A 124343-nucleotide genomic window follows, 5' to 3' on the forward strand; every position below is an offset into this window, starting at 1 on the left:
TCAGTCTGTCTTATTTATTTCATTTATTGCCAACTAACAATTCTCACTTGTTATATAAAGCTGAATGCAGATTGTTTGAACCAAGATCTGCATTTTGACTTGTTTTTATGAGGTACCTGGTACATAAAGTAATTAACAATTAAACTGACAACTCAAATAGAGAAGTCCTCCTGGCATAAAGACATAATGCAAATGTTAATAGCTCTTATTTCAAAAGCAGTGTTGTCTTAAGCCATGATAGGGAGTAGGTGTCATTTAGGATACCTGAGTAGGTTACTCAGACTTGGGAAGAATTCTGAAAGTGAGACATGAATTCAACTAAAAAGGCTCAATGCTATGCGTGATAAAGGACCTGGATATGTCAAAGCTAAGCGTTGCACACTTGGCCCTTCAGGGTGGAAACTTCTGTCTCTGATCCTTGTACTTGGGTCACTGTGTAGATCAGCAAGTCTTTTCCTAGACATATCATTGCAGCATGCAAATAGGTGCCTATGGGATGGGAATTTACAGAATGCTGCAAATGAATGATTTTTGTCTGAGCTGCTAATGCAGCTGTTTCAGTATGGTGAATGGTTGGATTGTAAGCCTTTTGAGGCAGAGAATGTTTTCTTGCATAAGAGGCTCCAGCGTACTTCAAGGCCCCATAGTCCTGTTGAAGAGTAAACTGCAACATACAGTTTGGCTGCTTTTGTGGCAATGCCACACGTGGAATTAAGATTTGGTGGTGGAGGGGAAGAAGTAGGGGAAGCACTAATGGCTGGCTTCTTTTGACATGTGACCTAGTTTAGCTACTGATGGTGTTGATAAACAGGGGAAAATGCATGCAGAAATATTTCTTCCTCTTTGTCTATAAATATCTATAACACACGTTATATTTCTGCATGCTTTTTTAAAATTCTCTGCAGTACTCTCTCCTCTGTGAGCATATAGGATTATGCATTAAGACAGAATTAATCCCTCATTGTGACACACACAGGCTCAGCATTTACCACGGCTTTGCTCTAAGAAAGGGATTTGGACATTGTGGTCTCCATCAAAGAATGGCAGATTCTTGGCAGAACCTTCTTCCATTTTTTTCTGCAAGTGAAACAGTTAATAAATCAGTCATGCATCATTGCTGGATTAGCAATCACACCCCCAAATGCTAATAACTGTTCTCACTCTTTCTCCAGAAGATTACCCTTAAATCCTATCAAAGGACAAGATGCCTTTTGCCTTGCCTGGCATTAGCACCCTAGTGACCTACAGCCAAAGTCAATAGTCAGTAAACTAACTCTCTGACATGGTGAAAGAACAGTGTGCCTTAACCAGATCCACTGTTTCTTAAGATGGTTTTAATTTCTCCTGTCAATGCCTTCACTTTTTATTTTTCCCTTTGTTTTGTTTTTTTTTCCACCTCAGCCAGTCTGGCCACATAAATTGAAGCTGAACAGAAGGAAGTTTGCCACAATGAATCACTCAAGAGTCTGTTGCAGGGTCACACAGGCTGGGGGAGTTTTGCAAGGCTGAAGACTGTGGCGGAGCTGGAACCAAGAAAATGAGGAGAAGGTAGGTACTTAACAAGTTTGTTCGTTCTTGTTAACGGAGCAGATGAGCTTATTTACCTCTTGTCTGCAGCTGAATGGGGTCTGTAAAACTGCCTGCTCCTCTTGGTCTGAAAGCAGAGAAACAGCACCAGAGACGGGTCATAAATCGATGAGAGAATTCATGGTCTGTGAGCTCTCCTTGTCTGCAGTTTCAAAGGACAGTTGCTTAAAGTTGGATGTTGGGCTTATAAAATATTATAACACTTTCCTTGGTTTTGCAGTGTTCACCAGTGAAATGGCTTGGCTCAGCAAGGGCTCCTTAGATAACTACTTTGTGTTTGTTTTCATGGCATTGGTTCGTTATCACTGGGATTCATTTACAAAAACACAGGAGTATTTTATATGCAGAAAACATACAAAAAGTAAGATTACACTTAAGTTATGTGTTTCATTTTTAAGGAGCAGATGTTTTAAAAATAATTGGGTTAGAAACCTACAAGAGAGAGAGAGATATATATATATATACTAAAATATTTTGAATAGTAATTTATATTCTTATTGTTTCATTATGTTTTACTGCATGGAGGATTCATGTTACTGTATCTATTAAATAATTTTCTTACAGCCTTATAATTTTTTTGCTAATCTGTTATTAGATTTAAAGGATGGTCTGGAGATTTTAAATCTTCTTAGTATGCAGACAAAGATGAAAGGATATAAACTGAAAGGTATAAACAGTGTTTAAACTTTATCTTGAACACATAACCAATGATGCATGATTGTGCAAGTAACTTTTTCAAGTGCTTCCCAGTAAATATGCAACCACAGTATGTTTGCAGAGATGTACTTTCTGGTATGATCAGCATGGTTATCTTTTGGAGTGAACTGTTAGATAAATAAATGGGCTAGCATTCAGATCAGGGCTCACTGTGTCTGACTCTAAGGCATCAGACTGTTTCATTCAGAACTATTATTTCCTTGAATCATAGAATGAAGTCTTCACCAAAATTTTAGTTTATAATGTTTCTTTTCTAGAGACTGCAAACAGAAGTGATGGAGGGGGGAGTGTGGGTGGGGCCAAAGTAAGAGAGCAAAGACCAGTGCAACTGGACAAAGAAGAGAGGTTAGATATATATATAAATAAATATATATAAATATTTGAGTGTAGAATTGAAAAGGAAGAGGAAAAAATTGAGTTGAATGGAAAAACTATGTGTAGGGAGAGCAAAAATGTAAAAACCAAAATCTGGGAGGCAGCCAGACTGAAACCAAACTTTGGTTTGTACCAAGTACTCCCTTAAATGAAGACCTGAATGGGCCAACTCACCACCTTTTAGTCCTCCACCCTCACCTAATACTTATTCCTCTGTGGACAGTATCAGCTTGCAGACCACTTCTGTCTAAATGTAAAAGAACAGATACTTTTAATTTAATCGAAAATTCAGGTTATGGGTCATCATTGTGAATGGAGTACTTCAGTGGCTTTCAAACCACCTCTTCCCTTTTTGGTTTTCAAACTACATTTTTCTGGCTGCTTAAAACTTTGCTTCTTGCTGTGTTCACTGATATACTTGCTGCCTAGCTGTGACTATTCGTCTCTCAGCAGACCATGCACATTGTCCCCACTGCTGTCATGCCAAGCAAAAAGCATGGCACAGGAACCGGAGGGCCCACATGATGTTTCTGTAATGCTGGGTTGCTTTCTTGCAGCCTCGGGTGGCTTGCAGCGTGAAGTTTCACCTTCTTTGGGTTTTACCTTCTCCTCAAATATGGTTAATAAAATTTTGCTCGCTATATAAAAAATGTGGAAGAAAAGCAGTGCAAGTGCAAATACAATTATATAGCAGCTACTTGAGAAATGTTGTAACTATTTTAGATGAAACACAATTAAGAAAATAGAAAGGCCTGAAGACCTTGTAAACATTGTGTAAATGTAATGTAAACATTGATAGTTTTCAGTTCTTCTCTAAAGCTATGGAACCCTGTAGTGTTCAGGGCCTTTGAATTTTTTTTTTTTTTTTCCCCAAAACCTTAAAACTTCTTCGCTTATTTTAAAACAAAAGGGAAATCACAAAATTTTTTTGGTAGTGTACCACTACCTTACACTTGTCTTTTTAAAAAGGAAGAAATCAGATGTGCTGTGTAAATATTTGCATCTTAGGTTTTAATATGGCTTGCAAACCTAGTGTGATGTAAGGAAAGGTTGTTCAGAGAATAGTAGACTCTAAGCCCCGCGGCCACCAGGAAAACCTGAATTCAGTTCTTGCTTTGCCGCAGATTTTTTTTTTTTTTTTTTTTTTTTTGTATCATCACCTTGGGCAAGGTGCTTTGTCAATAAGGTCCCTCAAGACCTAGGCTACCTCTCTACACAGGGGCATCGCAGTGATGAGTACGTAGGGGACAGTGAGCTGCTTCAGTATTGCTCTGATAGGGAACCATGTGAGTACCTACAATAGTCATCCCCTCTCCCTGCAGCAGGCCCTGCCCTGAGGAAGGTGGCATCGTATCCGATTAGATGATGAGTAATATTTCAGCATTGTGGCTAGTATTCAGTGGGCAACAGGAGATCATGTGTCCACAAAGAACCAAATGTGAAATGCTAAGCCATATTGCCAAGCTGGAGAAAGATGCAGTGCTTCCATCTTGTGATGTATAGTGTGTACTCCATTATGTTTCTTTATCCTCCTCAGCACAGCCTCAGGACACTAGAATCCTGAGCCATGACTAGGTTTTAGAGGTGCTGCAGTAATACAAACACTACTGCTACCACTAACCAGCTTGATTTTGTTTTAATAGCAGTCTTCTCTGCAAAACCACAAACCCAAGTTAATTACACAAGGCAGGGGAATGTGGAATTATTACAATAATTAGACCAGGACAGCAGCCTTGGTCCAGAAAAACAGCTTTAAGCACAACTGTGCTGGAGAAAGTTCAGTCCAGCTCATTAGGACCAAATGCTAAGATCACAACCAGCTCCTGAACTGTCTTTTTAAAACTGCCTCTCCTAGCGGCTACTGTTGTCTGAAGAGCTGTGCTGCCTCTGCTTGATAGTATCTCCTTTTCCTCTCCTACCCAGACAAGCTGAGACCAGGAGCTCCCACCTAATGGTGACTCTGCCCTTTGCACCTGCCCTGGCCTGGGAAGTCAGAGATTGTAAACCTCCTTCCATGCTCTTGAGAGAATTTCCCATCTAATGTGTGCTTGTGTGCTGATTTGTTTGGATAAACATGGGTAGAGGAAAACATATGTATGCCTGTCATTGGGGTTAGTAGTTACAGTTTATTTATGGCACCTTCTAGTTCTTGAAATTCTCTGGGACTAATGGATATCTTATATTCCAATAATATTTAAGTTAGCTCTATCTGCAGAAGCTGGTTTTCCAGTTTTTCTCCTTCATCTGTTACGAGTCGTGACCTGACAGCTTTGCTCTGCCAAGTGAGAGACCTACTGGATTTTACACCTGCTGCTCCCTCTCCTGTTTAGAAGCTAGTCTGGATATGACTGCTGTCATGCTGTGTTGTGGTTTAACCCCAGTCAGCAACTAAGCACCATGCAGCCACTCACTCACTTCCCCCCCTGCCCCAGTGGGATGGGGGAGAAAATTGGGAAAACAAATAAAACTCGTGGGTTGAGATAACAACAGTTTAATAGAACAGAAAAGAAGAAACTGATAATGATAACACTAATAAAATGACAATAGTAATAATAAAAGGATTAGAATATACAAGTGATGCACAATGCAATTGCTCACCACCTGCTGATCGATGCCCAGTTAGTCCCCGAGTGGCGATTCCCCTGCCCCCACTCCCCCCAGTTTATATACTAGACATGATGTCACATGGTATGGAATACCCTGTTGGCCACTTTGGGTCAGCTGCCCTGGCTGTGTCCCCTCCCAGCTGCTTGTGTCCCTCCAGCTTTCTTGCTGGCTGGGCATCAGAAGCTGAAAAATCCTTGACTTTAGACTAAACGTTACTTAGCAACAACTGAAAACATCAGTGTTATCAACATTCTTCTCATACCTAACTCAAAAAACATAGCACTGTACCAGCTACTAAGAAGACAATTAACTCTCTCCCAGCTGAAACCAGGACATGCTGCCATAGCCAATGACTCCTCACAGGGCTGAGGTTAGGCTTTTGAAGCAAATAAAATTTGTAGTCACCCAAGTTACATCCATCAGAATGGAAATTTTTAACTGCAGTTGTTCTAAAGATAAGTACAGGATTAGTATTGATGAAATGTTGTAATTCCCAATTTCTTAAATCTCCTAAGAGCAGGTTGCATCCACAGTGGCATCTCCTTGGTCTCAAACAGCTGTGAGACAGCAATTCTTGGGCTTTAATATGAGTCAGTTCTCACCAGGGAAGGACAGTGATATCCCTTTTCCTGAATGGATGCTAACTTCAAAGAAATGGGTACTGCCCAGCTGTCCACAGCCTGTAGACTCCAGAAACAATTTATTGGTTTGATAGTGATAGGAGCAGAGGAAGGTGATATAAGGCTGAAGGGGAAAAAGACCGAAAGAAAAAAAGAGAGGGAACAACTTGACAACTGCATGGAGATGAGGAAGGATGCCTGAGGGAGAGAAGTAAGCAATATGGACGTATTCCTTACAAAATGGGGTAGATGGGATTAAAGAAACCCTAGGAAATTAATAGTGAGGAAATGTAAAACATGGTTATATGTAGTAAATATGAGCATAGAAAAGTGAGGGCCTGAGAGGAAAAAGAGAGAGGAAAAAAGAGAATATATAAAGAAAAAGGTCTTGCTGAGCTGACAGAAGAATGCCCCTGGAGGAGAAAAATGCAAAACTGTAAAGCATTGAGTATTATGACAAGCCTAAGGCGAAACACAAGCCCTGGCAACGAGGGAAATGAAGCTCTTTGGAAGAAGGAAAAAGGTTTTCAAATAGAATACAAACTACACACATTTAGAGTTAATTTTAAGTCTTATTCTATTGAAAGTTGGTTGATCAGGTATTATGCTAAAATACTTACATTTTCTTTTCCTGGGTAGAAAAATCACTGAGAAGTTTAAAGTACTGTAATTTTTTAATAGCCTTTTCTGCAGAAGGTCTCACATTTTCATTACCACCACTGGATGATATGGTGAATGACCCAGAAAGCCTGCCATCTAAGGACTTAAATTTTTAGCAGGTCTAGCTTCCTCAGTATGGGTATGCCTGCAGCGTGACACAGAGGTGAGATGCCCCAGATGGCTTAAGGCAGGCTGAATGTAGTTATTGTCACACTGTGGTTGAAGAAGCACAAGCCTCAGTGTGGCCTGCACGTGTCTGAGTAATGTTTGAGAGCTGAAACCTATGCTGCTGCCATTACTCTTCTTTCCTGTGTACATCAATGGCAGTCAGATGCAGGACTGTAGTGCAGATGTGTCAGGATTGAACTTCATAGATGTGAGAACGGTGTCAACATTTATAAAAATGCACTAATCAACACATCTAATGTTCTATGTACTTGCTTCTGCTTTTCCACCCGCTGACAGAGCTTTGTGTCTCACTAGTCCTGGCTACTGCTAGGAAATGTATGTGCCAAAAGAGAACACCCCATTTTAGCAGGGCTGACTACTGAGGGAAGCCTGAGCTCCTGAAAGCCTTCTTTCACTTTAAGTAGAAAACATAATCTAGGCAGTCTAATTTTTGCTGGCAGGAGCAAGAATACAGTCAGATGATCATCTTATCCTCCAGCACAGTGAAGGTCATAGAAAGGACGTTTTTGGAAATGGTTTCCTCTGTCTTTAGCTGAAGAATGACATTTCTTGTAGAAGAGGAGTTGCTTTATTCAGCTAAGTTTTCTTTGAGACCAAAAGATTAATCTTCAGGTAGCTCAAACCTCTTAGCATAATTGATTCTAAAAATATCTGTTCAGAACAAGACTTGGAATATAACTTAATATTGTTTCAAGTAAAAGGGGTAAAGTTCCAGTCTAGTCCTTCATAAATATAGTAAGTGGTGTGTATGTGTTTTACCTTTTTAAAGTAACTTTTCTTAGAGTATCTTATCCCAAACTCTGTAATGCATCTGATATATGCAAAGCAGCTTACATATGTGCCAGTGGAGAACTTCAGCTGTTATTCTGAGTTCTTTATCTTCTCAGTATGTGTTAATTCTTGTATCCCCAGTCAAAACATTTATCCCTGTTCTTGAAAGTAGAAAACCATCACCCTGTGCCCTCTTACCTTGTTTATAAATTTTTGGTTTTGAAACCTAGATGAAGAAAAGAAAACAAAAGTATCAGAGAACAAAACAGATGTTATTAGGTGATTGAAAGAATATATATACAGGGTGACAAAGAATGCAGGCAAAATAAAACCCATCAGTTGAAATTGGTAAATTTTCTGGGCCTAAAATATTCCTGAAAAGTTAAAAAGAGAGGAGTACAACAAAAGCAACTTTTATTTGTTTCAGGTCTTTGGAAAATTTTATTACTAGCTTTAAGGGTCATTGCTGCAAGTTCAACCAAGTTAGAGAAAGTGTTATTTGTTCCTATTTCTAACAAACCACATTTGATGAGACTCTGGAGTACTGTCCTCATAATAATCCCCCTGTGTATTTTTCTTGTTGTATTTCTACACAATAGCTCTTTAATGTATTGTCATGCCAACATATGCCTTTCTATTGAGAACTTTTCCACATACAAATTATTATTGCTACTTTTGTTGAACAAACAAGCCATGTGGTATAGCTTGTTTCAGTTACTCATATTTACACTTGCTCTGAAGGAGAAACATCTTTGAGAGTTACAGAGTTTGACTCTACCACTGATGTTCTGTGTGACTTTGGTCTTAGAGACATAGGACTAGGTATTCAAAAGTGTTCTTCAGATCTGGGTATTTAGCTTGAAGTGTTAATCTTCAGGCTTTGGTAACATTTTCAGAAATGCTAAATGCCTGCTGTGATGGCAGGATTGTTCAGGGGAATACCACTAACTCTAATACTCAGTCTTTTCAATAGGTTAACCCTGGAACAAAAATATTAGGGCACTCAAAGAAGAAGCCATTTTTGGGGGGGGGGGGGAAATCTATTTCTGTAGTGCCTCAGTTGCCCTCAGTAGTGAAGCACAGCCAATTCTTATCAGATATCCTTGTAAACCCTTTTAAAATGGATGAATGAAAGTCTCTGAATAGGTGCTTTGTCTTGAGCCTGATAGTAGCAAATGTTCATGCTGTCAGACTCCTACTACTAAAAGCACCTTTGACGCACACTCATGGAGGCCCATGATCAGTAACCTTACCCAAAGCTTTGCGGTAGCCAGGCACTCATCCTGCTGTGAATGGCATAGACCAAGACATTGTAAGTAAGGGGACTACTCACACGCCTTTTTATACATATCTGACTGGACTGGGAGCATGCAGCTGCAGCTCTTGAGCTGGAGTAACAGTAGCAAGCTCCATTTTATGTTGACATAAATGAGAATTTGTACCCCTGACCATCCTGTGCTGTCATTTCTCTCTAGTTCTGATAAATCAGGTTCACCCTCAATGCTTTGGAGGTCTAGAGACCCTTGACAGATTGAGCTAGATCAGCTGTGCCAGATACCTGATGCACTTTGCATTCAAGTCCTGTCTGTGCCCTCCTTTTTGAGACCATCCTCTGCTATTTATTCTGGTGTGTATTTAGAGTTTCCATTGTCCTTCTGTGAGATTATTGTGTATTCTGCACTCAGCGCTACAGAAAAGCTTTCAATATGAGGAGAGGTGTGTCATAAACATCTTCCTTTGTATATTTAAATGCATGCCAGTCCTTCCTGATATTATGTTTCGTAGCTCAAGTATGTCAGCTAAAAATGCTCAGCCCTGAGCTCCTGACAGTTCTTCCTGAGAAGCTTCGGATAGTTTCAGTATCTGCAAGGCCTATTGTTATGGCAGTGGAATGCTGCAAAAAAATTTAAATGGTTTCCATATAGCCAGGTCCTAATAATTAAAGGTTCCTTTTAGATTAGGAACAAGAGCTTAAAATGTGTGTAGTTTCACTAGGTGGGAAGCCAGCAGGAGCTCCACAGTACTGAAGTTAATGTGCTAATGTGCTCTCATAGCTTGCTCGGAAGGCAAGCAACAGGAATCTGGACATTTGCAGTAGGCCAAACTGCAGATACCTAAAGATGTGGATTATGATCCCCCCATCTGAAGGGAGTATGGGTGCAGCCTCCAGATTGCATATTAGCTGAAGGTGGAAGAAAAGCCTGTTTATCAGTAATTTTCCTGCAGGCCATTAGCATGGATCTGCTGCTGTCTTTTTAGCCACTGTTGCTATGGAAAATAGTGGTTAAAGTTGGCAAGATAGAGGAAAAGGGAACTCTTGTAAATATAACAACAATTAAATAATTTTAATTCAACATTCTTGAAGACTGTGGTGACTCTGCTATTTGCCAGTCTTTAATATTTATACAATGGTGGAACAATCATGGAGATGTTTGCAAATCCCAAAAGATTAGTCATGGAAATACATTCTCTGTTGTTTGCTATCAATTATTTTCTATGAAAGTTTCAGCCACCCGCTCAGCAAAAAAGGCAATGGATGAAAAGCACACACATAACTCAAATAGTCAATAGCTGGTATGTTCATGAGCAACCAGCATCTGCAAAATGGGCCATCAAACCATTTGGCAAAACCGTACAGGGACAAAATGTGTTCCTCAACAGTGAGAAATATTTGTGAATGATTGTGAATTAGAGAAGATCAAAATCAGTGTCAGCTGGCAAATACTGTTCAGCCAGCTCCAACACTGGCATTTAAAATCTCAAAGAAGATAAATTCCTGGAACTGTAGAAAATAGTCTGCCTGTAGGGGATGTATCTGATATAAAGATAATGCCTGTTTTTACTCAACCTTATATAGACATGCTGAGAAGATTCAGTCCAACCAACATCAAAAAAACACAAAGTCTCATTTTCTGCTGCTGTGCAACTTGTCCATTTGCATACAAATGTCCAGCACTATAAAGACTGAAGCATTAAAAGTAAAGCTCATTATTACCTAAAGAAATCTACGGGTAAAAACATGAAAGCTACTTCAGTATGGTTAAAACCAGGTGCTTCATGTCAGTTTGATGTTGAATCAGTGTAATGTTGTTTCAGCAATGGGATATGACAAAGTGATAAAAGCAAGACTTTTTTTTCTAACAAAGCAGTTGCTGGCAAATTAAAGGCCAAGTATACTATTGGAAAAAGACATGTCATGTGCAGGAGGAGGTATAAGATGAAATCTGTAATAGACTACTTTGGAGCTCTTCAGACATCTGAAATCATAGGGCTAGGGTGATGTGTAAGAAATTACACAGACCATCTGTAATGAGGTGATTCTTACCATAATTATAAACAGCTTGATCCATAGGGACATGTAGGCATCCCTCTGTGGATTGAAGCCCTAGTGCCTGTATTGATTACTGAATAGAAAACAACTTTCTGTGATGTTATGGCTTTTGTAAGTCATTCAGGTATTTTACAGAGACTGTGGAGGTGATACATAAATAGGATATAATAAATACACAGATTTTGGGAGCTATGGTGCTTTTACCATACTGGATGTTCAGCACTATGTAAGCACAATAGAAAAATCTACATATCACAGACAGGGCTGTTCTGTTTCTTCTCTGAATGTTTCATTGCTTGGCTAAGTTAATTGTACACAAGCACAGCATGATGTTCCTTAGCTGCTTCCTTTCAAGCTGAGGGAAAACACTTGATAAAGGGCAAAAAGACTGATTTGCAGCAGATCAGTCAAAGCAAATCCCATTTTAATTGGAAAATGTGAAGGCATTTCTTCTTACTTAGTCATCTTGCCTGCCAAATTTGTGCCTTCTATCTCCAGCCATTTCAGCACAAGGTTTTTTTACATTCTTTGTGTGTGTGTGTTTAGAAATGGAAAAGTTTATTTTTCATACTGCAAAGTTACTGAACTGCTTTTGCTTAGATTTCGTTTGTCTTTTTAAAGACTATTTGGAAATTACTAGCTTGAAATGTGAGTTTCAAAGCTCTTCATAACTGATACTGTAGTATTATCAGGAGATAAGGAGAGATGAAAGGAACTTTCAATAGAATGTTTATTCATTTTGCTTCTTAGTTAATGAAATTGTTACCTTTGAGTGTTAGTTACCTACAAAGAGGACTCTCTTCATAAGGACTCTTTGCTGGCTTTTGGACACCCAGGCTGTTGTCCCAGGATAGTATTCTGTCAGTAGCTTCCAGTGGCTCATTTGCCTTCATTTACTGGAAGCTACCTTACCCTCACTTGTGCTAATGTGACTGACTTCAAACCTAGATCTGTGAAATGGTTCATTTAAAAATGAAATAAAATCTGTTCACATTTCAGTAGGGCCAACCTATTTTGCAAGGAGCTGTTCTGTTAAAGGAACAATGACAAGGAACAACAGCCTGAAAATACAGATTCTCTTTAGAACTAAAAGGGCAGTATACTTGCCATTTCTGCAGACTCCTCTATGAGTATTTTCTGCTAGTACAGTGAAGGAGCTAGCCCCTGTCTTAGGTACTTCCAAGTTCCAGTTTTGCTAGAAGTGTGTTTTACATGCTCTACATGTCATGAAGGAGTTGAACAGGTTGTACCTAAACTTGGAGGAAAGGATACATAAATAGATGGGGTTTAGTGTTTTAACATCTGATCCAAAGACCTTTTAAATGTAGTAGAAAGTCACAACTGACTTCAGTGAACATTGAATCAAGCCCTAAACCAATAACTCCTGTTCAGCAATACAGCCATTGAAAGACTCTAATCAAGTGGATAGAAACGCTTTTGCAAAAGATTCCAATCATCATATGGCTCAGCCTGGTTCCTTTTCCTAGGTCCCTCAGCAGCATGACTGCTTTCATCTCTTTGCCTAGCTTTGCAATAGCCTGAAGCATAAAATCCCTCAACCCTATGCCCTTTGTTGTATATAAGCGTAGTCTTTGACAAACTGCCTGGAACAGACATACTTCAGCTAGCATTGAAGTCTATCTAAATAGGAATGTTTTGTGGTTCTTTTGTTGCTGTTGTTTTGTGTGGGAGGATGATATGTTTTGTTGATTTAAGATGTTTCTGCAATTTTAGAGACTTTTTAGTGGTGCATTTGGTGTTTGAAAGCAGCTGGATTCTTTTATCTCTAAACTTGCCAAATGGAATTTATTCCACAAACCCTTGGCATTTTCCAGAATATGCTGCCAACCCCACTTTTTTAAATAACTCCGTAGCTTTTTTTTCCTGTGCTGTCTGTCATCTTGTTTTCCAGGTATTTTTGGTATAGAATAAAAGCTTGAAAACATATGCATAAAGTGGGCACATTTCAAAAAGAAGCCTGAGTTTTTGAAGAAAAATGGGGTGAGAGACAAAGGTGTATCAGAACATAGACCTGCCAGGCATTTAGGATCACATGTAGATCATCAGTTTCATGCTGTGGCATGCAGAGAAATCTCAGAATTCACTTGTAGCTGGTAATTGAGCACATGGAAATTGTTTCTGTGAAAATGAAAAATCATGAAATATTGCATTGCCCATGCAGTTAATGCTGCCATTTTGTGGATCAGTTTTCTATGCAAATGGTTTTTATTTTGTTTGGATTGGTCTTTTCAGTAGGGGTCTAATTCGGAGTTCCTAATGAAATAGGAAGGAATCCATATTCTGAACATTTGGAATGTCACCACAATTATTTCTGTTGAGTACTGTAAATGGAAAGTCCAAAATTGTTAGAAAAGACTTCTTTAATCAAACATGATACAGAGTACATACATAACTATAGCCCATGAACCCCATAATACATAACCTTTCAAACCTTTTTTTTCCCATTTGTCTGGATGTTCGTGTTGTATTGATAATCTTGGGAAAGAACAGTGATGATAAGCAAGCTAATAATGCCCCCTAAAGAGGGGAAGCATGGGAAATTGCTGCCTACATTGCAGTCTTGTCATACATTGAACTTGTGGTTGATGACTACTTTTTCAGAGGGAGAAGTCTCTCTTGTCATTGCTGGATAAGGAACAGGAACATTCAATACCACGGGATGTTCAAAACATTTCTGATGCAGTTTGGGAATATATATGTACGTATCAGGTTCTTGCCCAGTGCTGCCTGGCCCAAATGGGGTACTATGACATGAATCATTGAAGAGGTCTGGGTGATAACCAAGGTCCTGGCATTCTCCCCATAGGTCTCTTGAATGCTGGGTTATCTCCAAACGATGTTAATCAGTGGGGATGACATTTCCTTTACAGTGACACTCTGCACTGCCAGCTTCCCAGCTAGGCAGAACAGCTTAGAGAAAGGAGGTCCTCCTCACTTTTTTTTATTTTGTATAATTTTGTACCCCCACTTGTGGTGGGGTACTGGCACCTTGAAAATGGGTCCAATACCCATGTCTTAATGATTGTCCACACCCAGCATAGCAGAATGTCTTATTTATTGCCAGCTAACCTAAAATCCCCCATAAGTTAAGAGTGGGAAGATAATTTATTTGCATAAGCCAAATATAGACAGCAAAATTAGAAGGTGCAGAGGCAGGCCAAAAAAAATAGAAGCAAATCTTTACTTCTACCTGTATTTTAGCTCATCTTCAGCTAACAAGCAGTCAGAATACTTTGGTGCTTTATGGCTGGGATCCAGTTCTTGGACAAAACCCACTGCTTTGAATTTAAATGTCACTGAAAAAACCCTCTTTTTAGGGGTTACTTGTACATGATAACTGGCAAACTTTTCTTGGAATTTTGTTCAGATTCAAGCATTCCCTCTCTTTCTCTTCATCTTTTCCTGTAATTCGTCACTTTCTTAGAGGTCAGTTTGAATATTCTCATACAGGACAAGTGATGGTTCACCATACTGTGGAAATGCTCATGTATTTCAGGTGTTAGCTAGACAGAGTCATCTCCTTTCCAGATGGCATACAGGCTTGTTGCTTCACTGTACTACAAAAAAATCATTAGCTCGTTGCGAGATAAACGTTCTTTCAGCTGATTGATGATGCTCAAACCTCAGTACATAGCTCTTGACAAAGCCATATCCTTATAAACCAACACTAATACAGGGTATAGGCATGTAAAAGAGATCAGAAGTTAGGTACATTACCAATTCTTGAGGCTCATCATGCCAATAACCAGTGTCTTTGGTGAGACAGTGGATTTGAGATCAAGGGTTCCCAGGCCTTGAGAGGTACAATGACAAGTTATTTTCTGAACCAGCAGACAAAAAGGGATGGAAGGGATTTATTGTTGCAATCAACTTTTTAGGTGCTCTGTACAACTACAGAAACATTGTTACCAGTGACAGAAAAATTGTTTTTCTTGCTCTATTTAAACATACCCAGGATAAAAGTAGATTCTACATAATTTAAGGGAGTTGGGGGGCAGGAGAGGATTGCTTTCGTTGCTGCTGAAGAGTATGGAATATACAAGTTCAATTTTTTTTTGATAAAATGTGATTTTGTTGAACTATTCAGCAGCAAAGTGTTCTGTCTATCCAGCAGGTATAAAAGTTAAGTCTGTGCACTGATTTTCCATTGTGAAGGAGTTAGCTGCTGTAGTACTGTGGTATGTGATGGTCTATTACAGAGAGGATGTAGATCAGAGGTCAAAATGAAATGTGACTGTGAAGACCCTTGACCACTACTTTGTAATAGCTCCACTTAATAACGTTACATGTGAGAACAAAAAGATTTCTTTGAATTAATAGCTCTACTCTGTAATACATTACTATATGTAATTTCAGCTACACCAGAGGGACTGAACATTAGTGGAACTATGCTAATGAGAGAAGATGATGAAAAATAACACCTGTCTTAACTTTAGCCTGTGTATATACGTGTACTATTTTCCAATTTCTTTGCATATATACATAGATAAATTAATTGAGAGCTGCTTAAAAACTGTGTACAGCACAGCATAACTGATAGGGAAAAGAGTCTTATGAAAAGCTCGGATTTTACCCATTAATGCTTATTGTAACTTTCTTTGTTTGCAATGGAAAAAAACCTTTTTTACTTTCTCCTTTGTGCCTCTTCAGACTGTAGACCCACTTCTTAAATATTGTGGATGAAAGCCCAACTCCAGTGAGGCCTGTAGCAAATATCCCATTGACTTCACTGAAACCAAGATTTTGCCCTGAATTTATAAAGTGGTAAAGCACTACTAAACCACACATGCCATAATGCACACCCAAAATGCCAGTGGTTTCTTTTCAGGGATTGGCAAAAATGCTGTTGCAAGATCACAGGGCATTAAACAAGTGTTTCTGTTGTTAGATATCCAGCAGAACCTTTGTTGGTATGCAGAGGAATGTTATTAAACACTCTATTCCCAAAACTTTCTTAATGTCAAATGGACAGTGTACATTTTTACATGTCACTTTGGTTTTTAAATATATTTGCCTATTTGCAGTGCTTTAGAATTTGCCTTTTATGAATACATGAGATTCATCTACAATTGCCTAAAAATGTCAGTATTGTGTTTTAGCATGGTTTTAAAATATCACAATTTTGTGTATGAGCACAGTGTAGGATAACCAGCCTCTGAAGATCTCTGTTATGAGCTTCTCCAATGTGTTTCTGACTTGTTTCAGAAGAACTTTGTCTAGGCATAGAAGTGGAGGAATCCTTGGTGCTAAGACTTCCAATAAGGACAGTTAACTATAATTCTGTATGACACCTTCTCCCTAGGAACTGAAATAATTTTGTATAGATCACTGTACATTTCAGAAAGTGGTACTGTCCATCACTTCTGAATTGATCTAGATATAAACTACTTATTGAAAATCAAAGAGTCTGTAATTAATACAAACTCCAATCTGTACTGATCTGCCCAGGAACTAAGCACCATTGTAGTCATGCAGACTGGAAGTGCCAGAGGAAACATGGAGCTGTAATGGTGGAGCTGCTTCCAAACAGTTTACTATGACATGTGAAATAGCTGTAGATGCACTGTGGCTGACACATTTAAGACTGTTGATGTTTTTTTCTTGGATATACTGTGATTGTCCAAAATTATGGGCCTTCTTATGGGTATGTTCAAATCAAATTGCTTTTTGTAAAGTATTCAGCTCATAGACTACACTGTTCATCTTGTGTCTCCATATTTAAATGGATTTTTATGTTTCATTCACTGAATTGAAGATTACTTCCTTCAGTGACTTAATACAGAAGGGAGATTCTCTAAAGGTGTAGTTCTCCTTACAGTCAAAAGATGGTAGTACAATTTCTATTCCAAGCGGCCCAGCAACACAGAGCAATAGCTGCACATCCATTGTTTGCATTTATAGGAAGGGGTACGGCAACAAAAGAAGGGTGAGAATCTGTAGATGAGATCACAACAACCCGTTGTTTGTCAGGCAGTGGTTAGGACTGTGATCTTCTCTGGTAGTCAGTAATTCTGAATGTGGCCATGATGCCCAGGTTTAATTGGCTCTAGCGCAGCTATCAAGTGAGCTGGTGCCAGGATGGACATCTGCAGTGAAGGGCTTAATGAAGCTTGGGGGGTTGGGAGAGCATGAAATGAAAATGTTCTTCTCGCCATCTCTGATGTCTTCAATAAAGTCTCTAAAAGCAACAACTGATGTAATTAAAGCAGCAAGTTTAATTAGGTCTAACTATTGATTAGTCTAATGTTAATCTCAAAGTATTTTATAGTGAGGTGCAAATAGTTCATAGCTAGAAAATGGTTATTCTGTGGAGAAGAGTACTAGAGTTTCCTTAATTTAAAAAGGGGAGAAGTCAGCATGCACTAACTGCCCAAACAGAGATTTAATACAGACTGTTCCATGAGAAATGTGGGCTCTCCACACCACATTTTATTTTCTAGGAATACAAAGCAAATAAGATGCTAAAGAAAAGGAACTATTTATCTGCTTTTTCACTAGTCAACAATGGGATTTCAATCCCATTTTGTCTGTAATGAATCCTGTTAGAGTGGTTGTTTGCTTGGGCATACTGCTGATTGTAGCAGAACCTGGAAAACTTATTTTACACAAGGGATACGTGATGTTCTTCAGCGAAGTAGAATCATGTAGGATCTAATATTACTAGCACAGAAATATTTAGATGCATATGATACTGCGTCTGAGCTGAGAAAGCAGGAACATGGCTGCATGCAGTGTGGGCAAAGATTGTGATGAAACATATGTATCCTTGAATAATATAGCAAGTACCTCTGTACACACTGAGATACTACTGTGAATGTGCTTAGAAATAAGACTAATAAGTTGAGATCCTGTAATACAAGTGCTCTGCTTTTAGATTTCCAATATCTACTTCAAGAATGCCAGTTCTGCACTGCAGTGCCTGTAAAATTTGTGCTTAGTCCTAACAGGTTAAGCCTAGGCACCAGAATTAGGCACCCTATGGAGTCAGTGAAGAGCCTTCAGGCTCAGCATAGAAGTAGCCAAAAGAAAACACTGAGCACAGGACTTTATGCAAATTTTCTTCCTTTCAGGAACCAAGGTGCGGTTGAAAGCCACACATTTATCACGTTTTTCTACCAAGGTTTCCCTTATGGATGTTCTCTACTGCAGCAGGACTGTATTTGGAGAAGGCAAAACAAGTAGTGGTATTTTTCAATTCTCTGGCTTCAGATTGAAGGGCACGATGAGATATATTGCCAAAAAAGCTGTGCAGGTCAATGCAGAAGCCTGTTTCTGGAGTGGATATGAGAGCATTATGCTGCAAAACCAAGGGTTTACTTTCTATTCCCTGATTTCAGGCTCAGCCTGGGAGCAGGAGGAAGTTTGCAACTCCTAGAGTCAAAAGATTAGTTCCAGGCACTGGGATTATCTGAGATATGTCTAAATAAATCTCTGTATTATCTAGGGAAAATGATGGTACGAGCAAACTCACACCTTTGATTCCTTCCTACCAAGCCAGAGCCCTCTAACTTCTAAAAATCAAGGAACTCTCTGTGTATGGAAAAGGACTTCCGCAAATTCTGAAGGAGAGAAAAGATACTGCTAACATACATCATTGCAGTTCTTTCCATCCTCTTCCAACAATCTTCATCTTAATTCACAGTGATTTCTGCAGCATTCTGGTTGTCTCTGGGAATTCATTTTTTCATGCATGGCATAGTGTGTGGTTCCTAAATTATAAGTAATCCACTCAAATAGCTGATTTGGACTGGAGTGCTGGAAAAGATTGCTAATGAGTGTTTTGAATAAGTGCTTTCATCATTTCCATTCCACTTGGAACCCCCACATGCCCAGAAAGTTACTCAATTCATTCTAAATTGGAGGTAAAGCCATAAAGAGGTCTAACTAGCTGAATGTGTTAGTCACATTGGAATATAATTCTCCTGGTGGATAATTTTGGTTTGTGTGTTTTAACTTGTTTCCTTGTATTTAACAAACATAAAGACATTCCAAGTAAGTAGTGCTGTTTGCAGAAAGTTCCCTCTGGATATCAGTGGAGTCTGGAGATGTTCATTTCAGTTCAGAACTTCTAGGGCACAAATGGTGTCACAGCAGGCGACAAGGTGTCTCCACACTGACTTGATGAAGCAGGAGAGCTAAAGGTAATTATTTCTTATTCTTTTTTGAGCTCCCTGGCCTAAGTGGGCTAAATGGAGAAGTCATGAATGCTGGTTATGGTGATGGTGTCGAGGTACTAAAATGCAGGAAGAATAGGGAAAGTGGACAAAGCAAGGACCAAATTGTGCCACCAGCTGCTCATTTGTTTTCCAAATAAAACTATGTTTGAATTCCCTTACAAATATATCTTCCCATGTGTATACCTCAGTTCCACCTGCCATATCTTACCTCCTGTCCTGTAGTAACTGTAAGCAAACCAAACAGTTTTCTTTAATAATAAAGGCAGGGTAGACCCCTGCAAACAGGACACTGCATGTACTGTGTTCAAGAGGCTTTTGCTAGATATAACCTCATTAAAACATGTCCAGATGTGGTTGAAGTCACTAATGGCTGTTAAAGGCAGAACCTGCAGCATTGAAGAAAGATCTTCCATGTGACTCTAAATCCACGAGAGAGCTAAGAAGCTGTGCTATGCCTCTTGGATGCAGTGCTCTCTGGGCATGAGACAAATTCAACAGCACTTTTTTTCTCTTCCAAACTGATGTCAATAGATACAATCCAGACCTTAGAGAAATATGGAAACTCGGATAATTTTGTGCCTGAATTAGAAACCTTCTGTTCTATGGAAGCTTGCAGAATTGTTTCCCACTTTTCAATTATAATGTTAATGGTTATGTGTCTGAATTTCCTGCCTTTCTGGATAAAGTAGTGAGGCACAGATGAGGCTTTCACCTTTCACTTCTATGCTGCTAGAACTCTATAATTTCGGATGGTCAATGACAAATTTTAATCTTCTATTTGTCATTATCTTAATGCAGCCTCCTGTGCTGTAGCTGTATAGACCCAGTACAGCTTCTTTCTACTCTGTCCATTCTGCATCTACAAATGACATCAAAATTGCTAGCTAACATTCTTCCTTTGATGTTATGGGGCTTTTTTTTATTTATTTAAGTTTAAAAGCATTTGATTTGTTATGTATTTTATTTGGATAGAATGGGTACAGAAAGAATCAAGTAACACTATATTAAGTGGCAACATTCCAGGTAAGATCAATTTATTTGGTCTGGTGATGCAAAAGAAAATCTGGAAGCATTTGGAGTATTTTGGTTTGAAAAGGGAAATGTTATCATGCAGTCTTTGTGATTCAAAACTTACAGATCCACCACCCTGTAGAGCAAGGAGAATCATCAGGTTACAAGTAGATAGTAGAACTAGGAGGCTATTTTAGGTCCAAGACAATCTTGCCACAAGCACAGACAACTTGCAGAGTTCTTGACATTCTGATATAACACTACTTGACTGAGTAAACAGGGGACCATTCTCAAATATTTCTTGAAAAAACAATCTTAAATGATGAGAACTATGGACTTTGCATAGGAAAAAAGGCAAGATATCCTGACTAGGATGGACTGTTGAGTTCCTACTTTGGCCTTTTGCAGGTATCTTGATTCTTTTTCTACATCACTCAGCCCTATTAGGAATAGACAGACTTGTATTTAGCTATTCACAGGGTTTATTTGAGGTGAAGCACCTTGTTTAGAGATGGTGCTTTGCATCTTACATTGTCATAACATGTAATTTCACAGAGCAGTCTATGTTCCACTCTCCAGGCAGTTGAACATCATCTCTGCTTCTCACCCTAGGGAGTAACTAGTTCATTGGCCATGTCATGCAATCATATCACAAAAACCTTTGGGACTGTCACTGTTTAATCTGCCCTTAATGAAGCCTGCCAGATCAGCTTACACTATTTGTCACTGTTTTCTGGCCTGGCTGCCAGAGCCTTGGCAATGGTTTCTGCTTCTAAAACAAGGAAAGAAATAGGCAGGCCTGCAGTTGGAAGCATTGACTGAAATAGAAATCCATGAGAAACCCAGGCAGAAATCCACCTTTGATCTGTTTCCTGTGTGTTCTAGGCTAGATGAAATCAGATTAGTTTTAATCCCCATAATGACTATTTCCTTGGCTGAACTCAGGCAAGATCCGTGCAGGGACTGAGGCCAGATGTAGGGCCTGCCTACTCTCTGGGGTAGACTAGAGTTCAGGAACCCTCAATCTGGAAAAGTCACAGTGGAGTTCAGCCTTGTGCACAGCACTATGGCTTATTAGTGACAATGCACACAGCCAGATTGTGTGTTTCTGCGCTGAACTCTCCAGCATTTCTGGTTTGTGAGTCAGTATGCAGATCCCTGCCAGCTCAGGTGGCCCTGCTCCCACATTGCAGACATGGTCTTAAGTACCTAATGGCCACCTTAAACACTTCAGGCAGAAGTGTAGGTCTTCAAAACCTGCCACGTAACCCAGGTGTCTGGAGATGCTAAACAGCAGCAAGGGCTGAGCAACTGGGCATCTCCCTCATACCTAGACACATCAGGACCATCACGGAAGATACTCTGTGCCTGTCCTTTCTGAAGCGGTTAATCTGGCACAGAGCTCAGAAAACACCCGTTGAACCCCAACAAAATAGCTGCTGCCATCAGGGGGACAGAAACCTGATTCTACTCCTAATGAACAGCCAATTACTGAAGCAGCAATTGGACTTTCAAGGTTAGTGCCTTAAACAACAGCCTGACTGCTAGGCTACACAGTGGTCTTTGTTCTCTGCCTTACTCCCTTCATTATTTAGTAATATCAGGATAGCAGCTTCAGGAGGATTCCTACCTTAGAATAACCTAAAAAGATATGATTAAATAAGGGAATGGTGGTTAAACTTTCACCTGGCTGCTAGTAGATTTGAGCCCCAATCTGTCATCTCTTTAGTACCGTAATTGCCTCTCTTCTCTTCCCCAGTCAGCTTCTGTGAGAAAGGGAAGTTAACTCAAGAGAATGGGTATGTTTGAATCCCAGCTGGAGTTGGGCATTTTCCTGCAGCCCAGATGAGGATACCAAGTTCATGGAGAGAGTTTAAGTTCTTAGCATTTCGCAGTAGCTAAGTTAGGCAGCTCTATGGTAATGTGCTGGCTTTTGTGGGTGTCATTCCTGTGGATTGCTTAAGCACAGAACTCTTGGCAGGGGGATCTGCAGACTGCAAGGCACCTTGTGGTTAGGAACTGACACCCCTGCCTGTGCCTCTTTGTTAATCTGTCTCTCCCTTTATTTACTGCTAAGATTTTTTTCCTCATCCAAAGCATGTCAATCCAAGTAGATAGAAAGGAGAACCTTTTCTCTAAAATAGGGCCATGGGAGGAAAGAGATTGCAGTATCAAAAGCAGTATAAATCTGATGAGCAGTCAATACCCTAGAAATATAAGTAGCTTGTCTTATATAAAAGCCTAGCATGGAGTTAAGTGAGGTGGTGTGTCGACTAGAGATTTCTTTTGGAATAAGTAATGTAATATTGTACAAAGCATTTCTATTGACACTTCTCTCTATCTCTGAGAAAAGCCATATGTAATACTGTGTTGCTAATATATTTTTTCATAGGCTTGATGTAATGACCTGGGAAAAGATGTGGGAAACGTATAATAAATACTGCTGGAATGGGTGGATGCCATTTTAAATAACCACTGACAGTCTGCCTTTCTCAGCTGTATGGTAGGCTGTAGGGTTGCTATCATGTTCAGTGACGTGCACCAAACAATGTCCAGGTCATAACAGCTCAATTACATTTTTTTCTGAGTCTATTCACCGAGACACCATTATGGGCAGATCCTGGGCTGTCAAGAGAAGCTTGGACTCCTGGAGTGAGCTAACTCCCTGCTGGAAGGAAACAGCAAGTTCACAGGTTACAGCTGCATCTCTGTGTGCCTGAGTCCTGCTGTGAATGCAAATCTTTCTTTGTTAGTCTAACTGCCTTCTCAGCAGTATCTCAGCCAGGTCCCTTACAGATCAGAAATCTGGGTAACTTGGGATCCCCAGGTAGCTAAAGGCAGAGTTTAAGGTAACAAATGTAAGCACTGTAGGTTAACTTGGAAGTACACTGGTACTAGTGAGATGCCCACTCCTGAGACTGGTGCCCAAACACCCTATCCTATGCTCAAAGAAGCCACAAGTGTCCAGGAATTAGATACACACAGAATATTTACATAGATAAAGGGAGAGGGATCCAAGTTCATGCTGCTTCCATGCTGTGCTGGCTAGATGTTACTTAGCTCAGTCCAGAAGCCAAGTAACCATGTCTGCTTTCACTGTGCTATGCTTTTCTGTGTTGGGAGAGTTGGCACAGCTATGAAAAGTAGTTGAGCCTCTTCATTCTATGTCAGATGTTTGCTGCTTCTTTTAAAATAAGCTATTAACTTCATTGCTTTACCTTGTTATAATATTAATTTTTCAATTTATTCCTGTTGCTGTCTTTTTGCAATGTACTCTTTGAAGTTCAAGGTTTTACATAGCAAAAATGTCAGAACTACATGAGTTTAAGTGACAGTTTAGCTCGTTCTAATCTGCTTAGGGAATCTTTTCATTTTAGTGCTTTTCTTTTGAATATATTGTCTTTCCTAGGGCCACTAAATATGTGTTTCACTAGACATTGTCTAATTATTGTGTAATTTTGTATATAAGATTAATTCAGAAGTGAATGTAGATGTTTTGTTGAAAATATTTTCTAATTTCCATTTTTTTAGTTTTAGAAGGCAAAAGATTGTTTGTAACACATTGTAGTTGGTATGTCCTGTGGATAGAACATGAGAGCGCTGGGATTCAAAAGTCAAACGTGAGGGAGGCCTGACTCCTGTGTAATGTTTGACAAGGAATGTGATATTTGATACATCATAAAAGTTTCAGTCATGTAAGGTGCAGAGCGTGTCCTGGTGGTGCTGAACTTACTCAAATCCAATTGAAGTTAACACCATGCACCAAATCTCCTTTTGTTTTGCCGTGTAGAAGAGAGATAATGTTTAATGCTTTCACATCTTCATATAACACTTGAGTTTCACAAACAAAAAGGTGTGTGTGCACAGCCTCTGACAAAATACTGCTCTGTGTGATTGTCAGAGTAGATCTCCTGTATAGGTCAGTTTGGGTATTCAATGCAATTTCTGGAGTAGTTTTCTTCTTTAATTTAAAAGTCAAACTTTTTCCAGTACAGGGAAACCTCTTTGAGGGATTTTGTATTACAGAATGTCCCATCACTTGTGGCACCAGCAGGTTCTTTGTGAAACCCTGGTCTTAGTTCTTGAACACCTGCTTGGAGAAGCAACGTCCCAACCAACACCTTACCTTCAGGCAGCATGAGTCTCCTTTGTAAAAGTGTCTCCACTACACAAGAAAGGAACATAAATGCTGTGGGGTTTGAAGCAATGCTTTCTCCCTGCTTTGTCCCACCTGGAGAGCCCCTTTGCACAGTGGAGTGTAGGAGGACCTTGTGTAAGTTTGGGGGAAATGTTCTGTAGGTAGGGTGCTCTCTCTTGTTCATCTTCTGAACAGGAATAGAGAAGAAAAATCAGTCCCCATGTATATTAATGTAGTTCATGCTAATAAAAGTTGCTAGATTGACAGGTGAGGAGAGATCTTGATCCACTGAGTCACAACACAGATACCTCAGAGGTAGGGTTTTACTAAAGTTTCCCCAACAATACTTTTCAAACTGGAATCCCTGATTTTGTGTAGAGTTAAACAGGTAGCTTTGCCTTCTTAACCATTTGACTTTTGATTTGTATTGCCAATAAAAGGGTTATCTGCAAGGGTGGCTGCAGATAGGGGAGGGAGGGGAGACATCTACCTACTCATTTCACAGGGGTCACAAAACATCTGTGACATGACTACCACTTCATGTCATTTCCAACCCAGGCAGGTCTTCAGCTGCTGACTTACAAGGCAAAGCCCCCTCACCCTGCCCAGCCCCATTACCGAGGCCCTAACCTCCCCATCTCCCCAATACAATCTGACAGATCTGCCCTCCCCACCATGGCTGTGGGCAGGTTTGTCTCCTCTGAGCTGAGACGAAAGTCATATAAACAGCAGTGTACCTTTTCTGCTTCTGCTCCACTGCACGCTATGCCTCACTGACTCATACAGCTCCTTTCAGGCACTTCCTGAGTTTTAACATAGCATGATATCATAATGTAGAGTAAGTGACTCTGAGCCTGATATTTCAGTTTTGAATGGAGTAGATGTAAGCAGTGTTTGGGCTTACGCCATGAAGTGAGGTCCTCGTTGCTGGAAGAATAAACACACAGAAAAAAACTCCGCTCTCTAAGATGCAGTATCGATTGCTATATTGAGCCATGATGTCAAGTAAATGCTTCCCTTCTTCCTTGCTTCCTACAAATGCTAAATAATACACCTTGTTTACTGGAATTTACAAATTATTTTGTCTTTGTGAGTGATGCAATGACAGTGCCCCCTGCACTGTCATTTAATTTGTAATTCCATATGGGTTTTTTTATCCTACATTTCTAATGCAATGTTTAAATAACTGTATTTCTTGCCCCCCAGACAGTTCAGCTCTAATTTTGTAATGAGAATTTCAGTGTTAGGTTATTTTAAAAAAGAATTTAGGCCATATATATTATGTAAGGTTGCCATAGTAACAGTTTCTCTGAGGGGAAAACCGACTGTCTGTAGTTTCCACAGAAACCACTCCCCGCTGAGACAGGTGCCTCCAAGGGAAGTGAAGGGAATATAAATGAGAGAGAGAAAAAGACGCGCACAGATGTCATATGATCTCTGTGGCATCCCCGCACTGTTGCAAATTCAACTGAATGTTTCTGGGTTTATTTTCAGTTTGTTGTTTTTGATTGCACGACTGGAACTTTCTCTTGTCATGTAAACTCTGGCCACCCTTCCCTCACATGGAACTGGTTTTGCGACTGGAGGTACGGCAATGCTCCACCTTGGCACTGAACTGACCACATCAGACACTAAAGTCCAGTGCTCTAGGAACCACTGTGAGTGGGAGAATTTAAATGGTAAATGAGAATTTTCCCCCTTTTTTATTAACTTTTTTTTTCTGAAAGAAGTCAGCAAAGACAGACAGGTATGGAAATCCTTCCTTCCAGACAGGAACTGGAGAGGAGTGAAGCTCAACTAGTTTGTCAGCTAATGGTTTTGTTCTTTTGGGGTACAAGCATGCACTGCTAGGAGAGATGTATTCTGAAAGATCAGGATGTAGTAAAAAGGAATTAACTCAAGTCCTAGGATTTGTTAACTGAGAAAAAAAGGAGAAATTTCTTTAATGTACTTTAATGTCACTGAGGCAAGTATGGATTAATATGTCTGAAATCCTTTTGCACATTTTTTTCACAAATAGTGTTGATTTGTTTTATTTTTTCTTCAACGGCAATAAAACCATGACATTCATTCAAGGCTTAGTGCAGCCATAACTACAGATTAACGCGCTGGCTACTTCATCTTCATCCTGTCATCTCTCTGCTGCTTTATGGGGAAAGCAGGCTGACATGGTTATTAAATCTGGCAGCTGTGTTGTATGCACATGGGAAGCAAGTAGAGCACAGCATATAGAAAATGAGTAGCTTTCAGATAACAGCCTTCTTTTCACTGCTGCGAGGCTTGAAAGGCAGCCTAAAAAGCTCTTTCTCTTCTTTGTAATCACCAGTCGCTGGATCAGTGCGCAAATATCACAAATACAGTTGCAAATGTAAGTATTCCTTGCCTGTGTGGTGCTTTCAGCTTGCTAATTAGGGTTTCTACCTCAGTGTTCTGCTTGAAAAAGCAGGGAGATGAAAGCTGAAAACATCCTGACAGGGAAAGCTTCTCTGCAGTATTGTTCTGGCTTTCAGTGGAAGAGCTACTGAGGGAAAGGGATGCGTGAAAGCTTTCCGGAACAAATAGTTTGCAGTTGTGTTTGTTGATTTTTGGGACGACTGCTTGCCACTTTGTCTGTGACGGGAGAAGCCAAGCAAATGCAGGAGGTACTTCTAGAGAGATGGTTTTCGACTTAGATAATAGTAGATATACAGTGAGAAAGATACTTCAGCAGTAATAGACAGCTTGTGAACGCATAGGAGAGAAATCTGCCATGGTATTTTTCACCTGGAATCTTTTCTTTAAAAATCCATAAATGCAGACCTGGACTTCTCATTAAGAAACTCGACAGTACCTTATTATCAGAAGCTCAAACAAATAGTCATCATAAAGGGCACCAGTAAGCCTGCATCTGACCTGATAAGAACAATGAACATAGCACGGTGAGCAATGCATGTTTTTCACCAATCTCACTCTGTCTGTACATGAAGACAATCTTTATGTGCTATGTGGCATGAAGGCAGGATAGTAAGGTTGTTGGGAAGCAGCGGGGTTGAAGGTTTCTCAGTGTTGCGGTGATACTGTAAGGAAGAGAATTGGTATTTGTTAGTGTTTTTTGGTCTCATAGCACTAAAGAAACAGTATCTTGGTTTTTATTCTCCTTTCTAGTTCAAAGCTTCTGTAGTGCCATTGTCCTATTGAGTTTATGGCTAGTGAATTTTTACTGTGCTGTGAATGAAATCTGCTTATTGAAAACAGCCTGTGATCAGTACCAAGTATAAATGCAGATAATTGCACAAGAAATGCAGGCTGTAACCGATTTGTTTGTGTTGCCATGTCACGTTTCTTGCTTTATTTACAGGTTTCGTTATTTCTTAGGGACCACTGTGGTACTGTAAGCTTTTTATGAGCCATGTGAAAATGTCATTATCACAGTTAACAGGTGACTGCCATTAAGTGACTAGGGAGAGAGTACATATGTTGTGTTGTTTGCTGCACGTAGAGGGCTAAACATATTCATGATATAACCCCCTTGTTCATGCTGCTATAACACAGGTATGTTTGGTCAATCTGTTGTTGATAAGCTACTTTTGCAATACTTCAGGCTCATCTTACAGATGTATATGTAGAAATGCCTGTCTTCATTGCAGCAAGCAAAAGGTGATTTCGGAGCTTCTCTTTGCTTTCTCTTATCTCCTTTTTCCCCTCATATACAGCCAGAAATTCATAGCTTCCCTGAAACTTAGCTCTGAAAATGGTCATTTTTGATGACAGCTGTGGAGCTAAGCTTCCCAAGCCTGAGTGGCAGCCAGCCAACTGCTGAGACAAGTGGTGACCTTTCAGGACAATGTCTCTCACAAAAATGTCAAAATATTAAAATGGCAGACATCAAATGCCATGTGCGCAGGGAAGGGTTGTCAGCTGGCAGGCTTTCAGCTGAAGGCAGTTAATCCACTGCTTGCCTGGATTAAACATTGCAAGCCCCTGCCTAAGTCTCTAAAATGTAGAGAAATTATTCATATGTGTCCTGAATAATTTCAGAAGTTCTTCTGGGAAGATTTGGGACATGGATAGAAAATTTCGGAGGTGTTTTGTTTAAAATCTGCTCAGGCATCTTCCTGACGGATGCCTGGAAAAGCAGCTTTTTGCCTTTTCTTTTGCACTTTGCATCATATACCAGTTTTCCTCCCAGATCTCTTATCCACAATGTAAATGGATCCTGTTGAAGCCTAAGCAAAGTTCATTGATGCACAGCAGGATGCTGAAATTCTGATAGCATGTGCACTGACTTTTTAGGCATATGCTCACTGAATATTAAACAATCCCCTGCAGTTCTTGGTGCTGCAGCCCTGAGCTGAAACCTCATTTGCTGTTACATGCATCAGAGATTTGTAACTTTCTTTGAAGGCACTGAGGTGTGAGCATTCTCATGCTCGCTGGTGTGTCAGCTTCTCAGATGCCTCTACCCCCTGGTAAACAGATCAATGACACTGTGATTGCCTGCATTGTTGGTTTCCCCCTGCCACATAGCAATATTTCTGAGAGGTGTGAAACTGCCTGATCCTTTACCTTGGCCTGTAGGAAAGCCAGGCAGTGTGCATGGTTGATCAGGGAACTAACCTGTTCACCTTGTGGTTGACCTCACTTGGAGAATAAGAAAGGGAACACCAGTGACTGCACCAGACCAGTCTTGTCTGGCCAGTATGCAACTGGCCACAGTTCAAGAGAATTCTCAGTATTCTTCATGCAAAGGACAGGGTGAGCTGCCAACACAGGTAATCCCTGCAAAGCAGTCAATGGCCAGATTTAATGGTGCCAAATTTATTGTTACTTACAAAGATGCTGAAAAGGAATATAGTCCTTTCCAGTATTTCTCTCCTTTTTCCCTTCCCTTTCAAGACAGGAATTCTGTGTCACTCTCTCTCTTACTACAAGCAAGCAATTTTTTATAACTGTGTTTTAGTGTTCTTCACTTCTACTCTTAGAGGAAGTGTGTCCTGCCCCCCCTGCCCTTTAAAACTGGGAACACTGCATTCCATGACCACCTTCTCTCTTCTGTAGTTGTAGGAAAGACTAAGTCTCCATGTTGGTCTTTTCTTTCCAGTCAGTATTCTGTGATCACTCCTCCTTTCTCCTAATTCCCTGCAAGAAGAATTATGAAGCAAATGAGGTAGGTAAGGACAAATTCCCATAAACATCTTACAGAAATTAATCCTTCCATTCCTTTCTCCCTTCCTCCTGTCTTCAAATTTCTTATCTGCTTTGCCACAAGCATTTTTGTGATTTGAGACTTACTAAGACCTAAAAATCTGTTTGGAAGAAAAGCATTATGCTCACCTAGCTGAGGAATAAAAAGGTAACTGAGGTACCAATTAATGTAACTTATCACAACACAGATACCTAAGCTGAGTTTTGGATTTTGATCTTCAAACAGCAAACCACATGTAGGCATAATCTATTTAATCATCCCTGATAATGTTAAAGAAAAAAAAATAGGTATGCTGCTGTTTTCTGTGGGCTTTGCATGAAGAAAAAATCTGAGGAAAATAACTGAATATATTAATCAGCAGTGGTAATATCTTTAAAATCCAATTATACAGGGCTTGGTTGTTTCCTGAGAACCTGTGCAGTGTCAGATCAGTTCATTAAACATCAGTTATTACACCTGATATGAAATTCTGACTTGCACCAATGGCATTATCATTTTATTCTGCGTCTTCACTATTTCTGTAGCATCTAGGAACACTTTTATTGGAAGGTCACTGAGCTAGGTACTGTATAGAAACAGAAGGTAATCCTTGGCCCCATATTGCTTACAAGCTATTTTAAAAATAAAGCAAAACCCCCTTATCATACAGTTACCACCTTTCTTCTTTGGCTTTTTATCTGAATTCAGAATATAGGTGTCAGTAGTATGTTCTAACTGAATTGGTCATCAGGATACCAGACTTTGCTTAGACACGGGCTTGAAATTGCATGTGATTAAAATAAGAAAATGACAAACACTTACTGTGACCTTATTTCAAAGCTGTCTTACTGATTTACTTGGAGTATCTCCCTTAGGCTGTTAATGTTTAGCTATTAAGTTAATGAAGTATATTAATTAAAATTAACTCAACTGACCAAAACATGACTGACTATACAAAATAATTGTGGGCCACCGATGAAGATTCCCCTTAAAATCATTAAGACACTATTGTCAATTACTAAGTTAATAAGGGTCATGATAAACTTAATTACTAAGGTAATAATATTCATTATTAAGTTTAATGAAGCATGTTTACCTGCGGTTATTTACAGGATCTAAATTTCAATGTTAATTATTGACGTGAAATAGCAGCAACATGACACATGACCATCAGATGGTAATTGACTCACCCTGGACCATGTGCTGTGATTTGGGCAGGTGAACAGTGGGGATCATAATATGGGATGACAGTCTTCACCTGTATTTTCTGTAAGACCAATTTTTCCCATCTCTGTGCTCCTTACCCATCTTATAAGTAGATTTCAGGAGAAGTTACACATCTGTTAACATCGCCTTTTCTGCTACCTTTTGTTTGAACAGTATGGTGTAAGGTACGCAGTAGTTTTTATACCCGTAAACTAGGACTGAATCTGCCATCTGAAATCAGTCAGAACAACTCTCTAGTTTACAAAGCCATACTCTGATACACTATTCCGTTCTGAAAGTATTTCATTTTTTCAGTTTGTACACTCTTCAGATCATCCTTCACAATGCAAGGCTGTAGCATGTAAATACAAGCTATAACTTAACTGAGTAATGTTAACTGACATAACTGAGCAAAATTGCATAATTATTCTTTCTGGAAATGTATATTACTCAAACCACTATGATTTCTAAGTGCCATTTTTATTATGAGGTCATAAACCTAGTTGTATATGCAGGAATAAAAAATCTAAAGGATCCTAGAGGGCCAAGTTGCAGGTGAAGAGATACAATACTTTGAATTTCCCAGGATTTTTTAATTTCAGTTTGAAACTATACTTTGCGATAATACCTCTTTTTACATTGGCACTGCAACTTGTATAACTGTGGTGACATATTAAAAACTAACAGTGGGCATTGGTGTCAGCCAAAATTTAAATATATTCTGATAGTGGCACTGTTGTCCCTTCAATAAAGCAGTTGAAAGAATCTAAACGAATGCAAGCTGCCAAACATGAAGGGCTATTGTACTCATCAAATGTCTCCCCCCACCCCCCCCCCCCCGCCCCATACAGGGAACAATGAATAAAACAGTCTGAAAGATTATTTCCAAACATGCAATTACTCGTAAATCCAGCTTGATCTGGATGGATAAAACAGTAGTTTATCAATCTGGTTAGCTAGTACTTTGAAAGGATTTTGCAGAACTCATTAGTTCAGGAATATTAAGACAGGTGCCTCCTTTTTTGTGAGACAATAATATGATTCCCAAATGGATAAGCTAGAAGGTCAAAGGCAAAATAATTTATCCCCAGGAGTGGTATGGATTACTGTTAAGAATATTCTGAAATCCTGTCCTATCATTCATGTATTTCAAAGCATTCCTAAAAGTAATGACCTAATTTTAAAGACAGTAAATCAGAAATAACCAAATCACTTCAGTTTGTTTGTCTTTTAGAAAGATGGGTAGTCTTAATTTAAGGGCTTCAGTACTTTTGAGTCTCCTTTACATATCTAGGCAGTAATTCAAAAAAGTTAAATACTTTTTCTGTTCTGTTTCCCCCCGCCCTTCAATTCGGTGGGAATTCATTTGCGCAAGAGGCCTTTTTAAGAACCAAGAGAGTCTACAGACTGAAAGTGAGCTACCTCTGTTGAATGCATTGTAATGAACCAGCTTCCATTCTTCTTTGGATGGAAATAGGTTCACTGAAATGTGTCTTTGGCTCTGTCTTGGCAGAATGCAGAGAAGTAGTTCCTCCTAGGTGGCAGGGCTAGTTTTTGAAAGTGGAGGTTGACATTGACTCCCTTGACATTCTGACTGCTGCCCTACTGACATATCTGAATCCATAGGTTGTTATAGCTTTGTTTCAGTATGTGTCGCCCTCAGATTTTAAGTTAGTCGTTAGTTAACCCTGAGGCATTAGGTACTTGCTATGTAAAAGTGAAGCAATAAGGCTGAAAATTGATTAAAGAATTAGATCAACTAACACCCAAATTATTTTAATATGTTTGGAGTTCTCAGGGCAATATACATATTAACCTTGGGCCAAGACATAGCCATCCTACAAGTGAACGTATCTCATACTGCATATCATCATGGCAAAATTTTACTGCAAAGGGGCTTCCAACCATCAGTGTTTCTACTGGGTGGAATAGCCAAAGTACTCTTTTTCTCTATAAAATTAAGATTGTGCAATTTAAAATGATAAACAGACGATTTGTTCAGCTTTTTTTTGTTTTTAAGAGCAGGTTCAGATTTAACAGAGTGAAGCTTGTAACATAGATAGCTTTGTATAGTGCTTATAATGAACACCATGCTATGGACATCAGAGGTCTTCTAGAAATCAATAATTATTGATGAGAAAAGAAGTCATTATTTTCATTGTAATTATTAGGAGACTCGTGATGGTTTGCTTTGGTTCTGACCTTGATTGTTCATGCACTGAAATAATAATTGCAGCTAATTCCTTTTTCCAGAAATGTTCATTTCTTGATCAGTATCAGAGAGTGTAGGTAAGGGAGGACCACCATGCAAAACATTGTTATTTCTATTTCTTGGGAAGTATAAGTTTATCCTCTTGGGACAACAAAACGCCACATCATTAGCTTAGGGTAATGCTTTTAAAAAATGGTTCTGCCCTTAAAATGTCTTCTGAAAGGTTTTGCTTTGCTTTATTCTTGAAGATGTGAGGGCAGTTAGACACAGAGAGGACCTCACCTGATTGCAAGTGCTGTGGAGGGCAGAAAGAAGAAAGCTCTTTGATGCTCCTTGATCCTCAGCCAGCTCATCCTAGGAGAAATCAGAGCTGATGTTATGCAGCTCTGATTTGTGGAGCTGGGAAAAGATTGCTTAGATCCTTCAGCAGCAGAGACCCCACACTACTCTGACCCTATCATCTGGAAAGGCTTTTGCTGTAAATATACTTCCCCTCTGTTTGTCACTGAGGAACGTTTGAGTGTTGCCAGAGCAACAGGTGGCACAACATCACTATGTCATCTTCTGTACTTCTGGTGAACTAGCTAAATAAAAGTGTTTATAAAGAGAGCTCAAGAGAGCCCTTCAACTGATTGGTTTAATCAGGTGTGGAGATTAAAAGTAGGTGTAGGGCTGCCTATCACACTGACAGTGCAATTCTCTAGGTCAATGGATTTCTGTCTCTTTACAGGACTGTCTGTCAATGGGTATGTGTACAAAGAAGTCCACAGTGGTTTGTTTATCTACCGATTCAGAACAGATGCTCAAATAGCACAACTTTCATGAAGGAAGAATTGATAAAGAGTGCAGCTGGGGTGTGGATGGTACAAGAAACTCCATCCATCATTTTCCAAAAGGCGCAATGAATGGCTTAATTGTTGCTACTAACAATTGTTGGCCATTTTATTTGCTATAGACAAAGCATGATCCCACTAAGAGCTAACTTGGAGAAATACAGTGACAGGGGAGTCTCTTTTTTTCCATTCACTTGGGTTAATTCACTGAACAGATTCCACTGGCTCTGTCTGGACAGAGACCTTCTACTATTGCTTACATGCAAAGCCCACTTCTTGACCATCATGAGGTCTTGAGCTGGCTAACATAGCTGTAAATAGGGAAGGAACAGCTCTGACAGTGAGGAAATAGTGTTAGTACAACATGGAATAAAAAGAGCAGTATTTCATGTTGGGATAATTTTGTAGGGCAATATGTAAAGGCACTGTCTTCTGAGAGCTGCCTGTGGGAATACTTAATCCTCATACCAGAGAGTTTCCTCAGTGCCTTGTGAATTTGAACTGTCCTCTTCTGTTGAGCTGGGTTTGATGTGTCTTGTTTAGTATCTTCCTCTGCTGCAAGGTTTATACTTAAGGCCATCTCCGGTGCAACACTTTATGTAAATTTGACTGCAGTACTGATATCTCTAGAGGACTTTACAGAGTATTTTCTTATTTTTTTATTTATTGGAACAAAATATCTACCTGAATGGGGTTTCTGTTTTTATTTCTTTACATGTTATCAGTTTTCTCTTTGTAATTGTTGATTAAGGCTTGCTACATAGGAGAGGAGAAATCAGTTTTATGAATGGAGAAGAAAGGACTTTTCACAGAAGAAATGTGTGTATTGTTTGGTCTCACCTAATCTCTTCCAGAGGTTTGTTCCATTCTCTTTGACCAAAAATTTTGTGCCCAAATCCAGGTGTGTTTTATTCTTGTAAATTGTGGATGTTATAGTGGTTTGTAGATGGAAAAGAATAACAGTTGGAATTGGACCCATTACCTGTTTTTACAATGAGGATACAAGTCTTTAACTGGCATCAAAAGCTAGCATCCCAAAGCAGGCTTTCTTCAAATATTAGTACCCTTGCAGCAAAGACGACAAATGGTACCCTGGGCTGCATTGGGAGAGGTATTGCTGGCAGGTTGAGGGAGGTGATCCTTCCCCTCTACTCAGGAGTGGTGAGGCCACACCTGGAATGCTGCGTCCAGCTCTGGGCTCCCCAGTATATGAGAGAGATGGACATACTGGAGAGTCCAGCAAAGGGCCATGAAGATGATGAAGGGATGGTACCTTCTCTCCTATGAGGAAGGGCTGAACGAGCTGGCACTGTTCAGCTTGGAGAATAGGAGACTTGGGGAGGACTCATCAACAAATACCTGATGGGAGGGTGTAAAGAGGGTGGAGCCAGGCTCTTTTCAGTAGTGCCCAGTGACAGGGCAAGAGACAATGGGCACAAACTGAAACACAGGAGGTGCCGTCTGAACATCAGGAAACACTTTTTTAATGCGAGATTGACTGAGCACTGGCAGAGTTTGCCCAGAGAGGTTGTAGAGTCTCCATCCTTGGAGACGTTTAAAACCTGACTGGACATGTTCCTGGGCAACCTGCTCTAGGTGGTCCTGCTTGAGCAAGGGGGTTGAACCAGATGACCTCCAGAGGATCCTTCCCCCCTGAGCCACTCTGTGGTTTTGTGATTCTGTAATTCTGTTAATGAGTGTCAAATAGTAAGAGTAAACATAAATAGCTACAAATGTACTCATATCAATACATCCTCAGAATAAAAAAAATAGAGTATCAGTGGTATGCTACACAAACACTAGGAAAGAACAGGAAGAAAGCTGTCTATATCACATCAAAAAAATCATCTCCCAAATGACTATGCATCAGGACATAGTGAAGTTAGTGTACATATTCATGTGATTTTAAAAAAGACATTCTCTGGAATAAGGCCTCTCACTATTCTTTAGTGTTCAGTCTCCTACTGTAAAGAAGAGAATTTTAATGGTTCTCAAATAAAGGCACCAGAATTTTTATCATGCAAAGCAATCTGATTTTCCTTAGTCTTGTTCTTAGAAATAACTCAATGATTTTGGCTGATTTTTTTTAACAAGGCAAACTACTAGCATGAAAAATTTCACCCAGCCACTAAAGACTATGAATCTACTAACTGCTGAAAGCAGGGTCACTTAACAGAGAAATATGAAATTACCATGCTTACAGATGATACTATCAAAATGCACTAAAAATGCACAACTGACAACAAAATGCTGCTTTGGGCAGACATCATGGCATTCGGTACCTCCATGTAGCTAGGAGGTTCCTAAGTATAGCTGTAACAAGATTTCCTGAAAAAATCTGAATCATAATTCATTCTGTTGAGGGATGGTATTAAATATCACTGTGGGTTCTTCCCCTCCTAAAAAGTGGTATTGGAACTTGCTGTAGAGGCTGAGATTACTGTGGATGAGGAAGGAAGTAAAAGGCAAAAACCTTGGTCCATACATCTTCAGTTTCATTTTTTGAAATGCTACTGGGAGAATGTAGCTTTTTCCCTCATTCAAAAGTTAAACAGATTTTTGAATCTGCAGAATATTTCCTTTACAGAGTGCCTGTGTCCTGTTATTCTGAACTGTGCACATTACCACTCTTGAATCCTCTGGAATATCAAGAGGTTCACATGTGTTTTGGTTTAGGCATCATCATATCTAGGGATGCCAGTGGGACTGACTGCAAGATAAGCTTCCTTCTGGCTGACTTGTACTTTTTGCTGTCTTTAACCTGTCCTTAAAATGACCAAGAAAAATAGCTTTAAAATAACTGCATTAATCCAAGCAATTGCTTAATTTTAGCAATTATATTGCAATTATCATTGCCTCCTTCTGTGAGGTCTCTTTCAGCTTGAGCTTGAGTTAGAAAGCAACCAAGAGCAAACAACAATCCTTTCAAAGCAAGAAGCCTCCTTGAAATGTGCCACGTTGCTGATCTTGACAAGCACGCAGAAAAGCACAAGCTAATGCACAGAAATTTTCAAGGCCTGCTGTTCATCCGGACGCTGGGTACTATGCAGTATTGCCTCACAACAGATTTTGTTCCTTGCATGCAAATAGAATCACAGTGTGTGAGCCGTAATTTAATCCATGTCGTAGACGGGGTCAACACAAAGGCCCTGGTAGAGCACTGGGCTGCACTCAGGCAGCTGTGACTGTTTTAACAGAAATCAGGGAGTCTTTGCTCAAGGAATGAGGCAGCATGTTCATTACTTTTAGAGCAATAAGACAACTGAATGCTGAAAGAAGTGGGTTTTTTTTCAATGGCCGTTGAAAAAAAAACCAAAAAGCAGACTGTGATGGAACTGATTTCATATTACTATAAAAACATTGTAGTGATGCTGGATCTGGGTAATAGAGATTTTTATTTTATTTCATTCTGCATATCTTCAGAAAACCTTTACTAATTTAGATAGCATTAGTATTGCTTTTGCATATACATATTTATTTATTTATTTGCTTGAGATAGAATATACAATATCCCCAAACTTCTTTGCTAGCTAGGTAATATTTCAAAAGACTTTAAGTTCCTTCCCCTCAGTGAACATTTGCAAGAAATCTATCTAGACATTTTTGTTTGCAAATAAAAAGATATAATTCAGTCAATTTTAGACTCACATTGAATAAAAACTAAATGCCATGTTTAATTCTCAGTCAAGTCCTTTGTACTTCCATATTAATTACAAGTATGTTGTTATGTAGATTTTTCCACATAACTGACAGTTGCTATATAAACATACAATCTCATACAAATACTTTCTTATGGAGAATTTGTTTTAAATATGTGCAGAACTCATATCAAAATATATATTTCTGAAGCATTTTAGCATTCCATGAATTCCATTTCTTTTGAAATCAGTGAGAGCATATTGAACATAACTCCATTCTTTCAGTATGCATTAGTTTAGCAGGTTTCCTTGAATTTTATAGACCACACAGAAATTTGTGATAGCATTGGTGCTTTCACTCTGCAGTGAACCATTTGTCTATAGACTTGTTTGTTTTGCTTGCCTTTAATAAGGACCTTTGTATGCTCAGTCTGCTGATATTGTCTGTTATCCATTTTTACCTAGGTTCTTACATGTGTGATTCACTGAAGAATTATTCTGGGATTATACTGATCCCCAGTTCAGTTTTCTTAGGCTGCTATAAAATGGCATGACATAATTAAATCCAGACATGGGGGTGGTTTGGTTCTGATTACATGACAGCTTTAGCCATATGCTACTTGGATCAGGGGACTTTTATATTTTAATTGGGTTCTCCTGCATGGCTAAATTTTGTAATGTCTTTTGATATTAAATTCTTCTTTCCCTCTCCTACTGTTCAGAATACCTGTATAACAGAGCTTTGCTTGAGAACTAGCATGGCCCTGTTTTTTATAGGGGAATGGGTAATCACCAGGAACCTGACTTGAGAACACCTGGAATTCATCAAAATTCCCTCTTACTAGCCTGTTATATGTGGATACTGAAAACTTGGACTGTTGTGTTTGCTTGTGACCTTCTATAAGTACACGTCACCATCTTTTAAAAGCATTTATTTGTTCAAGTGAATGATTCTGAACTTTGTGCCTCTGCAGTTCTGTTTCAAGCATTTAAATTATTTAAGTGTTTCCGCATGCTAGGTAACTAGCACACTTTCTCTAGGCTTGCTGTGTAGAAAGGGGGTATAGAAGTAAACTGCGTGTAGCATTTTTCTTGGTATCCCCCTCACTCTGATTCAGCAAGTAGGCAGGCGACATAAAACGCATGGGTAGTCTCATTCAAGGAGAGGTAAACTGCTGATCTACATTGGGAGTGGGGAGGGACAAGTCACATCTGCGCTGTGAGGCGCAGACCACTTTGGCCATTATTCAGGGTAAGTGTGTGTGTGTGAAGGGAGTTAATTCCTTTTAGTTCCTGGATAAATCCATGGCTGACCTCATTGATGTGACAGTGAAATCAGCGGGAGTTCTCATATGCTTAAAAGGAAGGCATGTATTAAAGTGCTTTCTTTGAACCAAGGTCACTGCATTGCTAATCTGAGCATTTTTCCTGTGATGGGCAAATACCTCCTGGTCTCTGAGCATCCTTTACTCTTGTTGATGCAGAAGTTTGGTTCTATGCCAAAGAAGCAAGTGGGATATTTACTGCTGAGTTCAAGATGAATAGTGTTTATAAATGGGAGCAGGACCCACTGCTGTCTTGAAGGCAGTCTTCTAATTAATCATATCTATTTGTTGTACGACAGCAAGGTCTTCACAAAAGAGTTCTTTTGAATATCTCCCTTGAGTAGTTCTGTGTGAGCAGGGGCATCTCAGTGAGGAACTGGGGAAGCTATTTCTTTTTCCTTGTGAACAAGCCCACATTGCAAAGGCCATACCTAATAAAGGAGATGGTGTGGTTTTTCATACTAGTTTGTCTGTTCCAAAGATACTGCTGGAAATGTTTATACTGTTACCTAGAAAAGCATTCCTTGGAGACAAGTTGTCTAGTAATTTGAAATCAGGGTGGATGTGTGTGCTGCTGGTGTCAATGGCTCTTTTTGGTAGTACCTGACACTCTGAATGTAGGTCTGCTCCAAAGCCAAAACATTTGTCCTTCTGAAATATTTGTGTGAACTCTAATCACAGCTAAGGGGTGTTTCAGCACAGGCTGAAAAATCCCACTAGAAGTGCATGAACCAGTGAATTCCACTGAACAACAGTGGAATTTAAATGTTGTGTCTAGGTTCATTCACAGAATTTAATAGAGAAATGCCTGTAGTGGAGTGTAGCAGGGCTCAAAGTAGCTTATAGCCATCTTGGGTATGGAAGGCCAGTTATGGCAGCATGGTGTCCAAGGCAGGCTAATTTGCTTTGCTTCTTGACTGAGTTCTCTAGTACTTCAGCAGCACAAATACTGGGCAGCTATTTTAGAGCTAGCTTTGATATTTCTTGCTACCTTGCTGTCACAGTCCAGTATAGACAAACCTTGAGGCTCAAAAACTCTCAGACTACCAGACTGCCAGGTGGGATGGGAAATTGAGACCCTTAGTCTGTAAGTGAGGTAGAGCACACCTAAATGGCAAATGAAAGGCATGTGCAAACAGTGGTTTGTGCTTGAAAGGCCTCCTCCCAGCTCTGTGGCAACTGGGGCCTGTGAACCCCCTCTTACCAGGACATAGGGCTCAAAGAAATTAGATAGAAAACTTGCAGAGGTGGAATTTAAGCTTGTAGGTTTACTGTGCTCTACAGCCCCAAAGTTAATCTTTACCCATGATGCATGTATTTTAGGAGGCGCCTCTCCTTTTTTTGGTGTATTTGTGTTATGTTTGGAATGAGTGACCTTAGAGGTGGCAGGAAATTTTAAACAAAACTTATCCTGCCAAAGTAGTTATCCTGTTCATTGGCTTTCAAAGGATGTATTTCTCAAATCAATAATGAAAGTAGTAACAGTTCTTACATACAAAATGTCTTCAGTAAGAGCTTCAAAGCACTGTAAATGTACCCATACAGTACTTCTGTGAAATAGGTAAGACATAATATTACCACTTTACAGACGGGTATAAAAGATGAAATCACTAGTCCAGATCTGACTAGAACACCAGTGATAGTCAGCTGGGATAGAAATAGTATGACAACTGTTGATGTACATCAGCTATATAAGTCTTGTTTCTTTGCACACAGCTTCTAATGCTATAATGTTTGTATTTTGGGTTACAGTTATAATTTTACAATAGGCTGCTACTTTTCCACTCCTGTGAAGTAGAGGGGCAAGTCTCTGTGTGCAGTGTGGCATTATTTACACTATTAAGTTCCAGGCAGGTATCTCTGTTTCATCTGATCCTTGGTGTGGCATTACTGATGAGCTTGGAGGAGGCATGACAAGCCTTGAAGAGAGCCAGATTCTGGATGGGGAGATGGCAGATTAGGGGGAGATCCCAGCAAGCGTTCAGCAGTGCAGGAAGGAGTAGTGGAAAGCCTGACCTTTCTGTTTAGAGAGCCATGAAGAGTCATCTGCTGACAGCAGTTGTTCACTAAGCCATTTGGAGCACAGGGATATTTCCTGTAGTCAGATGTGACCTCCAGGGGTTAGACACATCCCCAGAGTCTTTTCTGGCATTTGCTAGACCCCATGAGGCACCATCAAAGGGTTAAATAGTTCCACAGTGTGTCGCTTGCTGTCTAATTAGGAAATGGTCCAAGAGCTCAAAGTTCAAAATGCACATGGTCTGAGCTGGGACTAAGCCCAAGTTCCCATTGATTGCAGCCTCATATGTTAGTGTGCTGCATCTGCACATGATCTCTTCCCCTTGCCATTTCTGCTATTTGTTTTCCTTTTTAAAAGAAAAATTAAACAATTCATCTACAGAGTTTCACTTCTTTTGTCACTATCCAAAGTCTTTCATTGCTTGAGCTTGTGTGCTTTCTGGGAATAACTTGTGACCCACTTTATAATTGAAACCAGGCCAGTAAAACATGACAAAAATCTTCTCACTCCATTCTGCAGCATCTCTGGCTACTGAGGGAGAAGCAGGAGAGGTGTCCTCCCAGCGGAGGCATAGATAACAACTGGTCAGGCTGAGCCTCAGGGGGCCTGAGGTTCCTTGTTGGCCCCCAAAGGAGAAGCAGAGGACAGGCAAAATGTCATCCAACTAGGACTGTGTTTGGAGAAGAAAGGGCAGAGTGAGGCTAGGCTAAGGCCACAAAAAGGGAAAGGAAAAAACCAGTTTTACCAAGCAAACAATACATGGTAGAAGCCAGATGCATGGATGGTAATATGGCAGGGGACAGAGTCAAAATGTTATCCCATGGAGCCTGCAACCTAGGGAGTGGGCAAAGTTAAGTTCTGGTGATTCATGACCCAAATACTTTCTGTTTTCGGATGCAGAAAACTTAAATGTTTCCTTTTTTTGCTCCTATCCAATTATTTTTCTAGGAAATCAAATTATTACTATGTTTTCAGAAACTGGCTTTTAATTAAAATAAAGCCTCACCTTCCTTTGGAAAATACATTTCAATAAAACATTTTAGGGCTTGCTGGAAATCAAACAAGGGGTTACAGGAGCTTTTAGGACCTTGTGTTTAAAAGTGGCATGGTTTGGGGGCTCATAGTTTTCAGTCTCACCCCAGAATGGATGGTAGCTTCTGGGGATGACAGCCAGCTTTCTGCTTATGAAAAAGAAGGTGGTGATTCTAGTCTCCACCTCTTTCTCTCTCCTGCTTCCAGCCACATGTGTTTACTGCTTCCCTCCACTGGCTCTTGCGCTGTTTAACATGGCCAGGAGATGAGTCAGATCGTTAACCTGTCTGAAAAACATATCGAGCAAGAGAGATTTGGTCTGTGAGCTTTCACACCATTCCTTGAACATGTGTAAGGGAGGGGGCAGGCTGGTGCAGCTGGGAATGGCGATGAAGAGAGGGGGCAGGATGACCTTTTTGGTATAAGTAAGCAGTTAAATCAGCTTGGCCATCTCACTTAGCTGGTGCCTGGGTTGGTACCATTAGCAGCGCTGGTAACAATTTTCCTGCATCATACAAGGCTTAAGGGCAAAGAGGCAGCTGCATCCTTGGCATAATTCTACGAGTGGAGTCACAGGACTTGTACCCAGGGTGACTTTGTCTAAAGTGTGCCTTTTCAACATAGTCCACTAAATCAGCTTGTTCTTGCTCTCTCTTTTGTTTCTTTATTTGTGGCTGCACTGAATTAGCATCTTAAATAAATTGCCATGGGAATCAGAGATGCAATAGCTAGCTTGCTTTGTCTTGTGCATCTACAAACAGTCTTTTCATAGCAGTCTTTTCACAATCTCATGTACAGTGTTTGGGTACTTGATCCATAACCATCAAGGGCTTTTGATGCCTATCCTGTTCCGTAAAATGTCTAACAGTGTTAGGTGCATAACATATCATATATGGCTGATAGAAAATTTCTAGCACATATAATTTACATATGCAGATGAAACATCTCTCTTTCTGGAGTGACTTGTTGCCTATTTATTGCTCCTCACCCTCATTCTGATACATTATTTCTAGATTTTGTGATGTGGATTGTAGAAAGGAAAGAAGAACAGATAACTTGATTTGATGAAGCAGGACATTATCTGCATAGAGGTAAAAAAAGAGAGCTTTGTAGGAAGAGAGAAGGCTGAAAAGGCAGGCCTTGTGATGAAGAGAGCTGTGGGAGTGGATCAATAAGAAAGGAGAAACTCTGAAAAGGCCTTGAAGCTCAGGACAAGAAAGCATGGCTTTCATGGGGATGTAGGCAATGTGGTTGGGGTATGGAACAAAAGATGACCTCAGTTGCTGAATTTTCTGTGGAGAACAATGTAGGGCATTGGGAATGAGATCCAGGCTCAGTAATCAAAATAAAGTAATCAAATACTATCATCACCAGGTGGATCTGGGCAGAGATTTACATGTTAAAAATACTAGAAGAAGAGAGCTCTGGTAAAATAATTTTGTTAAAGTGGATAACACAGGGTTAACTAAGCAGGAAATCTGGATAAAAGTATAGGCAGTGTGGGTTATATACTTGGGGTGGCAGCTGATGGAGCTGTGCAATTGCACCAGAATCTCAGATATCATTGGAAGAACTTGCCTAGTATGTCTCACTGTGAAGAAAAACTTGCAAACGTGACCCCAGCACATTGTGATGTAGCGATATGTGCCAGAACTCGTGCACAGCCTGTCAGCAGAAGCCTGAGAGCTGTGGTATGCCTGCCCATCTGAACGAGGTGCTAACTTCAGCATCTGCTTCTGCAAGGGGCTCAGCTCCTTTACCAAAGCAGAGGGCGAGGGAAATGACTTGTGCCAAGACTATACAGTAATGAATGTAGTGTGATTGGACTGCTTTAATTTGACCCCAGGAAAGGATCTTAAAATTAGGAGCTGTCAAGGCATTTAATACAGTATGCCTAAAACACAGGGTAAAATATGGGACCAGAGAAAAGCAGAAAGCTGAAATATAGAAATGCATGCTTATAGATCATTGACATAAAAGTAAAGGAACCTGCACAAGCAAGTGGTAAAAGCTGGATGGAATATAACAAGAAGAAGGGTGCCTTGGGAGTGTGAGAGAGGAAGAGGTAGATGCTGAGAGAAGAATTAATCAGAAAGGTCAGAGAAAAAACAGTGAAAGCCAAAAAGATGGCATGGTTTTTGAGGAGGATTTTAATTCTTTCCAGAGCAGAAAAGAGCTCAAAGATGCTGAGGCTGAAGTACAAAGCATGATACTTATGCAGGGAGTTATTATAAGAGACTTGATGAGACTGATTTTGGTGGCAGACAGGCCTCACAGTCAAACTAGAGGCATAAGAAAGTAGGACAGAGCTGGGATGAAATGGGATCAGCAGCTGTAAGCAGGGTATTCAATTAACTAGGAACAATTCAATTCAAACAACAAAGGAGAGAGGAACTTGGGGAGACAGGTGGGATCATAGATGGCTGAGGCAAGATCAGAAGGAGCTTAAATTTCAGGGAGTATTCACTCCATGCAATACCTCTTCTGTCTCATTGTTAAGGTCACTAAACTGACAGAGAAGTATGTGCTTCTGTGCTACATTACCTTTCCTTGAAATGACAGCAGGGGACAGACAGGGGGGCACGGTGTGGTGCTGAAGAGGGGGGAGACTCAACACCTCCACTTTTGACAGCAGTAAGTTGCTAAATCAGCTTGGTTGTCTCACAGAACCATACCCTAAGGTGCCTGTGTTGTGACCGTGCTCTTTTGGGGAGATCAGGACCAAAAGAACAAGCAGTTAAGATGGAGGTGAAGAGAAGCAATCATAGGAGGATCAATGAAGGTTGGGGGGTCAGGTCAGGAAGGTCAGGGTAAGACATTTATGACAGAGAAGTGAGAAACCCCAGTGTCAGCAAACAATGTGTGTTAGGAAGGATGAGAATAAGAAAAAGGGTGAAGAAAAGAAAAATCAGAGACTTTGCAAACGAAACTTCTTTACAATGAATATGGGCTAAACTTAATTCACAGGTTTTTTGTTTGCTTGATTGACCTAAAAGGAACAATGCATTGGGGATGCTTGTGGGCTTTTTAAAAGTGTTTGTATGAATACACAGTAAATATGTGCTTTTCCTGAAGTGACTTACTGATATTTTTCCTTCCGCCTTAAGTATTTTACTGCCTAGCAGTAAACCGTCAAGCACTAGCCCTTCCTAGTCAGTCCCTCTTGTTCCCCTGCTTAAGAATGAAACACAATATCTTGAACACCCAGAATGCGAAGAAGCTAATCATTGGCTCGCATTGTGGCTGGCAGGGCAGGCCCGCCTCTTTGGCTTGTGCTGACAAGCTGTTTATGTTTATGCAAGGCCACCCTTTAACTCAGCCGCCTGATGGCCATAATGGGACCAACTGTCTGAATGCTGCAGGGAGCTAAATCTTCTGATCAGAGGCACAGTGAATTTCAGTCTCTGATAATCCTGCGTGGACTCTATGGAACACTAGTAAGTAGCCTTCTGTCTCATTGTGGCTTTTCTCATAAGACTAAGGGCATGTTTTAGCAAGGCAGGTAGGCGCTGTCATTCAGAGAGGCAGCTGTTAAAGTATTTTCCTCTGTCTGAACTGAAAGAGCAGCTACTTTGTATGCAGTGTCATGACTATAAGGACTACACTATTTCAATATCAAATGAGACCTTCCTGGGAGGCAAGAGGGAAGAAGTTAATAGGGACACAACCCATTTAAACTTGCCAGCTTATTTTTTTATATGACTTTAATTAATCTGCATCTAGTTCTCATTTTAGCTGCATTTCCAGTATCTGATCATCCTGTTGTGTTTCAAACAGCAGCAGTTTTTGCAAGGTCATAAGTAGTGTTGTTCAGAAAAGTGTGAAAGGGCTAGAAATGGGATACTATTAAATGAATGCTCCCAAAAATGCTGATAGGTGCTGTCATATTCTAAGATATATACCTAGCAGTAGAAAAAGCAAAATCATGTTCAGAGATTTCAGTCCTCTTTGCTGGCTGCTATTAGGAAGTGTTCACAGCTCCACAGAGCAAAAGACTGCAGAGATGGAACGAGCTTGACTTTTTGTGTCTTTAAAAGAATATGTCCTTTCTAATGTTCAGAATTTTAAATAAAATATTCCATGTTTGGACAGTATTCTTCAACTTAATCCTGCATTGCAAATACTGATGGACTTTTCAGACTCTCTTTTACCCTTTACTCCAGCAAAGACAATCTTAATGTCCCCGTCAGAGCTGGACACCATGCAGAATCTCAGAACTAGTCTGGCCCTGGAGTTTTGGCAAGTCTGTGTCTAGATTTCATGTGGTAGCTGAGGAGCTCATCTATAGATCTCATTTTATGAATGAAGAAAATAAAGATATGACAGATTAAGTGACTTTGCCATGGCCATAGAGCAAAGTAAGTGTCAGCACTCAACACTATATTATTTCTTTTTCTTCCTTTTGTTTATTTTACAAAATCCTATTGGACAATGTGAATAGTAATTTCTAGGGATGACTGTGTGTACCTCACAGGGTTCAGGTTGGCTAAGAGAAATACCTTATGATTTGGCTGCTTATCCAAACTGCTCTGAGCTCAAAACTGGGTGGGAAGCCTCAAGCAGAGTAGGCTGTAGCAGTATTTTTAGTTCTTCCTTCTTTTGTCATGGCTGGAAATGTCCCATATGGCACTATGACACCACTTCAATATTGCCAGGATGGTCCCTTCTAAAGGGTACTTTTTCAGCTCTCTCCTGAACCAGAAGTGCCAGGATCTCCAGAACAGTCAGCTCATGCTTTGAGTTCAGGATACCTGGGGGACGAAAGAAGCTGTCACTGTAAATAAGCGTGTTCATTATGCCTCTTTTTAAAATCACAGGAATAACCTTACTTCTAAGTTTCAATCAGGTCTTTGTTAGCCTTGAATCATGCCAAAAAAATAAAAGCAAATCCAAATTGAGGCCTGTTGCCATGTTCTTTTCAGCTTGTCTAACTTGGCCCCTATGCATGTACCCAATAGGGGGAAGCTCTGGGGGTTGTGCCCTCGTCTCTGCCATGCTGTTTGTGTTTTGGAGCTGTGCACAGCTTCTGCAGACAGCCCTGATGCAGTCTGGAGAGCTTTGGCTCAACTCTCCTACTCATCTATAATGCTTTTAAGGACTGCATCATTCAATGAGTCTTGAACTGCAGAGGGCAAGTCAAGCAATATTATCTGTGGAAAGCAGTGGCTAAGAGACAGGTAGAAACTTTCAAATAAAACTGGTCAAATTATGGGCAGCTGTTGTACTCAATACCTTTTAACTAGATGGGTCTTGATGCTTACAGTTGTTCAGCTCTGAGACTGAGCCTCCTCTACAGCAATACAGTGCATGCATGGTAGTGTATGAACTAAAGCTAATTACAGCAGTAAGCTGCCTCTTTGCCAGGCTGTGAACACAGGTCAGAGGTTTTCAGTCACTCTCACTAAGTGGCAGATAGATACTAAGCCTTGATTAGTAAAGATGAAAATGAAATTGTCCTTTGTCTATAGATTAAGAAAGCAGGATCTCGGTACTTAAGTATCAGTGAAAGCCATGAGATACACATCAGACATAAATACACACCTAGGAGTTTTTGCTGTGCTCTCTCAGTACATAGTTAGGAATAATCAATATGCTTACCACATTGTCTTTCTCTTGACTAAAGAAAGAACTCCCTTGTGCATCACGAGCTCAGCACAACATGGCTTGCTCTGTAGGGGCAGACTGTGCCTGTTTGATTTACATCGGGGTAAACAGGCAGAAGATTAAAATTGATTTGTCTTCCTTCCAGAGAGATAATTTTCAAGATGTATTCACAGGGCTTACTAAAACAGGGTGCTGAATCAACTTCCTCCAGAAAAAAACCTGACTACTCTGAACTGTATATGCTGTAACTGTACTTTCTGATTCTGAGATGGTAGGCAGTTTGTGAAAACAAAATAATTTACTAATACTCATTAACTGAGCTTTCAGATAGCCTGGGAAGCATATCATCCTCAGTCTACAGAAGTGGGAAATGAAATCTGCAAGAAAGCTGGAAATACAACTAAGATCTCCTTCCCAGGGCTGTTTTTACCGCAATTCATTTTTTTCCCCTGGCTCTGTAGGTGCACTGAATGTTGACTGTGGGATTCCTTGCCATCATTTTCCTCTGGGTGACTCTTTAGTCTGCAGGCATATTTGCAATATAGCTATTGTTCAGTTATTCAGCAGTTAATGAAAGGTATTAATTTGGGGTTGACTGAAATCCTAACCTCTTACCATGACCTCTTACCAGTACTTCCCAAATATGCTTTTGGTCACCAGATTACAAAGCCTGTAATGTTGAACCTGATCTACTAGATTTCCCCTTCTTTGCCCTTGAGAATGTCAGACCAGCTCCCAGAACTGATCAATCTCCCGGGAAAGAACAGCTCTCTAGATTAATAAGAGTTTTGAGTTACCGGAGCTGTAATTCATGACACTCTGAGCATTTGAATTCTTAGTGAAAGCAGGAGGCTTTAAGTGTGCTTTTCATCTCAGGATTTCAGCTTATTAGCAGGTGGTCTGCTGATGTGTCCGATATGCTTGACACGCATCAATTAAGGTTATGCTAAGAGAGAGCCTGTGAGTGAAATACCACATGTGCCCCCCTCCTATCAGCTGTTTGAGCCTGACCAGAAAACTAAACTGCCAGGTAACAGGAAAAAGTCTGAGGGCCTGAAAGAAACAGCTGGCAGCCTTCTGTCAGGTTTGGATAGACTTCCTTGTAAAATCACTCACCATCAGTACTTGGGTCTCCATAGGGATAGAGGCTGAGATTTGCAAACAACCCCTGCTCAGCCTCCTTGGATAAGTTCTTCTCCCTCTTAAATCTGAACCCTCTGACCAATATCCTCCATGCTAATATCCTCAACTTTCACCCATACCTATGCAAGCTTTTAAAATCTTTCATTGTGGGTTTTTTTCAGGTCCATTTTCCTAGGTATTGGATCCTTTCCTAGGTAAGGGATGTTGTTGCCACTAAAGTGGAACATACTGGTTGATTCTAAAAAATGCAAAATGCTAAGCATGCAGCCTTTTCTATTAAAAAAGAAAAAGCAGCAGGGTTGTAGTACTCAGATCTCGCTCATGTATCAAGAGCAGAGGGTCTCCTTCTAATGTGTGCATTTTATTTTCATAGAATCATAGAATGGTTTGGGTTGAAAGGGACCTTAAAGATCATCTAGTTCCAACCTCCCTGCCATGGGCAGGGACACCTTCCACTAGACCAGGTTGCTCAAAGCCCCATCCAGCATGGCCTTGAACACTTTCAGGGATGGGGCATCCACAGCCTCTCTGGGCAACCTGTTCCAGTGTCTCACCACCCTCATAGTGATGAATTTCTTCCTTACGTCCAATCTAAATCTACCTTCTTTCAGTTTAAAGCCATTACCCCTTGTCCTATCACTACACGCCCTCGTAAAAAGTCCCCCTCCAGCTTTCCTGTAGGCCCCCTTTAGGTACTGGAAGGCTGCTATAAGGTCTTCCTGGAGCCTTCTCTTCTCCAGGCTGAACAACCCCAACTCTCTCAGCCTGTCTTCATAGGAGGGGTGTTCCATTCCTCTGATCATCTTCATGGTCCTCCTCTGGACTCGCTCCAACAGGTCCATGTCCTTCTTATGTTGGGGGCCCCAGAGCTGAACACAGTACTCCAGGTAGGATCTCACAAGAGCAGAGTAGAGGGCCAGAATCACCTCCCTCGGCCTGCTGGTCACGCTTCTTTTGATGCAGCCCAGGATACGGTTGGCTTTCTGGGCTGCAAATGCACACTGCCGGGTCATGCTGAGCTTCTTGTCAACCAACACCCCGAAGTCCTTCTCCTCAGGGCTGCACCATTTTGGTGGTGTTACTCAGAGAAAGCACTGCACTTAGGAAATAAAAGGATTGCAAGACAGGTTATATGTGCAAAATTCACCCCAGGAGAATAGAGGAAGTTTCTCAACCAGGAATTTGCCACAAGGCCAGTTCTGTAGGGTGGCCTGCCTGAAATATAATAGAAAACACAGGTCAAGACAGAAAGAAAAGGGATCACTTCCTACCTTCCTTGCCTGTGGCAGAGAGTGAATTGCAGTGGCTAAGTGGTCTTCAGGTCTGTGCTGCCTTAAATCTGTATCTACCAGAGTCCACTGGTTTCTTTGACTTCTCTCCCTCCTGTCTGATGTGCCTGGCCTCCCAGCTGGTCAGCAATGCGGAAAGAAACAAGCATCAGTGGCATACAGATACTTCCACTGGCTGTGCTCGGTTTCCGTGCTAGGAGGATGTTCCCTTGGACTCCATAGGCAAGCCCTAAGCTTTCTTCTTCCTGGAATCACTGGCTTACAGAACAGGCTCTCTGCATTGCTGCTTTGCTTTGATAGTGTGTAAGAGGCACAGTCTTGCAAAGTACCTTCTTTTAGGATACATACAGGACTGGTATAAAATTAACTGCAGCCTCCAGATGGCCTACCCAGATTCTTCTCTCTAGATCACCTCTCTCAGGCCCAGAAAGCAAATTGTATCCCAGTATGTGCTCAAGTAGGCAGGAAATATTATAGATGCCACTGCTTCTTCATCCATGACGGAGCTTTTAAATATTTCAGTTTCCTTCCTTTTTGCCTCTGTAGCTGGGCCAAAGGTCTAAGAAAGCAGCAGTTTAAGCTTGTAGCATAAAATGTCCCTAATTGAGTGGGTAGCTTGCTGTGTTCTGTCCTGGTTACTGCTATCTAAAAAAATTATCAGGGCTGTCGTCAGCCTTCCCCTCTTATCACTGCTGGTTCACAGCATGTGGAACTGAGAAACATAGTACCCATTAAGATTCAAGGATTGCACTGCAGTTTCCCTCATGAGATCAAATCATACTGGGGCTTGCTTTCTTCCTGATATCTTTCTCCTTACACAGCATCTTCAGTTGACACTTCACCTAATGTTCCCTAGGCTATAGTATAACCCTTTAATGTACCCTAACTTTCAGATGCTAATGTTTGTTATAGTAATATCCTGGCATGGAATTCTGCAGGTCTTACTTTGGCAAAACTCCTGCTAACAGCAATAGGGGGACTGGTTACTTAAGGGCTGAAATGGGACTGTGAGAATTACAATCTTTTCTCGTATGTATGGTTTAATTTCTGCTTCTGATTGGGATGCTTAACTTTAGAGCAGTACCTTTGGCCTTCTTTTCAATTAGTTTTTGAATGTGTAAGAGCAAGTTGATAGGTATTTGATGAGGTTAATACTAACTCCAGCACTGCAGTGGCTGAACTTTCACCATATTACAGTTTTCAGACATTGCCTTCATGACACCATCTGTCTAAAGAAATCTGCTGCCTCCTCTCCATTTTCCCCATCATTTTCTCCTGATATCCACTTTCTTCTATCACTTTGAAATCTATGCTTGACACTCATATACACTTTGGGACCTAGAGCTACATCAAAACATTTCCTTGGTTCACAGTGGCTATGGAAAATGTTATGCTGTCACACTCCAATACACAGATGGGAAAATGTGAGCCAGGGCTACTGTGGCTCTGACTGACTGCAAGAAAGAGGATACAGGAGTGGGAAGAGATGATCATGTGGGTAGAAAGTGCAGAGGCAGCATTCTTATATATGCGTGCAGGTATGTAAATTAGTATATTCTCAGTAGAGGTATCTTGTATTCCTACCTGCCCCAAAGCCCTGCACAGCCTCAAGCTTTTCAGCCTTTCACTCTGGCTTTTAGTGTCTCCTAGCCTGAGGCTCCTCATCCTTGGATCCAGTCTCCAGTTCATGCCAGTGTAGAGCATCTAGCTCCTCCGTGTGGTCTATGCTCCCCTGACTCAACCACATAGTTCACAGCCTCTTCATCTTTCTCCCATCTTAGAGCTACCTTTTTTCCCAGGCCTCCTGGATCCCATCCTCCTGAACCTCTGTGCTCCATACCATTTGAGATGCTTGTTCTCCCTGCCTTGCAGTCCTTAAAAGCTTCCCCAAGCCCTTTGCTGTTTGCCATATTCTGCCACTCTCAGTTTTCCTCAGTACAGCCCAGTGTTTGCAGTCTGAGAAAGAAGGGGCTGTTTCTTCTCCCCTAGAGTCTCAGGTTCTTCAGTGCAAAGGTCTCAACATACCTTCTTTTTCCTCTTTCTTGTTGTACTTGAAGGCAGGAAAGTAGGACAGGTTCAGGGTAAACCAGGCACATACTAGCCTTTTGTATGCTGTAAGAATGGATAGCTCCAGGCAAGGTCAGAGAAAGACTAAGCCAAGAAATATATAAGCATGGTATATTTTTTAGAAAATGTAGCCCTTTCTATTTCTTTTGGCAAACAAAGTGTCCAGTATTCAACATATATCTTGTGAATCAACTTCAGGCCTGGAGCTGCTTTTGAACTGTTTGCTGTGATTCTTCATGTGCTTATTTCTTTGTGTTACTGGTCACATGGTAACATTTCTGATTCTTGGATGAATGATGTTTTCAAACAAAAAGAGGGATTTGGACACATTAGTTTTGGTTCAGAACTTTTCATGAATGCAGCCATATGAAAATGTATTGCATCAGTGTTTCCTGGATACTTGCTTTTGAAAGAAAGCTTACTTACGTGAATGAAAGTTTGTGAAAATCAGTAATACTGAGACATTATGATTTTATAGGAACCAGGGCTGGTGGTTAATTTCTGAGAGTAGCAAACTGATTCAGGGCAGTCCAGAGCAGAAGCTTGAGTCTAGCACAAACTTGAGTGTATGCCAGTGTTTAAGGGTTATGGTTGCCACAGAAGTGCAACTGAGGGCTTGAAGTAAGATTACAGTCAGGAGGAGCATGGGGTTTACCTGCTGTTTCACAGTACATTTTCATAAGCAGCTTGAACATTTGGCTCACAGTCTTCTTTCTTCCCCTGCTCCAGTCCATAATGCCCCATGTATCTGTCAGCTGCAGCACTCAGCGGACCCCTGTGAACTAATTCACCTCACTCACCTTGCAGAAAATTGATGCATTTTGTCATGGGTCAGTTTTCTGTCAGGCGATGAACTGTATCTGTTCACTGGAAGTCCAGCAAGCACCTCAGTGCAAGGTAAGAAGTGGGAGTGTACAGCCAGAGGGGAAAAGGGAACCTTTGAAAACAGTCTGATGTTTGTCTTTTGAAATTACATCCTTCCAACATTTGACCTTTCCTGATGAAAACCACTGGGACAGATGCATTGCATGCTGTTTGCTGGCTTGTTACTTAAAGAATACAAAGTATCCAGTCAGTAACTCCTGGACTGCGGGCTTCAGGGTGGGGGAAAAGGGAGCTACCATTCCGGCTCACTTAGAAGGGAAAACGCTGCATGTGTCTCTGTCGCCAAAGCGCTCAGAATGAGATCATGTGCCCCAGGCAAGCCCAGATCCCTGCAGTCACAGATGTTAGTGCGAGCTGATGGGAAAAAGTGGCTTGGTGCTATGCTTATTCTCCCTTTTTTCTGGGGACAGCCAGGGGCTACTGCAGGCTGTAGTGAAAACAGCAGCAGCCGTGGGGCTTCTCCAACAATGACATCAAGGTTATAATGCATTATGGTTTTGTCTGCGCTGTGTATTTTCTTTCTGTGGAAAAAAAGTGATACATTACAAAGCAAAATACATATATTATAAAGCAAAATACCAAAACCACTGAAACAGCCCGATCCTCATTGAACAGTAGGAGCAGGCTGCAAAGGATTATCACACTTGTATTTTATCTCTTCGGAAGATCTGGTGACAATTATGTGCCTTTCTGGAGGGGGACAGGCTTTTGCCAAACTCAAGTCACTGGGCACCAAGCTGAAGTACTAAAACAAAATATGTAGTAAGTGAGGCCAGACCAGCTGAATACAAGCTTAACATCTGAACCCAGACCCAAGATATTCCATGTGCTAGCTTTAAAATGCTGGTGGTAAAATGACTTATAATATTACAGCTAATTAATCTTTAAAAAATGGGTTATTGTTAGTGCCAAACTCTTCATTATTTTTTCATCAACAGTAAGTGAACTGAAGCTTTGCCTTGAACTCCTCAAAGGGTAGGTTTGTCTCAGTTTATCAGACTTGTGGTTCAGTCTGTACAAAGCCTGCCAGCTTGTTTGCATCAGAAGATTCATCTAGGACTTAAAACTATGACCAACTAGAAATCTGCATAAACATATTTAAAATCCTACACCAAGTAGTCTAATGCTAAAATGAAAAGTGAACACATAGCTGTGATGCATCCCTGGCTTGTTAGTCTGCCATCCTGAGCTGCTATCATTCAGGCAATTTCACAGATTCAAATTAAATGGCAAGGTGCATCCTCCACCAAACCCACACCTTTCACCTGTCACTTTCTCAGTATTTAGACTGCAAAAGAACAGGATGGAAAACAGGTTGCTTTCATCTATACCTTTGCAATTCAGCAATCCCAATACAACCACACTAGACTAGATGAGAGCAGAATCTGGGCCAAGAGAGATACATATTCTGCCACCTACTGTGCATCACAACCTGTCCGTCACTGATTGAGGAGGGGCACTTTTTCCTTGCTTTAATGAACATGCAATGAGGTTAAAAAAACTTTCACAAATCTATGTACAAAGCTGCATATAATCGGTATAATCAATATCTAAGCTTCATCCTACTCCACTCTTGTCCTACTGACATTGCTTACATAGTTGATCTTGGTGAAAAACCAGGGTTGTTTTCTACTTACATGGAATATAACAGGGTTGTTTTGAAGCTGGCATTTGAAAACATCCTAAATGGAAGCTGCCATTTTTCTGAGAAGGCAGACTGCTCCTAGTAGGTTGTTTTCCCCATCTGATCTGTTCTTTGTTGCAGTCTTTCCTATATGAAGCTTTCTGCAGTGAATTTTCTCCCACCATCAAACTGACTAATATCTTCCATCTCCATTTCTCCAGAAAACTGACATCCCTGTGCTAGGTAGGAACATGGTGCTTGACTGCCTCAAAGTTCATGGAGACAGAGTGTGAGAAAGTGGGCATTGAATGATGCCTTAGTAATAGCCAGGCAACAGTGAGGGGACACATAGCTAGCCTGCCTGGAGGCAGGAGCTATCTATGGACAGTAGGATGCTGGTACTCCACATGGATGATACGAAAGAGGAAACGAAGAATAGAAAAGAAGGGAGAAAATGTTGGTGAATAAGAATGATCCCTGGAGCCTGGAAAATGAAAGGTCATTTAAAATCAGTCTTCTGTTTTTGAATCTTGAATTTTCTTGCCATTTTCTTACAGAGTTGTTACTTGTGAAAGCAGCCTTTGATGTGAATGGACTGTTTTTTTTAAGAGAAGAGAAATATTGAAGAGTACCTGAGAGATCAGTGTGAATTAATGCATTTGCTCCTTGGGACAAAAAACCATTCAGTCAGCACGAGCATCACAAACTGAAAGTGGTTATTTCCACCTACTCTCCACTTAAACACCATGTCTCACAAAAAACCCCAAGAGTTTTATTCCAAAGATAACAGTCATTCAACTTGTTCTGTACTGTGATAGTACAGTGGGGGAGAGAGCCTACATGTCCAGAAAACCACTCAAGGGCTACTCTGCTGTACCCCATGAAATAATTTCTGGCCCCAAACCTTCAAGTCTACTCCACCAGGATCAAGTTCTTTGATTTCATGGAAAATATCAATCCTAATAAAATCAAGATGTAGTCAGTTCACCCCACTTGTTTACTAAGTGGGAGAAGACTAACTCAACTGTTAACAAACCTTGTTTAGTGCTGTTTCAAAAAATAATATTATTTGCTTCAGCTGACGTCTGTGCATTTCAAGTGTTTTGCTGCTTACTACCTTGATGGGAGAACAGAACAGAAGAGAGGAAAAATGCTAGAATGCAGGCCAAAGATGCACAACTGTGGTAGCAGCTCAGCAGTAGGGCACATGAAATCTGTTCTTATGTACCTCTTGTTTGTGTGGGGTGCTCTGGTGTCTAATAATAAGACTGAGCTCATGTGTAACCTTTTACATTGGATCACTGGATTGTGTTTCATTCATCTGGAGGGCTGCCTGTTTACACAAAAGCTGTAGGAATATAATATGTTTGAGATCTCTAGCATTCTACCTGATGTGACTGAAATTATTCAATGGGTTATGCAACTATTGGAAGGAATTGTGACAGCACAGGCAAAAATACATACAAAGAAAATTTGTTCATAATTTTCTCCTTTGCTTTTACTGATTAGAGAGTCTTTGTTTGGTTTTGGTTTGGGTTTTGGTTTTGGTTTTGGTTTTTTTAAATAATTCAACTGCTTTTGACATTAACAGTCCAGTTACATCAGTCCCGGATCCAGGTACAAGAGGAGTAGACAATCAGCACAATCCTAATTGTGCAAAGATGAAAAACTGAGCAAGTAACAAGGCTCAGGACTTTTAGGCAGTGTTTATAATGGTGTTTTTATTTTGTTAATGACTCGCTGTACTGATTCACCCATGCTTTAGTGATAGCTGCCTCGTTTAGAGATTCTCAGTGTTCAAATAGAGTAAGATTATTCCCAGTAGAAAAGCTTGCAAAAGTCCTCTGGCAAAACTAAAGACTAAATAAAACTTGATATTTTAAAGTAAAAGAACATGCAGATAACAGCAATTTTAGTTTTAATGGCAAAACTTTTTTTATCCACCATAAAAATTGGTTTTGCAATTTTTTATTGGGAAAACAATGTTCTTCAGTGCTGACTCAAAAGCCTTGAGGTACCCAGAAATATAAATGACCCCTCAAGCCTCTGGTACCTGAATTTAATCAGGGCAGTAGACCTTTAAATAGCTGAAAATAGGGACTGAAAGTGACTTAGGAGCTTCAAGTCACAGTCTTTCATGGGGTGCTTTTCAAAATTTTTCTTGTGATACTTTTGGTAAAATGTTCCTTCTGGTAATTAATGGATTGGATCACCCCAGAGGTTCTCTATCAAGCACCTGTCTGCTGACTCTGAGAGTCGCCTTATTAGAGAAAAAACCCGACCAAACTAACCCAAAACCTCCCAACAACCTGGAAGCCTTTAAAGGATGTGAGTGGATCAGCATTCACTTCCCTGTTTATAAAAACCAGGTTGTTCTAAATAACTTGCTAAACTGTTGAACTATTTCAAGTAATGCACTAGATTTTTCCATCCCCTTCCAAAGAGGCAGTTTGTGCTGGGAGGGAGGGCTGCAAGGTTGATTTGTTTCCACGGGTGTGTGGGGACCCAGTTGCCACCTTCCTGAGTAGTGTGTGGTGCTCTCTGCTGCTGGGGGCTGCCTGGGGGAGCAGTCAGTCATCTGCAGGCGGGAGACCATCCCGGCATGGGGCTGGCTGTTTATTTTCAAAGCCTTTGTACCTCAGGTTACTTGTAAGGCTGATGCTTGGGTAGTTCTGCTAAAACTGGACTGTATATATTCCCTGGTTTGCCTGTAATTTGCAGTTTATGAAAACCAGATGGAAGACTCCGTGCTCTGCAAGTTAGTATAGGGATGGGAGCTTCTGACATAAGAGCAGCTTTTACAGAAAACACTGAGTTAAGAAGATTCAGGCTCAAGCTAGATTGCTTCTTCCCTCCCCCCCCTTTTGTCTATTTTTACTGCATCATTGGTATGTGTCCAAGGAAAGTCGGCCATATCATTCGGAAATACAAGGGAATAAACTTTTGACTGTTGGATCTCTTCAGGCTGAGAGACTCCAGAGTAAATGAACTGGGAGAGAGAGAATTAAAAGGAGAGATTTCTTTAGGTGAACTTTTTCGGTGGTCTGCTCTGCCAACAGCAGTGTAAAATAACGAAGAAACTGCAGCAGTCCTTTCCCACTGTCTTTCTAAATAATGTAAGTTACCCTTTCACACTCATCTCTCAACTGTCCGTTCGCTTTTTCTGCTTTCGAGTATTTTGTGAGAGCAGTGGTTTTACAGTGAGTGAGCTCTTGCCAGGAGCTCTGCTGTGTGAATGAGTGAATCGCTTTGTCTTTCTTTCTCTTCTTTAAGTCAGGGCGGTAGCGGGGAAGCCGAGCAGTTTGACACCACCTCTCTTCGACAGTCGTGCTAGGCTCGACTTTAGATGGCTGTCAAAACCTTTAAACCTTTTCAGTGTTTGTGCAGAAATTCATTTGTAGTTGGCAAAAGACAATAGCAAATGTTTTGATTGAACTGTGTGTGTCAGGCTTGCCATAAGAGCAGGCATTTCAAAGGGGATTGTGTGATGCTGTGTAAACAGGACAGGATGTGACAAGGGAAAACAAATGCTTCCTGCTCTTTAATATTTAAAAGAAATAATTGAAACAGAGCCAAGGAGTTTGCCTAGGAAAGAAATATTGATGTTTATTCAAGCAAAATAACGACTCTAAATCTAAGAGGGCAATGGCAAGGTCTAATTAGGAGAGTTTTACTTTTCACAGGTGTTCAGTTTTTTGAAGTTGGTAGTTGGCATTAATGTTGCCATATTCTGTTGTTGGGCTTTTGTGAAGAGTAACTTGAGCCATTACCTGATGTGTAGCTCTCTGTAGGTTACTTACATCAGTTGATTTCCCCCCTTTTAGTTTATTTTACTATTTTCAAAATGCAGTCAGGCAGACTGTCAGGCAGATTGATACATTTAAGTAAAAACAAGGGATTATAATGATAATGTACCAGGCAATATACCGAGAATAAAACAAATATTGCCCTGAAGTGAAACATTCATTAGGCCAAAACAATTACATAAATCTTTATTTGTTTGGGGACAAATAAGAAAACTGTGGTGAAAGTACAATGACTAAATAAATATTTCTCTTGATAAGGATGTGGCGTAAGAAAAGTTGCTTTCTGTTCCAGCCTTAGATTTTTTTTCTTTGAGGGCAATGGATTTATTATGTGGATAACAGTTCTATGGCCAACTATTGTGATTTAATCATCAGAAGTTTTTTTCTTAAAATTCCAGATTGCTGCTTGTGTGAGAACTGAAATTAAATTGACTAGTGATACAAATGAGAGCTTCTAGACAATGTGAATATTTGGAATAAACTTGGGAAAATAAACTGTAGGGCTTGAAAAGCATATTAAAAGGTTTGGTTTGTTAAAATCTGTATAAACTTGATTAATTTAAAGCTAGTCCCATAATTTTCTGGAAGATGCCTGGAGTGGTTATAGAGAGAAGGTACCAGGAAGCTACTGTACCTGGTCTTGGGACTGCATCATTCTGATAGAAAACAAAGCCAGCAGACAGAGGAGGTTAGTCCCTGTTTCCAGAGAGTTTTTTGGGGGGAATCATTCTGTTGGCCCTCATCCAAAACTGCTTACCATAACCCAAAGGTTTCCTCAAACTTCTCAGCAAAGTATTTGACAAACTTGAGTTGTGAAGAAACTCCCCGGTCTGATCTGGACCTGCAGCGCCCACAGTGGCTATAAAGAACACCTTGGGGTTTTCTTCACTGAGGGCTCATTTCAGTCCTTGAGATTCATCCTTTTTCATCAGAAATGGCTTTGATACACCTTTAATACACTATGGCTCTCCTTAGTGAGAAGGCTAAAGAGAACTTCTTTGTTGCTTCAAGGAGCACCACTAACACATGCTGCTTGAGGGCCAGAAGGAAACATGAAGTGGGTTTTATGACAGAACCAATTCTAGATTTGATTATAGGGTTTCTGGGAAGAGGGAAGAATTAAAACCATGGAAACATTTATTTCAGACAACTGGGAAAAATCTTTTGGTTTCTTTGTGTAATTTATAAAGGGAGACAGCAAAGGTATCATCCCAGATACAGAATAAAAATTAGAAGTGTTTAATGACTTTTGGGGGGGGGTCTTAAATATTCATCTTTTTCATGGAAGTTATTTTCCATGTACTGACTAGAATATATGAGTTCAATGAAACCATGGTTTTGAGGCTAGGTTTGAGACAAGCAGTGTCCATGGCCTGACAGCACACATGAATGCTGTCTGAATTCTGCTATGTCCAGCAGCATGCAGAGTGTTAGGAAAAATTAGACCTCACCTGGACAAAGATGACAATACCGCTGGGGGAGTTCCCGAGCCCATGATAGTATTCTTTGTCTGGCAGTCCCGGTTTTAGCTTGAAGGTCAGGTTGTTTACTGGAAAATCCACATAATTGGTGCTTGAAGCCATCATGAAAACATGCCAGGCCTGTCTTTGCCTGATAATGGAATTTCATTAATTCATAACAAAACTCGGATTTGGACAGCTTATATAAACACAGTGATGCTCCTGATTCCTTTGAGGAAAACTGATGAATTAAATGAACTGAAAAGGTTTTAAGTGTCCTAATGTAGAGAACAAAGTGTTGTGTGTTACTATAGTGAAGCTGAAATTTAATCATCTGCATAAAGTATTAAACATACACAGTTTTGCAGAAACATGTAATATTGTGTCTAGACACTTGAACTATTTATACAAAAACAAGGGCACAGTGTATGGTAGGTTAGGATAAATCCTTGAGCCAAATGTAAAAGAATTGGATTTGATCAGTTGGCAAGCATATTGTCTCATAAAAATTAAATGTGCCTGAGGATACAAGTGTAGCTAGTTTGAACTATTTGTTTATACACAGCAGCAAACATATATATTACCCCAAATAATAAATTTAGTTTATAAAGAATGATCTTTAATACAGTTGCATTATAGAAGGGAATAGCTCTTCAGATTGAAATAGTTGTTTTAAGGACAGTGCAATATTCTGTATTATAAAGAGCCGTTAATTCCAAAGAATCTACAAATGCACTGAAAACTCCAACACAGTGTTTTTCCACCTTTTTTTTTATTTTTCGAGCCCTAAAAATTTTCTCCTGGAATTTTGCCTATCCACATTTTGCAGTGTAACATATATGAACTTGATTTTTTCAGTCAGCTTTCAGGGACCACGCTGAAAAAGTCCAGTGACTGTCAGATTGAAATCCACTATTGCAGATCCTACACTTGGCTGACACCTTCAACCAAAATTAGATATGCTATTTCCAGAGAATGCAGGTTGTGGTTATGTTATTGCTGATGTTTGTGGGTAAAAAAAAAAAAAAAAGGCCAGGGGGAGCTAACCATGTGAAATGCATGACATGAGTTGTTAAAAAAACAAGACTCTGAAACAAAATCAATATTTATTGAAAGGAATAAATGTTGGAAAGGAAATAGTCATTGCTTGGAGGTTTCTAAAATACTGAAGGGAAAAGAACAGGGTTTAGCATTCACATAAATAGACTTCACCTCTCTATACCTCCGTTTTTGATAGGTTACTTTTTAAGACACACTTGCATATTCTGTTAGAATTGTTAGAAGGCCTGCTCTTGTATTTGTTATGTGACATGAATGGATTGGAGGCAGTCCCTTGGTGTGCTGCAAGGTTTATGTTGACATGTGCCTGTAGTGGAAAGAGCTCCTTGGTTGCAAACACTTAGCAAATGCAATTTGGAAGAATTCCTGTTTTGTGAGAAATTGTGCAAGATTTCTTTCTCTTCCTCTTTATTTTTGATCAACTGGAATAAAGTCCACCTCTCACTGAACAAAACTCAGGTTGACCTTTGGAGAGATGAAAATGGCATTTCATGGCAAACTTTCTGAATTGTTTTACTTCTATAAAGACCAGGTTTATTTCTGTGGTTTAAATAACTAAATATTTATTGTATAAATTGTAACATTAAAGACATTTATCTTTGTTTTCTACCATAGACTCTAGACATTTTCTGTCACAGAATCTGTAGGCATACCTTGGCATTGCATGTCATTCCTCTAGTAATTGGGGTGGTTGGCTATATTTGGTTTGGGCATTGCTTATTTTAAAAGGTGAATTTAGCTGGAAGTCAGTGATTTAGTTTGATCACAGGAATAGCAGTTTGTAACTGGAATAGCATAAAGTGAAATAAATGATGTAACATGTCACTCTACTGTACTGTGTGGGGACAGCCAAGGATCTAGTCAGCTGAGAAGTCTGCTGGCAACCAGGCAGCCTTCCCACTTGCCAGCTGGACTTTAGGGCAATAACTCAAAAGCAAATCCCATTCAAAAGGAAGAATTGAAATAGCAATTGGAATATAGTTCTTGAGGTGCTGAACAGATAGTGGGGCAGGTAGATGTTGGCTGGCTCCATCCATCTTGCTACTAGGTAGTTGCAGGAGGGTTAAAAGAAGCACAGCTAAATTAAGGAGACTAATCATAGACATGTGAAAAATGTTAGCAGCATGTATTCTGGCCCTTCTTACATTACATGGTGATCCTGTTAACACAAGCATCAAAATATATCCTGTGTAGCTGGACTGCTACAATAGTTTACAAACAAACTGCTGCCGGAATGGCTATGATGCTTTACTGGTAGATACTAAATTTAGGCTGTAGTAACTTTAAGAATATGCCCCGCCACTAGGAGAAGACAAATTACTTAAAAATGTACTGTAATCATCTATACCCTGAATGTTCCCCTGGAAGAACTATGGACAACTCTCTTTTTTGTGGTCAGCATTTTTGCTCATGTGTAAAAGTATTATTCATTTTCTTTCACTTTAAGACCTTCTGAATATTTTCAGTCTTGGATGCATTTTAGGAGCAATTAATTAGGTGGATGGTGGTCTTCAGTTCTTATGCCAGGGTAGATGCCTTCTGTGAGAGAGACGTAAAGATTGGAGTAGATGCAATTACTTTTGATCAGGTTTTAAATGCATGAGATGAATGTTCAGCAATCTCTCTGCTCCTAATCCAGTATGGATTTATTTGTCTTAGTGTGATTAGTCTGCCTAAAGATGTGTATGATCAGTTTATTTCTGGGTGACTTTCTGTGCTTTTGTCATGTAAAGCTATTTGTTCTGTGCTACCATGAGCTTCTGTTCTTGATGATTTTTTTCTATGGAAACATAGAGTGACAATCCCCTCTTTTTCTGTTGTTTTTTACAGGTGTTGAATGCTAGGTTTGAGGATGTCCCTTAATTGAACTTGTCATTTGAAAAATTGTTATGTGTGGAGTGCTGGCTTAAAGAAAAAGTGCAAGTCTCTGCAAAGATTTATACCATGCCTGCCTCTTTCAATGTCAAAGTTTAGTAGAACTTGGTTATTTGTGAGCTTGAAGGTGTGTGGGATCTACCAGTGTGTTTTGTGAAGCATTCAGGAGTTGATTTAGCAATGAAAGAGCAGTGGCTGGATTATTCCGAGCTACTTAACTCTGACTAGCATGAAAATACAAAGGCACAAAGATCCTCCTGCACCTTGTGCAGAACAAAAACCCCTCCAAAGCAGCGATGGAATCTTGAGCAAACACACTTCACACAATTACTTACAGAAAAACAACAACAAAAACATTGCACTGAAAAGATTTTGCTGAACTTGGGAATGCTCTTGAACAACAAGAACAACACATGAACATCTAAAATAGCTGGAAATAAATTTTGATTGTGAAATCCAATTATGTTCTGAGATAATTCATTACTAATTAAAGATGAATAATTTTCCATTCATTCACAAATGTAATCCTTTACTTAAAATCTCCCAGTGGAGGTAAGTGCAATCCTTTATTACACAGGAAACAGAAGATAGTATGTAACAGAGGGCTGTTTTGTAAGAACTGCACTACATGTTCTGTGTAGGCAGAGAACCCACTCATCCCTTAGCTTCCTCTTTCTAATTAGGGTTTTTTTGCTATTCCCTCCTACAAAAAAAACCCCAAACCCAGACTAGACTGGTGCATGCAAAATGTTTGCATATAATAAGGTGAATTTGCAAAAAATAAGTGAGCAGTTCCATGAATAATTTCCTGTGCTTGCAAAGTCCAAAATTTTTGTCTTACGAGAAGCTGACACACTGCACAGTCTTCAATACAAGTAAGCAGAAGAGCAGGAAGGCTCTTCTTCCCATATTTAGCTTTTGGGACAGATTTTTATCTGCGCTTCTGAATGGTGGCCTTTACTCTCTGAACAGTCATCATTGTTTCACCTCTGGGATGTGCTTTTGCAGAGGGCATGCTCTGAAGGTGTACACCCTCTGCAAGGACCTCTGTTGAGGAAGGTGGGCTACTTTTAAACTTTTAAATGAGGAGAACCAGGATAGCAATCAAGGCATGATTTCCCCAAGCTCTATAGCATTGAATTTAGCATAATACAGAGTACCTCTGTAGAGAAACAAGATAAACAAGATAAATGTCACTCTTAAGGAAATATCACTAGAAGTCTCTTTTTTTTTTTTCTTAAGGATAAAATAAATTTGAAAAGGTAGGAGGAAGTGGGGAGAAATGCTAGGTTAGTACTGTATTCACTATGAAATGGTTCTCTGCTTGGGGTGATGACTAGTCAGTCACCATTGTTGTGTGTCTTGTTTGCATGACTTAGAAATGGGTGTATGTGCCAAAGGTACTCTGTGGCCCTGAGTGGCATTCTTCATGCACCAATAGTGTATTAAGGCAGCTGTCTGATGGATTAATTTCACCTGACATCCCTAAGTGGCAGGGCTTGGCAAAGTGATAAAAACAGCCCTGTGGAGCCATTATTGTCCATTAACTATGCCAAAAGGGAGTGCTACTTAGACAGCTCCTGTGATGTCTACACTGAGTATTTTGAAGGTTTGCCTGGGTCAAATCAAAAGTAAATCTAGCCTCCCCTTATAATTTGGATGGTGGCTGACAGAAGGGCGTAAGAATAGATCGGACATACAGTACTCTCCAGAATGCTCTTGCATCTTCAATGATATGTGCTTCCAGTTCTGCTTCTGGTACAGGTGGTGTCTTTGTATTTTAAAATCTTTAATCAATTTATCCACTATGAATTTGTCCCTCTCTCCTGGAATGCCTGTAAAATATTAACAGCTGTAGCATCCTGGGGCAATGGGTTTCACAGCTCACAGGATGAAGGAGTATCCCGCACATTACTGGTAGCCTTAAAAGAGGTTTCTGATCTGTGGCCAATAAAAAGGAAGATTATAAACCAATAGATATAAATTGTGAATAAAAAATAAATTGTGAATAAAATTTAACTCAAGGTACAGCATGCTCCACCTACCAAAACCCTAGTGGTTGCTGTTTCATCAGGCTTCCAAAAGCATTTAAATTACTTGAATACATCCTAACAGCCCCTCACTGTGGTATCTGAGAGAAGTTCAGTACCTGAGATAGTGCAGAGTCTGTATGGCCTGTTTGTAACTGGTTTTCCATTAGGATTTCTCAATTGCTTTTAACAGCAGTGCCTGGAGCTGGTTACTTTACATACGCCTCTAACAGGTTTCGTCATTTACTACGTATAAACTGTATCAGTAACAGCATGGTACATCTTGTCACAGTCATCGCAAGGACTACTTCTAAAGTGTCAGGCAGTTCTTATATCTGCTTATAGAATTTGCAAGGGGAAGAGGATGCTAAGATCTGCTCCTGTTCTCTGACTGCAAAAGATTCAGGCTATATAAGCTACTATCTTGTACCTCTTCCTTTACAAAAATAGCCCTTATCCAAATTAATGGCTTGCTTTGAAAACTTATTTCATAGTGTAAAAAGGTACTTAATGTCACAGATATGGTTAAATGGCAATAGTTGAATTGTGTGAGGTGTTAAGATATGGGCTACCTATGCTTGCACAGGATCTGTGTTCTATGTAGCTGGTGCCTATCACAGTGGGATTCTGGCACTTGGAAGAGATTTCCACGTGCTATCACAATCCAAATGATAATGTGGCTGATTTAAGACAATATTGTTTTTAGCTGTCCTGATGCCAATGTTTTTTCCAAGTGCTTTTTTTTATTTAAAAATACAGCTGCATTCACATGGTTATCGTTTTCTAGACTGTTTCCTAATTTGCTTTTCAGGCACTCAAAAATGTGCTGGTTTTCCTGTAAAGTAAAATGGATGTATTTTCATATAGAAATGAATGTACTGTGTATCCCAGTTCAGCTTGGGAGAGTCTTAAAATTGTGTCGTATGAGTGGTTCTATTTTCCTCCTCTTTCATTAGCTGTTCCTTCATAAGCTGTGATGTCAGTTAAAAAGATTGATATTCAGGCAGGAAGATATGTATGAGGGTCTTCTGAGAATGTAATTTTTGCAGAAGTGTGACGTATGTCAGTGCTGGGCATTTGCTTACGAGCAGCCTGGCAATGCCCCTGTAGGAGCCTTGGGCATCTAGCCTGAACCTGCCCTGCATGATGAGAACCTGGAAGAGATGTCTAAGAGAAAGCTTAGGAGAGATATTTTTGGAGATGAATGAAGGATGGAGGTGGACAGCTTTTACTACTGCTGCTCCTTGCAGCTTGTGTCAGGTATAAAACCCTGTACCTCAAGGAAAAGGCTTGAGGAAAACCTGGGCTGAGCCAGAGTAACTGCTTGGTAGGCCCTGAGAAGGGGCCACTAGGACTGTCTGGAGAGCCAGCCTGCTCACAGCTTTGCAGTCAGATAACCGCATCTTACTGTGGCTATAGTGAAACTCCGCTGTGGAAACACATACTGGGAATCGATGCATTTCTGCAGATAAGGCACAAGATACGGGGACCACTCTGTCTCTGCTGTAGAAAGGTTTCAGCTTTTTCCTGTAACAACAGTTCTTTAAATAGGAGCGCTGGCATGCAATCAGCAAATGAGTGTCCTTGCTGAGAACTGGAAAGACGTGTTTACTGGGTGAAGTTCAGCCATTGGGTGTTTCCAGGTTTTGAACTGCTGGAGCTGGCTACTGCTAAGTCAAACGAAGTGACCCTGTAAGTGCGGAGAAGGAGGACACGGCATCGCAGCTGACACGCTCAGGCTCTGTGCGCCACGGGAGCTGTAGATGGATTTTGTTACTGTTGTTTGGTCGGTTCAGTTCCTGTGCCTACAACCATTGTTAAAACCCACAGAGCTCCTTTTGTCAAGGTTGTTCTGACATTGTTTCTCACTATTGCTGGTGCTGCCAGACTACCTGCTGTATGCAGCTATGTGTTTACCTACTTGTTAAAGTTCAGTGTTGCGTTTTTTCCAACATTAAGAGCCTGCCTGGGTAAACCTCTGCCTGCCACTTAACGCTTGAGCAAGGTTTTCTCTGAAACCAAGGACGATACAAATGTTTAGACATATCAATGTGTTTTTGAAAGACATTTCAGTTCAGAAGACTTAGCAGACATAGAAGGTAACATCGCTGCTGAGCTCCGGACAAGAAAATGAGGTGGGTACTGTGCAAAAGCTAAGGGAAATTGCAGCAACCAATATTTCATCTTTTAAACAATGTAAGTGCTGCAGAGGGTGTGAGCCCCAATTCAGCCTGCTCACAGGCTGGAGAGGGGCTCTTCCTTCCCCTCCTTTTTAGTCCCTCTCCTGAGATGTGTTTTTGGCAGAAACCTGCTTAGGCACCCTATCTGCTGTGTGCTGTGCACTAAGACAACGTGAATTCCTTCGCTTTCTGCCTCCATTGTTTGCTTTTTTAACGCGTAGATTCCATCTGCTGTTTCTTGCTGTGAAACACCTATTTTTTTTCTCGCAGTTTATTTTCCGTATGCTGTATCTGCTGGGAAGTGGGATTTTGAAGGTTGCAAGAAAAAAATTCTAATGGGCTGGCAGCCTCTAAGTTGATTTTGTGAAGAAGTTACATGGCATGTGGTGATTGCTGGGTGCTGCGTTCTCACTTGCTGATTTGACCTTTGTGCTAGTTCAACAAAATCCTACTGAAGTAAACAGAAGCAGAGAAACTTTACTTTGCAGTGGTCAGCAGAGAATACATGACTAAGCTGCAGTACCTGATGTATATCACCTCTCCTAAAGGGAGAGTAGCAGAACCGTAAGATCAAGTGGAGATGCAGCGTGGGGCAGATCCAGAGGAGTGTCTCAGGAGGGAGTGGAGGGGATGGTCTCCGAGCAGTTCAATCCTCACCACACAGCTCAGTAGCAAAAGCACTGAGCATTTCCTGCTTGCTTTTACTTTTTTTGCCATTACTCAGCAACTCTGAAGAAAATGCCTACAGCATTTTTCAATGTACCTTATATCTAACAGTATGTAGAAAAGGCCAGGGACCTCTTCCCAAATAGATCCCTGCTCAACCTCCTGCTTTTTATCTGTACTGCCTGTTATCCTGTGCCTGGAGGGGTTAACAGTGATTAGTACGGAGTCTCCATGGAGCACTTTTATTTCAAGTAGCATTTCAGAGCAGATGTTTATGGAAGCAGCAGTGATTCGATGTGCAGTTTTAATTATTTGTCAGTTCAGCTTGTTTTTATTTGAGCCTGTGTATCTATAAAGGCTGAACAGAGACCTGTCAGCATTAACAAAATAGGTAGGCCTAAAGAGTAAAAAATGTACAGTTGTAAGGGTGATGTTAGCAGCACTAGGTAGTTAATCAGGGTAGGGGGGGTTCAGTATAGATACTCTGACTTGCTGCTTTGGAGTGTACAATTTAAAATCCTTTTACTTAGGCTTGCACAACATCTAGCCCCTGAAATAATTACTTGGACCTACCTCACTGCAGGTATTTTTTTTTAATAGCTCACCTGAGAATATGACATTTTATTAAATGTGGGAAGAGCCCTAAATGACAGCTCTGAGGCTGTCATTTAACCTGATATGTGACAGTTTAATCCTATCATTTCCCTTGGCATGCCCTTTTCCCCTCATTTCCTACTCGTCTCTGAAATCTCATTTGTGAGAACGTTGGCCATTTGGTTGGGGATCCGTGGACTTCCACTGCAAGCACTCAAATTGTCCTTGCAAGGGCAGTAAATCCAGTGTGCTCCAAGTGAATTTATTGTTCAAGGCCCTGACCCAAAATGAGGTCCTGAAAACCTCAGACAGACAAATATCTCAGTTGAGCGATGACTGTGTGGCCACACAAGTTCTAACCTGCCAGTCTTGTCCCTTGGTGTGTGCAGGGCAGCCACCAGCAGGTCCCCTCTCCATCCAAGGACAGGACAGGTGGGAGATGGGGTCTTTGGTGATGGTGGCAGGACTATTGCACCACCAAAGATTGGTGGAGAAGGGGTACTGCAGAGGCAGGCAGAAGTTGTGGGGATGGGGAAAGAGAAGAAAAGGGGATATTAGATACCAGCCACAACCCTTCCCTCCTCTACAAATTGGAGTACAAAGCACTAGTATGTTGATGTCTTAAGAGGCCCACCCATGTATTTCAGGTGTTCACTGTGTTATAAGCTTTGATTACAGACTGACAAAAAGGAGAAAAAAGCAACAAAGCATTAAACATGTAAAACTATTAAGCAAGTCTTTCATTTATAGCAGTGGCTTCTACTCCTGTTATTCCTGTGCCTTTAGCAGTTGAAAGCTTTTAAAAGAAATCTAATTCATTGCATCAACATCTGACAGCGTTACTGAAGGTGAGCCCATTGCCATGCAGAAGAAATGCCAGAATACAGAACTTCTTTCTGGTGACCATAATGCCTGCCCCTGCCACCTCAATGGCAAATACCCAAAAGGGGAAAGAGAAAGAATAACACAGAGGGGAGAAAAGCAGTTTGAGTTTGGTGCTGCCTGACTTGCAACAATCAGTGCTGGAGACAGGCAGGGAATGTAGTCACATCAGCCAAGCTTGGGCTGGCTGAGCAGGGAGGCCAGGCTGTCCCAGCCTGGCTGCAGTTGTGCTACAAAAACAGCAACCTTAGCAAGCTAAACTAGGTGTAAGCAGAAGGTAGAAGGAAATAGAATAAGGTGGCAAAGGCGTAGGAGGACGAGTGCTGGGGGGGCTGGGCAGGTCTCCAGCAGCCCAGCATTACATCCCAGGCAAACCTTTCAAGTTCTTTGCCTCCCTGGCTATGACAAGCCATGTGTTGCATCACAAGCTTTGGGGAAAAGCATCTGCTCCACTGGATCACAAGATGGGGGAGTGATCGTGGCTCCAGGCTGTGGCTGGTGGGGAGGACCCAGGACCTAGCAGAGCTCCTTTCAGGGTAGACATGCCCTCTAGCTACAAGCCCACAGTGGGAGGAAGCTGTGGCTCTTCCCATCTCATGTGAGCTACAGCCTGGGCAATTGGAGAATGCAGAGTCAGGGCTGGAAGTTGCACTTGCTCTGGGTCTGCATGGGTGCACAGCTGCAGTGGGGAGCTCTGTGGGAGCTGCTGCGTCTGCATGGGTGCACAGCTGCAGTGGGGAAAGGTAAAGATGCCTCCACCGCTGCTGTCTCATGAGGATGACTAAGGCCCCTTGATTCGTGGTGTGGGCATGGTCCCACAATGACAGAGCTTGGTTGTTTCCCCCACTTGCTTTCCTGGCGCCAGGGTCAAATTAAGGACGTGGAGCTGAGCGATGGCTGTAACAGCCCATCCTCTCCCATATTTGTGTTTCCAAACTAGCCCTCGTTCCCAGCATGCTGGCTTTGGGTAATTGATTTCTGGTCTCTCCCACCTCTTATTTTCCAGTCAGTCTTAATTGCCAGGACTGTATTAGCTGGCCATTTAGTTTGGCCTAACCCAATAATTTTTTTTCTGCTGACCTTAAAATCCCTTTTGTACAGCAGGCTGAGTTAGAGTACTCTCCCTTCAGTCAATTTATACAGGCTTCAGTGCAGACCATTAGTCTTAACCTGGAGTGTTTGGATGAATTATTTAATATTAGGGAAGGATATACCAATATCTACCTATGGTCTGTAAATTAGCTGTGACATTTTTTGGCAACTTACTATTTATGGGCTCCCTAAGAATATGAATTCAGGTTGTGTTCAGAACAGGGAAAAGAATAAATTATTCAAAACCCATGACATTTACAGGGGATGATAACAGGGGCTAGATCACTCTTCCATGGCACTATGAAGATAGCATGTGCTATGTATTTTCTTCTCCAGAACTTACTTCCACTAGTCAGCAGTGACGCAGATAAGTCAGCAGCAACGACTGCAGCAAATTTCTGAGGGAAACTAGCCTGTTCTTTTAAAAAAAAAACAAAACCAAAACCAAGCACATAACAACAGCCCCCACTCCCATCTCCCAACTCAAAAGACATACACATACAATAAACCTATTTCAAACAGGCTGGTAGTGACTGCTGTGGGGATAAAGTGCGAGACTGTTCACTGAGCTACAAGTCCATTTCCTCTTCACTAGGGAGAAGAAACCCACATATCAACATTCCACATGTAAGAACAAAAATCTCAAGGGAAATGCTATGACTTTGTCTCATTTTCCTTGCCACAGTACCACACTTTTGTTTTCCTGAAGAAGCAGGATTATTTACAGAATATCAGCTCGTTGTCAGCAGGCAGCTTTTGAGAGTTAATTATGAGAACTGCACTTTGAAGCAATCTCTCATTTGGAGGTGTAGATCCCTGTGAGAGTGGCTGCAGCTGTGACTCCTGCAGTCTTCTTTGGCCATGAGGTATGTTATGGGTTCTGTTCTGTTTTGAGGGATATGTAGTTCTTACTACTGACTGTAAATGGAAATAGTAATTTGAGCAATGCTTGTCATTCTGTTTTAGTGTATGTAGATTTGATGCTTGAAATGAGCAAGGAAAAGCAAGCAGCTAAGTGATGTCTGCATGCTTCTGTCCGAGAGTCTTCCACCTTGGCTCTGGGGGTGCCACTCCTGAATTTTCTCTCTTGATTTTTGTTTTAAGTGTGTCTTTGTTCCAGTGGCAGAAACAAAAGGCCTCGGATCTCCTTGTTGTGGGAGTGAAATATGTTGCTTGCTCTTTGCAATGGGGGTTCTCTAGACAGTTTAAAAAGAAAACAAAAAAACCCCCAATGAAACATAAAAACCCACCCCTCCAAAAATGTGCCTGAAATCTCTGGCCTTTTTTTAAACTGTGAATCCTGCTGTGCAGATGCCTGCTTCTTCTGACCTGCTGAATGTTAGAGCTAAAATGAAACATACCTTGTTCTCCTTCTTTGACAGAGTTCAGCACATGTTGAGAGAATCAGAGGAGCAGTATTTTGGCACAAGCACCCGGAATCCTAACACACACACACACACATGCTGCCTGATGTTTCATTTCAGGTTATAAACTGGATTACAACATGCTTTTGCCCTGTGGGCATTACCCAGGGAAACCAGGCTGGATCTGCCTGATGCATAAAACCAATCTGGCTAAATGATTGCCAAGTGGAAAGTAAATTATGTATGCAGAATCTATATTTTTAACAGGAATTTAGATTACATTTCAGTCATGCTAAATGATTATTAATACTATTTACCTCATCAGTCCAAGAATGGAATAAATATTATATTCTGGAAACTGTGCTTAAAGAGCTTAGGACAACATTTTAAACTTCTGAAATAACCGTATCTGTCCTAATTAAGTCAGAGTAGCACAGACAGTGTTTAAACCCCACATTTTTTCTTCTTGATGCAAATGGACCTTTGTGTCCTTTTATTTGTGGGAAGCTTTGTTAGCCTCAGTTAGCTGAAATACTTGCATATGATTTGTTTTTTCAAAAGAAAAGATACACTCTATTTAGAGATGCAAATACTACCTTGTCTGCAAAACCCACCAGCTGTTACACTGGAAGACAAAGCTAATTCTATGTTGCTTTACTTCAGTAGTGTCTGTGTATTCACAAGCATCTTTTTAACAACCTTCTCTGCATAGCTGAAAAATACCAGACACCACATTTCTTCTTATTTCCTTTGGTAATAGCCTAGTAAAATCTGAATTGATCTGTGATTTTTAAATTTTTTTAAACAAGTCAATAGATTAACTAAGAGAATACATGTTTGCATTACTGTTTGTACAAAAGTTGAACCGACTGTTAGCTTTGATTCTCACGTTCCTTGAATATGAGTTTACTAATTGCTGCCTTATATATTTGACTTGAGTCTGAGTCAGGTCAAATACGCAGCTCTGTAGTAGAAGAAACTGCTGCTGGTTTGTGTGTCAGTAGCACAGCTTTCTGAAGAGCTTCTTTGCTTCTGCTTTAAACATCTGGAGAGACAAAGAGCGTTTGTGGGGTCTTTTGTTGTTGCTGAAAGTTGGAGCAGGGAAGAGTTGTGTTCCAAGAAACGCTCTGAATCCTGGAAAAATCAGAGTGGAATCATTAAGTGTAAGCTTTATCTCCTTTAAAAACGAAAGTGCTTTTGCTTCATCTGCGGTGACTGTCCTGGTAATGGATGTTACATAATATTTACTCTCGCCTTTGGAGTTAAATCCTTTTTCCGATTTGCAAGTAATATTTGCATATGTATTTCTTAGCTGCATTGACATGCCAGATGCACAGTGGTAGCTGTCTCCATCTGCTAATCCTGTAATAACATTCTGGTGACCAAATTCAATGGCCCTGCGCGGAGCCTCGAAACAGCTGATTGCTGAGTAGGGAGGAAAAAAAATAACCCAGCGAATCTCGTTGCAGCTCTCTGCTGCATCCCTATCCCACAATCCCTTGCACCATTTGCTGCAGTCTTTCTACACAGGCTGAGTGAGAAAAAGATGTGCTAAATAAAGATTGATTGGTTTGAATCCTGAAGGGGTCTCCCACTTGTAAATGACCCGGGGGAAAAAAAAATTCATGACGACTTCACTGGGCCTCCTCTTATTCTTCCATTTTTCTTTCCACCTGTCCGCTTCGTGGAATGGAGCGTCATTCCTTAGAGCACAAAATCTGTTGTGCATCTAATAATGACTATGCTGTGATAGGGATTCTTAAACAGTTTTGCGCATGAGGCTTGAAATATTAACAGATGATGGTTTGTTCGTTTGGATTACTGCGGAACTGCAGCTCCATCCCTGCAAGGATTTTATCCTCAGCACTGCACTGATTAAGCTATTTTTCTACAAAGATGGGTAGGTCTCAAATGCTCAAGTTTGCTCAGTGTTATTCCTGGTGGCTGCTGCTGGGTTGCTCCTTCTGTTTTGGCCTCTGATCGTTCATTATGCTTCTGCATGCTGTAAGAATGAAGAGGGTTGCTGTGTTTTAAACAAGGCACCAAGCTGATTGCAAGAGTGGGAGAGAAAGGAATGCAAATTTAGCTTATCAAGCCTTTTACACAAGTGGACTCTGTGGTGGTTAGGATTATTAATTTGCTCGGTGTGTTCTGTATCGGCTAATTTTGGGGCTGCTGCTAGAAATGGCTTGAACCTGTTCTTTATTTCTAAAGACTGTGGACAGGGGATATATCTGTTTTAAGGACTTTTAAACCCCAGCTCCCCCAATCCTTGAAGCAACATTATTGAGGTTCCCCACCCTTTCTTACAGCTCTCGAGGCCTAACCGTTCCTTTGGAAACGTTGCCATTGGAAACCTATTCATTCATAATACATGAATAGACCCTCTGGGTTGTGAATTCCATTGATAAGAAGAGGATGAACAAGCTGCAAGCAATTTGTTCTCCTCAGGCTGTACTTTCAGGCTAGTTGCAGCTCTGGCTGGGTGGAGTTCGGTGAGAGCAGTGTATCAGCTGCAGAGAATTCTGCTCTTTTAGGAGTAAATCCTGGGAACTGAACAGACAGTTACAAGTTTTCCCAATGGCTTTTTCTCAGCTGGGCCACAGAAACGAATAGAGAATTTGGTAACTTAAGGAATTCCAGAGGTCATTTGAAGATACCCGTAGAAAGGGTGCACTTTCCTATTACATGGCTCTATTCAACTAAAACAACTCTTCTGGAACTGTTATTTGATGTACCCTAACATTTTGTGGGGTTTGGGGTTTTTTTTTTGCTTTTCTAATGCTATAGGAAGTTCTTTTTATATGGGTGGGGCCGCACCCTGACTTTTGTTCCTGAAGGCATGCATGCATAGCAGGGCAAGGCTTTCTGCTAGCTTAGAGAGCCATTGTTTTCTCCTTTCTTTGCTCTATAGTACATTTTGAATGAAAATTGATAGTCATATCTCCAAGCAGAAGGAAAAAGAACAATGTTATTTTTGGGGTGGCTGGAAAGATAACAATCCTTGAGCCTCAAAGGGGTGACAAAGGGTATACGTTTCAGAACCCTTTTCTGCACTTGATTTAGCAAACCTGAACTGGGTTTCCAGTGTGTGCTTCTTATAGGTAAATGGGTGGGGTTTTATGTCATTTGGTGCAATGTTTCGTAAACCTTTGGCTTTGCATGTTTAAATTATGAAGTGTAACCATATGGAGAAGTGATTCTCATACTTGCTTTCAAAGCTCGTGTTTCAGCTGCTCTTTATTAGATTTGAGACAGAATGAACCTCCAAAAAGAGCCCTGGCAGCTGCCGAGCTCAGAAGATACTACTACAAAAAAGAATGTTTTTCTTGTAAAAATAGTGTCACTTTGCAAAATCTCCAACTGCTAATAAATCTGAAACTTACGTTGCTGTTTCGAGGAGCTGCTGCGAGCACTGCAGTAAATCAGCATAAATACTGTCTTTGGTGAAATTCAAAAGCGTCATCTAAAATCTCCAGCTTTTCCTCAAATAGTCCTTGATTGTACAGTTGCTTTGATTGAATCAATGGGCAAAATCATCCTTCTCGTAGCTACATCACATTAATCAAAATTGCATCAAAGGTGGAGTTGGCTCAGAAAGGCTGCAGAATCCTGGAAACTCCATACTCAAAAAACTTTTTGAAATTAACCACTTGTGTAAGAAGTTGTACCAGGTAGTGGCCAAAGCTTGAAACATACTGATGAAATTCTATTTTCAGGTGCATGTTTTAAACCTGATTTATGTGAGTTCAGGGGATAAATGACAATCACGGCCTGCTGCGTTCCAGACAAAACATCAAATATTAAAAGCACTTATTTCTGAATTGTTAATGGTTTCTTTCACTGACAAAGCTTAAAGTGTGAACATTTGAAAATTAAAGTGGCTGGCGTGAGCTTTGTGTATGAAACAGTAAGAGTCACCTGATTGTGCAACGAGATTGGGGGAATGTAAAAGACTAAGATGAAGATCAGATGAAATCAATATGAAATTTTTCAGGCAGCAGGAGTTTTCCTTGTGCAAATGCTATTTGCTGGTGTAGCTATACATGATGGTGGAAAGATGAAATTACTGAAAATATCTGGTTGCTAGAGAACTTTCTTCTGTTAAATGACAGGCAGCATTCACTGGAGACCTATTCTTTCATATCTTAAGTACCATTATTTTTCAATAGTCTGTGCTTAGTCTATAACAAAAAAATTAGACTGTTCATAATGTATCGGTGTCCAGTTTGGAAACTCGGCTTTTGATAAGAAGTCTTCCTGCTTCTGATTATCTTCCCTGTTTTTTTTGGGGTCCCCACCCCTAACTTTTGGAGAGGGAGAGTGGGAGGCAAACACAGCTGCATCAGTGGTGAAATGAATTTTCTTTTGAAATACATTACTGAAGTTCCACATGTTATGCTGCCAAATGCATGAATATATTAATGCATATTTGATAGTCTGCTCTTTCTACTCCATTTTGTGAAAGCTAGATATTTTGGTTCAACTTCTTGTAAAGACATTTTTACTTCAAGCTTTTAAGAAGTAACATGGGTTCCTAATTGATCTCCTAAGGTTTATTGTGTGTGATTTATGGCATTTAAATAGGTAAAATTAATTTGTGTTTATGTAATATTCACATTTTATCTTACTGTGGGGAAAGACATGAAAAAAGTGAAACAAATGATCAATCCTGAAATCATGCATTTTTGGGTCATGAACAAACATGATATTTTATGAGAATTATAGCAATTTTTAACCTTGCAGATTCCCCTTTCTTGGGAAAAAAAGGAAACAAAAGGGCCTGCCATAAGTGTTTTCCATCAAATTAAATGTCAGTTACTGCTGTTGGGTATTTTAATTGTGAATAACTTTATGCTGCTGTATTTGCTAGCACAGAGGTGATTCCCCAGGAGCCTGTTATCAGGGAAGTCAGTACAGCATGATCCATAATGACTGTCATTATCCTAGAAATAGCCACTTGCTCAACGTACTAAGTAAACCATACCTGTATGGCTAAATACACAGCTCAGGAAGAACAGCATGAGTTCAACTCTGCCAGATTAGTGTGCCATGCATCCAGCACAGGAAGAAGATTTGATGTAACGCTGCTGATAAAATACTACAGGTCACGCGAATCATTGTGGAATTGAGTGACCTTTGAATGAACGTGATCAGCACTGAGGCAGAGGGCTTGTTATTTCTGTTTTGGAAAACCTGAACTGCCCTCAAGCCAGATATTAAATTGTCTGAAATGGATGACTAAAAACTGGGGTAGAAAACTGGGGAAGAAGTTACTACCTCAGGAGTGTACCTGCAGTGAAGGAGCCCAACTAGGCTCGCTGCTCACACAGAAGAGGAGCCCCTGTTTCGCTGTGGGTGCAGGAGGACTGGCAGAACTGGGTGCTGCGACAGAGACGCTGCGGTCAGCTCCCCTGGGAGTGAGCCTGTGCCTGCCAGCGCTCCAGCCTGCTAGGAACGCTGGTGGAGAGGAATTCTTGCTGGGTCACCCTGCCAGGGCCTCTGCTTGTCAGGTTTTCCTGAACTATGTTAGCAGGCAGTTTACCTTTCTCTGAGGTTGCTTCCTTCCTTTTCCTCCCCTGTCTTCTCTTTCCACATATTAATTCTGTTGTCTATAATCTGTACCTCCAGCTGAAAAGAAACTAAGTTTTTCTCTGCCTGTGCCTTGTTCCAGGACAGGAGGTGTTCCAATCCTGCAGGCGTTCCTTTAACCTGCAATTTTAATTCTGTCAGTCAGTAGACTTTTTTCTTACCCTTCTATTTTATGCTTTATATGCCAGAGTTATGAAGTCTCTTCAGTCCTAGAAACATGATTCTTACTACTCTTTCTGCCTAGAATGGCATTTTTCTTGCATTTATTACTTGGATGTGCTTCATGTATCCTTCACCCTACCTTTGCTGATTCTCAGTAGGTATCAGTTGCCTCCTCCTTGCTCAGTTTCTCTTATTGTGAGGATTTTCACTTCACCTACCTCACCCCTGTTGCTGATGCAGAATTTGAGCGCTCCCTTCCCAGGGGCTGGCTGGTTCTGCAGGTTCCTTCTTGGGGGCTTCCTGGAGTCCAAACCTACTGTATCTTTGACAACACCAGCACCGATAAGGGAAAAAATTGTTAGGTGAACCATTTTTAAACTCTGGCTGTGACGCAGCCATTTGACTGGCTGGCGCAGTTCCAGTTTAAGCATTTTTACAGTGGTACTGTAGATGTAAAAAATCCTATGTTTGTTAGCACTGGCTGAACCTACTGGCGCAAGAATGTTTCTATCGTGGGATTTCTTTAAAACCAGACAGCCCTCTGTAACTCTTTCAGTCCAGAGGCAACGTGCCTTTCCAGAATGCCTGCTCAGATAGAAGTGGTATGTGTGGTGCTGTAGACTTGGCTGACTGTTTCCCAGGCTCTCATCAGTGACAAACCATTTTAGAAGTTTAATTCTTCACTGTTTTGGTTTTGTATTGAAATATGAATTCCTGCATAAGGATGAAACACGAGTGTTTTAGTTGTTGATTTTGTTATTTCATGGAGTTTATAAGCCATTTTTCTTATTTTCTTCTTTTCCCCACCCCACTCCAGCAGTGTGCAGGGTAGAAGGGAACAGGACCCATATGTCAGTGGTCTAGGATGGCCAGTGAAGGCTCCAACATCCCAAGTCCTGTGGTCCGTCAGATTGACAAGCAGTTTCTGATTTGCAGCATATGCCTGGACCGTTACAAGAACCCCAAAGTACTTCCCTGCCTGCACACTTTCTGTGAGAGGTAAGTCCTTTCCTCATGCTGGTAACTACGTATTTGTGTCATGCAACAAGCACAGAACAATGCATCCTTTAGTGGACGGGGACTTTTGTCTTTACTTGTAAATGTCATGTTAAGGCATGGTAAAGCCTGGGAAGGCTGGAGAGACAGGGATGTGGAAAGACACTGTTATTTGTGGCAGGCAGGAAGAAGAGGCAGTAGTGGAATATTTGGAATACATTCCCTTTATGCAAGAGTAAATTAAAAGTAAATCAAATGAAACTAATGAATACAGTTACAACAATGTGAAAGGTGACAGCAGGCAGAATTTGGACCTCAAATTAATGGCCTCAAATTTATACTGATTAGCCTATAATTAGAAACAATAAAACCCTTTCTTTGTTGATTTACTAAGCAGAGAAATAATTATCCCATCCTTTAATGTCCAAGGGTTAGACATGATATATACATTATTAATAACCTGTGATTAAATGTCTTCATTATTCTGCAGCTTGGTTGACTGAACTGGAAAAACTCTCTGAAAAGACATGTGATAAAACAGGAACCCACCTTCTACTCTGTTCAGCTGAATGAATTGAATATACTTGGTGATACTCTAAAGTTATATTATCCATCAAATGGTGGAGAAAATACAGCATCTGCAGAAAAGTTAGCTGAAGAATTATTGGTTCGAGTTCTTTTTCTGATGATGGGATGCATCTCTTTGGATTATATATTGAATGGCAGGAGAATTTTAATAAATGGTATTTTGGTGAACATTTAGTTAACGAGATTTCCACCTCTTAGACTTGTGGTGTGCATATCTAATTTTGCACAGGGTGCAAGAAAAATTGTGGATCTCTGAGTGTGTCAGATGAACTGGTCTTTTGTAGAAGAATAGGAAACCCCAACTTTGCTGAAGTCAGCAGTGAAACTCTCACTGAAGTCAGTGAAGTCAAGATTTTCACCACCATGTCTTAAGTTTCTTGACTTCAGTTCATGTGTAAATCCTAAGGTCAGCTTCTGGTTTTCACTGTAATCCTCTTGCGCTGATCTGGTTATGGAGAGAGGCTGGAAGAACTCTTCCAGTGTACTGCTGATGTGCAAAGCCTAAGCTGTCCTTTCACAGAGCCGTTACTGGGGGGTCAAGAGGAGAGCTGCCAAGGGATGATGAAGAGTGGTGGAAGGAAAGCCCTTGGAAGAGGATAAGAGCTGCGTAGCTGTGTGAGGTCACACTTTCTTGGTTGGCATCTCATGAGGAATTTGGTGTAGCACCGCTCCCCTTAAGAACTGCATTCTGCAAAGCTTTCTGTGCTTACAGGACTATACTGAATTGCCAGTTGCAGTTGGATGTTGCATGCCCAGCAGCTGTTAACTTGATTTTCAAGGCCAAAAGTGGCACTAACTGTCACCTAGGCCAGTCTGCTGCACGTTGTTGATCATAGAATTTTTGTGTCAGATTTATATTCTGTGAAATTTACTTTTTCTAAAAAAACCCACAACTACCCCCCCTCGCCAAATCAAACACAAACAAACAAAAATCTCCTCCCAAACTGCCCTTAACATAAACTGTGATAACCTAGGACATGCTTCTCTATGTAATAAAGAGAGCTCTGTTGACTCTGGCTAACTGCCAAATAACTTTCCTAATTGAAATACATGCAAAAATTTCCATTGGTTTCATTGGGACCAGGTTTTAGCTCTGAAACATGAAACCCAGAAATACAAGTTAATAAAGGAGATTCTATTGGAAAGGCAAGGGTCAACCACCGGTTAGTCCGTTAAAGACACAGGCTCAAATACTTGATGCAATAACTTCATGTCTGTCAAACTTTATCTGATAGTTTATCATTTTTACTATCCTTTGAGCAGGATGCAGTAGATGTCTGGAAGCATGGATCCTCTCTGCACAAATATCTCAAAGAAAGGCACATAACTCTCATAATGATGTCAGCTTATTGAACCTTTTTTCATGTGGCAGAGGAAAAAAGGTTTAAAGGAAAAAAAATCCCCATAACCACTTTTACTTTTGAAGCCTGGTGGTGTACCTTTCCTTTTATAAGTAGGGGTAGCACTATTTCAAACCACTTCTTAAACTGAAGGGAGTTTTTTTCCTCTTTGATGATACTTTGCCTCTCTCTCCCCTTCTACCTCCCTTCCTCATAGGTGCTTACAGAATTACATTCCAGCCCATAGCTTAACCCTTTCTTGCCCCGTGTGCCGCCAGACCTCCATTCTGCCAGAGAAAGGGGTTTCTGCACTCCAGAACAACTTCTTTATCACCAACCTGATGGATGTCCTGCAACGAACGCCAGACAACAGCATTGAAGAGTCCTCCATCTTGGAGACTGTCACCGCTGTTGCTGCGGGCAAACCGCTCTCCTGCCCCAATCATGATGGAAATGTAAGTGAGATGAACTCCTGTGGTATGTACAGGTACAGATATGTACTGACTGGTCTGGTTTGTCATGGGTATTTTGTTCTAAAAAATAGTGGGGGAATTGGAATCACACTAGTTCTTTGATTTTATAATATGTCAATAAAAAACAAGTGATTCTTAAAATTAACTCAGATGGTCTTAGTGGGGCATCTTAAAGTAGTCAGGATATTATTTCATCTTACCAATCATCTTGGATGATACTGTCTTTTAGCACATTTGGTCAAAACTGTTGTCCTGCAAGCACTGAACCTTGTGCGTTTGCCTCTTTGAGATGGGTTTCCATAGCTCTTGCTTGTAGAATCAGCTATTGCCATGGGAACCTGTGTGCTTGTTTAGGCAGTATGTGGCAGGGATCTTATAAGCTTAACTGACCTGCACACTGAGGTAGTACCAAAAGCTATGTGAGCATATTAACATGCAGCCAAATAAAAGGGTGTCCTAGTTCAGGGTGCTTTGGGTGCTCAGGGTGCACAGGCTAGAAAAAGACAGCTTCTGTTTATCTGCAGCGTTTTGTGCATCTCATATATCAGTCCTTGAAGGCTGCTTTGTTTTTTTCCTCCACCTACTTTTTGCCCAGCATCCCCCCACATACACCCTCAAATCATATCAGTGTATTCATTGGCAAGTACCCCCAAATGAGTAAGTATTCCTAGATTATTACAAGAATAGCTCTAACTCTGCTTACTTCACAGTTTTCAGTGTTAACCTGTGTGGCTTCATGGTAGGCATATGAGCTCCTGTCTCATAGCCAGGCTTATGCAAACATGTAAGTAGACCACGTTGCAAAGCTAAGCGATTCTGTGTTGTAAAAGCTGAGCGATGCTGTGTTGCAAACTGAGTGCTGTGCTTCTATGCAAGCCAAGAAATATTGCCAGTATTTCAAGACAACTTTCTGGGGACTGTTTTATTTGGTACTCAGTTTAGGTATATCGGTTGCATAGGATTAATTCAGTTGATAGGTAGTGATTACTCTTAGAGGGGAACAGCTCAGTTCCCTTTCCTTTACTGACCTCCTGGAATTAGGTGGATGCTCTGATTAATGAGTAACTGTTGTAACTTCTTTAATGTGTACTATACCTATGTGTGTGTAGTGGTTACTGATTAATACATTCCTAGTTTTTATTTGCATTTTATTGGCTCTCCTTAAAATGAATCATAGTTCTTTTATGACATAGCAATCGTGATAGGAGCCATTTGATTATGAAATGCAGAAAAAAGTCAAAATGAAGATGTTACTTGTTTTGCATTTTACATTATCAGCTGATGATTCTTTGGGTGTGCTTAGAAAAAACTGGTTTGCCTGCAATTAAAAATATGTCACCTTGTACCTCTCTGAGAATTCCTTTCTAGGGAAAGGTGGATTTGCAAGTCCTCTGAACCAAACTTACTTGGCTTGCCTTGAAACACACCATGCCTTTTAGGATGCTGAGTAGTGTGTGATGGGAATATATTCTTGCTTCAGTAAGTATCTGGGAGGGTTGGGGACAGGCTGAGGATGACTCCAATTTAAAGCTTTGTGGAGCTAGGAAATTAAAAGCTAAAGTGCACACATTAGTCCTTGTGATGGGAGGAGCTGAGATAAGCTTTGGGTTCACCTGTTTGAGGCTGGCCAGGTGGGTCTGGATGAAGTGCAGGGTGTGTAGGGCAAAGTTCTGGGCACTTTAGGCCTGAATGAGGAAATGGGCTTTTGCTGGCTTCATGTGTACCCAGCATGAGGGCACTGTGTGGCAAGTGCCTGGCTGCTAGCAGCTTTGCTGGGGGCTTCAGGGAGTGAGGGAGGATTGAGGTGGTAGCTGGAGGAGAATGCCTTCACAGAGCCAGCAGTCATTCTGCATTCAATCCTCTCTCCATTATTTTTTTACGTATTGCTTGGGGTAGGGTCAGACCCGTTGTATTTTTACTATCAAGGGAAAAATTTGCATCAAGTATATTTCATTTAAATATTACCAGATTTTCTTTGTATTAGCTTGGAAATAAGCTTCTGTTTAAACAAGTTTTTTCAATCTTTCCAGCCATGCTGGATTTAAACCTCTCTGATTAAAATCAGATAGAAACTGATGGGCAGATACTTTCTCATTGGCTTGCCTGTCTGCTAGAAACTTAGCCTCCCTCAGGCCATGTAGATTAGATACTTTCCCTTCTAGTTGGTCTCTTATTCCCACCACTTACATTTTCCACATGTGTGTGTGTATCCTATTCCTTCTGTGCACATCCTCTCATTCTCTGTTGTGGCATCTTTGTTGTGTGTGTTCTTATGAAAAATGAAACTTAGCTTGTAGTATCTTAACATGAGAGATGGTTTCCTGTGCTTGAACTATAAACAAATGCTTCCTCATATTCACCCAACACAGAGCAAAAATATATGTTCTTGTTAAATCGGGGCAATAGGGCACATCTGTTATGGAACTTTTGAACCTAACAGAAGATTCTTGTCTTCCACCTACACATTAGAATAAGATTGGCTTTATTCTCAGCTGCTAAACACCTGCAGCTCTTGTTGGATATAAGCATCCTGGTTTGGAAACATTGATCTACAATCACTTAGGGGCAGGTACAACAGCCAGGACAGGGAAGGCTGTGAAATTCCAGGTCCTTTACTTCATAATATATAATGAGTGGTGTAGCCTCTTTGCAGTCACCCTTCCTGAAAAGTCCATGCTTGAGTTTTATTTGAATTTGAAATGAAAGTCAGCCCAGAGTCTAGGATCCATGCTTTTACAGGTGCAATGTATTTTCTGCCTGTAGAGTTGTCATGGTTTAAGGCCAGCCAGCAACTAAGCCCCACACAGCTGCTCACTAACTTCTCACCTCCCCCACAGTGGGATGGGGGAGAGAATCAGAAGGGTAAAAGTGAGAAAACTCGTGGGCTGAGATAAAGACAGTTTAATAGGGAAAGCAAAAGCCATGCACGGAGGCAAAGCAAAACAAGGAATTCATTCATCACTTCCCATCAGCAGGCAGGTGTTCAACCATCTCTAGGAAAGCAGGGCTCCATCACACGTAACCGTTACTTGAGAAGACAAACGCCATCACTCTGAACATCCCCCCCTTCCTTCTTCTTCCCCCAGCTTTATCTGCTGAGCATGACATCATATGGTCTGGAATATCCCTTGGGTCAGTTGGGGTCAGCTGTCCCAGCTGTGTCCCCTCCCAACTTCTTGTGCACCCCCAGCCTCCTCACTGGTGGGGTGGGGTGAGAAGCAGAAAAGGCCTTGGCTCTGTGTAAGCACTGCTCAGCAGTAACTAAAACATCTCGGCATTATCAACACTGTTTTCAGCACAAATCCAAAACTTAGCCCTATACCAGCTACTATGAAGAAAACTAACTCTATCCCTGCCAAAACCAGCACAAAAGTGTTAACAAGAGAGCCTACCCAATATTAAATTAAATGCATGTAACAAGAGAGCATGCCTTATCTTTGACTAGCTTTTTCTCAAAAGATCCCAGAATAGCTTGGCAGCTTGACAGGTATAAGATCTTGTCTAGAAAAACATTTCCTGAACTTGTGCAGGTGTTGCTTACTGCCTGTATGCTTCTTTTAGAAAAATAAAAAAGCACCTATCCTTGATATTCTGATGAAGTGACTTCATAACATACTTTTTAAACCTGTTTTTTTCACCTCACCTCTCTACTTCCCACCATGTCACTTACTCGTGTATCCCATTAAAGTGTAATCTAATTTCTTCTGTACTCTGCAATATTCAGTGTGTCACTGAGGCTAAATAAAAAAACCCAGAATGTCAGGGTTAGACTCTTCATGAGCCTTACAACTGAAAAACTGAGCTCACTGCTGGTGTAATTTTGTTCTGCCTCACAAGGAACATGTAATACAGTTAGGAAGCAATAGTGTGACTGATACAATCATATCTGACTGAATTGGAAAGTCATACAAGGGATTTGAGTGGTTCACTTGTATGTAAGCATGTTTAAGTCATGACAATCTTACAAAACTTTTAAAAAAATTTGCTTAAAACTTTCAGGTTTACTGCATGGGTAAGGCAAAAGCTATGACTGGGGAGAACAAAACCCCACATTCTAAATTTTACCAGATATCTGGGAAGTGCCTTCAGGTAATCCAAACTTAGATTCTTCTAAAAGCCAAAACATACAAAGCTAAGGTACACACTAGCCCTGGGACAGAGGAATTAAGCATGTGTGTGAGATGAGGAAGGAGGCTGGCAAAGAGCAGACTCATCCTTTTTCTCTGAACTGCTCTTTTAATTCAAACAAATAGAAACCAGAGGATGAACAATGTGATTATTCAAATATGATTTTAGAGAAGGGGAGCTTGTGATGGGTGAGAGCCTTTTTCTTGAGACCTGAACTTTGAAGGGCTGGAATTAGTGTGCTTTGGCTTTGCAAAATCTATTTCAGAAGTACCTGCATCCTTGATTATGCAAATTAAAAAGTTTCTGTAAATTCAGTTAAATTACAGTAGTGAAGATATGCATGGGTCTTTAATTAGATCACTCTGCTGAAATATGCTGATCTGGTTTAAGGTGGGAGTTAGTGGATGGGATTTCAGAACCAGTGGGTATTAATTCACCTTTCATTACAGCTGATGGGAATCTTCTTGTTGACTTCAGTGGAAATACAGCTGAAGCCAGGGTTGGATGCCATAGTATATCCTGCCCAAGAGCTCTCTTCAATTTGGAAAAGAGGGGTTCAGGCAAATGTTTTTTTCTGAGATGTTTTGTAAAGCAAACCTTTATCCTGAAAAGCTTTCTGGGTGTGTTGGGTTTGCATGGTAGGGTTTTGGTAGTGGGGGGGGTTACAGGGGTGGCTTCTATCAGAAGCTGCTAGAAGCTTCCCCTGTGCCTGACAGAGCCAATGCCAGGTGGCTCCAAGTCGGACCCGCTGCCAGCCAAGGCCGAGCCCATCAGCTATAGTGGTAGCACCTCTGTGATAACATATTTAAGAAGGAAAAAAAGTTGCGCGGCACACAGAAACAGCAGCCAGAGAGAGGAGTGAGAACATGTGAGAGACACAACCCTGCAGACCCCAAGGTCAGTGAAGAAGGAGGGGGAGGAGGTGCTCCAGGTGCCGGAGCAGAGATTCCCCTGCAGCCTGTGGTGAAAACCATGGTGAGGCAGGCTGTCCCCCTGCAGCCCATGGAGATCCACGGTGGAGCAGATATCCACCTGCAGCCCATGGAGGACCCCACGCTGGAGCAGGTGGGTGCCCGAAGGAGGCTGTGACCCTGTGGGAAGCCCGTGCTGGAGCAGGCTCCTGGCAGAACCTGTGGACCTGTGGAGAGAGGAGCCTACGCTGGAGCAGGTTTTCTGGCAGAACTTGTGACCCCACGGGGGACCCAACACGCTGGAGCAGCCTGTGCCTGAAGGACTGCAGCCTATGGAAGGGATCCACGCTGGAGCAGTCTGTGCTTGAAGAACTGCAGCCCATGGGAAGGACCCACGTTGGAGAAGTTCGTGAAGGGCTGACTCCAGTGGGAGGGACCCCACACTGGAGCAGGGGAAGAGTGTGCGGAGTCCTCCCCCTGAGGAGGAAGGAGCGGAGAGACGTGTGATGAACTGACCGTAACCCCCATTATCTGTCCCCCTGTGATGCTGGAGGGGCTAGGTAGAGAATTCGGGAGTGAAGCTGTGCCTGGGAAGAAGGGAGAGGTGGGGGAAAGGTGTTTTAAGATTTGGTTTTATTTCTCATCACCATACTCTGGTTTGATTGACAATAAATTAAGTTAAATTTCCCCAAGTCGAGTCTGTTTTGCCTGTGAGAGTAATTGGTGAGTGGTCTCTCCCTGTCCTTATCTCGACCCATGAGCCTTTTGTTATATTTTCTCTCCCCTGTCCAGCTGAGGAGGGGAGTGATAGAGTGGCTGCGTGGTGCTTAGTTGCTGGCTGGGGTTAAACCACGACACTGGGAATGTCACAAAATGTGATGCCCATGTTGGGCATAAAGAGTAGAGAGGAAAAGCCAGTAATACATGTCTGTCTGTAGTTAAAATTAATCTTACCTGATTAAGAAATGCTAGACAAGATCTTAGGAAATCAGCTTATCTAGGCACTTGAAGCCTGAATTGTATTAATATTAGGTTTTCTTTCTCCTTCAGCTATGGCACAATCCAGAGATTTTAATGGGAAATGAAAGCTGCTTCACTCAAAACACTTTGAATTTGACTGAGGCAAAGAAGACTTTTTCTATGCAGACATACGTGTTAGGTCTTTGTGGTCTGCTTGTTACTACCATTCTAGCTTATGTGATTCTCTGGTGCTTGAATAAAGAGGAAGAAAGTTGGTTAGGCTAAACTTTAATATGCCAATGAGATGCTTCGTTTCTTATATATGTTGCTGCAAATATAATGATGTTTATTATGAGGTCTTCAATAGGAAACAGAAATATTAAATTACTCTAATCGTTGTATCCAAAGATAAAAATATCAAATAAGTAAAAGGCTTGTTAAAATATCTTGAAGCTAAGCATTAAATTATGAAGAGGCAGAAAGATGAACTTTTGACACTCATTCAAAAGAAATGAGATTTTTTGACCATATAAAATGACTTAAGAGTTTCCTAATAAAATACTGTTCCTTTTGGTTGTTTCTGGTTGCAAATTTTTGAAGCCTTTGAAAATAATTTAAATCCTAAACTCTGTTTAACTCATTTCCTCTATGCCCTGTAAGACTGCATCACATCTTAGTGCCTACCAAAGTAACTGTCAGGCCTCGGAGGATCTAGTACTGTAAGACTGCTAAATTCACAGTGACTGGAGTAGTGTTGATGGGGGTTGTCATTGTTTAGAAGGTCTCTTGTTTTTTTCTTGCTGATCTATTTGATCTCACACAGTTTATTTGGAGCAGCTTTTAAATTTTCTCTAAAGTGGCTTACACGAATGGCCAACAAATGACTAAACCCTCATTGCATGTGAATCCCATATCTTGTGAATTGAGATAAGAGGGAAGAATGGGAATAAGAGGGAAAGGAGCTTATCAGAGGAAAATCCTTATTAATGCTAATAGCCACATGCAAATCATGGTTCTTACTTCCCCCTCCTAATTTTCAGGATGTCTTGGAGCAGCCAGCTACTTTGCACGGCGCTGTTACAGGTCCCTCTGCTCACCTGAAAACAGCCGGGTCTACATAGCCATCTTGTTGTCAGCCAACATCTCCAGCACAATTGTCTTTGTGCGAGAGATCTGAGTGCCAGAAGCATCAGCCGAGTTATTCAAGATTCTGATGCTATGTTCTGAATGCAAGAGAGCTGCCAATGTCTTGCTTTGAAGCATATACTATGAGTTTCCTTATACACTTTTAATAAGCCTAAAATGCTTTGTGCTCAAGGACTTTCTAGCTGTAAAAGAAAGTCTCATGCTGAATTTGCATATATGTGCATCATTTTGACTAACATATGATTTTGGGCACAGCACTTTTCTGTTTCTTTCCCTTCATGAATATATTCAGAATTTGGGGTATTTATTACATGTAAACATCTTTTTTTATCTCCAGACAGCATCTTACTGGGTACATAACAGCTTGAAACAATCTCCTGCTCTTTCAAGTGTAGATCAGCACTCTCATTATAATCTCAGATATGAGGTTTTGATGGTTTTAAGGGATTAGTAATGGGATATGGAGATTTTTCCCTGCAGCACATTGGTTCATTTAGGGTGCTTTTCTCTAGCAAATAAACATGCTGTTTGGTGAGCTCCATCGAGTTCATGTTCTGCGGGTGGCCCTGTTATGAAAAACAGCCTAAGTTTATACTTCCTTTGGCAGACTCTCTGGGGAGACTAAGGATTGAGTTAGTGAGGGGACTCAAATGCCCTGTTGTTTGAGTTGTTTCATGGAGTAGTTGAGAGAGACAACAAAACTTACTATTACACAGTGTAAAGATGATGTTAGGGCCAGCCTTGAAGTCCAGCATTCTGTTTCCCAGGCTGCTGCTCTGACACTTTCTGATAGAATAAAAATGCATTTAAACCAGCATTTTGATATGAAATATATAAGAATAACAGCGATCTTTTAGACAGTAAATTGTTGGTGTCTAAGAAAGGAGAAACTTTGTCTCAGAGCTTGGATAATAACATGAGGTCAAGACCCAGTAAGATGTGCTTTGAGTGATGTTACTGCTGCCATGTTTGAATTTAGATTTGTGCACTTTTCCAGGTGATGGAGTTTTACTGCCAGTCCTGTGAGACAGCCATGTGCCGGGAGTGTACAGAGGGAGAACACGCAGAGCATCCCACGGTACCACTCAAGGATGTGGTGGAGCAACACAAGGCTTCCCTCCAAGTCCAGTTGGATGCTGTCAACAAAAGGTATGGAGACTCCACTGATTATTTTCCTTTTTCAGTTCTGCCACTGGCTTCCTGTATTACCTTGGGGAGATGTTTTAATGTGCTGGTGCCATGGACCTTTACCTAGAAAACAGGGATAGTGAGGCTAGCATAAAGAAAAAAATCCATTGAGTGTGATGCACTGAGGGATTAGAGGAAAGACCAAAAGATTCCTATCTGTCTTTCACAAAACAGAGGCTATTAGAATTGCAAGTGTCCTCCAAAGAAGGGGCATAAAATGTTAAGGTGAAAAGTACTAGCCAGTCATTAATTTCATGATAAATAAATAATACTGGATGCTTAAAAGACTAGTACGAACACTATGGTGGCAGAAAGGCTAAAAAAAAGAAAAAGCATGGTAGATCTAGTTATACCTTCCTGAGTAGATACATTTGCATAAAGGACAGAGGATCCAAGGCCTCATTGTTTGAAATGCCTAAAGTCAATGGATTTCCACAAGGGAGGGCCCTGGCTTAGCCTTATTTTATCAGACAAAAACCACTATGTGGTTATAAAAAGAATGAACTTACTTCTGGGAAATGACCGAGTTTAAAGACAGCCTGCTGATGAGATTGTTTCTTCAAAAGATATCAGGGCAAGGGCCAATGTTTAATGACTTTTGAAACAGCAATCTTTGTAATTTAATCCCTCCCTCAGGCTTCCAGAGATCGACTCAGCACTTCATTTTATATCTGAAATCATACACCAGTTAACCAACCAAAAGGCTAGCATTGTAGATGACATTCATTCCACTTTTGATGAACTCCAGAAGACTTTAAATGTGCGAAAGAGTGTGCTGCTTATGGAACTGGAAGTGAATTATGGCCTTAAACACAAAGTAAGACGCATGTTTTGTTTCAGTGAAAAGCTATTAATTTAATCAGCCAGTTTTTACAAATGGTGCAGGACGCCAGTTTTTACAAATGGTGCAGGACACCAGTTTGACAAATTGTGTCTGAGATCCAGAGGAGAATTTTGTTTTCCTGAAATCAAGTGCTGCAGAGCCTTGCTTGTGTGTGCCCAGCATTATAAATGGAATTCACACCATGTATGGGCAGGTAGCCCTTTGTGCATGGCATGTGAGGATCTAAAATGGCCAACACATTAAGCAGGCATCTGCTTAAAGCCAACACGCTGATGTGCGGATGACAATAAGGGAACACAAAAGGAAAGTCTGAAATCCTTGGGCTGCAATCCTATGAACCCCCCCAACAAGATACAGACCAATTTCTCCTGAAGAACTGAGCAAGGCTTACTGTTTTGCTTTAAAGCACTGTTTTCCTTTCAAATGCCTGGTAACATATTTCATGTTAGATGTCACTGGTTGTAACACATAAAGATTGCAGGGATGTCTCACTTTCTCAGGGAAGCACAGAGAGGAAGATTCCAGAGCTGTATTCACTCTTTTACTTCCTATCTGGATGATTGAATCCTGGGGTTTTCCCCCTGTATTGTAGGCTAAGCTTCAGAGGAAGAAAACAGAAATCTGTGCTTTTACAAATACAAGCCTGTAGCCTGGTGGGTGAGGTTTTGTTGAGGATTAGTAAGTCTGAATCAGGCAAATGAAAGAATTTAGCCCTTGTCTTCCTGAGCATCAGTTGTCTGTTTTATATAAAAGAAAGATCTCTTCCCTCAAAGTAGCCTTTAAAAGAAAGTAGCATCAACAACTGGAGTTTCAAGAATGCCTGATAATATTGGCATCTTTGGGCATTCTCTGTGATTACTGAGCAGCTTGAGCATCTCCAGATGTCTGAAGCAGAGGAATGCTGCATTCCTAGATCTGGAACAGGCTTGATCATTAGGAAGGTACTGAACTGCTGGGCCTGTGAAAATGGAAGAGTTCTAATACGTGCGCAAGATGTGTACTTTCAGGAACACAGGGAGCCCAAAACCCTTGGGGCACAGAATGTAGTCATCTCCAGAGCTAAGCAGCAGCTGAGGAGCTTTTAGCATCAAAAATTTGGGCTTAGATCCCAGGTTCATCTAAACATATCCAAGATGTCAAAATTTATTTTCTTAGCAAGCAAATATACTCAGGGTGTGTACAAAGTTCACACAAGATGGAATATGGTGTTAAATTATTTTATTGTTGTTTAAAGGTATTTAAAATAGTTTAAAAACTGTTTGGGGCGTTAAAGAACCACATTTTTACAAAGCTGCACATAAGTGGTAAAAGAGGCATCTCCCTTGTTTGTATAAAAAAGAGTGATTGGAATTGGATTTTACTTTTGCATGAATAGTAGTCCTGCAAAAGAATTCAAACCCAAATATTCCATCGTTCTGATCATGTACTTTGCAAAAATGAAAAAATGAAAGGGCTACATTTTACTAAAAGGAAGTTGGTGATTCAGTTTCAGTTGTCCAATGGACTGAAAGAGGCCTTCTGTAAAATACTCTAAACACATTTTGAGTATTAGTTATGGTAGGATTTCATATTTTCCATCATTTAAAGCATAGCTGCAAATCGTCTTCCTCCTCAGTTTGTGGTTTGTTATCCCAAGCATATGGGATTTTGTCATCCTGGGACTTTATTAGCTATGCTATCTGTTTAACTACTTAAATTGAATAAAGACAAGGCAGATTAGAAATGCCTTGTACTGAATCTGAGAGGTTTATAGATGCCTAGAAGATAACTTGAAATTTCAGTGTAGGCTTGAAATTTGTTCATTCTGTTTTGCTTGCAAAAGATTTTGTTATCACTTTCCTGTATCAGTAACTCATCAGCCTGGATTTCTCCTGTGGGTGAAAAGCAGATAGCTTTGTAAAATGCAGAAGAAAAATGCCCTTAGAATGCAGTGTCATTACATGGTGTGTCTCAGCAAGGGAAGAGTATCTCATAGCAATAAATACACCCAGTCTCTAAGTTTACTTTAAAATCAATTTAAATGTTTCAAAAATATTTACTTTACAGTGATGGTCAACAAAATAACTTCTCTGATCCACAGTAATGTCTGTGCCCTAGTTCTTCTCTGTAGGAAAAACATACCACATGTGTGACTGGATACTTTGGTTTGGGGATTTCGTCAGTGGAGAGTGTGGGGGGTAGCTAGAATGTTTGGGCTTTCCTGACTGTCACGAATTTCTCTGCTAGGTTGTTACAATTCAGGGATCCTTTTTCCAATTCATTGCAAAACCGGCTTAAAAAATTTTTTTGCCTTGTTCCCAGCCCACACCTAACAATTTTGAGGTCAATACTGTTTTAAGGATTTTAGTCTAAGGGCCAGAACTGAGCCTATAATAAAAGCTCTTTCTCAGTCTTAAATATAGAGTAGCTACTTGCTGCCCACCAAAATTTCAGGCTACTCAACCCAACTCTTCCCAATACCACAACCCATCCTTTACGTTTTGCTTTCCTGCCTGCTGAAACTACAGAAATGACTTACCTGCTTCTGCTGGGGAGACCTTTCCTTTCTTCACTTACTTAGATCAGGAATCACACTTTTCCTTAGGATGGATGTACAGATCTTGAGAGTGCCTTCTTGTCCATCTCCATAGATGAGTAACCCAAGGTTTCCCTTGGCTCTGAAGAAATAGTTTCAAGAAATTTCTTGCAGCCTCCCTTATTAACGGGCCTGATGACTCCAAAATATTTCTATCTCTGTGCACACAGCTCAATTCCCAGTAACTACCTCATTAACTGTGACTGCTGAGAGTTAGATGGAGCAGGGTTCAAGCTTCTACATTCAGGGTTTTAAAAAAAAAAAAAAATACAAGACAGACAGGTGGGGCAATAATTCAATCTAGTGTGACAGTGGATCTGTGAAGCCTTGAAGACCCAAAACAGGGTACGTTTTTTGCGTTGCAGCATGATATTCCAAGAACATGTAGGGGATCAGTGTGGTACTTTTTCTACAATGAAACTTTACAATAAACTCTAAAATAAAGCACTATAAATTTGCTTTCTACAAAGGCCTTCAGATATAAAGCATGCTACATCTTGCTATGATAGTTCTTATAACAAGATGCTAATCTTTGGTGTTTGGTAATGCACACAGGTCCTACAGACACAGCTGGATACCTTACTTGAAGGACAAGAAAGCATTAAAAGTTGCAGCAACTTTACAGCCCAAGCCCTCAACCACGGCACTGAAACAGAAGTTCTGCTGGTGAAGAAGCAAATGAGCGACAAGCTGAATGAACTGGCTGAGCGGGACTTCCCATTGCAGCCCCGTGAAAATGATCAGTTGGACTTCATAGTGGAAACAGAAGGCCTGAAGAAGTCCATTCACAATTTGGGTACTATTTTAACCACCAATGCTGTTGCCTCTGAAACAGTTGCCACAGGTGAGGGACTGAGGCAGACAGTGATCGGACAGCCCATGTCCGTTACCATCACAACTAAGGACAAAGATGGGGAGCTCTGTAAATCTGGTAATGCTTACCTCACTGCTGAACTGAGCACACCTGATGGGAGTGTAGCAGACGGAGAAATACTTGACAATAAAAATGGCACTTACGAATTTTTGTATACTGTTCAGAAAGAAGGGGACTTCACTTTGTCACTGAGACTTTATGATCAACATATCAAGGGCAGCCCGTTCAAACTTAAAGTGGTCAGATCAGCAGATGTGTCCCCTACCACTGAAGGGGTTAAGAGGCGTGTTAAATCTCCTGGCAGTGGTCATGTGAAGCAGAAAGCTGTGAAAAGACCTGCGAGCATGTACAGCACTGGCAAAAGAAAAGAGAATCCCATTGAAGATGATTTGATCTTCAGAGTAGGTAGGTGACTTGTCTGCTACCTATTGACATGCTTAAAAATAGTTCAGGGAAACTGGATGAAAAAATCTAGAAGTTAAATTATTTTAAGGTTAAAGCTGTAAGTAGAGCAACCTGATAATAACTTTAGGCCTCTTGACTTTTGTTCATATGTAAATTTTAAAAGCACATACTTCAGAAATTCTGTTTGCAGCGAATATTTAATTGGAATTTGGGTTGAAAAATGCATACATTTGATTTAGGATAAAATGTTTTACCACCTCTTCTGTACTCTATTGGGCATCATAAAATGAAAATATAATAAGATCGATGCTTCAGATTAGATGAAATTACTTCTTTAAAAAGTTGCATGGCAAGAAGGGAAGTAGGAGGACTCCTTCTCTAAAACGATTGCCCTAAAGATTAATCTAATTAATTAACCTGGAACTATACATGCTAAATCCTGTGGTCATATACAGTTATTTCATTATGTCAGCATAGGACAAAATTAATGTTTGCTTTTTTCCCCCAATATCTAAATATGTTTGGTTCTTTATATATAGTGTAATGTTATCTCTAAATCTGTGGACTTCTAATGCTTGGTAAAAATACAACATCTTGGTGTCATTTACTGTGATTTTCTTTCAGGTCTTCTGATGTACTCTGTTTTTAAGCTATATGATAATAATTCATCATTTTAAAAGTCTGTAGCATGGGGTATTGTATTTATATAATGTCTGCTTATAGAGTTAGAAAATATTTTTCACTTTGCACAACTAAAGAAAAAAGCAAGTTAATTCTTAACATGTACAAGTCAGGATTTCAGCAGTATGTGTTAGCAAGTTTGACAACCAGTTGGCAAGGTGGTAGCAGAGAATAGATGGGGGTTAATTGTGGAGGGTTTTTTAGTAATTCTATTGAAAATTCATCTGGACACCATTTGTCAGTTGGTTAATTCTGTCCATCTGATTTCTCATCTGTCAGTATTTCTAATAGATTCCTTGCTTTGATAGAGAGTACATGCAATAACATAATGGTTTTATATCAGAAAATGTATTCAGCAAGCATGCTTTGCTTGCTGAATAGGACAGTACAATGTTAGCTTTGCGTGAAGCTACTCATTAAATGACCAGCCTTTACCAGATGGCCAGTGCATTTCTTAGTAAGATAAATGACCCCATAAATATAACAACTCAAAGCATTTTTTACAGAGGCAATGATATCCAGCTTTACTGTTGCTAAGGCTAAATTTTATGGTGACAGCTGAGTCAAAAGTTAGAAACATGATGTAGAACAATTCATACGGAAGTTAAGCCAGCCCTACTCAGCAGTAACCATGCTTTATCATCCAAAGCTGGAAGGCGACCTTTGCTAAATTAGTACCCAGACATAGCAGGAGGGTGTTCTTGTTGCAGAAGCTATTGCTGTAGTCACCACTGGCAGAGCCCGTGTTAGCAATCCCATGGGGAGAGAAGCCCTTGCACAGGGCAGAGTGATCAGCCTCAGGCTCCTGCTGGAATGGAAAGGGACCTGTGGCTCTTCCCAAATGCAGTTTCACTGCTGGTACTGGTAAGAGTGGCAGAAGGTATGTATAAATGTAGCCTAGATCTTTTCTGGGCCCTGTTTTGAGACAGGGTTAAACAAAACAGTTAAGAATAATGTCTGAACCCTGTCTAGAAGGAAAACATCTCTCTCATCTCTTCTGGAACGTTTGTGACATGTTGTATCCTAGAAGGAGAAGGGCCTGGATGGACAGATTCAGGCAGAAAGAGTCTGTGGGTCTGTAGCAGGTAAGAGCAGGATAGGAAAGCCTGCACAGGTACTGTGCCTGTGAGTAACAGGGGAGCTCTGTTACATGTTGTGGCTGACACCTTCACTGAATGCTAAGCCCTCTTGTTCACATATATCAACCATTAATTTGTCCTGGTGTGGAAATCATAGATCTAAATACTTTAAAAAAAAAAAAAGAGATGTCCTGAAATTATTTAAAAACTGTTAATATTCTTATTACAAAGCTTTTGGTATAGATTAAAGTGATTTCAGCTTGTAATTTCTGCTTCTGTATCCCTTGCTTCTACTCAGCAGTTTCTAGCCTGACTACCAAATAGTTGTATGGCTCTGGTTTGGGTTTTGTTGTTGTTGTTGGTTGGATTTTTTTTTTTTAAACTGTTCCTTCCAACATACAAACTCTAGAAGTCTTAGATGTTTTCCAAAAAGTGCAGTGCCCTTTCTTTCTGTTGTGATGCAATCATGACCATGTGCTTTATTTTGGAGTTCTGCCTCTCCCCTTCTTCACCACTCTACACCCCAAAAAAGAAGAGGAAATAATTAGAACAAGAGCTACGCATGTCTCAGAACCTTTGCTTGATGAAACCTCACAGGAGTGTCCACATTTAGGATATATGGATCACTATTTTATTGAAAAACTGAGCTGAGAGTAATACTTCATCCTATTACATGTTCAGTTCTTAGCCACTCATTTCACAGAATGACCCTACATAGAGGTGTCCCTCTGGGCTTTTGTGGTCTTATGTATGCATTGTCTGAAAGGTCTCTTAAGCCATTGCAGCTGTAATGCTCTAGCTTTTTACACTTCCAAAATGCACAGAATTAATGAACACAGGTAAAACTTCTGACATTTTCACAGGGATTGCCTTCATGGATTTAAGCGTTCCTTTAGTTCCAGTTTCAGCACACGTCGAAAAGTTAAGGTTTGATTCATTTGTTGATGGGGTAATGTAAAATAAAGTTTATTGCTGTTTTCCAACACAACTGCCTATCTCTATTTTGAACCCATTGTTGAATTCCTCTGCTAACCCTGGCCAAATATGGATTTGTATTTTAAACTGGGCAAGATAAATCTTACATTTGGGCTGCCAGAATCTCATGCAGCTGTGTTGGAGAAATATACTGTAATATTCCTATGGGCATCCAAGTATACGGAGTATGCTATTGTATATATGCTGATATATGGGCTTTTGTGCACAAGTAAATTGATCAGCTCATAGGAGGAGATTGTTCTTGTGCTAGTATTAACAGAGATAGCATTAATACAACATTAGTACAGTTAAGTGCTTTCATTCATGGGGAATTGTGCATTGTATCTTTTGCCAGTTCTGTGTTATTCATGGCTTTTAAAATGGCATGTGGTTCTATTCAGACATTTTAAGGTCAAGCTATTGACTGCACATTCATACATTCGTGTAATTCATTATTTACGAGAACGCTTCCTCCTTTTCTCTCTCAATAATTTATATCCTCACCCTTTTTCTAATTTGTTTTTAAACAGGCATGATCTCTAAGAGTGTGTCTATGCAGTATCTGTGTAGCATGTACTTAGATTATACAAATGAAAACAAGAATGCGTTATGATACCCAGAAAATAATTGTTGTGCAATGGTTTTTGCTACCTCTACAAGTGGTAGGAAGCACTAAAGTGAGAGGGAAGGCTCTTTTCCATTACCCTGCTTTTGTGCCTTAGACCCATGCTGAGCAGAGGTAAGTGGAGGTGAGGGATGTTCACAGTGTCAGCCACTTCCACCTTCCATGGTAAATCTCCCATGTCCTCCAAAGGAGGTTTAAGAGCCATGCGAAGCATCAGTTAGCTACTCTGTCCAGGACCTCCATCTTGTGCTCTAGCTCTGTCATGCTGTGCCGTATGCCTTGGTATTTTTTTTCTTCTGGCACTTTTCATGACTGGGTTCTTTGACACCGTTTAGCAGTAGTGGTGCTATTTCCCACTTTAACTGCTTTTTCTCTTCATTTATTTATACTTGGGATTGGCATCAGATACAGCCAGATGGAGAATTGGCTCTCTGCTAAAAAGTTCAATTTTCCTTTTCCTCAGACTGTGTTTAGTTGTCTGTTCAGTCATGTAGCTGAGCCTCTAAGTTTAGCTGGTACATTTAATGTGTGTAATTCACTTTAATTTAAAAAAAAAGTGCCTTTAACAGTACTTTCTGTCAACCTCCTTACTAGGTGTGGATGTCATCTTCTGGTCTGTTATCAATGCTGAAAGCAAATAGGAGCCTTATTGTAAATTTACTTCACATAAAACCTCACGAACAAGGCCTGTGTAATAATAGCTTTAGTGCAGTTTAAAAGCAGGCTTAGGGGGAGCAAAGGGCTTCTTGATCAGGTGTTTCTTCTTTAATTTTCTCTGAAGGCCTCTGCCTGAAACTCTGTATTGGATTTCCCTGTTTGAAAGGAACAGGGCTGCCTGCAGATACATATTTTTTGAGCTTTTATAGAAATACAAGTGGGTTATATGGGTACACATCTCCTTGAAAAAACATGTATTTTTCCAACCGCAGTTAGCCCCCTTGTATGGATCGTCCAGAGGAACCTTCTCCCACCTGCTTCCTCCCATTTCCCTGTCCCTTCTCTACCTTTCCAGCAAGGTCCTGTCCTGGCCAAATTATGGCCTGGCTAAGGGCATAGGAGAAGGAAGGGATGTGTACGTGTAGTTGTTCCATGTAGTGCGGAAGTATGACACATGAAACACAGAGGCCCCTCTGATACACTTTAACCAGTTGTTCTTCATTCTCTATTTCGGAACTCCGGAACAAACCCATTAGTAAGCAGTATGAAATAGCAAGATGTTTTCTATACAGAATTTATATTTCTGTAGAAGTAGGAACACCTAGTAATGGGGAAATAGAATTTCATTTTCCAGTTTCTTAGCTCAAATCCTTCTGAGGCTTGTCATGAACTCTTTAGGGGTTTGTGATGGCCAGTGTGAAATTTGGCTGGGCCCACATTACATAGTTTTGCAGTCATACCTGTATTGGACAGGGGGTGAAGAACTCTGAGAACATTGCTTGCAAAATCCCCAGCATGGGTCTGATGTCCTGATGACAGAGACCTGGTCTTGGTGTGACTCATGTCGTTCGGGGTTTTGCTGCTGTACCAGCAAAGAACTGCTTCTGCGGTGCGCCTACCCCCAGGATTTATGCATACCTAGCTGTGGCGGCAGGGGCTCTGCTGCACAAGCAAGGCTTGGAGGTGGTGTTGGCCAAGCTTTAGGGACAGATGCTGTGTAAAGCAAATCAATACAAATCAGCCCAAACTTCACTACCAGCAGTGTGCAGGAGTATCTGCCAGAGTTCCAACTGAATTATTCATTCATCTTTAAAGGTTAACAAACATTGTGCACCTCCCTCCAACAGATTGATTGATTTTAAAACTTAGATTTGCATGCGAACTTGGATTAGAAACACTGACATTTATTTTGCAAGCACATGGCTTGTTAACAATCTGGTTTGGTGCAGTTTTACTACAGAGCCTTTTGTGTTTCACATGTTATAAGAGAGGGCATCACATCCTCATAACATGTAAGGTTTCGCTAAGTATCTTTTGGCGCTCTGAGGAAAAAAGAAATGAAGCTATGGAACAAGAACAAAACTCCTTGATACCTGTCTATGCAGTATGCATGTAGACCTTTCCATGCTGTTTAGTTTTATCCTTTTTTTTCAGTACCACATAGAGAACAGTCCAGGAAGAAATTTTTGAAGTGGTGTAGGCAGGAAAGCAATGGTACTTACACAACAGGTTATGGCTACTTGCAACCTCTAAAGTCTCCCCATTAATCTGTAATCTTTCTGCAGGGTTTTTGTCTCTCTGAATCCATTCCCTTCCTGCTGGGGACAGCAACATGGTTTTTCGTTGTGTTTGAGGAAGCTGGTAAATCTAGGTTAGCAAGCAGGGAGGTTATTATTCATATTAGTAAAACTTAGCAAAAACCCCACTCCTATTACTACGAGCATCAAAAATGTACATTGTGCAACAGGTTTGTCCAGATGCCCAGCACTTACAGAGCAGATTCTTACTGCAGTTACGTGATGTAATTTTTAACATCTCCCGTGAAGTTAATGGGCTTTTAGGGTTTTTTTCCTTCTATTTGGTGAGATTCAATCTGGCCTCTATTGTGCAAGAATAAAAGGTTGAAATTATGAAGCATTTTATGTGTGCTAGATTGTCTTGAGCTGAAAATGGATACTCTTTTGTTGAAAGCATATCTTCAAAGCTAAATTAATTGGTTTGTGCAGGCTACGCTCAGTAATACCAGAAGGAATTAGATAGGGCTATGGCAAATCTGATTGTTTGTTATCTGTATACAAAGATGGTATAAAAGGAGCTATTCCACAGATCTGCTTCCTAATAACTCTGTTCAGCTTTCCCCTTTTGAAAACTCTGCTGTCCTCTCCCAATCCCCAGCAGCTTGCCACAGAAGTTGCAGTAAAATGTCTGTCTTTTCCTCCTTTGTGCCCCGCAGTAGGTCAGAACTGGAGGGAGGTAAGGCTGGGCAAAGACAGGCATGAAAGATGCAGGCTTTCACCTCTAAACTAGGCTGTGTGGGAGACACTGGAATGAGGATCCCACAACCATCCTCTGGTTCCAGCCCTGTGCATTTGAAATGTTGGTGCCTCCCTAGGCTAAGGAGTGATGGGTGACCGCCCATGACTGAGGGAAGAGGAGACAAATCATGGGGTGCCTTGATACAGAGGGGTGCTGTCTTGCACTAAAACACTTGCTGAAGACTCTCTTTCAGGCAGCTATGTTTATAAGGCAGGAATCTCTACTTACAGGACGGAGCTATTATCCTTTGGTGTTACAGAGTCAGTTGCAGGAACCTGCTTTTCCAGAGGCTGACAAACTTTACTACAAGATTTCCTCTCATCATCTGAACTGCTGCCACTACCTGTGCTTGGACTCAGATCTTTGCTGGCATAGTGAATTATTCAAATCAGAAAGTTCAAAGTTATCTGTTTTCCTCTTGAACATAAGTTAGGAAATAAGCTGTGTTTCACTAACCTCAGCTTTCTTCTTCAGAGAAATATGTGCCACTCCAGAGGGGACTGTATAAAGGCCTGTGTGCAAATTAGGACCTATGTGGTGGGTTTAATAGCTGCAAAGTGCTATGTACAAGGACATTGCATGGAGCTGAATTTCATCTGCAGCTGTGCTAATAAATTACTATTTCTTAAACTTACTGTGAAATGTGACTATGGCATTCCTAGATAATTTCTTCGGTTTTTCCTTTGATGTGTATTTACAAGGTCCCACTGAAGAACACTCTGAGTAACTCTTTATATAGGTGTCTCTTATTTTTAAAAATGAAATTCCTTGACTTTCAAGAACATTTTTCTAAGGGTAAAGAGCATACATTCCATAAAGTTTGTGCTAGTTGGTTCCAGATGCTCTAGCTTACGCCTCCTCTTTTCTAACAAATGTTTTCCCTTTACTCTCAGTAGTAAAAGGAATGTTTCTCCCTTTTCATCCATTCTCTTTGGCTAAAAGGCAAAAAGGAAACTTATCATTAGCATATGGTGGAAAAAAATTACTGCATGCATCCCTCCGGCACTGCTCATTAAAAGAATACACAGAAATGGCTCAAGTGGGGGTAATGTAATTGGTGTGTAACTCACTATTCCCTGAATATGTACTTTCCCCTTGCAGTAGAAAAATTGAGAAGTATTTGCCTTGTTTAGAGGATGGAGCATATGGAGTTCAAGAAAACAAGCCTTGAAACAAAGGGACATGCTTGCAGCACCACGTGCAGAGGAATTAAATGTTACTTGTTAGCCAGTGACAGGAAATATGCATCCCACAGCCATCACCAGAGCAGAAAGAAGGGTTGTTAAGAGCATACACATCCCTAATGAAAGCTAAATACAAACTAGAGCTAATATGTATGTCTTATATTGGGTATCACAGTCAGAATAGTTTTAATCATTGAGCACCAGGATATTTTGGATTGACTAAAATAAAATACACGTTTTTCTGTTAAAACCATATATTGAAACCAATTAATGTCTGATACACAGCCAGCGAATGCTTGTAAAAATACTTCACCAGGAAAAATAGTGCTGCATCCAAGTATTGGAAAGAACAGCTTATAAATTCTTTTTGTTTCAAAATTCATTCATTCATTATGAATAACCTTGGGGTCCAAGATCATAATTGCAGTCTTGTCTAAAGACCCCTGAGCCTCCTTTACAAACAAAGCAGGAATTTGGATGCTGTTCCTGTGCTCCAGGTGTAATTTGGACCAGCCACTTTAGGGCTGACCTTTTAAAGATACCAGTTTGCTGGGTGACTCTTCTTGGAACATCTCAGAACAAACATCTAAGTAATGAGGCACCTAAACTTAATGACCTTTTGTGAAAATTTGACATTTTACAGCTCCTTATCGCCTTAAGCCAATGGGGAAAAGACAGTTCTATGTAAATCACTATTGCATTTGTCCTGGATAAAAATGGGACCTCTGTGTGTGTACACTACTTTATTAGAACAATCTAAGGTCTTTACAGAAGCAGTCAGTCTCCAGGTGTTGGTCTTCATTGGCCCACAGGTCCCAATCATTCAAAACCAGTTCTTCACCTGAGTTTCCCTTCTAAGGGGATTTTTGAAGCCTACGACAGGAGACTGTGTATGAGTGAGCAGGAAAATTCCCTGTCTTGAAATGGCCCGAACCAAAGTGATCACTGATACGTTTTATCTCAACTTTTTGGCATCACTGAGGAGATTTAGCTAATTGTACTAAAACCTTGTCATCTGTCCATGTTCTTATTTTAGTCTCTGTCTGTATGTTCCCACAGTACTGCCCCTTTCATTGTCTTCTCAGTTGAATAAAAATCCGCAGTTTAAAAGAAGTCCATCACTTATGAAAAAACATTTTACTGGTTCCCTCACACAAGAGGGAAATTGTGAACAGTTTGATTTGTGAAGGCCAAAGAGGTAATTATGTTGATGGGCGCTGAGATGGCATACATGCCAAAGAGTAAGAACAATCCCTTCATGTACTTAGAATTGTGGATATGTTACTGAGATGGTTCTTTGAAGTTGTAGCAGTGATAAGAACTCTTCAAAATAGAAATCTATGGATCAAGGATGTAATAAATGCATGTGTTGGCATTTAGGTCCTGACTGATTAGTCCTGTCTAATCTGATTTCTTATGTGCTTTGTGTTCAATTTTAGGCACCAAAGGAAGAAACAAAGGGGAATTTACAAATCTTCAAGGTGTAGCTGCATCTACAAATGGAAAAATATTAATAGCAGACAGTAACAACCAGTGTGTGCAGGTATGAGGATATGCCACTTCCAGTATTTTTCTTTTTCTCCCTGCCCCCACACCTCTGCCTTCTTTGTAGTCCAGGAAAGACACATTTTGTACAAGTCAAGCAGATACAGAAAATACAGAGGAAGCTCATCTTGTTTGTCGTCCATTATCATTCCATCTTCTTGACCTGCAGCTATGTTTTTCGGATCTACACTATATCTAGTATGTATATCAGAGTTTATTTCCCTTCCTTACGATATTTGACAATGAATGAAGAAAACAAGTGGTGCAATAATCTGGAAAAATGCCTTTTTGTAAATACCATTTTACATTGTAAATTTGTTGCTCCATGTTTCCAAATATAAATCTAAGGCAAGGTGCCACAAATACAATTTCTTAAGCAAATACAAATACAAAAAACCCCATGTAGATGTCATTTTCAAATGGCTTTTAGTCTACTTAATTGACTTTTCTGTCTGTTATCATGATCAAATCTTTTCTGTGGTAGCACCCCTGACACCCATGATTTCTGGGCTTCTGTAACCTGTGTTAAAATCAAGCTGTGTTTTTTCTTTGCTCACCATGTATCTTTTTTACCATTAACAATTTGTAATCACTCTTCAGGCTGTCCATGTGGTAGCAACGAACAAGGCAGCAGTGTGTGGCTTGTTCTTCAGTATGTGAGATTCAGCAAGCTACATGCAGTAAGAACTTGTTTCCAGGCCTTTTCAAAGAGACAGAGTCAAATATTTATCAGCACCCTCACACTTTGTAATTTGCAGCCACTTCAGAGGAACTTCAGTGTCTAATTACCTGGCTTGGGGACACAACCGGTGGACTGAATTTTGCGTGGCTAAAACATCTCTTAGGAAATGGCCTAGTACTTATCCCTAAGTCAAATAATTAAATTTTGAAATTCTCTTTTAGCTTCTATTCCTATCTTTTCTACAGACTTAGTATTTGACTGTGGCTGAGTCACACAGTGCCTCAGTTTCCTCATTTCTAATATGGGAATAACACCACTTCCTTCCAGCTGAGAGGGACATTGTAAAGCTTAATTCACTAATGTTTGTAAAGAACTTTGAGATCACTGAAGAAACAGTGCAATGTAAGTGCAGAGAACTTCTTTATTTTGAAATTAGAGTCCAGGTGGAAGCCTCTTCTTAAATTAGAATCACTTTCACTTTCAAATATGGACCGTGTAAAAGTGCTTCATGTTCCTAACTCTCTTCCTGACTATTGTGTTCATTAGTGACTTGCTAAAATCTAAGCTCCAAGAAATAGATTATGTTATTTTGCAGACTTAATTTTAAAATGAATGTTTTCTGTTACAGATATTTTCCAATGATGGTCAGTTCAAAAGCCGTTTTGGCATACGAGGAAGGTCTCCTGGCCAGCTGCAACGGCCAACAGGAGTGGCTGTGCATCCCAGTGGTGACATCATTATTGCAGATTATGATAACAAATGGGTTAGCATATTCTCATCAGATGGAAAATTTAAGGTATGAGTTACCATGTGAACTCTCCTGAGCTTTCTCCGTCTTACAAAGGAATGCAAAGTAATGGGTTTTTTTGTCAAGAAACTACATAGTTTGGTTGTACCTTAGTCCAAATTCCATTGTTGTGATATGGAAACCCATGACACAGCCACGTTGTAAAATTAATAGGAAGAGGTCACAGCTGTGATGCTAATGTTACACCAAATAGAGACGATATGTTCCATTTTACAGTTCTACATACTAGGTGCTTGGAAGCCTTTCCATAACTTATAGTCAAGGATAGCTAATGTCATCAAGTCTAGTTGGACTAGCTCAACAACCTTCATATCATTAATATTCTGATTATGCAGAAACGTGTGTGCATATATGTATATACACACAGATACACATAAAAACTTATGAGGAGGACATAAGGCTCTTCAGTCACATATGGAGGAGAAAAATAAGGTAGCAGACTGATGATGACTTCCTCTATTTACTCCATACATACCAGCCAGAAAACCTTGAATAACATGAAGACACCAAAACAAAACCAAAGAAAGATGTCACTTAGTTAAGAATCCAAATACTCTGAGTAACCTACGTGTGTTTTAAATAACCATTAAAGTCTTTAATGTGAACTGGCTTGATCTGGACACAGAGCATGGATGGCTTGTTTTCCTTCCTTCTCAAGACATGCTGTAAATCCAGCACTTTGGATGGTGCCAGCTCTGGAGGAAAAAGCCATGGCTCTATATGCTAGCAGCAGGGACACAGGTACTGAAAAAAATTAATTATTAAGGTAGTTCCTGTGACATGGAGCCTAGCTTTGTTTTTAGTCAATATTTTTGTTGGATTGCAAGAGCTGTGTAAAGTTGGCAATGTTTGTGTGGTTAATACAAGTTAGTGCATCGAACTTTATAGTTCTTGGGACTAGACTGATTAAATGAGAGATGAAGCATCAATGGTATAAAATATTTTTAGATTCAATGCAACAGGCTATATTTATGAGAGAAAAATATACAAATGTTTGTAGAAGCGTTTTATACGTGGAGGGCAGGCATAACCACATAGTTGAAGCACAAGACATGGATATCACAGATCTAGCCTGTGGGAATCTGGGCAAAGCCTTGTAATTTCTTGTGTGTTGGCAATGGTAATTCTTACAGAGGCTTTGTCAGATTAAACTGGGCAACGCTGTGCTAAGATACACAGAGAGATAGATAAAGGGATAATGGTGTTTCCCTTCAAAGAACTGTACCTTTGTCATTGTATACGATCTCTGATGCAGGTGGTCCGCCAGTTGTTAGCTCTGTTATCGGGGGCTGTTTTGAACTTTAACTATTTTTGTTGGTGTCCCCTTCTTTCTGTATTTGCTTACACTTACTCTCCCTTAGCAGCATTTTAATAGTCATGTGAGCCAGAAGGCAAATTTCCCCTGGAGCCAGGCCCAGGCATCTCACTGATTACAGCACTGGGCTGACTCACCCCAGCAACCTCCACTGCCAGGCAGAAAAGTGTCACCTTCCTCAGTCACTGGTAGCAACAAAGACAGAGTTCCATTTTCTCAAGGCTGTAAAACTTGCATAATGCAGAGGTGGACAAACCCTAATCTAAGGTTACACAAAAACACGAGTGTCTTAAAATGAAAGGCTGTATTATCCTGTGAATGATAACGCCTCAAATAGGGTCTTAGGAATTGGGGCATCTGTTTCTGGCTATGCCATGGGTCTCACAGGTGACTAGTGATCTTCCATTTCACTTCCCAGTGCTTTATTTTCCTCATCTATAAAAGGCAGATAACAGTGCTGGCTTCCTCTATAAATTACTCTGAAATTCCTTAAGAGAACTGTTATAGAAGACATGTTGCTAGACTGAGGAGAGAATGCATGGTGAAGCAGCAGTATCAGCTTCTGTGGCAGTGGTGGTGTTCAAATCTAGTGAAGGAACTGGAGAACAGATCCAAGAGAATGATTTTTGGCCTCTGAGGAGAGAATTACGTTCTTTCTAGTCTTGAAGGGTTGTATCTAACATAGCTTGTTATCAGCCAAACAGGGCTGCAAGTCAAGATCAAGTTTAGATGAGTGGGCAAACATGAAAGGAAACATTTTATCTGTCAGACTTTATTTTTTCTTGTCTCATTAGAAGAATTAAGAACAGAGCTGCTTGAAGCTGGTTGCATGTTCAGATAGGAATAGTTCTGTGGAGTGTGGTTAAGTGGTCACATTTTAATTAAGACGGTCACGTGAATGATAAATCCATTTATGGTGTGACATTGCAATGTGTGACAAAGCTGTATCTCCGTATTAGGGAAGTTCTCAAACAGAAAAAGATTGTGTGTTGAAAGTCTGTAAATTAATTCCTGACAATCATGAACCTTTCAGACAGCAACAAGATCGGTGGAGTTAAACATAAAGCCCTAACACACCTACTTCTACAGTGGAAAAGTCTTTATAAATTCTTATATAGGCTAGCTGATTTTTTTACCTGTAGGAATATCACACAGTAGAATATTTTCCATCTGGGTAGGGTGACTTTATAAACATATATTTGAAAACCAGTCTAAATTCATAAGAGCCTATAAAGTAAGGGCCATAACGTCCTTGACTGAATTCAATTAAACACATTATTTGTATTAAGGGTTCAGATGATTCATTATACTTTATTCATTTCTAATGGCAGAAAAGTCTGAAAATACTTCCATTCATACACTTAACCGGAATGACTGGGTTTCATAATGTTCTGTTCTAAATAATCAAACCTATAATTCTAAGAAACCTTCTGAAATAAAAATATACAAAGCATATGTTCAGCCAGATCCAGTAATGTGTCATCAGCATATTTTGATCTAAACTGGAAACAGAGATTTTTAGTAAAAAGTACTGCAAACTCTAGCTGGGCATAATTTATTGCTGCCTGCAAATTATATTTTAAATCCTGGCCCAAGAATAGTGATTTTTATTACTCTTCTCAGCACTGAGTGCCCATTAATGTAGTACGTGATTTATTCATGACTTTTTTCCATGTGTATTTATATGGGCAGGAAGGCACTGTACTCATGAGCCTGAGTCATTTTTCCATAGGAATCCTGAAAGATGGTAAGGAGGTGGTGCAATGCACAAGCAGACAAACACATGGGCATCCCAGAGGAAAGAAAGGAATATGATTTAATCACCCCAAAGGAAATAAATCTACTGATTTGCATTTGGTTTATGTTTTTGCTGCTTTGTTGTTATGCAATCCAAATACATTTTGTAGGTCTGCTCATATCTTTCCCCTGGTGAACACAAAGTCATTTTTAATAGTTCTCCCTGGGGATATTTTAGCATGATTTAATTAGGTGGGTTTTGCCTAAATATTTAGCAATTTATAACAGCATATGTACCTGAACATAAACCAGACACATGATCATTGCACGTTGGCTAAGCATAGTCTTGAAGCTTCAGGATTTACTCCCTGGAGTTATCTTTATTTGAGACTGAAAGAGGTTGTGTAGTAATGCTGGTGACTTTGTACCAGACAGCCTCAGGGAACCTAGATGGCTTTATTTTAGGATGGCTCTTATTTCTACCTGCAACCCCACCCATGAGAATGTACTGTGGAACAGGAGCATGGGGCTTGCTAAGGGTAGTTGAGCTCCTTCAGATACTAACATGGTTGTTTGCTTTGAAAACATTAGGGAATTGAGAGAAATGAGTCAGGTAATGGATCTTCTCCATACCCTGTAATCTGTCCCACCTTGATAGTTAGTCACAGACTAACAGAGCTTCAGCTACCCCTCACCACTTGCAGGAGGTAGGGGAGGGGGGCAGAGAAGTCAGAAGTATTGCTTGTTCTAGGTGGTGATCTGTCCTACCCTGCAAAGGGAGTGATGTGAAAAATGGTCTTGTTTCATAAAGACGACAAATATCTCAGTATCTATTTCATTTAAATTCTAAAGGAAACAGGAAATCATGTTCTCTGCCAAAGAGATGGACCTCAGTTTGTAGGATGTGTCTCACAAATTACTACAGGATCTGAAAGTTCTGGGATCCATACTTTCAACACAGCCTGTTTGGTGGATTGCCTGTCCAGCACAGAAAAGAGGCTGGCAGGAGACCAGATTTTTGGAACCAACCTGGATAACTGCTTCCAAATCTGCCCCTCATTTAAAAAAAACAACCAAAACCAGAAAGCAAGTTGCTGCATTCCAACAACAAACCCCCCAAACAATTAGGTCATATTTTTATAACCTTTTTCTAACTGAAAGGTCAAAACTCAACTGATTTTATGTAGATTAAACCAGTTTCTAGAACCTCTGCCTGAAAAAAAGAGCAGAATGGTGAAAAATGTGAAATGGGTTGCAAGGTGATCCTAGAATCTTCTTGGGTATATGCCCAGGTAGGTCATGGGTCCTTTAGAGGCTTTGCCTCAATTTCTGCTTTCTCTGGGCTGTATGGGATGCTGTTGCTTAGATCCCCTTCTTTTTGATCCTACTAAAGAACGCTTCTAACATTTTCTGAGTTATTTTGACAGCTCTCTAGCCATTCCAAATAATTCACTGTGTGTGAAATCCACCTCATCTCCACTGAAGGTTTTTCCATTGATACAATATGGAATATTGTATATAATTCCCCTCCTGTTGCTGATTATGCTGGCAGATGTTTTTGGTAGTCACAAGGCCTATTTACAATTATGGAAATAATTTTATTTACCTAAGGCAGGAGCAAGCTTTGATTTGTTTAGTGTTTCAAAGATTACTTTATTGCTGTTTGGCAGCACGATCCTATCTCCTTTGCAGGTTTCAGCTGACACTTCATGTGTCTAAGCAGTGAATGAAGCAATCCCACGTGGATCTGGTGGAAGATATAGAGGTTAGCCTGAGCTTTAGCTCTGCTCAAATTCTTTCCAAGAGCACTCAGAAGCTGCACAGTGTCTCATTCACCCAAGAAAGGCAACACAGGACATCATAGCCTACATCCCACCCAGCTCTGATGCTCCAAGTATAAGCTCTGACTGCCTTGATGTAGCAGGCAGTGGTAAAGGCATGTTTCCCCGTCCATAACCAGATGGTCACTGGACTCAGAAATATCATGCAGTAGGAGGCAGAAGTCCTTTATGCCTGTCTGCCTATCCTGCTGGTACACTAGTGCTGGCTATACAGCCATTTGTGATGGTTCCTGACAGATGCTGTAATTTATCAAGACACACAAATCTGATGATTTCGTTTCTCATGAGTTGTATATTTGGACTCAGTTGCTGAGGTGGCAGATTTTCCACTCTATAAAGGACATACAGAAAGCAGTCTTTTTTCAGCTGACGAACAAAATTATGAAGTACACAATAAGAGCTGATAAAAACAATCACTCACCAATGAGAAACTTTTGATGACAAAAATGTCTCTCCAACCCGCTGTCTGCCTGTAATACAGTCTGAACTGTACTAACTTACTTCTATCATGCCAATGTATTTTCCTGTTTTGTGTTTTCCCTTTTAGGCCAAAATTGGGTCTGGAAAGCTCATGGGCCCTAAAGGTGTTTCTGTGGATCGTAATGGACACATCATTGTAGTGGACAATAAAGCATGCTGTGTCTTCATCTTCCAGCCAAACGGGAAAATAGTCACCAGGTTCGGTAGTCGAGGAAATGGTGACAAGCAGTTTGCAGGTACACTTGATGGTAATATGTAAATCCCCTCTTCTTGCCTCTTCTGCTCACATTTGCATGATGTTTGAGCATGTTGAAGACGCTACATCCTACTCGTTTTTCCTGTGGGGGAAAGGTTCTACTAAACGTACAGCTCCTGTTCACTTCACCCTTTGTTTAATTGGTCAGGAAGACTGCAACATCTGTTCTGCAAATGTAGCTGTAACCAGATTGTTTTATCTACCTCTCTGTGCCTGGAAGCATTTCAGATCAGTGACCCAAGACTGATCTTAACTAGCATTTTATAAATGCTTTGTAATGCCCACACTCTGCTGTTCACCATAATCAACTCAAACACCTGCTTTGTGTTTTCAGTGATCAGATACACATTAACCAATGCCCTAGGTGGTATCTTCCCATTAGAAAATGAGTGTAATGGGATAGTGTTAAGACTGAGATCAGGAAGACGTAGTTAGGCAAATGGAAAATGCCCATTTGAGGAAATTGCCACTTACATTCAACTGACTGCTTGCACATGGTGTCTTTCAATTAGAACATGCAATTAAGTTTAAAAAAACCCAAACTGATATATTTTGAGTGCATAGCTGTCCTTTCAAAATTTGAAATGAAGATGCCAAATTACATATGCAGGTCATTTTGCAGGTGTTGGGTCACTCTGAATAAGTAGTTATAGATAGGCCTGATGTTCTGACTGGTTCACAGCGTAAGAGAGAAATACCATCAATGGTGTAACTGCTTTCATCTGACTTGAGATCTCTTGCAATGTCTTATAGCACAAGTGCCATATATATAACTTATAAGAGCTTTGGGTCTAACACAGCTAAGTGTCACCAACATTTTCTGGGTATGTCCAATTTCTTTAATTTATAAAAATTTATAAGAATACCTCCTGAAAATAAGTGTGCAAATACTCTGTAACAGTGCGTTTGAGAAATGTATCACCTTTTCTTGGTGGTAGGCTACATAAAACAGGTGAATTGTCATTACTTGAGTGTTTTCAGTGTAAAGGTTTTCACTCTTTTTGTAGTTTACACTGATGTACTGTGAAAATTAAACTGAGTTCTGATCTGTTTAATAACTCAAAATAGGACCAAGTATTTTGATTCACATACTTGCCTGTTTCCAAGCTACCATTTCTTTTTATTCAAGTTTGCGCACATAGTTCAATACACAGAATAAAGCAAAAAATACACTTTTTTCCCTGTGTTCTTCTAAGTAACTTTTGTATCTATCCTAAAACTTGGTTGCTCAAATGCTTGTAAGAAGTGAGCACACAAAGCAGAGACACTTTCAATTAAGACTTTACATTAACTTTTTTGAGAACTATATCAGTGTATACACAACTTTATGCCTAAGCACTACACATTTTGTCTTGTTAATAAGCACATAAATATCTACATGGTCATCTGTATATGAGAGAAGAAGGAATGAACAATGCTTATTGATAACAGTGACAACTGGTTGAAAAAGAAATTCTTCGTGTTTACAAAAAGGCATGCTGAGCTTTTTAAAACATGAAACAAAATTACTCTTAATTTGAAATTGATATTCCCAGTTTGACAATTATTGCTCAGAAGCCAAATATAATATTCTGGCAGGCTGAATATTTTTTTTTATTTAAGCAAACTTTTTTATTTAGTGGTATTATTTTTATTATTTGTTTTTCTTCCTCTGCATTGCAGGTCCTCATTTTGCAGCTGTAAACAGCAACAATGAAATTATCGTTACGGATTTTCATAACCATTCTGTCAAGGTACTGTCAATTAATGGCAACTTGGAAAGCTTTTTATTTCGTCATGGTACTTTCTTAGGGAAAATAAAGTATTGTTAAAAACAAAGAGATCACACTCTGTATGTATGAGGTCTGATATAAAGACTGCACATTCAGAGACCTTTGCATGCACTACATTGCTTAATGGAGATATAATCCGTTGCCTTTGGGGCCACTATAATGTTCTCTGATTCAGTTGCTTAAACATAAGTTGTACCTGAGATAAATAATATCAACTTAGTTATTTTTGTTAGCTCTCTGCCAAACCTGTTATTTACCCTACGTTCTTTCCTATTTTAAGTAAGTCTGGTAACTGCTTTTGAATTTCCCAGTAAAAGCTTCCCACATTTCTAGTTGAATAAAATTATAACAAAGTAAAGATACCTGACAATCTTTAATTCCATACCTGTAAGCTTTAAGATTACTGGATCCATTTACAACCTGATACTCTTAACAACTGGGTAACACAGACCATCGGTTTTCACCCAGTACCTCCTGCACTGGGCAGAACTGGCCACTAGTCCTTACACCTATGGGACGTCCTGATTCGTGGCCTGTTAAACAGTCATGGTAAGATAGGGTGGTATATTTGTTTGTCCCAATAATAAACCAAAACAAGGATACATGTTGAGATGTCATGTGGTGGAAAATGTATATGAAGGAGCTACAGGCCATTTCAGAAATTACTCACCTACGCTTGTTTGTTTTCAGGCTGTGACATTCCTTTTCAGTCACTTTCTACACTCTTTTTCCTTGCCTCAACACGCAGCAGCAGCAGCAGCAGGAGGACACGGGCAGCAGAATGCTGTCCTACCCGGGTTCTCAGGCCACGTGTGCCGGTCCCACACACCGGTGAAATCCGTGGGATTTTACCTAATGGCTGCCTGTTCTGATTGAACACAAAGATGAACCCTCAGTCCAGTTCTTCAGTGTTCATAATTGCAATGATGAATCTTATATATTCACCTGAAATAGGCAATCACTGTCTAAGCATAGACACCCTCATGTCCTGAGCAGTGCTGAATCATCTAGTTTTTGAATGACGACCTTGCTCTTGTATCCTTTTGGAATTAGAAAGGAAGTGGCAACTCATGTGGTTTGGATTACAACAAAGAAACCAAGACTGCTCTAGGAGCCCTAAAGCAGATTGTTTACGTGGTTTAGCAGCAGGAGGCCTATGAATCCATAAATTACCCTTCTACCAGCAGGATTTACCGTGGTAACAAGAATGCCTGGAGAGAGTTAACAAGGGCAAACTAAAATGAAAAAAAGCAAGTGAAGAGATGTAAGAAGTGTGGCATCTTAACAAATTTATAATTATTGCGTTCCTAATGAGAACAGAGCGTTCCCGTCTGTCTCTGGTGTGACTCAATGGGATAAAAATGTTACTTGTTACAACTTGGTACTAACTGGAAAACATTCTTATATTTGTAGCGTTCTCTAAATTGGTACAGATAATTGTTGACACTCTGGAGAGTAATTTATAATCTGGGTGATGCTGTTATCTGTTGTTAGATGGTGGGGAAAAGAGCAGAGAGTACATTTCATTTTAAATAACAAATACATTTATAAATAAATAAATTTCACTCTTACAGGTCCCAAAGCCTCTTCCTGCCACCAGTGTCTTGAATGAAACATCCTCACTCGGCAACATTATCCTTCCTCCCCCATTAACCTTCAAGCGTGTTCCTTCCTGCAGGCATCTTCTATGGAAAATCCTACTCAATGTAATCTTCTCTCTAATTCAGTCACTCGCCATCCCCAGTTTAACCCAGGGAGAGAGCAATACATCTTTGCCTGGTTTTTTTATTAGTTGACTTTTTCTACATTCTTTAATCATCTGACGCACCAACCTGGTACTTCATTAATTTTCTCCCCCAAATGCTTTCTCTCTGTTCACTGTGAGTGATGATTTCCTCACATCTTCCCCTTCTTAGCACTTCAGTGTGCACTTGGCACTCGTCAGGTCTTTGCATTTTCTTGTGCAAGCCACAGCTGGTCTCTAAGAACGCTGTTGGACCTTGTGGCACAGCTGGGCCTGGGTCCAAGATGGACCAAAATAAATAGAGATGGCTATGGTAATATGTAAATTACACATCCTCTATCTCACTTGGTTCCATTGGTGCATCCAGGTCACTGACAGAATAGTCATTGACTGGTTCCATCTTTCTGCTATCTAAACCTGTTAACATCACAGAGAATTCAGTTGCTGAACTGTCTATACAGAGAGCAGCGTGCCATGATTCTCAATATGTGTTAAGATTATGAAAGTCAGGGAAGAGTGTATCTGCTCAGTTGTGTTTCTGTAGGACTGACTCCCAGTGCTGTATCTGCACTCAGCTCTTCTTGAAAGATGCACAAGCTGCAGAAGGGTTCCTGGGGGCCTCCACCTCTGTGTCTGAGCTGTGTGTGTGTGTATGTGTGTGTGTGTAGTAGATTACTAATATTTGATACGATGCCATATTCAGGTTTTTGTTTTAACCCATACAGGTATTTAACCAGGAGGGAGAATTCATACTGAAGTTTGGATCAAATGGAGAAGGAAATGGACAATTTAATGCACCAACTGGAGTAGCTGTAGATTCTAATGGAAATATTATCGTAGCAGATTGGGGAAACAGCCGAATACAGGTAGAAATGTCTGTATTTCAAAGGTGCTTGATTAGGAAAACTAATGGATTGATAACTGGCCATTGAAGTCTTCAGACTTCCCAAGAAACAGGATAGCAGCATTGGAAGTGATGTGGTTTCTAACACAACCTTTTATATGCCTCATTGCTGGTCTGTCCAGTTTTAGAACTGGTGGTGTCAGATCGTGGACTCTCCAGTGTGACTGCTAGCAACTCTGATGGTTACTGTGACCAAGGCTTTTGTCTCCAAGTAGTTCCCCAAAAGCTATTTGATGACTAAGGAGACTTGCAAGCATTGCTGAGATGATAGTAATTTATAATCACCAACAGAAGATTAGAGACATGGTGGAAAATACGAAAAAGCAAATGATCTGTATAGACCCTGAGGCAAATGCAGCAGATTTTTATCATCTTTTTTTAACTGTTGAGAAAATATTCTGCTTTTAAGTTATGAGAGTTGCACTCTTTTTATCTTTCAAGTGCTAATCACAAAGGCTTCTTATTTGCCAAAGAACATCTATTAAATAACTAAGTGTATGTATTATTTTCACTGAATATAAAGATGAGGGAGCCGCTTATGAGTTGTTCTCAGGAAGCACTGTCAACAGTGTAAACAAATTCCTGGTTTTCTATGTGTGGGAACCTAAGAGTCATGCTAGCCACAACAGTAATATTTGTTAGGAAAACAAGGTGTTGGTTGAGTTCCTGACTGAGTTTGATTTATTGTAGTTGGCTATTTTTAGAACAAGGAACAGTCGAGTGCTCTTTTTATTATAATTTCATTGCATGTTTAATTCTTGCCAAAGATTCTGGCAGCTTTAATTAGTTCTTTTTAATAAGAAAATACATTTGTATATAAACTTGTATATTACGAGAATAACAGATAAGATTCTGCCCTTGTTTATTTTAGTGTATGTCAGCCGTTTCAGAAATGAGAAGTATAATGGTATAATTGAGAGCAGACTTGTGTCCGCTATTTTTCTTTTTTATTCATAACATTTATTCTGTGCTTTCTCACCCTCAAAGGTTTTTGATGGAAGTGGATCATTTTTATCCTACATTAACACCTCTGCTGACCCACTTTATGGTCCCCAAGGTCTGGCCCTTACTTCAGATGGCCATGTTGTAGTTGCAGACTCTGGAAATCACTGCTTCAAGGTCTATCGATACTTACAGTAGCAATGAGCTCTGGAGCTGGATAATCGTCCACCCTTAAGAAAAGACTGGTCCTAGAGATCCAATGCAGGATATCTCCTACTTTGAGTTCATTTTTAATAATGAAGGAGTCTCTTACGGACTTCTCGTGTTAATTTCCAAACTTACCTTGTTTACATAGGACTTGCACCTCTTACGTTTCTCACTGAACTTTTTGTTGTAAGGGTTAATACACAAAAACCTCTTTAACTGAATTAATAAAGACAATGTGATATTAAATGCAAACTGCAACTTATGGAACTGGAATTAACTAATCAGGCAAAAATGAGAAAAATTTGGGAAAAGTCCCCAAAGCTTTTTGAAGACTGCGAAGGGTAGCTCCTGCTCAGAGCTTCCAAATTTGAAGAAGTATCATTGTTATGCATTATTTAACCCAGAGGTGATCCTGGGAATCTTCTAGATCTCATTATCATGGTAGGTATTACACTTTTAACATTCTTCAGTCTTACTATCTATAACAAGTAGGTCCTTTTAGTATAAGGTTAAGTCTCACAAAATCCGTCTAGCTCTAACCGTCAGACCTAACACAGCTCAACGTTTAGCACTATGAGAATCAATGCAAATTCCCTACCCATGTGGGATTAATGAAGGATTGTTTCATGTGCTTGTTTTTCACTCTTCCTCTTGCTCAATGTGCTGGAAGGACTTTGCAGAGACCTGACATTTCTAAAGCTCTGGAAAAACTTAATTGTAGTGATACATTAATGAGAGCTGAATTTCTGTATAACGACAGACCTTTTGACACCAAACTAGTTCATTAGGATCAGGGTTATTACAATGTCAACTCAATTAACCTCATGTGTGCCACTCTTTCATATGTGTTCATTGCCATGTTTCCTTAAGGCAACTCATTGTATTAACCAATAAAATAAAATGCAGCATCACACAGGACAGAAAGCCAGAGAGGTACCCCTATGGAGGACCTACATTATACAACCAAAGGAACTGTGGTAAACAGAGGTTGTATAGGAAAGCCAAGGGTTACCAAAGCTATTTGTTTTTACATGAGAAAAAAATACGTTACAAATAAGAATGAATTTGAACCAATTCCTGAAGTCCTTCATCAAAGGGAATTTTGTTAGAGGACAAAATAAGGACTGTGAGATTTGTTCCGATTTGTTTGTGTGTATGTATGTATGCCTGATTGCCACAAAAATAAAAAAGGTAAATGTACGTTATTTCAGCAAACTGGAACATATGTATGCCATTTGACAATGGCAGTACTCTGAAAAATGTCCCTCCTTCTTCCTGCTGGATCTCTCTACTGTGTTCTTTGTTGAAATATTAATTTAATTGGAAATGCTTACAATCATATGACTTGGTTCTGTTTTTAATGTTGTTTTTTTTAAGCGTGAACTCGTCCTTTTTAAAGTAGCATTGGCTTTATTCTTATTTCTAAATCCAGTGGTCAAAGGATGAATTGCTACCATAGCCTAATATAGATAGAGTAGTGCTCACTCTTAAACCTCATTTGAGGAGCTGGTGAGCTTGCTGCCAATGCCTACAATAGCCTGGGAAGTACTGTCTTTTCTCATTTTTAGGGCCTTGAAACAAAAGGGCATTGGGTCAGGAACAGGGGAGTATCTTAAGCATGTTTGCAAAATTGAAAGAAATCTTTGTTAAATTACTTGTTATAAGTATTTGTCTTATTTCTGAAAGGTTGTTGTTTCAATGACTTTGAGAAAAACTAATGGGTTTTTTGTAAAGATGCATTTGACTTGTAAAAATGCAGACCCCAAAACTCTTAAATGTGGAGTTTGTCTGTTTTTTAATTACTGTTTCTTAAAGATGTTTCCTCTTCTTTCCCTTGTTTATTTTTTGCACATAGAGCCAATTTACAAATTCTCGTGCAAAGAAAAGTTTGCTTATTTCATTTGAATAAATATTTTGTGTATAAGGCTTAAGGTTTGGACTATATAATGCAGCTAAGAAACTGGTGGTAACATTTTTGAGATTATAAAAATCAAGTCTGTCATTACCAAGAGAACAAAATATCCTCTGCTTGAACCGAGTTTGTCCTAAAATTCAGAATCTCAGTCATTACACAATAAACTGTCCTATCAAAATTTAACAAAGTTGTAGACCAAATTTTCTGATGATCAAGTAATTTCCTCTAAGTGTCCTTATACGCAACCTTCTGGCAAACAAACAATTTCTGACATTGGAATGCCCTTAAATGGCTAATTTATCAATGAAGAAAAGGTATGTAGCATTTTAACTGTATTTATTAAGAAGAAAAAGAGGTTGCCTGGGTTATTTGAGATAAAAACATAAAAAGAAAATGAGAAATGTGCTGTTGCTGTCAGTTATGGATACTATTAATCCAATCTAGTTCCAAATTTGGATTTTTATAATAACATTTTGCTAAATTTGCATGGTTTCCACTCAGGAAACATTGCCAAATCCTCTGTTGCCAGGATCTCTGAGAACCACAGAAATCAGACCCTAACCTATATATCAAAACATATACTTAAGACTGTACTATTCCATGTACACACTTTTCTTCAAAAGATTTTCAGTCCCTTTGACTCAGCATTGTTTACCAGGATTTTATATAACCTATGTCAGCCCAGTGCATCCTGATGAAATACAGAATTCTGCACACAACCCCCTTAGAACCCACCTAACAGCTATTAGGGGTGGTGTGGATTTTTTCTTAAGATTGAATAGTCTTTTGGGTTTTCAGACATTATTGAGGTTTCAGACATTATCACCAAAGCAGCACTTACTGCACATGAAAAATGTCACTAATTTGGAGTTCCTTCTGATAGCTAATGCTGCCAGCTACAATTTCAAATTCAGTGGCATAGGGCGTTCTCTTCCAAGGCCTGACCTTATCCGCCTGGCACTGGGAAACTGAGAAACACATTGCTTTTACGGTGTGCTTCTGAGGCCAATTTGGCTAAAATGCTTGGCTTACAAACCTTACAAAGAGCAACCAAAGCAGAAATTCTGTTCTAAAAAGCTGGCAGATTCTTTTCTCATCCAATTAAGTGAACGTCAAAATTGCACTACTTGATTTGCTGAGTTGTTAGCATTTATTAAAGGCTTTATAGGCATTCTGCTGCCAGATTTCAGGTATAACCAAATGTTCCCTTGACTTCCCTGGAATGCTAATTGACTAGCAGCACAGCATGAATGGTGAAAGTATGTGCTTCATTTAACTAATCTTCAACTCAAAAGTAATCTCAAAAGGTTATCAGATCTTGTGTAATTTGGAGCATTTTAGGACAAACTAGCCAACTATATTTTCATTGTTTTGTGAATAGAATAAAAGGATATGTTCAGATAAATCCAATATAAACAGTAGGGGATTTTTACATAGGCTAAACCAGCAGCAAGGTAGCTGAAAAAGAAAAGGAAAATGGTTTAGGCAAGCATTTGCCTAATGTAGATGGAGAGTTATTTATTAGTAAATGCTCTTTTGTTCTGTAAAAGCTAGAGGGCTTTTGATTTTATGTCGATATTTTTTATAACTAAGGATCTAGTGTTGCCATAATGAGAACTACAAGTGCCCAATATGTTGTGTTTGCTATAAAGAAATGACTTTCGGTTGTGGGTGACAGCTCGTTATGAAATCATGATGTACATTGAAAATTTTCTTTAAGAATTGTGAGCAGTGATTGTTTTGGCCTGTTTGTGGAGAGTGCGCGAAAGGTATTTGTGCTACGGAGTGGGAAGATTCCTAACGGGTTTTGTTATTTCCGATGAATGTACAGCACTTCAGTTGATGTTTGTGAGCAACACGGCCTTAACCCTGACACTTTTGCTTTGGCTTTATGACACGGGAATGTTCCCTAAGCTGCATAGTGATTGGCAGTAGCCCCTGTTAGAAATCTCTACCAGTTGATATGCTGCAGCTTTCCAATTCTAGGAGTGAGTCTGTCTTTTTTCTTGATTTTTTAAAAAAGTTTTTGTACATTCCATCTTTGTATGTCAATCTTGTATGTTTTGTGTACATGTAAGCCTTGCACTCTCTTGACACTCATAATGAAATATTCTTCTCACTTGGGGTTTTTTTGTTGTTGGTTTGTTTTTGGTTTTTTTTTAAATCCCTGTGAGGCTAAATACAAACTTTGTCTCCTTAAGGTCAAGGATGAAAGATGCGCATCAAAGTGTTTGTGTGTGTGTGTAGTTTTAGCTTCCTGTGTGCCACGGTATTCTTGATGCTTTAGCCGATGATTAAAAAAAAAATTACTCTGTCTTGGAAATGTAGGAAAACCAGAGTCAAATGTGTACCTTTACCACGCACAAAAATTTCAAATAATAAAAATAAAGCTTGTTTCCTCTTATTTTCATGATTGAGGATTTATTTTTCATATGTCTCATACACACTGTCCCTAAAAATAGCCCCATAATGCAGGAAGATGGGCAATTTTTTCTAAAAGGAACCCCTGACACCACAGGACACAAGCCAAGAACACTGTGTTGGTTTCAAGGGTGTTTAGCGTTTATGGAGACACAGAGGAAAGAGGGAGTTGGGTCCTTCTTGGGAAGAAGGTGGGAACTGGAGCTTCCTTGTCTTCTCCCTTCCTTCTTCAGTTCAGTCATCAGAATTAATATTGTCATTGGTGGCAGTAAGATTATCAGTAGTAAGCTTTTTCATTTGTATCATGGAAGTACATAGTACCTTTCAGCTATGCTGTGCTACAACCTTTCAAGGCTCTGCTGCAGAAAACCAAATATAAATTCTTGTAGAAGAACAGAAAATTTGCCTTAGGAGTTCAATCTGACTCCTTTCATGTAACAACAATTTTTCATCTTATGTTAACTTTTTGTTTAGATAGTAAATATGTCGTCTTGGTCACTGGTAAACTCTCCAAAGCTGAATCCTTTGAGAACCCAGTGTGATTGGGAACTCGCTCACAAAGTATGAGAGAATCTTCAAACGCATCATTTGGTTTGGAAGCAATCTCACTGGGGGGACTAGAGAGGTCAGACTGGTGATGTGTGTTTGCTTGCCAGCAGGACACTCAGAAATGAGACAGCTGAATTACTGAGCAGCTACCCTTTTTTCATGGATCTTTCCCCCAAACCCTCTAAAGGAATCAAAAGACTTTCTTTGTCTGCCAGCTAAAAAAACTGCACAGCTTGAAGCAGAGCAGTGATGGTTTGACATTCAGAGTTGCAGAGCACCCGTTCCTTCCCATGCACAAAAGACCATGAGGAATGGAGGAAACGGCACAGGATATCCTGGAAGACAGGCTGAGTAGGCAAGACTCTTGTTGCATTCCCAATCTTTTCTCACTGATGGGCTAGAAATTTTTTCTGTCCCCTGGATTATTACAGCAGAGGCTCTCCACCACTGAGCAAAATCAGACAGACAGGCAGGCAGGACATTGAGACTGGGGAACACTGCCCTTTACCAGGAAAACTCTGCAATAAATGGCCAACTTCCCCTTTGGCCCTCCCGTGGTACTTGTTTGAATACTGACTCAAATGCTGCAGCAGGATCTTTTAGAAGTTCTGTAAACCAGAACACAGAGCTCAGTCTCACCAATGAGAAACAACGCCAGGGAGAGTAAGGCCAAAATAACAAAGAGTGCATGTATTTTGGGCACCCATCCTGAGATAAGCAGGATCTCTCTCTTTAGAGTGCTAACCACTCACATATCATTCAATGTTCAAAAGTGTTTCATTTTTCCTTAGGCTGAAGTTCTCTCTCACATCCAGCTGTGCTGCTCTGCAGTTAACCATCCCCATAGTTTTGCTGACAATCCATGTGAATCCTCCCTAATTTGCAGCGGACAAAACTACCTCGGTGAACTGGAACAGTCAATGTAATTTCTGTGGAGAGATGTTCTCTCCAGGCCCCAGCTGTGCTGGTGGAAGAGATACCCGCCTCTTGCTGCTCATTGCTACCTCCAGTTGAAGGCTGCTGACCCTCAGATCTGTTGGCTGAGCTTGTTCTTTTAGTGAAATGCCTAGTTATGAAAAAATGTATTAGGATTTTATTAGTAGTAAATTAGTATTTAAGCTCCTCACCTCAATGAGTTGGTAAGCGCTTACTTCAGCAGCTCTGCTAGCAAAGCTGTGGAAGCAGTAAGTTTTGGAGGAGGGCCAGCTAGCATTTCTCACTGGGTTAGATGCTTGTAGGGAGAATGTCTGCTTACAGTCCAAACACTCATCCGAGGCTGCAATGAGGCACCAAATGCTGCAGAGACTGGCCTGTGTGGGTTACTCATGGATGACATTGCTTCCTGATACCCGGCCACATCCCACCGCAGACTGCTTGGACCTCGGAGGAGCTGGTATCGCCTCCCATGGGTGAGCATCTCCTAGAGCTCTCCTTGTCCTCCATCCTCAAGCTCTACTGAAGCACCTTTTTGCTGTCAGTCATACAGATGTTGTGGGAGGTAGCCGCAGGACTCAGAAGGTTTGCTATTACTTTTCTGGAAATAAATTCATCTGCTATTCAACTTGAATTCTTCCCTTCTGATGAAAAAATAGCGCATGTAATTAAAGACTGCACTATGGTATGTATATACGAAAGGAACAAAATTAAAGTAGGACAGACAATTTTCATTCTCCTACTTCCTAACATTCCTGCCTGCCATTGCCACTTTAATGTCCTTTCAAAACAGAGTTCATGAATGTAATTCAATTACAGATTTGTAAGAGGAAAATGAAGGAGGGTACAAATTTAACCTTGTCTAAGCATAATTTAACACTGACAAAGCAATGTATTTTCTCTGCCTCAGGAACAGCAAAAAACTATTTTGGCTGGTACTGAAAAACCTTGGTCAGACACCTAGCATAGAAAATTTCAGTCCAAACTGCTAAAGATTAAGAAAATCACAGGAAAATGAGAACAGCCTTCTAATCGAAAGGCACAGTTATGAGTCCCCCTTCCACAGTATTTCCATCCATTGTCTTGTTTTTGTATTAGTAGTATATGAATAGCAGTTTTGTGAAGTATCACATTTAGACATTCTGAAGCCCATTAAAAATGTCAGACCTTTATGTATTTTAGGAGTCATTCATTCCACTTTATCCAGTAATGGAAAACTACCCTCCTGTGACAAAGCAGGAGAGACTCCTGTGTATTCTCCCTCTGTTTGGGACCTCTTCCACCCAATGATCATTCAAGCTAGTTAGTTTTGATCTGGTGCTGCAAAATTTGGGAGGTGTTAAGGAACCTCTTATTACAGAGTAAATCGGGCCTAGTGATTTGGCCATGAAAGGGCTTCAGGGCCGCCAGCGCACTCGGGGCAGCTGAGCCTGGCCATCTCCAGGAGGCATGGGTGGAGAAAACCTGCTGAGCCTCCTGCCCCACTATCGCCCAAGAGCATGACCTAACGTTTCGGAGGCAGATGTGCTGGGCTTGTTTGGTTGCTGTGATCACGTTCGACTGCTGAAACCAGGAATGCCTTCCAGGTGTGTGCTCTGGCCATGTGCTGGCTCCATCCAGGGAGTGAGACCTGGGTGTTTGCTGCCAAGTCTCCTTCCAGGTGTGACGGGGAGACGGGAGCAATGCTGCCTCATTGAGCGTGCTGAACAGAAGCCCCAAGGTATGTGCCCCAGGCTCGCTTCAGAGCGAGTGTCCCTCTGAACCCCTTCCTCCCTCTCCTCCTCCTCTTCTCCCAGCAGCACGTTCAGCTCTGACACCCACTCTGCTGCTCACATGTGTCGCTTGGAGAAAACCCATGCCACAACAGGTGCTTTGCAAATGTCGTAGCAACTGTTTGCTTGGCAGTGGTAAAAAAAAGGAGTGGAGCTTGGTTTTATTTCAGGCTGTGAAGGAGCAGGAAGGGGCCCGCGTCCTGGGGGAGAGGAGGTCACGGTGACGGGAGGGAAACAACTGTCACGGGGAGTGTGGGGACATACTCACTGTGAGGGCTGGCCAAAGGAAGGGAAAAGCCGGGGGACGGAATATGAGCCCTCACAGCAGATGAGGAGGTGTGCCAACAGATTTCGTCGCAGGTTAGCAAGTTGAAAATGTGATGCACAAGGAAGCATGAGAGAACAAGAAGCGTGTTTTGTATGAATATTAAGCTTCATATTAATAACGTCCTTTCTAACTTGCATTTTTTAGTAATACACTGGTGCACACGAGGAACAGGATCATGGCCAGGTCTGCGTGGAAGAGAACCTCAGGTTTCAGGAAAAGGGGCACCTTGCAAAGACGATGGAAAATATTCATGGAGACTGCCTGAACATTTCAGTCTGCGTGTTTTCGTTTGCTTGAATTTAAACTCCAGAATTAGCATGGCAGGTACAAACCCAATGCTGTTGAACTGCGAAGCAATTTCCCAGAACTGCTGTAGCTGAAGGTAGGTAATTTACAGCACAAATAATAATTAAAATGAACTGTAAGTAATTAAAGTCTCTAGAACAGTCATCACAATGAGCAACTGCTTCAAGCAAGACCAGATGTGCCCAGGTCCTTTGCTTCCATGGGCAGAGAGGGCTTTATTTCCCCACGTCCTGTTGCTCCTGTAACGGGCTAGTCGTACAACACACGTCGCTTCAGGCCACCGTTAATGCGTTTGTGTTTTACCTTTGCTGCTGGGCCTTGGAGAAAAAAGTATATGCAGTGCGCACACCAGGCAGCGCTGGCATGGAGGCCCAGTGCCTCATCTCAGAGGTGCAGCTACCTGGCAGTATAAAGCACGTATCCCACAGATTTTCAAACCCACAGCTGTAGACAGAGATTCAGAAACAAGCATTTTCCCCCTGATGATTAGAGCCAACGGTGGCAGGATTTTAAATATTTTAAAACCTTTTTGTCAATTTTTATTAATTTCAATAATACAGCAAATATAGATTGAAGATACGGCAATGACATCTGTCCAGAAAATTGGACTTTCTACACAAAATATAAAATGGGTAGGTATCGAGAAACATGCAGACAAAATGAGAACTTGAGACGATTTTGCTCTAAAGCCTGGGCAGTGCTGAATGCAAGACGTAGGTATGGCCCCTACATCTTAACACATCCTCTGTAACGTGTACAACGTCTAACTCCTAGGTAGCTGGTGACAGAAGCTGAGTTTTGCTTCCTAGCTTCACCTGTCTACGAGTACCTATGATACGTGTTTTAAAAAACAAAACAAAACAACCCCCCCCCCAAAACCCCAAACCAAACAGGGTATTGCAATACATGAGAGAGAAGGGATAACCTGCTTTC

The 124343-nt window shown here is 40.4% G+C and overlaps 1 protein-coding gene across 18 annotated transcripts; it reads left to right on the forward strand.

Annotated features, from left to right (window-relative positions):
* Window positions 1-1344: 1344 nt before the first annotated feature.
* Window positions 1345-119502, forward strand: TRIM2 (tripartite motif containing 2). Of its 18 annotated transcripts, none has more exons than XM_052777494.1 (13): window positions 26274-26572; window positions 27002-27122; window positions 77826-78007; window positions 80150-80387; window positions 88548-88699; window positions 89375-89555; window positions 92713-93436; window positions 102393-102496; window positions 103809-103976; window positions 109429-109609; window positions 111280-111350; window positions 113859-113999; window positions 115025-119502. In XM_052777494.1, exons 3-13 carry the CDS (start codon window positions 77874-77876, stop codon window positions 115175-115177), a joined length of 2247 nt encoding a protein of 748 aa, XP_052633454.1. In that variant the 5' UTR covers window positions 26274-26572; window positions 27002-27122; window positions 77826-77873; the 3' UTR covers window positions 115178-119502. The 18 variants fall into 18 exon arrangements, with proteins under 18 accessions (XP_052633464.1, XP_052633499.1, XP_052633444.1 ...); XM_052777474.1 differs by lacking the exons at window positions 26274-26572; window positions 27002-27122 and adding exons at window positions 44950-45071; window positions 52467-52634; XM_052777504.1 differs by lacking the exons at window positions 26274-26572; window positions 27002-27122 and adding an exon at window positions 1345-1548.
* Window positions 119503-124343: the final 4841 nt, after the last annotated feature.

Source organism: Harpia harpyja, chromosome 2, assembly GCF_026419915.1.
Source record: "Harpia harpyja isolate bHarHar1 chromosome 2, bHarHar1 primary haplotype, whole genome shotgun sequence".
NCBI classification, from domain to species: Eukaryota; Metazoa; Chordata; class Aves; order Accipitriformes; family Accipitridae; genus Harpia; species Harpia harpyja.

Bases quoted from the DNA above. Each gene is read 5' to 3' on its own strand.
- TRIM2 (XM_052777504.1), top strand. From the start codon at position 77,874: ATGGCCAGTGAAGGCTCCAACATCCCAAGTCCTGTGGTCCGTCAGATT. The intron at 88,700-89,374 runs GTATGGAGACTC...TCCCTCCCTCAG, and splicing joins TTGGATGCTGTCAACAAAAG to GCTTCCAGAGATCGACTCAG. The intron at 93,437-102,392 runs GTAGGTGACTTG...GTTCAATTTTAG, and splicing joins TGATTTGATCTTCAGAGTAG to GCACCAAAGGAAGAAACAAA.